The sequence below is a fragment of the Antedon bifida genome, chromosome 7, assembly GCF_963402885.1.
Source record: "Antedon bifida chromosome 7, ecAntBifi1.1, whole genome shotgun sequence".
Taxonomy (NCBI): Eukaryota; Metazoa; Echinodermata; class Crinoidea; order Comatulida; family Antedonidae; genus Antedon; species Antedon bifida.
This window is the reverse complement of record NC_136232.1, coordinates 624,715-768,893: the sequence shown is the minus strand read 5'-3', so window position 1 is coordinate 768,893 and position 144,179 is coordinate 624,715. Positions and strand designations below refer to the sequence as shown.

Genomic DNA, 144,179 nt, shown 5'->3' with positions numbered 1-144,179 from the left:
AGAGTCTTCACCCCACCATGATTGGGGCTGAGCAAAGACAATTTTGAAAAAAATATTTATTGAAATATGAAATCAAAATATTAAGTCTCCAGTTAAGCTCACCATGGTTGGGGCAGAGCTAAGAATGAAAGCTTAGTCCTCGGAAATTATGAAACGAAATATAAAAGTCTTCAGGACCAGCCATACAATGGTGATTGTTTCCCAAGTGTGAGACATGCAATGCACGCGGCCGTGACGGTAATTCAACAAAACAAAATTATGAAATACAAACAGAGCTAGCACACAAAAGCCTACTTACTAATTTTAATATTTCTATAATTTAGAAAACAATTAGAATTATCATATCACCTTTGATAATTATAATGTTAAATTTCAACTATCCAGATGCGAATTTTATGTTGGGTTTTAAAAAACTCGACTTCATAATTATGCTTTAATTTCGAAGATCTGCTTAAAACATATTTATTTATTTATTCTACCATAAACTTTTATTCACAACATATTAGTAGGCCTACAATACAATATCTTGCATGAAACGGATATTTAAAAGTACACTATAATGTGTAACGGTAGAATTACAATTCTAATGTAAAAGATTAACAAAATAAAAATTATACAGTGTTGTGTGTTGATCGCGAATGACTTACAATACCATCTTTCCCACAGCACATGTGCACACTCATTTGCATAACAAACGCACGGCATACCAAACTACGATGAGATAAAATTAATTCTCTTCTAAACACGTAACGAAGAGAATTAATTCCTTTTTTTTACAATAAATTAAATTGAGGGCGCTAAACATAACATTTAAAACATCAAAGCAGTTAGCGAGAACCAAAAAAAAAGATGGTAAATGTGCTCTCCCTGCCTCAGCACTAAGGCCCTGCCACAGCCTTTTGGGGTCGTTTCCAGCACATCACCAGATGCATTGATGTTGTCGCCTCATGATGTGTGGTGGAAAGGGGGACGTATGATCTGTGAACCCCAAACACAGTGGCCGCATGCCTTTAACTCTATTCCACCGACCAGCATGGGAATCGAACCCACGACATACGTGTTGTTAACACGACGCTCAGACGACTGAGCTAACTGATCATTTTGGTTTTAGGAACTTTAATAGGATATTTATGACGTAATGATGAATTACGTAATACACGTATAAATAGACTATTATCAGCTTTTCAGTCATGTACTTGGTGGCGTAACGGGTAATGCTCAGTTTAGAGTGCTATCGGCTGGGGTTCGAACCTCGACAGATATATATATATTTTTTTTTATTATTTTTTTTTTTTAATAGAGATATGTGACACTGTATTGTCGAACATGTATGGTACCATACCGGTAGGTATTCAAATATGCTTAATACGAAAAGATATTAAACTTTTATTCACAACATATTAATAGGCCTACAATACAATTATCTTGCATGAAACGGATATTTAAAAGTACACTATAATGTGTAACGGTAGAATTACAATTCTAATGTAAAAGATTAACAAAATAAAAATTATACAGTGTTGTGTGTTGATCGCGAATGACTTACAATACCATCTTTCCCACAGCACATGTGCACACTCATTTGCATAACAAACGCACGGCATACCAAACTACGATGAGATAAAATTAATTCTCTTCTAAACACGTAACGAAGAGAATTAATTCCTTTTTTTTACAATAAATTAAATTGAGGGCGCTAAACATAACATTTAAAACATCAAAGCAGTTGGCGAGAACCAAAAAAAAAAGATGGTAAATGTGCTCTCCCTGCCTCAGCACTAAGGCCCTGCCACAGCCTTTTGGGGTCGTTTCCAGCACATCACCAGATGCATTGATGTTGTCGCCTCATGATGTGTGGTGGAAAGGGGGACGTATGATCTGTGAACCCCAAACACAGTGGCCGCATGCCTTTAACTCTATTCCACCGACCAGCATGGGAATCGAACCCACGACATACGTGTTGTTAACACGACGCTCAGACGACTGAGCTAACTGATCATTTTGGTTTTAGGAACTTTAATAGGATATTTATGACGTAATGATGAATTACGTAATACACGTATAAATAGACTATTATCAGCTTTTCAGTCATGTACTTGGTGGCGTAACGGGTAATGCTCAGTTTAGAGTGCTATCGGCTGGGGTTCGAACCTCGACAGATATATTTTTTTTATTTTTTATTATTGTTTTTTTTTAATAGAGATATGTGGCACTGTATTGTCGAACATGTATGGTACCATACCGGTAGGTATTCAAATATGCTTAATACGAAAAGATATTAAACTTTTATTCACAACATATTAATAGGCCTACAATACAATTATCTTGCATGAAACGGATATTTAAAAGTACACTATAATGTGTAACGGTAGAATTACAATTCTAATGTAAAAGATTAACAAAATAAAAATTGAACAGTGTTGTGTGTTGATCGCGAATGACTAACAATACCATCTTTCCCACAGCACATGGATGTGCACACTCATTTGCATAACAAACGCACGGCATACCAAACTACGATGAGATAAAATTAATTCTCTTCTAAACACGTAACGAAGAGAATTAATTCTAATTTATATCACTGTGCTCCACTGGCTCCAAGTTGGGTCCACTTGAGCACAGTGTATTAACATACGAAAAGATATTAAAATTCCGTGACTTATTTCTATTTTATATCAATGTGCTTCCCTGGTACCAAATTGGGTCCACTTGAGCACAGTGTATTAAAAAACGAAAAGATATTAAAATTCAGTGACTTATTTCTATTTTATATCACTGTGCTCCCCTGGCTCCAAATTGGGTCCACTTGAGCACAGTGTGTATTAACATACGAAAAGACATTAAAATTCAGTGACTTATTTCTATTTTATATCACTATGCTCCCCTGGCTCCAAATTGGGTCCACATGAGCACAATGTAATAACATACGAAACGATATTCAAATTAGTGACTTATTTCTATTTTATATCACTCTGCTCCACTGGCTCCAAATTGTGTCCACTTGAGTACAGTGTATTAGCTTACGAAAAGATATTAACATTCAATGACTTTCTATTTATATCACTGTGCTCCACTGGTGCTAATTGGTCCACTGAACCATAGTACTATTTCTATTTCGGAAGTAAATAAAGGCATAAATGGCGCTCCGTAGAAGTAGAGAATGCTCGATCGTCGAAATGACGCTCTGAATATACCTCCCTAGGCCTTCCGATCCGATCCCCCGTGTTTTTTCTATACCATCCGACGTAAGAACAGCCACCGCGCCGCGACACCATCACCACGTATATGCCACACGGGCCTATTTATTGGGCTAGCTAGGCTTTTGCTTTTGAAGGTAACTGTTATTGTAATTAGGAATAGTGTATCTGGAATAAACTAGGCTAGAATCCTAGAAGCCTATTAGGTCTAGTAGGTAGTAGTAGCCTAGTATAATTATATATAACATTAACAGTCAATACATAAATTGACGCATTTTGACTAAAAAAATTAGGCCTAGCCTAGGCTAGTCTATGCCCTAGGCTAGGCCTAGGGGCCTAGGCCCCCCTACTAGGTGTAGGCTAGGCCTATCGGCTAGTAGGCCTAAGCTACTAGGCCGAGTACGTAGTTTAGGCTAGCCTACTAACTAGCCTAACTAACTAGGCCTAATAAGGTAGGCATATCCAGGCTACCTATGGTATGCCATTAGGGCAGGCCTAGCTAGGCATATAGTAGGCATAGGCCTAGCCTATTTCATTTTTATGCCTAGCTAGCAGCTTTTTAGCTGGTATATATAGCCTATAGGCCGACCCGGTTACTATAAAATAAATTTCTTGTATTTTGTATGAAGAACATACTTAAAAAATCCCTTTCATAGCCTCCTATCCTACCTATAATAGGCCTAGCCCTAGGCAATTGGTGAGTACAAACAAAGTAATGTACAGCAAAAAGCACTAACACTAACAGTGGAGCTTGATACAAAATACGATCGCTTTCACCTTTCACCTTTCACCTTTGTAGGTCGGTCCCCAAACGTACTGTACAGACAGTTCAATATTTCTCAGAAACAACTTACTGAAAAATACTGGATATGGATATGTTTAACAAATTGAAGAGCACTGTTGGAGGCCTTATTGGAAATCCTATAAATCGAGAGTTTGATATTGCACGACACATCGGGAGTGCGGGACCAGGATGTCTGTGGAAAGTGTATCATGCATACAAAAGATCTACGAAACAGGTAGGACATTGACCTAACATGCCAATGATGTAAATTATTTATTTATAGTATCAGGTGGCATTTCACAGCATATTATTATTAACATTTCTCAACATTTCTTTAAACAGGAAGTAGCAGTATTCGTATTTGAAAAACGCCTACTGGAACAGTTCATACGTAAAGACCGTGATGTTGTTTTACAAGTGTTACGACAAGGTGTCACTCGTCTTACTCGTTTACGCCATCCACGTATACTTACGGTTCAGCATCCACTGGAAGAATCTCGGTTAGTATGAGAATTGATTGACGATTAGATAACCATTTGATTTGACTGCAGGCCAATTCTTTGAGGCAACTCTATGAATTGTGTCTGGCTATAGAACTACTTAAACACAGCATCTCATCATGAAGAGAAGATAGACTGTAGCATTGCATCTATACCCCTGAAAGTAAAAAACACATAAAATATTAATGTTTTCAGAGATAGCCTTGCTTTTGCAACTGAGCCAGTATTTGCAAGTCTTGTTAACCTATTGGGTAGCTCTGAGAACATGCCGTCTCCACCACCACCTGAATACAAAGGTCATGAACTTTTTGATGTGGAAGTCAAGTATGGTTTGCTACAGGTAAGGAATCTATTTATCATCATCATCAGCATCTCGTCTTTTGACATGATGCTTTTCACTATTTAGGCCATTTTACTCTGTCACGAGCAGGATGGTTTTGTGTTGTGTCTATATAATTATAATTAATACTTAATAAAAACCACATAATCAATACATTCATATTATATTATAAGTTAGCAGCATCAAGAATGTCAATATTTGTGTGTGAGAAGGTATGAATTTGATACCTGCCGTTTCCTTCTTTTGTGCAAGAAGCTTTAACCTATCCTTCAGATAGGATGTTGTGCTGTGGAGCTTGCAAATGACATAATTTAAGCATTAATGGAAAGCACACTTGTTTTCCTTTTTGTAATTGATTTATTTTTATTTATATCTAGGTGACTGAAGCTCTTGCATTTTTGCATAATGATGTGAAAATGGTTCATGGGAATGTCTGTCCAGAAAGCATTATGCTGAATTCAAATGGTGCTTGGAAACTAGCAGGCTTTGACTTCTGCATATCATCATCAAGTCCGCAGGACCAAGAGGTACCTATTATACACCCATACAAAGTTTTTCGGTTAATGACATAAAGGATTTCCTAACCATTTGTAATGGAATAAATTTGCAATATCCAGAACTAATAAATCATGCTAAAATGTTGGCCATAGCCACTAGGTATACAGTTCACAGTAACACAGTAATATTTCAGAATTAACAGTAGCATGACAACAACATTAATCGATTTTCTTTATTCAACTTCTCACTCAAAATGCACATACAGAAAAAATTGCCAAAGCACTCACTTAGTCTCTACTACCACAGGTAGTAAACACTTCTAAAACGGTCCAGTCCCAATTGCACTATGAAAACATATAAAATTATAATATATATTTATATAGGCCTATTTAGCATCATTTCCCTTAATGCAAATTTAACTTGGCCCATCAAATTGCATTCGATGTTCAAAAGCATATATATACAAGGCATTGATATTTTTAATTAGTTATTAAATAAATTAATTTCAAGAATTTCTTTTATTAAATGAAAACTACTACATTTTCTAGCCAACATTTAGCCATAGAGAATGGAGCAGTGAGATGACTCCACATGCGCAACCAAACCTGAACTACTTGGCTCCGGAATATATCATGACTATGTCATGTGATACATCTAGCGACCTGTTTTCATTGGGAATGCTTACGTATACATTGTTGAATTCTGGAAAAATGCTTTACACATGTAACAATGATGTGAGATTGTTCAAAACAAAGGTTAATGAGGTAGGAATACATAGACACAATTTATATTATAGTGAAAATAGTAAAATACAGGAGATTACTGATAGGACAGTGATTAATTTACTATTGGTTAAATCCTTGACTGCATGTGCCTAAAGACATAAAATAAATTTCAGACGTTTTCTATTCCCTTCAATAAGCCAAATGTATGTGGTCTTTGCAGTCCACTCTGTTACAAACTAGTAACAACTAATAATTGTACAACTCTATTTTAACTCTAAGAGTGTTGCCAACAATATCTATTTTTCTAAAAGATACAGTTGGCCTGTAGGGGCCATATTCACCATTCATACTTAGGCTAAGGAAAACACTTACACTTAAAAAAATACAATTTAAGGGCAATACTTAAATATTTATTGAGTTAAGTGAAATACTTTTAATATTTAAGGGAAATATTTCACTTAAGTGTGATTGGTGAATACGGCCACTGAATTATAAACCATATTTAACTGGTGATTTTCCAATTGCAATACAACTGAAACTCACTCACACAGTTTCTTAACATTACTAAAGTTAAGTTGCAATATAAGTCTATCTTACAACTCTGTGTATGTATTTACAATCTTTAATTCTTTTACAGGTAATACGTAACCTAAATATGGCCAAATTAAGTAAACTTCCAGATGGTTTAAAGGAATATGTAAAGATGCTACTAAGTATGACATCTACCGTTCGTCCAGATGCTGACCAAATGACCAAGGTGAATTTCTAATTAATCTACCAATGTTTAATAATTACCAATGCAACAAAATATGTAATTGTAACTTTAACGAACAAACATTGTATAATGTAAATATAAAATAAATAATGATTTCTACAGTTTTTCAAGGATCAAACCTTGTATTGTAACTTTTAAAGGGATATTCTAGAAGCATTTTGAATAAAGCAATTTGTCACTTTCAAAAGTGCTATATAAATCTATATGATATTAATATTAAAATATCTACAGTATATATAATGATAATGAAATAGTCTATTTAAGCATCTTGGTGGTGTTTTTTTGTTTGTTTCTTTTATATTTTATATGTTTATTATTTTTTGATAGATTCCATATTTTGATGATGTTGGTGCAATGACCCTTCAGTATTTAGACTCTTTGTATCAACGTGATAATCTTCAAAAGTCACAGTTCTTCAAAGGACTTCCAAAGGTTTTGTCAAAGCTCCCAAAGGTAAATCTCTTTTATATAGTAGTAGTAGTTCCACCACCTTCAAGACCCAGCAAAGTGTTGCCTTAATGTGAGTTCCCCCTAAATAGAAGTTCATCATAGTTTTAAAACATATATTTCCTCTATAAAACATATATTTCCTCTATAAAACATATATTTCCTCTATAAAACATATATTTCCTCTATAAAACATATATTTCCTCTATAAAACATATATTTCCTCTATAAAACATATATTTCCTCTATAAAACATATATTTCTGCTATAAAACATATATTTCCTCTATAAAACATATATTTCCTCTATAAAACATATATTTCCTCTATAAAACATATATTTCCTCTATAAAACATATATTTCCTCTATAAAACATATATTTCCTCTATAAAACATATATTTCCTCTATAAAACATATATTTCCTCTATAAAACATATATTTCCTCTATAAAACATATATTTCCTCTACAGTAGATTGTTTCACAGCAAAGTGCCTCCTAATAGGGATGTCTCCTTAATAGGGATAGGTTGGAGTGTTTTCTTAGTTTTCTTTGTATTACAGGAAAAGGTCACCTTAATAATATGGGTGTTCCCTAAATATGGTTTTCCCAAATGAGGGTTCTACTGATAGTATGTTTAAATAGTGTTGAAATAATTATACTTAAATTATAATACATATATTTTCTTTTTTCAATATTTGCATATATTTGTTCTGTTCTAGAGGGTAATACACCAAAGAGTGCTGTCCTGTCTTTTCAAAGAGTGCTTTAACCCAGATATGATTCCATTTGTCTTGCCAAACATTTTATTAATAGCCGATGGGTGCACAGAAGCAGAGTACAAGAAATTAATTCTACCAGAATTAATACCAATATTTAAAATTCAAGAACCAGTTCAGGTAAAGGAAACTGTACAATTTTGGTGCCAAATAACGCACATCTGTGCTTATGGACATTTTACTAATAAGTTATCACTATAAAAATGTATGTAAAATGTACTAATTTATCTATGTTCTTCTGAAATAAAACTTCATGAAACTACCTAAACTATAAGACTTTCAGGAAACTAAACATTTTGTGCCAGTTAAAACGTGACTCTGTTGTATGGAAATGATATATCCTCACAGTGTAATGAGTTTTATTTGAGCAGATTGAATGTACAGGACTGTGATATGTACAGTGAACAAGAAAAATCAAGCTTTTTGATATAATTCCTTTCAGATTTTGTTGATATTTATGCAGAGGATGGACCTTCTGTTGAGCAAGACACCGCAAGCTGATGTTAAGAACCATGTATTACCCATGTTATACCGAGCACTTGAAGCGCAATCACCACAAATCCAGGTAGCACAATCAAAACTACAGTGGAACCCCTTTAAGGGGACACTTTCAAGACCCAAAATATTGTCCCCTAAATAGGGCTACCCCTATCAAGGGACACTAACCTAAAAACTTATGGGGGTGTCCCAATGGAAGGGTTCTACATGATATACTAACTTTTATATATTGTCATACGATACATAGAGCCTTGAGTCATTTTGATACTATAAATGTTTTTACATTTTCAGGAGTTGTGCTTGAATATCTTACCAACGTTTGCTGGAATGATTGAATACTCATCAATGAAAAATGCAATAATGCCTAGGATAAAACAACTGTGTCTACATACAGAAAGTTTAGCAGTAAGAAACATTGACATCAACGTAGTGCATTAAGAAGACCTAATGTGTTTCTATTAAGCTCTGTCCACACTATCAAACTAGTTTGACCAAAAAGTGTGATGTGCCCAAATATGGTAGTGATATGACATCATTATGTCTACATTTGGAAACATCACATTTTATGTCACATAAAGTTTGATAGGTTCCTGAAGCTCTGTCTACACTATATCTTCATTACTAAGAAAGAGGTATACTGTACTTTGTTTCTTTTTTCTAGATACGTGTCCACTGTCTGTTATGCACAGGAAAGATGTTAATGCATATGGACAGGTGGTATGTACTGGATGAAGTTATACCATTAGTAATGTCTATACCATCTAAAGAACCAGCTGTATTAATGGGTACACTAGGTAAGTAAGTTATGTACAGTACCTACAGACATTCAATCCTAATATACAATAACGCACATTTCTCAATAACATTGCGGTCTAACGGCTTTTAATTATTGCAATGAAACAGAAACCTTTGTTTTCCTACTTACCATACTGTATGATGTATTGTACAAATCTGTTGAAGCCTGAATGCATGCATCAGATGTTTTGTAGATGTCTATGAATATTAATTGAAAGATTGATAGTGAAATTATTTCTTTTCATTAATTTTTTTTGTTCACTTTAGGTATAATAAAAACCACAATGGAACATAAAAAGCTTGGAATGACCAAGGAAGTTATTGCAACCAAAGTACTGCCATTCTTGATTCCACGATGCATTGACAATGGTCTCAATCTAGAGCAGGTAAACACATGATATTCACAATGAAAGATTGAAATTTCAGTGTCATTTGAATTGTTCAATCTGTGAGAGTGAAAAGTCACCCAATTGAGAATCAGTTAGTTTGACAGTTCTCAGTTAATTTTGTATAGTTGTTTCAATTATGCAGTAATATGTGTAAAATTATAAAGGGATAGCCAGACTATAATAAACCACCCAACAAGTAAATACCTAAAAAGTGTGAGTGAAAAGTTACTCAAACTTAGAAACAAATTTGAGTAGTCAGCTTGATTTGTTAATGCCCTACCACTGAAAAAAAAAAGAAAAATTTCATCCATATCAACAAACTATAATAAACCACCCAACAAGTAAATACCTAAAAAGTGTGAGTGAAAAGTTACTCAAACTTAGAAACAAATTTGAGTAGTCTGCTTGATTTGTTAATGCCCTACCACTGAAAAAAAAAAGAAAAATTTCATCCATATCAACAAACTTACAAACAGAAAAAAAGAAAATTCGCAAACTCTAAGCTTAAATAAATAGGATACTTCTCCATCTACAATACATTTTATATTATGTTTGATATAGAGACTCATTTCATTATGTAGAACCATATCATGGAAGACTCATTGCAATATGTATATACAGGTGTGGATTTCAGATGTCATGAATTGTTAAATTGTTCATACAAATAGTATTGTATCACCCACACTACACCCACACTAAACCCACACTAAACCCACACTAAACCCACATAAAAAAAAAAAAATAATAATAAAATAAAAATAAAAATACATATTTTGACACTTAAGGTGGTTTGTCCTATTCTGCTTTACAGTGATATCCTCAACCGACTGTAGCTGCTAAAATCAATTTAGTTTGAAGTATCCCAAAATGTCATTTATTTATATTTTCTTTCAGTTCAATGCCTTTATTTTAGTCATCAATGAGCTGATATCTAGAATAGAAGCAGACCACAGAGGTAAACTAGAACAGCTAGCGTCCATGCAAGCAGAACAAAGGTTTGTATATACATCATTATATCACACTTGAGTAAATCCTTGACATTTGATTGGTTATTTTGTATCACATGCTGTTCAGTACAGTATTCTATTTGTTCCAACTTGCCTGTGACTTACATATTTCATAATATTGTTTTTTAAAAGAAATACTTTGAAGTTTACACGAGAAACGCAGGATAACTCTGCCGTGAGAGCACCTCCTGAAGCATCAGATGGCGTTGTAAGTGAAGAAGATATAAAATATATTTAGTATTACATATTATAACACACTTGATTGTCTTGTAATTACACATCACATGATGTTCATTCGCTTGGTCGATTGAAACATTCCCTCATAAACATTCATTATTTCTTGTATATATTATAAGACCCTGTTCTTTGACTTATGTTGGTTGCAGCCAAATGTTTGCATATTTTAAGACATTTATGCCAGGTTGCTCTCACTTTGTGACAAGGGCAGTAGACTGTTTTTTTGTGAGTGGAAGTTTTATTATTATTTTAATTTTTGTAGATGGATACAATGTTCAAAAGTTTTGGGCTGGCAAGTTTCCTAGGATCGTCATCAAAAAGATTTGATGCAGCCAATGAGGATACACGAGAAGAGAGTGTACCAGAGACTGTACAAACTGCTGTGCCACAAAAAAAGAGTCCGCCAAAATCATCTGCAGTCTCTCTAACGTTGGAAGAAAAACAGAAATTGCAAAAAGAACAAGAACAGCATCAGCGATACAAACAGCAAGAAAAGTTATCACCATCAATGGCTGTAGCAACATCTAAAGCCCAACCTAAAAACCTTACTCATACCTTAATGGACAAAAACCTAACAAGCCTTTCAACGAAACCAAACACTGGTGGCCTAGGATCATCACAAACATATTTTAGTTCTAACAATTCTATGGGAACCTATTCTAAAAGTAATGTAAACAGCAGTTCTATGAATTTTACTTCTATGTCAGCTTCATCTAAACCATCGCAAAATAAAGTAGATTTATCAGCATTTGATTCTTTATTGCCAAGTAAACAGAGTAATCAAAGAGTTCCCATGAATCAAATGGGTCAAAAGTCAACAGGAAGTGGCATTGGACAGGAGACAAGTATAAACAATAGGATGAATGGAAGTCAAGGAATGATGGGAAATCAAGGAATGATGGGAAGTCAAGGAATGATGGGAAGTCAAGGAATGATGGGAAGTCAAGGAATGATGGGAAATCAAAGAATGATAGGAAATCAAGGAATGATGGGAAACCAAGGAATGATGGGAAACCAAGGAATGATGGGAAACCAGGGAATGATGGGAAACCAAGGAATGATGGGAAACCAGGGAATGATGATGAGAAACCAAGGAATGATGGGAAATCAAGGAATGATGTCAAATACAGGATTAGGTATGTCAAGTAATCAGCCAGGAATAATGAACAATTCATTTAATCAAGGTAATTTGCAATCACAGAAAAACACTAGTGGAATGACTACGTCACAAGCAAACCAAAAATCAACAAACTCATCCTCTTCTGCAGCTAATGACCTGGCTGATTTGTTTGGATAATTTGTAATATGATTCTGTAAATCATTGTAACATACAATCATGTCAAACTGAACTCGTTTGCTTTGGACGCTCTAAATAAAGGATCTGAAATGGAACTCTAAAAACGTTTTGTTCAATTTTGATCAAGAACCCTGTATGTGTGCAATTTTAACAGGAAAGAGAGAGAAGTAGAGAAGCCAACTTGCTGTATGATATAGGGAAAATGAAAAATGGGGCTGAGGTTGTTTTTTTTATCTAAGTACTGTAATTTTACCTATGAAAGCAATAATGTATATCTGAATGCATATACAGAAAGTTGCTACTGTATTAATAGCATGCTTTGAAAATAAATTCTGCAGTAAATCCTTATTTTTGTTTTTATTCCTTTTATATAAAATTGAAACTTTTCCACAAAATATTTTCTGATCTGATTTTATTTTCTTTTATTATAATTTATAAATTATTATAATTGTAATCAATTATAACCTAAATACATTTTAATATATATTTCAATGAATATATTATGATAATATAATATATATTTGCTTAATTGTTTTTAATATTTCCACTATTTTTATTAATCAAATTAATAAACAGATTAAATCATTTCTGTTTGTGTCAGTGTATGTACATATTTCTATTTCCATTTGTGATTTATACTAAAGCATTAGATACTTAATTAATATTATTATTATTATTAGATACTTATGTATTCAAAATATTTTAAAACAATAAATATGGTGCAATTATATGTGGTAAATTTATTTACTTATGATAGAGTATTTATTAGGTATAACTTTCTGGTATACAGTAAAATTATTGTATCATGAATTTTCTAAAATTATACTCTACTTTGTACAAATTACTAGATCATCATGTTTACAGTAAAGTATGTTTGTGTTTATAGTATTATAGTACTGTAATAGTTTTTTTCCGTATTGATAACATTCCAAGCTTATTATAAAGAAATTATATATTTATGATTATGAATTTGTTTTATGAATTAAATATTGTTTGTTTATGGCACTACATAAAGATGTAACTTTTATGATAATCAAATTAGGCCTGCATTTCATACTGAAATCAAACAAGCCCTTTTTGCTCTACACAATTCCAAACTTAATTTAAAGAAATAATATACAGTATTTATGATTATGTATGTAGTTTTTTATGAAATAGTTTAGGTAACTATATATCTTTTCTAATGAAATTCATAGCAAACAAATATTCTAGGTTTTAGACCGTTGTTCGAATTAATATCAGCAAATAGATAAATATTTTGGCACATATGGCGTTTCATACGTGAAATACGTGCGTTTTCAGTTTTCAAAAATTGAACGCCGAATTAATGGTGAACTAACTTAAGAGACTTGTCCGTCCTCGCTGAAATCTCATAGAAAATATGGAGATTTATTTCAGCTTTCATAGTATGTTTGTCATTTTGGCTTCCTAATGTGAAATATTGCGATCATGCATGTCGTATATGGATGTGTATGATCAATGATTGCAATTTAAATTTTCTATAATTTCAGTGGCTAAATAATCTAAATGTTTGTAGAGATGCATTTTCAAAATTACGTCAACGTGTTTTAATTGATTTTTTTAATGTAGCCTGTTAATTAATTAATTAACTGTTAATTTTTATGTTCAACTGAGGGGAACTTATTGTATACGAAAACTAATGGGGATTGGTTTCTTATGAAATTCAACATTGAAGGACATTAAATAAATATAGAACAGATGTTGTTTTCATCGTTGTATTTCCATTAATATCTCATGAAATATATAAAAGATTTTTCAAACTTTAAATTACCATTTAATACGATATTTAACCCATCTTTCCCCGTCCTTAAGTTCCTCATAAATCTACTGCTTCCGATCCGATCTTACGTCATCATCATATTATTGTTAAATCGGACACCCAGCAAAACAGAATTTATGCATTAATATGGCCTCCAAATTATTTATATTCGTTGATATTTATTGAAATTTGATATGTTTTTAATAGAAACAAAACGCATTCATTAATATCTCATCAAATATATGAAAGATCTAAGTTATAAATAATTCTAAATTAGCATTTCATAATTTTTGACACCCCTCCCACCTCAATTTTTTCCTGAATCGACTGCTTCCGATCCGATCTTACGTCATCATCAGGTTATCCTGAAATCGGACACCCTAAAACAGAATTCATGCATTAATGGCCAAATTATTTATATTCGTTATTTATGCTTTTAATAGACAAAAAAGCGTCTTCCCGTTTATATTGATGACATATTTATTTGAAGTGTTGCAATCTAAATACATTTTTATCTGTCACTGCATGGAGCTATAACATTTTATAGCTCCATGGTCACTGTGCGCGATTAGAGAGTTTTAATGTGGACCTAATTATGTAAGTCAGTACGCTCATTTACAGTTAATGTACAAATTTGTTATATTGACGGTGTCGATAACCACATAATAAAAGGAGGTGGTAGGCCTACACTGTTTTAAGATTATCAATTCTCCACACCAACAGTCATAGGCTGTTAGAAACGACAATAATAAATATACTGTAGTTTTATAACCTTTATTGGTAGTGCTGGGTACGTTACACAATTTTTCGTTTTTAAATAAATGTCTTGGAATGTTTTATGAAGACATAGTAGGCCTACCGAAATATGCACCATGCACCGTCATATCATGGGTGGAGTAATAAGGTTATTAATTACTCCATGGTCATATTATGTATCGTGCGTCCGGCATGAATAGTTTCCTCTATCCATGGCATACCAGTTTGCAATAATCTATTCTACCGTAATGTAGGTCAACATTATAGACTAACGTAGAAACTATTTCTTTTCATGGTGGGAAATTCCCCGTTACCCATTCACAATAGGCCCATGATTTCTTTTTATATTAACAATTTCGACAACGATCGCACCTAATGACTAACCTTCTCTACACATTGTGCGTGGGAACAACTCTGATTTACAAACCGCATTTCTCGTTTATAGGTCATATATATATATTTTGCAATTGACTTAAAAAAACTACGAGTTTACGCAACAACAGACAATCGACCGGACAAGTTTGCTTAGCCGACATTCAACTTGCTGTACACTCTGGTTATAGCCTATATTATAATGGACAAATCTCCCTTTTGTTCGTAGAAAAGGGGAATACCCTGCTGCTCGGTGAAGACCCCCTCGTAGGCCTATCATGGAACAGATTAAATTAGTATCTCCATGCTTTTATTGTAATATAATCATTCCACCAAATAAAGTTCTCAGTCCGCCGGGGGCAGAATGTGTTGAGTTTGTATGTGAACGATTTTATAATCTAAAAACTAATGGATAGGCCTTCAGAAAAAAAAACGCCGAGCATGATCCATTCCAAGTTTCCAAGTTCCCAATTCTGTCAGCCTTTAGTAGTATCTTCAGCTTGATATAGCTTCCTAATTATTCTGTCCTCTTGAATATACCTGCTTTAAGGCGCGGCACAAAAGATCTTTTCACTTATACTAATACTATTATGATGGGAAACCATAAACTAAAACAATTATATTATAGGCCAATGTAGCTTGTTTAATTTGAGCATGGATTTATAAAATTAATTTTATAACTCCATGATTTGAGAGAAAGGGAAGAGTTGTTAAGAAATGGACTCATAAATCATGGTCAGGCGGAAGTTTTTATGGTGGGTGATCCATTTGTCTGTTCAAGGAAATACAAGGTATCAATATTGTACTGTATTAGTATTTCCATGAAACCAATGAAATCCATGAAATCAACATTCACCAGAAATTATAAATATTCAACAGGCAGTTATCCAATCAGATTAATCGTTTTATGATCAATGAAGCGTACTATAATTTTTTCTGTGAGTCGAGTACTCACGGTGGTACAGTGTGGTGTAATTTCCCGAGATCTTCTATTCATGATGCAGCAGTGCCAGTGGTGGAGGATGCTTTCCAGCTAAAATCGTAAATATTTATACTAATTTGGCTTCGTTTTAGATTAAACTGTTACATTTATAAAAGGTTATTGATTTTTGTATTGTATTATTTAACTAAATGTAGTATTAAGCCAATTAGTTTAGGCCCAGGCCTATCGTATTATTTATACTTACAGTCGGAAAGCCGCGTTGGTAACGCATCACTGATTTCATTCATTGTGAGGGCGCGCTTCGTGGAAAATGTTGGAATTTTTGCTATTTTAGTACACTTAGAAAATGGTATAATTTTGATATTAAATGAAATCAATAAACGTATTTCAATAGTTGAACTACAAGCGTAAATAATGATAAAAACTGTGATCTAAATTCCACAGATTTTTTGTTTCAAGAAATATCATTATTTTATGTATAAACTTTTTTACTTTAATTTTTTTTTAAATGATGGTAAAAAATCATTAAATTTCATATTTTCTAGATAAGGTTTCAAAGCGAATTTAAAATCCTTTCAAGATAAACTATTAAGCTATCTATTAAAATAAAAATCTAATTTTAAGCTTTCTTGGGATGCAACTCCCACTAATCAAACCAAACCTACTACATTTCTGTTCTGTTTCGATCGAAAAATCGCCATTTTGAAACTTTGTTTACGTTTTACGAAGCTGGTACGAATCGTCCCGGACCGAATCGTGTCTGTGTTCAATACGGTTTTCATGCAGGCGTATTACGTCATAGGCCTAAGATTTCAATTTGCTCCCCGATTATTGTTCTATTTGGTTTCTGAGCTAGGAAAGGCTACCTACTATAATTACTTACTTGATTTCTAGCCTAGCTAGGCCTAAAAATAGTATTTTCTAGGCCTAGCTAGGCTGAGTAATTCTGATATAATACTAATATTAGATAGGTAGGCCTACCCTAGTGAGTGTTAATAATAGTAGCTGGATATTCTATAGTCTAGGCTGGTGGTAGGTCTATCCCAGCTCTGCTCATATACCAAGCAAGAAGAAGCCTGAAGGAGAAACTAGGCCCAGAACAAATAAAAAACTGTTAAAAAAACAATAAATGGAAAAATAAAAATAAATAACCCATTTTCAATTTATATATGGGGAATGTTTTATAAAATCGGGCATGTTTGTTTCAGAGACTCAAACGTGTATTTTTATATGGTCATGTTTTTAAAAAAGATAATTATGGGCCCAGCTGAAACCAAGATATAAAAATATAAGTCCATCATTTACTTGTATATAAATATTACTTTATTAGATACAACTTGCATTTCACACAAGCAACCAATTTTTTTTTAACGTATACAGAATGTGAAAAAGCAGTTTTTAATACAAATATCTTTCAAACAATACTGATATAAATAGTAAATACTACTACTACTGTATATATTATTTAAATAGCACCTTGTTCATCAAACATAACAAACTAGCTAGGCCTTAGCCTATATCATATTAACTTACGTGAGTCTTACGGTTGTACTGATTTTATGATTGTTTTATATGTTTATATTGTATGTATCTGTGTGACTCTGGTTAATAAAGTAAATCAATCAATCAATTGCAACTTAATTTATATCTTATCATTGACTGATCTGAAACGCTTCTAAAACTTGAATGCGCATGAATGTATATGTTTAATTTATATTATTATTAGCGAATAAAATGAAAAACTATCAGCTGCAGCAATGATATTGAAATCGAGAAAACCATTACAGCTTCCACCGTCCAGCCTCATATTGAAGAACGAGACAGAAAATCGTCGAGTCTTGATACCAACAAAAAACCTAAAAGGAAAATGAATAGCTGAAATGTAATGAATGAAACTATTTAAATAATTGTCACTATGATATGAACAAAACATTGCATCGTTATACAGTATAATTATTCAACAACCTGAAAACATTTTCAGATATAGGCCTACCATGAAAAAGCAGCAAATACAAAATTTCCTTATGTCTGTTTATTGTAATAATTATTAATATTATAAATAAATTGTACCCCTCAGTTGTCAATAATTTTACTATTAATAAATATTTAACTATATAGAATAGGTAGGCCTATACCTGTATCAGGCTGCGATTTGCTTAATTATCTTTTTAAAACTTCCAAATGCATCTTCAATATAGAGTAGGATTGTAACGATACTTTAATAATACTAAATTGTAACTAAAGTATTTAAATTATTAACAGAACATGTTACTAGGCCTAGGCCGATATAATACGACAACGATCCACCAGGTCGTGCATATACTCACCTACAACAACCACAATCAACACACCATGCACCACACACGACGGAACTAGTGCCGCGAGACGTAACAATATATGACATGAGGACCTTTTTTAAAATGTTCGCTATAGGAAGCTTAAATAGGGTTTCAAGCCAATTTTAACGTAAAACAGACTATTGATACTTACTCTATCCATATACGTCGGTTTTTTGGTAATTCACTGTATGGGATGCAAATCCCACTAATGGAAAATTTGTAAACAAACACCTGTTAGAAAACTTCAGTTTTGACGGACGCACATGAACTTTGGAAAGAAATTGTCGCTGACAACAAATCCAACAAATTATTCAGAAAATTAGGTGACCTGCGACATCTTAAACATATAAGGAACTGATCTTACCATATATGGTTAATTTTTCGCCTACTAATGTTTATTAAACAGCTATTAAATGACGTATACTTTATGCTAATGTTTTCGCGCGAAACGTTGATACTTCTGTGCCGAGAGAGGGCTTCTAAAATTTATGACGTCATGCGAAGTCGAAAATTCAGCGATAACGGTCATATTTCCCAACGCGGCTCTCCGACTGCTTAGGCCTACTACTAATAAGATCGATCACACAACAAGCTTATTATTTTTTTCTCCTTTCACCACCGTCGCGCACTGACAGTGTAGGAGGAGAGGTTTATATCTAGTTAGCTGGCGTTGATGCTGTTTACCGTTTAATTTTAGTAAATTTGGTTCGCTTCGTGAATTATCGAATCATATTTGAAAATCAATCAGTGTATCACGCCACTTTAACGACAATAAATTAGCAAACAGCAATCAACTGAGCTAAACTTTTTTTTTTAAGTTCCCGAAAATGAGCACACATTTTAACGCACAACGCCAACCAATCACAAGCGACTAGAGAACGTCATTGTCACTGTGGTAACATTCTTTGTGCGTCCTAGTTGCAATAAATTTGATTAACATCCTTTAATATTCAATACATACTTGTTTTGTATTAGTCCAGTGCAATTTGTAGGCCTACATGTAAAACATAAATCAAAGAGATATACATCCCACACACACAGATCAAATTGATATCAATTGACATATATTATTTATGATATAACTATACCTTTTAAAAGCCAATCAAGCCTCCTAGATAATAACCAAACCCAGAAATATCAACAATAATCAAACAATGATGCAACAAAATAACTAATCAACCAATGACAAGTGACCGTTCGCTAATCTATATAGCTTGTGATTGGTCAAATTACTGGCATTGCATTATAGATAGTTGGGGATCAGCGGGTATCCATAGGCTTTAGGTGATAAATAGTCCGAGTTTGAAGTTTTCTTGTCCACTGTTTTTAATGTGCTTGTAATAGGCCTACAATGGGCCTACTGTACTAATAAATCTTTGCTTAGAAACATGATACAACAACATTTATTCAATATTCAATATTTTACAAAGTTTATGGGTTAAGATACACAGAAGCCAAAGTGGCTTGTCTTTGTAGTCCTAAGCATAAACATAAAACATATTATACGGACGCATTACATTAACAAAAAATGACAGTTTGAGACAGAAAATGAAAAAAAAAACAAACAAAAAAAAACACACAAACACAACAAAGAGATATTAAGCTAAATGTTAAGCTATATTCACTCACTGTTGTGCATGCTCATGTATTTAATATGTACTTTAAAGTTTAATACACAATATTATTAATATACATAGCAAGAGGCAAGATGTCAAACTATAATAACATTAGTGGACATTCCATCCAAGATGAGCAGCGGAACAATAACAACAGTACTGGTACTTGCTGCATTTTGGTTACTAAACCTAATGAATGCCATGGATCTCTTCAAAGACAGAACAGCTTTGAAAATGAATGTATGTAACTTCTTTGGTATAATTTGTTTTGTCATTTTGTTTTTCTTGTCAAACAGAGAAATACTTGGAATATGGAGACAATTTGTTATTTATTATTATTTCATGTGCTAATTTTCTGGTCCTATAAGCTTTATCCTTGCTAGAATGCTCATTGCTTTCAATCTAAATGTTTTCTTTCAATATTTTCCAGCTCCTTCAGACAAAAATACTTCTGTGGAAGAACGAAGACAACACTTCAGGTCAGTATCAAGTGGTAGAGGAAGTGGATCGGCGGAAGTCTCACAAGATGAATCTGTTCTGGGTGCCAGCGTTGAGAGTGGGTACAGTGGCAACAACAGAAGAAGATCCTCAACGTTTTTAGACGTTAATTTCATTGCAGAAGAAGGAAAAAATGAGAGACTGCACGAGAATACTACGGAGGTAAATCAAAATGAGAAACCGTCTAATGGAAGAAAGAGAAGCAGAACTGATTCTTTTGATAACCCTTCAAAGATTCAAAAGATGTATAAATACAAACCAGAGATAGCACAATGCAACCAGAAAATAACTGAATCAATTGGAGTCATGAAAAGTAAGGACCAAAAATTTAGCAGTGCAGATTTACAACAGTTGAACAGTACACTAGAGTATTGTAGACGATCTGGAACATCTTCGCACAAAAAAGCACTTCATGATTGTAATACTGAAATTAGCAAAGCAGAAAAAAGTGAAGTTATTCTTTCTTCTAAAAAGGAAATTACTGGTGATAAGGAAGCAAATCCAGATAATCACATGCCATTGGAATCAAGTGATTCTTTTGAATTGGATGAAAAAGACTTAAAGGAAATACAAGTGAGTTTTTTTTGTTTTTTTTAGATTAGACCGAAGAACTTTTGCTTTTTTACTAAAGTCTGGTGATTGAAAATTCCCACTAAAGGCCAATTTACAGACGATCTGTAACGGTAATAAAAATAAAGAATCTATGATATTTCTTATGACCTTTCACACAAAAGTGGACGGGCGGTTACAGATACAGATGTTACGTGGGACAAGCTACGCGATTTTTGCTTACCATTATCGCTTGTCTGTGTAAATTGGCCTTAACTATCTAGCGAATGTAAATAAAGATAGTTGGTCAGACTATGTTTTTTAACTCCCCGCTTTGAATAACGTATTTGCTTTGCACTTAACAGGCACTGAGTTCCAGTGTCATTGACCATTTTCAATTCAATTTTGATTTTAGGCTTTGAAATCATGCTTCAATACTACTGTAGGGTACATGGTGTTTATGATTATATAAAATTATTCCCCAAACTACTCCAACCGTTTCCCTAGTTGTCCTAAGCTGGCCTTTGAAGAGTAGTACTTTTCTATAGAGAAAAAATGCATTTATGACGGGATGTTTAAAATAAAACAACATAAATATAGTACTGTGTAAATATTGGCAGTCCTCTAATTCCATTCTGATTCTTGTTGTGGCTGTCACTTGTCCTCAGGTTGTAGTAGTTCTGAGTTGCAGGTGGTAGAATTGTCTCAAATTTTTTATCTATTTTTATGTACAAAATACTTTAAATGTAAACCATAAACATTGTAATTGTCACCACGCCTACAGTAACTTAGTCATTTCAACCATGTTTTAATAAATCATATTTAAAATTTAAATCAATCAACAAAATGCACAAATATATTGACCTTTGAACAACAAGTTTTGAAGAACACGCTGTAATAACACTTTACAATGCTGATGTGATAACCTTTTCAAATTCATACAAATGGTATATCAAATATAACAATAACAAACAATAGGTGATACGCTTTAGGCCTGCAGTATGTTGCGTATCAGCAATAAAGGAGGTTTATTGCCATTGTATATTTTATTGCCATAAAAAAATACAGTAAATTAAATAGCTCAAACGTTAATGTACCAATATATTTTTAAAATGTTCTATAAAATTACATTTAGATTCATAAAAAGAACAAACAATAAACCTTTCAAAGTCATAAATCATTCATTCATTTATCAATAATAATTAATTTAACAATTATTACTGTATTATAATTGTTAACATTATTACCAATAATCTGTATAATTTATTGATCTCAGAAATTTAGAAATTCATTGCTCGAATATTAACAATTAAAACATTACAATTGTTGCAAATTAAAAAAAAGCACCGATAAATAAATGAAATGAATAATATAGATATGTATTCTTAATAGGTTATGTATCCTTAAAAATTTCATTTCGTTTATGTACCTTTTTTCCTTTGCTGTATGTTTTAAAAGGAACTTAGAAAAGTGTCAAATAGTTGTATCATAAGCAGCATACAAAACGAAGAATCAATTGAAGTTGCATCAGAATATCTTGATTATCCCATGAATACTGCACAAGTATTTTCAAATTCCTATGAAAAATACTGTACTACTTCATTAAAACGAACAATTCAAAATCTTTACAAATTTAAAAAGGCACAATATTATAAATGAATGAAAATGAAATGAATGAATAATATAGATAATAATAATAATATCCTGGATTTATATAGATCCTAATGTTGTGAAACCTCTAAGTGCTGAACATTATTACCCCAGTCATTTTTTATTTCATGCCTTGCATCATGGAGCTATGTTTAATTTTTGCTTTGCTTTTTGTTTCAAGGAATTTAATAGGCAAGTGTCCAATATAAGCAGCATACAGCATGAGGAATCAATTGAAGTCAATGCATCATTTCTGGATGATCCACCATTGGATACTGCACAAGTATGATTTTTTTTTGCAAATCCCTATGAATAAATACAATTGAAAAAACATATTTATTTTCTGTTTCTAGCCATTGTAGCTCATACTTACACTCATTTTTCATTTCCATTTGCTTACATGCAGCAAATATAATTGTATTCTCCGAAACTTGAAACTTTATATACATATATTATTCATTCTTAAAGCTTGTATTTAATCAAATAACCGTGCTTTAAAGCTAAAATCTGGTATTGCTAAATTTCCCTGGAGGTATATTGTTATACTCCCATGTTGTAAAAGTAGACTAGTGATTGTCTTGCTTGCTCAAATTATGCATGATTGATTTTTAACTTTGACATTTTATCAATATCTTATAAAAACAATTTTATTTCTATTGTATTACAAATAAGACCTCAATAGGAAATACCAATATATAATTAAATCTACTTAAAATGTTAGTGATGTTTTACAATATAGTACATTCTTTCAAGTTTCATTGATTTCACAGAAAAATTATTGTAAATTTGTAGATAAATTTTGGCCTAATTAAGAAATCAGAATAAGAATGATTTGAACTTACTTACAAATATACTGTAAATAATATCATACACAATTTGTTTTCTGTAGCAGGATAACAGAGTTGGAGTAAGCATAACAATTGAAAATTCTAAACAATTATTACTGACACTTTTTTTATGTAACATTAAAGGTTGAGGGATGGGGAAGAGGATGGGTACAAAGAGGAACAATTTTTAAATATACTCTTTATCCACTCATAGTGTATAGATTCAGCAAACACACACTCATGAATGTACAGTTCTTTGAAAGGAATAACAACAGTGATCACATCTTCAATTAATTTATTTTTTACTAGTGATCGGATAATATTAATAAATTTGAAGACGTAAATCTTCAATACCTACTCTTGTCAAAATGTTAGTTAATAATTTAATAAATTTTTTATAATAATAATAATTAAATACTGTATACAACATATGTCTTTTAATCAAAATTGTAATATTTTTGTTTTTCAATAGTAATTTTTTCAGGCTACTTTACCTTATATGATGAATTTTGCAATAAAAGACCAATATAATTTATATATATAAATAACATTCAATCTATGTATTGTTACAGCATGGAGTAGATGGTCTTGGTTTCAACAATACTAAATGTTGCCAACTGGAGTGTCTGCATTTGAAATCTCTGTGTAAAGTTCAAAATTGTATTGAACAACAATGTAACCAGGTATACTAGCATTACCAATGCCCATTATGCACATGTCAATTGTATGACCCACTATACGACCCCCGGGAGAGGTGCGTCATTTGTCCGATGTGCGTCATACCTTATAAATACCATGACGCACCCATGCATCAATAATGTGACTTACCTTTAGGTGACCATGACGCACCCATTTTGACGCACTGTGACCATGTTTTTTATGATATTTTGGGTGGTAAAGTGACGGACATTGACACACCATTGGTCATTGATTTGACGTACCATCTAGGTTTTTTGACGCACCCCTGCGTCAGTAATTATTTGTAAATGACGCACCCATGACGCACCTCTCCCGGGGGTCGTATAATGGGTCATACAATTGACAAGTGCATTATCATATACTGTACTGCAATTCACATTCAATTCATACAGTACTTTTGTACCAATTACTCAATTACTGTGGCATGGAAAAATATTGTTTATATTGGAAACAGGGTAGAGTTAACTCTTCACTGATTGGAAATAACTTTCGATATTGAATAAATTACAAATAATGGTAAAAAAAACATCCTGATAGTATTTTTTATTTCCTGATATTAGTATTATTTAAATAAATGTTATTGAACTTGAACTTGAACTTGATAGTATGGTTATGTTCACCGCATGCACAAATTTGTAGTGTTCAGACAAAAGGCACTTATTTTAAGCGCTCATTTGTATGGTACAAGGTATTATCATAAATAATATTATAGTCAGAGTTTGTTACAGCTATACCAACACAATTTACACAGCACTTTCAACTACAGTAGTCTATAGAGTGCTATCCAATTTTTCTTTTATCTTGAATTATTTACATAGTACAATATCTTGTATTGTTAAATATAGGTTGATAACTTCCTTGATATGAAGTACTGTAAAATTAATATCTTTTTATTTTCAGGTACACAGTGTGATTACACACCTAAAGATGTGTTTGTCAAATGGCGTCCCATGTATGAAATGTGACCGTGTCGTTGCTTTGTTTTACCATCATAGCAAGATCTGCGAGGAGTTCAAGTGCCCTGTTCCATTTTGTAACTTTTTTAAACAATAGTATGTTTTAAGCATTTTTTAAACAGTACTTAAATTTTACTATTAGATAATAATATTACTACATGTAGGCCTACAGTACTATTTAGACTCAACTTGAGTACTGTGTACACTAAATAAAACATAAAATAAAAAAAACCCATATTTTGTGCCATGTAAAGTTCCAATATTAGAAATAGGCTCTACTAATGCTTGGTTCCCACTATGACACAACCCAATGACGTAACGCAACTCAAAGTCTACATCATAGTGGGAAGTAAAGTAACATGTCCATAAAATGGATGCACATGCTCTGTGTTGCACATAATGGCATTATGGCATAATATTCTGAGTACAGTTATGTGTTTAATGGAAACCTAATTCAGATATTTATCACACATATTTGTCAATAACTCAATATTATTAATATTGTTTTGTATTAATTAGCTCACCCATAATTAATCAAATGTCATTATTGTTAACCTGTTGTGATTGGTCAATTAATCACAAAATAGAAGTAGACTAGACATGTCAAAGTGCTACACAGTATGACTGAACAATTACGATGCGATACCAATCTGAATTTCACACTTTAGCACACATTCTTACTACCACCACTTGGCTTATAATAAGAACACGTATCTCATCCCTACTGTATGTGTCCAATTTTATTTCCAATTTCAATATTAGATTGTTCCCGTAATTTAACCTACAGTATTTTACGCCATATATACTATAGTACTGTATCTGTATATACTGTATATTCTATATGACAAAATTCAACATAAATGTATTCAGGTCTGACATGGGATGGCATATATCAACTTCTGCATATTTCATTTAACATACTGTACATGCATGTTGCATTTCTTTGTGTGGATAAACCTAAAAAATTGTGTGTACTTGTTATCTCTGTTTTTATCTCGAATATCACCCATAATTTTTCAAATGCTAAATAAAATCTAGTTACTGTTATTTCTCTCTCCCTCATAGTTCTGGTAGAACAGAAGATCACTCTCTTGCTAAACTTTACACCATTTTTGAAAAAAGAGTACTAATGACAGTATTAGAATTTGGATGGTTGCGAGAAGAACATGATTATGAATGGGTAAGTATTATACAGTATTTTATTCTATCCACATGCATCCTACTAAACACTACAAACATCACATGTCACACAACAACCTATACAGTACCTGTACTGTACATAATATTTTTTTTATTCAAATTTGAACAATTTAGAAAGGACAGGACTTTGATGGTATTTGGACAAAACGAGATACAAAGAAGTTGTATTTGTTGAATGATTTTCTACAAGAGCCATGTGGATTTGGTATTTTCACTACTGTACAATTAATGGTCAATCGTTCTTCTCCGTATGCTATTAAGCAGTTTTGCGTATCAGTAAGTGTTTTTATTTGTATTATTGTATACCAAGATACCAAATCAAACGTAGTTTAAACCATTTGGCTCACATTTTGATACCCCATTACCTTTGCACCACTTTCCCCATCCCCACTCCAGGACAGTTTTCAAATGTAGTTTAAAACCTTCCCAGTACAATTTGGGTCATATAGTAGAACTACTATGTCAGAGAGCTGCTTAATCAGGTGTCTTGCCCAAAACTTGAATAGACCAGCAAGTGTTGGTGCAGTAATTGTTGCTTCCTTCTTGTGCTCATATCTTAACACTAGATTTTATCAAGTCATAATGTATTATTTTGTACATACAGTAACCTATATTATTATGCTGTGGATCAAAAAATATAATCTCTTTGAAATACAGACAGAAAACCGGGACGAGATTAAAAACATCTTGAGCAAGGTGAATCAAAATAGACTCCCTCAAATTGCTTATCATCTGTGGTATAGAGTCAATGACAATGCTGGTTACATATGTACAAGTCTTGTTGAAGGTACGATAGGACCACAATTTTGGAAAAAAATTGACATTTTTAACAACAAGTAATCCTTCGTTCAACTTTCATCCCTCAACTCTGTTTCTTCCCCTTGTGCCATTTCACGTCTGCTCTTCCGCTTTTAGCAACAAGTACGTACAGCACCAAAGACATATGTTGATACACTGCAGTCAAATTGACTTACATTCGCACATTTCCACAAATATACTAATCAAAATATGTACATATCATTGTACACTGTTACTTTTTGGTTTTTGCCTAGCCTAGGTTCTAGATGGTGTTTCAGCTTAATATTAGTAAGAAAATTGGCATACATGGCGTGTCATACAGACAGTAATAAAAAAAGCCTGCTGATGGCGCTCGTATAAAATACTAACAATATAAAAAAGATTATAACTAGTCTAGTCTAGTTTTAGGCTTGTTTCCAACCATCACAAATTCTTATTATTGACAACATATTGCCCTAAAAAATGCGGATTCATTTTTAGGGTTTCTGTATTTTCAATTTCAAAGATTTTATTAAAGATGTATTGTCCCCCTGAAAAAATAATTTTTGTTGAATATGCCATTTTAATGTAGCATAATAATTATCCACTTTGACCAAAAATTGTATGTATTTACCTGAAGAAAAATGTAATTTAAAGCAAAAAATGGTTAAATTGGCTGCCAGCCAATGTGTTTTTGGTTGAATTTAACCATTTATTTTGTCATTTTATAAGAGAAAAAAAAAATTTGTTTTCGTTTCTTTTTTCTACAGAAGTGATTAACTTTATCAAAACTACAAAATAACATATTCAAACTCTGATTTACTTAAATCTTCATTTTTCATGCTTTTGGAGAACAATACATCTTTAAGTCTTGTTTGACGATGACTTTTTAAGCATTAATGTGCTGTATTTAATTTCATAATAATGTACTTTAGGTGGTTCATTGAAAAGTCTAATCAACTCTGGCAGTATGCAAGACATAAAGACTCTAGAGAACAATAGACTAAGTTACATTGACCAGGCCTGTATGGTGGCTGTCCATCTCCGAGACCTAGGGATTATCCTACTAGACTGGTCTAGTAAGTACTACCTGCTATCTTAATTTGGTTCTGGTAGATACATGTTTTCTCCCAGATTCATATTCATTTATTATCCAGAAAAATAAAAACAATAATACAAAAAGCATAAATTACTTAAAACAAAAACAAGCATAGAAAAACGCAGGACACTATCCTGGCGGATTGTCAAAAATGTAAATGTGGGGATTTGGCAAATCATAAGCTATGAGTTATTTAAACTGTCGTTTTTCATTGGTCATCGCTTACGTTGTGCTAACATCAATATTACATCCTAGTGGGAACCAAACTTTAAGTAACAATAATACTACAGTGTTCCTGCAAATATGTTATGCTAGGTGAACATGTATTGCCACCATAATGTTTAACATTAATTAAAATCATTGAATAAAACTCATGTTTGTCTTTTTTTTTTATTTTCACCTTCTCTCAGGTGACCACATTAGCCTTGATGTAACCAGACAGCGGATGATATTTCATGATTTTAGTAGTGCTGTTTTATTGGACAGTACAAAGCGTTACACATCAAATGATAAAAAGCAGCTAAGGCCTCACCTTACACCTACTGAAGTGAGTATAACATTTGCTAGTACAGTATTATCTTGAATTTTTGTGTTGAATGTGTTGAAGTTAAGATTGTGAATACATAATTAAGACCATGTTGTGTCCTTTGGCAATTATTATAATATGAATACATTTTTTTTAAAATTTTGGAATTTTTATTGTAACCAAAATTGTAGGTGTGTAAGAAACAGTTGAGAACAAGACAGTCAGATGTTTGGGGAGTTGGTACTTTAACCTATGAATTGTTTCACAAGAAAACTGTATTCTTTGCCTTATCTCATGAACATCCAGAAGTTGTTAGAAACAAGGTACAAACCTTAATTATTGATTTCTCAAATAATAGTCTAACTATAGTAATATATATAAAGAAAGAATTCACATGTACTGGAAGTAATAAACTGAATATCTTTTTTAAGAAAAATAAATGTATAAATAATCAATTGAGAAAAACACTATCGCTTTATGATGATCAACAACTCTAAAATGTAAATAGGAAATGCTTTTTTTAATTTTATATCTATTATGTTGTGTTTATTGTTTTATGTTTTTTATGTAAAAGGGTCCTGCGAAGACAGAAGTGTAAACTTCTCTATGCAGGATCCTTGCCATCATTTATGCTATGAAATTATATTTATAAACGATGAGTAAATAAATGTGAATTGAATTGAATTTTAGCTTGTGAAAATACACACATTTAGGTGTACATGTCTAACCACCACATGTACATGTCTAAACACCACATGCGCAAGTCCAAACACCAATCAATTCAAAAACACTGACTAAAAATATAGGCCTAGATTTGTGATTTTGTCAAGATTAAAGTCTACATGCTAATGCTATAACATTAGAGTGAAATCATTTAAAATAAATTGCAAGAAAAAAAACACAATTTTGTTTTAAGCATGACCAATTGTGCTACCTACTCATTGGTAGTAGTAGTAGTACTGCTACTGTTTTTACACTTTCCTCAATTGTTCTCTTCCCACTGCACTTCTACCCTTCTGTACTGTACATTATTAAGTTAATTTGAACAATCTTTTTTTATTCAGATTGGCTGTGGATATAAACCAGATTTTGAATGGTGTAAAAATGACCAGAGTTTACAGTCGTTTTTGATACATTGTTTTGCAGAAGACCCTGAGGACAGAATAGTCATGTTGAATGCAAGAACTCACTGCATTTTTTACGAAAAATCTCCTATACATGTAAATTTTCTAAAACAAAATTTACATTAACGAAATTTTCAATCATAAACAATGAAACAATTCATTAGAGTTTTCAAATGGTCAGCAACATTTATAATTGGGAATTTAATATACATATATACCACTTTTTGTTTAGAAATTCACAATTACTGTTTTTTACTTATACTCTCAACTGCGTTTTGTTTTGGCAAAGCTTCCAATTTATTTATTTGTTTAGAACAAATTATGAAATCTTTCCATGATATTGCTTTGCCAAAGAAACTATTTTGCTGCATTAAACATTCCTGACTCAATAGATAAATATTTATTTATTTATTTATATATAATATTTATTAATTAATATTTCCCTGTACTGTACAAGAATAAGCTTTTGGCATATTTATTTTGTAAAGAGAATCTTTGGAGAAAAATAAAACAATTTAAAAAATAATGTTTTCAGATTTTCCCATTAACAAAATAGTTTTGCACAAAATTATATTTATTTATTATTAACATACACTGTGCAAATGTTACTACTTTTATAGTGAAATTTAGTAAATAATTTGTCGAAGGATAAAATCTTTTGGCAATAAAATAAAAAGAAAAAATCTATTTTTATAAGATTTAAATATTTCCTAATCATGAAAATATAAAATTATATTATAGCATTTTTATCCTAAAGTGATTTAATTTTTTGGCTGGTTCGCTAAAAATAATGATTAAACTAGTAAATACTGTTAGATATAATATAATCTGATGAGGTCTACCTCAGCTTTCGGTTGCTAATCTGGCTCAATGCAGGTAATTTTTAATATTTACCTCATATAAAAGGCATTTTCATTTTGGATAGATGTTATTTATTTTGTGTTAAAGATTAAGTTGTCTTTTAGTAAAGTATTTTCGAAACAAAAAGTGAAAATGAAATTTTCAGGCCTTAATTGATTGTCTTGCCATATTATGAATGTTAAATGTGATAAATGTATACATATACATTTGAAAACACTGCCCAGAATTTGATATTTCAATGTATTTTTAACCATGCATTGTAGATTTGTTATTTTCAAAATATTATAAAATATATAAGGTAAAGACAAGTGTCCAAATAAGGACATGATATATTTATACTGTGTAACATAGCTTTCAACAATTCCATACATTAATTGTGATAAAATCATTCAGGACAGGATTTGAACAAGCCACCTCTCAACTGACCTGGAGCACAAAGTCATCAAACCACACAGGCTTTGATCATATTGTATTGTTTAGGTATATATTTTAACAAACTTTTTAATGCTTAAATTGATTGATATCGTAGTTTCATAATCAAAGATAATAATTGTAAGAGAATATGTTTGTGTTATTTTTACACTGTTCAAATTAAAAGAATGGAGCAATTTTATAGAATAAAATTAGAATTTATTTTAGTTTATTGCTAAAGCAATATTTAGTGTACAGTACTTAGGAATTTTACAGTACAATGCTTTTGATTTTTAGTCGCGTGCAACGCGACTCGCGTCTCACTATGTTGGTCGGTAAACACTAACTTGAGCAAGCGACTGCAGCCATGTATATGGCCTTGTTTAATATATTTAAAGATGCAATGTTGCTGCAAAAAAATATTTGGCAATTTAAAAAAAAATGAATTGCATTAATTTACACAAAATATTTGCCAATAAATTAATTAACCAAATTTGATTTGTGGGATTGGTGGAGGGGGAGTTGAGGTTTAGGAGCCAGTGCATCTTTAAATGTTTTTTTTTTATTGAAATATTAAAATGTATTCATGTACTCGGAATGTAAAAATGTGATAAATATTCAGAAAATGGTTTTTCAAAAAATGTTTATTAGTTTAATAGCTTTTACAGATATTTTATTGTACAGTAGCTGAAAATGTTTAGTGGTTGTTTTTCATGATGATTTAATTATTTTTGGGGAAAATTTATTATCTTATTCAGTACTTGTTAAAACTGAATAATGAAATGTACTACTGTAATAATAATCCATATTTTATGTTAGTAATTCACTCAAAAACTGTAATTTTTACTTTAACCATTTCTATTGCAGTCTAAAAATAAAATAGTAATCTTCCATGTATGTAGCTTATTCCACGTTGCATCAGCTTACGCAGTTCTCAGGTTGAATAATAGATGCATATTTTGCGATGCTACATGGTGAAATTAAACAATTCAATATTGAATATATTCAGAGTTTTGGTATCATAAGATACCAGACAAGTTCCACTGAACATACACACAGCAATTATGTATTCTTTTATTGTCTGTACTGTGTATTTATTGTCTGTACTGTGTGTTTATTGTCTGTATGCTATATTGTTAATAAAGAATACTATAAATGTTCTACATATTGTTCATGAAAAACAACAAATATAATACATTAAGTGTACATTTCATGATGTAGTAAAATGTTGATTTGGATGTCATTTTAAATGTCTGTTAAATGTTATGGCAAGTAGAATTTATAAAATAAATAATTGACAATTACACAATGTTTGGTTTTTTTTATAGAACAATATTCTTAGAGTATTATACTGTACCATCCTTGTTATAGTCCTGTGGCCGTATTCACCAATCTCACTTAGGCTAAGGGAAATACTTACCCTTAAAATTTAAGAATTCCCTTAACAAAGGGAAACACTTAAGGGGTATTCACAAATGAGTTAAGGGATTCACTTACCTAAGGAAAACACTTAATTTAAGGGTAAAACTTAAGGGTAAAAATAATCATAAATATTCATGAGTTGTCCCATTGTCCAATCACAGAGGATTTAATTCCCCTATGGTCCAATCACTTTCCTCTCTAAAACTAATTTGCATATTTAAAAAAAGAGTAAGGGGTTGGGGGGACGGGGAGGATGAAGAGAAAAGTGTATGGACGATGCATGATCAATAAAAAGAAAATGGCAGTCAAAACAAAAACAAGTAAATGAATATTAAACCTAGACTAATTTGTATGAGGATCAAGAAAAATAGGTCTAGCCTAGATGTTACTAACAAACCAACATTCTGTGTAGGCCTATGCATCCTAGGCTGGTTACTGGGCAGACGACCAACAGGGGGCCTAGCATCTCTACCTAGCCTACTAGAATGGGGCTAATTTCGCGTAATTTCTATTACAACGAAATGGGAAGCCATCTTCCACGAAAATAATGGCAGTCAAAACAAAACAAATAAATGAATATATAGGCATAGACTAATTTGTATGGTGGGGATCAGCAAAAAAAGGTCTAGGCCTAGGCCTAGATGCTACTCAAACCAAACATGAATCCTAGGCCGGTTAGTGGGCAGACCAACAGGGGGCCTAGCATCTCTACCTAGCCTAGACTGGGGCCATCTACAAGTAGGCATAGTACTCGCACATACAGAATCGTCAGCACAACCAAGGTACTGAATAGTTAAGGGAACTTTTAAGGGACCTCTGAGGTCCCTTAAAAGTTAAGGGGAAAATAGACCAAGTTAAGGGTTTCCCTTAACCTTAAACCCTTTGTGAATACCACTTAAGTGAAACCCTTAATATTTTCTTGATTTAAGGGAAATTCTTAGGATTTAAGGGAAATATCTCACTTAAGTGTGATTGGTGAATACGGCCACTGGACTATATTGTTTAAAATCCCTGGGCTATTCTTGTCCTGTATGGTGTATACTATCCTTAGTCCTGGACTATATTGCTTAAAAGCCCTGGGCTATTCTTGTCCTGTATGGCGTATACTATCCTTAGTCCTGGACTATATTGCTTAAAAGCCCTGGGCTATACTTGTCCTGTATGGTGTATACTATCCTTAGTCCTGGACTATATTGCTTAAAAGCCCTGGGCTATTCTTGTCCTGTATGGTGTATACTATCCTTAGTCCTGGACTATATTGCTTAAAAGCCCTGGCTATTCTTGACCTGTATGGTGTATAGTGTATACTATCCTTAGTTACTTAGACTTCGATTTTAGTACTGGACATACAATAGTCCATGACTAAATACATAATTATTAAGCCCTGGACTATACAATAGTCATATACTATCATTATTTAGTCTTATACTTAGTCATGAACTATGTTATCCTACTGTTTCCTGACCTAAACATAGAGCCATGTCTTTTTGATGTAACTAAATTGTTTTTATTAATAAACATTCAATCTGACGTATTATCTATGGTTTCCTGCATGGTATTACCCAGCGTTAAGGGTCCATGGCTAATTATTTACCCTGGTTAGGTAGAGAGTATGTGCCCTTGAAGCTAAATGGCCAAATGTAATGTATTACACGAGTAATAGGTAATAATAGTAATAAATGTACCAATAATTATTATAAATTGTAGAAATACATAATTATGATATCATCATCCAAGTTATCAGGATTAACAAAATAGTGGTATGGGTCATGTAAAATCATTCTTATTGGTAAAACCCTAATTCTTTCAAAATAAATATCGGCCAGTACTTCAAGCGGAGGCCCTCGAAAAACATCCACAGATTTTTTTGCTTTAAATTACATTTTTTTTAGGTAAATATCTTTTTTTTAAATCCAGTTTTAGGTAAGTAAATAACTTAAATATCTTATCTTAAAATTTGAAGAAAAATATATCTTTAAATTGTCTGTCAGACAATGGTTTTTGGTTAAACTTAAACGTTTCTTTAGTCTGTTTATAAGTGAAATAATTTTTTTATTCAATTTTATTAAAACTGCAAAATGGCATATTTAAAATCTGATTTTATTATTCTTCATTGTTCATGTGTTTGGGGGACAATACATCTTTAAACCTAAAATGGCTGTGATAGTTTAACATTTAAATGCAGGCCCGTGACGACATTAGCCCACATAAAAACTTGAGCTCACTGGAATATTACTGTTGTCTTTTGTCTATGGAATCTTTGATTTTTGTCATCAATCAACATCGCTATCATCGTCATGATCGTTGATCATCATCATGATCGTTGATCATCATCATCACCAACGTTTTATTATACTCATTATGAATATTAACACCATCACGTAATTGTCACATAAATCCCAATCATTATCGTATAATCACAATCCTTGTCATTTTCATCACCTGATAGGCCTAATCATCTTCGTAATAACAATTATACATAATTTTTCTTATCATCACTATCATTGAAATTTCGTTATAAACCTGTTAGTCAGAGGCCCATAGTACTATTTTAAAAAAATGAAAAAACAGCGGTTTCTGTGTAATTATATTTATTTAACAACATTTTGTGGCGATTGATTGTCCATCGGGTGATAATTCAAATGCACAATATCAATAACACTTGAATTCTATAATATCAAGGAGTTGTAAAATAAATCCCTCATAATATGTACTATTTACAATCATTTAACGTAACTCTGATTTTGAATTGCAGTATTTAAATCAGTACTACACAGACAATAATTGTATAGCAATCTCGATACATGTTATTGAATTTACAATCAACAACAATAACACTTGTGATTTTAAGATGCAGTATTTATATCACTACGATAGATAATATTGTACAGCGACCTCGATACACATTATTTAATCATATTTGCTAATCAACATTCATACTAAAACTAAATCAACATACACGTTGAGAAAGAACAATTACAATGTAATAGTAATCCAAAACTGTTATTGTCAAAATAACTACAGCAGTGATACGGTACATTGTGAATAGTTTTAGCAAAAATGAACACATATACAGACATATTGCCATAACACATAATGATGCAGTATTAACAACACACTTGAATTTGACAATGTACAGTACAGTACAGACGTCTGCATATATTGTGTAGATTAAGAAAGTTCAATCTTCCGAAATTTGATCTTGTAGATGTATTTAAGAGTTACATAAGACCAAGTGTTGAATATGCTGTCCCAGTATGGCATTCTAGTCTCACTAAGAAACAAAGTGATATGATAGAATCTGTCCAAAAAAGGGCTTGCAGAATAATATTGTGTAATGACTACATATTTTATGACCAAGCACTCAATGATCTTTCTTTAGACACTTTATCTGATAGAAGGCGTAATCTATGCTATAAGTTTGCTCTGAATTGTTCAAAAAGTATTCATTTTGGAAAATGGTTTCCAGTGAAGAATGTAAGTAACATGAAACTAAGACGTGTAAAGTATCAACAACCCAAATGCAGAGTTGAAAGATATAGAAAAAGTGCAATACCATACCTTATCTCGCTTCTAAATGAATAATCATTATATATCACCCAGTACAGCTATGCGATTCTTATTGGTCCTTTTAGGTGTTTTTTTTTTCTATTTTAATATTTTAATGCTAAACTTGTTGAATGTTCCTGTATTGTATTTCTTGTGTAAATTGCCTCCTTTTTTATATATAATTTTTCATTGGTTTTATACTTTTATACAAATTTTAATATTGAGAAAATGTAAATATCTTTGTAATTCAGCTAAGGCTGCGATGATGATAGTGAAATAAATGAAATGAAATGAAAATGAAATGAATTTTACATTATTAACACTGTGATACAATTCAATGGTTCATTATTATTCATAGGTCATTGTCACTGATATCAAGGTGTGTCATACATTCCATTTTACTCCTCTATTAATACACTCTTTGATCATATAATTGATAATAACACCTGATAGACTGCAATTACTAAGGTGTAATCGTTCGAGTTTAGGAGTAATAGCAAATAATGGAGCAAGTGAACATCCACTAATTTTGCTTAGGTCATTGTCACTGATATCAAGGTCTTCCATACATTCCATCTTTACTCCTCTATTAATACACTCTTTGATCATATAATTGATAATAACACCTGATAGACTGCAATTACTAAGGTGTAATCGTTCGAGTTTAGGAGTAATAGCAAATAATGGAGCAAGTGAACATCCACTAATTTTGCTTAGATCATTTTCACTGATATCAAGGTTTTCCATACATTCCATCTTTACTCCTCTATTAATGCAATCTTTGATCATATCATTGATAATAACACCTGATAGACTGCAATTACTAAGGTCTAAGTGTTGCAGTTTAGGAGTAATAGCAAATAATGAAGCAAATGAACATCCACTAATTTTGCTTAGGTCATTGTCACTGATATCAAGGTCTTCATACATTCCATCTTTACTCCTCTATTAATGCAATCTTTGATCATATCATTGATAATAACACCTGATAGACTGCAATTTCTGAGGCGTAATTGTTGCAGTTTAGGAGTAATAGCAAATAATGAAGCAAATGAACATCCACTCATTTTAATTAGATCATTACCACAGATATCAAGGTATTCCATACATTCCATCTTTACTCCTCTATTAATGCAATCTTTGATCATATCATTGATAATAACACCTGATAGACTGCAATTACTAAGGTCTAAGTGTTGCAGTTTAGGAGTAATAGCAAATAATGAAGCAAATGAACATCCACTAATTTTGCTTAGGTCATTGTCACTGATATCAAGGTCTTCCATACATTCCATCTTTACTCCTCTATTAATGCAATCTTTGATCATATCATTGATAATAACACCTGATAGACTGCAATTTCTGAGGCGTAATTGTTGCAGTTTAGGAGTAATAGCAAATAATGAAGCAAATGAACATCCACTCATTTTAATTAGATCATTACCACAGATATCAAGGTATTCCATACATTCCATCTTTACTCCTCTATTAATACACTCTTTGATCATATCATTGATAATAACACCTGATAGACTGCAAATACTAAGGTCTAAGTGTTGCAGTTTAGGAGTAATAGCTAATAATGAAGCAAATGAACATCCACTAATTTTGCTTAGGTCATTGTCACTGATATCAAGGTGTGTCATACATTCCATCTTTACTCCTCTATTAATGCAATCTTTGATCATATCATTGATAATAACACCTGATAGACTGCAAATACTAAGGTGTAATCGTTCGAGTTTAGGAGTAATAGCAAATAATGGAGCAAGTGAACATCCACTAATTTTGCTTAGATCATTTTCACTGAAATAAAGGTTTTTCATACATTCCATCTTTACTCCTCTATTAATACAATCTTTGATCATATCATCGATAATAACACCTGATAGACTGCAATTACTAAGGTCTAAGTGTTGCAGATTAGGAGTAATAGCTAATAATGAAGCAAGTGAACATCCACTAACTTTGCTTAGAGTACTAGGACTAAACACAATCATTATTAATTCTAATCTCACTCTTTGTCTCGTTAAATTGTCTGTGACAGAATCAAGTACACCATATTCTAATTCAACACTGATCAGGTCGAGTGTAGATAGTTTTGGTGAATTACACAACAAGTGAACTAGAAATGAAGAAGTTAATGGAACATCTTGCATAATATACTCTGTCATATCATAATTAAAATTTAGTTTCTGACGCTCTAAATTTAGATGTTCAATAACATTTTCATCCAATATTGAAATTTTCTGAAACAATTGATTCTGGTTTGGTACAGCAATCAGAATGTGAGCAAGCATAATGCCTTTTTCTTTAGACAACTTTTCATTAAAAATACATTCAATAAGTATTTTAGTATCTAGACCATTTATAACTCTTAGAAGTTTAATAAAATTGGCATCTTTGTCATTATGATGTGTATGATGAATGCATTTCTTTAGTGATGTACATATTTCATTTATTCGTGGCTTTATTGATAAATTTGAATTCCACAAATAGTCATTAAGGGCATTCTCTACTTCAATGATGTGCTCCTCCTTAACAAATTCAAATAGTGTTATTAAATTGCGATAATCTGTAACTCTATTTGTTATCCAATGATTTAAGAATTTATTAGCCTTAGCACCTAAAAACCCAATCGCAAACTCCCTTGCTACATTTAAATTATCATTTTGTCTTATATTATGCCATTCTTCCTCGCCTAACTGATGACTTAATTTGGAGAGATAAAATCCTACCAGTGCTTCTACTAATAACTTGTGAGGAGCTGTAAATATCTGTTTGAAACTAGACTTTGAATGTGGTTCATCTTTATACACAAACCCTAATTTTAGGGCTAATGTCACCATATCTTCATTTCCTCTTAGGTTTTTTCTTTCGATATAAAGCTGGTTGACTTTGAGGCTTTCATACAGTCCCCTTCCTAACACAAGCATGGCATCAATTAATGGTTTTGGTGTATCTTTAAATTTATCTATCTTTTCATCTTTCTTTTCTTTATTATATTGATTTAAAATACTTCGAAATACTTCTTCAAATAAAATGGATTTATCAGTTGGAAGATATTGTTTTTCTTCCCACATAATACAAGTCAACAAAAGTAACATGGGATTCTTACATAGTGAATATACATCCCAATGTTTGCGACTATTGAATGGTACATCAAACTCAAGCTCTTTAGTAAGAGACTCTCCTAAGTTAGGTTCTTCAAAGTATTCAAAGTGTTTCTCAATGTATTTATCTATGTTTTCGGAATTAAACCCTTCTACTTTTACATGCACATTGCTTTTATGAATGAATTCATCAATCTTTTCTGGTCGTGATGTGAGTATCACAATGCAATTTGGTAGTATTTTTCCTGTGAACAGACTTTTTGGGTTATCAACTCCAGATTGTATTTCATCTAATCCATCCAGTAATAAAACAATATCTTTATCATGATGTGTAATAAATCTTTTGATTAACATGGGATTGTCTGGAAGATCAGTTCTCAAACTAAAATTCTCCAATTCTATTTCTTCTACGATTAAATCTAGAACACCTTTGCTTTTCTCTATGTCTCTTATATTGACAAGAAATACTATTTTACCTTCAAATGTTTTATCTGTTTTGTTAGCCCATCTGTAAGAGAAATGTCTAAGTAAAGTTGTCTTTCCAATTCCACCTTCGCCTTCAATGAGCAGTTTACATGCAGGTGTTTTCTTGACAATCGCTAAAACTTCATCTAAACCTACTGGTTTTGGATCTTTAATCTTTTTTTTGTTTTCTTTAATTAGGTTAAGATCAGTAAACATGTGTGCAATGTCTACTCTATATCGTGACTGCATAATTGCTGGTTGAAACTGATTGGCTTCGCTGCAAGTTTTCATTTGTTGATCACAGAGATACGTTCTAATTTTCTCATCTAAAAAGCAGAAATTTAACAATTACTGTTACCATACAAAAAAAATATAGGTATTAGCATTAAAACATACAGTACTGGTCAGAGGACTTTCGACATTTCCGCTTGTGTTTTTCTGCTGTTTTCTAGAGTGTTTGTGGAGTGTTTATCGAGGGATCGAGCGATGACCTCAACCAGCGAAGCGTGAACGTTTTACAACAACAATTAAAATCAATCATACGTACATAATATGAGCCCTTTTTATCTTTAGATTACTGACTTTGTTTACATCCAACAAACAATACAAAGTACATATTAATAATTAACATAATAAAAAAACAGTAAAATATACGTTTAAAATTCACATGAACAGCTTCAAAATCATGGTAAAATTCCTATCTTCAAATTCCGAGTCAACATAGAGTTGATAGCTAGACTTCTATTATCGCTCGCTCACTAGCCGCATAGACGCGTATCTACGATCTTTGTTATGTTGATGGCCATCAACCCTAGATTTACGAAACTTTATTTTTGAAATTCTGATTTTACACGAACCTTGCCTATGTCAAATACGTGATAATAAAATATGGACACCCCCAAGTGGATCGTACCATTTACCAAACGTTGTTGTTGTTTACACTACAGTGTACATCACACGAGAGACAAATGTCGGAAAATAATTTGTACTTTGTTGGTTTCTTGTAGAATATTCAATTCAATTTAACAACTTATTAAGTGGTCTAATAAATGAAGAATTTATAAAGCAAGTATTCAATCTAAATATGTTATGTAGAAATATACCAAAGAATTTTAAACATTTTACATTATGCTCTAATAATTACCGTGCATTCTCTCCAAGCAGCAAGAATCGAGTCTGACTTTACTAAATACTAGACCTAATAAAGTAAAGTACATGTAACAAACCTAAGCCTAACATTTAATTAAATGATTTTATTATATTAAACATCCAAAGAACCCCCAAAAAATGACATGGTATGCCTTTGAAATAAATAAATAATAGAATCGATTACTGACATTTCAGGCGGTATGATTTTTTAATCAACATGGAAAAATATTACCCCTAAAATCGCTGTTATTTTTGTTGGTTACAATCGTCTATTATAAGCTTGGTTACAGTGTTAATCACCGTCACGTGACTCCCATCGCTGAAATGTTGATTGTTGATTGACATTTGCTATTTCTAAAATAAATTATTATCGCCGACAACGACCTAGTTTTTCACGCTAATAACGTGGAACATGAAAGACAATGACATCGGGATAAACTGCTAGCCGGAAATCCCTGCTCGATAAAACCGTTCATGCATGGATTGTGACCTTAATGCACTACTCGAGGATAGCGACGCTTGTGAATATCGCTAGCAATACTCGAACATTGCTCGGTCAACACTCGTTCAAAACATGCGAGGAATGTCAAAAGTACTCTGACCAGTACTGTAATTAATAACAAATTATCATACATGTATCGAATGTATGGCCTTATTTGATATGTCAGTCACCAAGAATAACACACCAATAAATAAAATTGCAAAACACAACTACAAAATTCAAATGTTTAAATTCTTCATTACAGTAGTGACGTATCACTTTATTTACCTTGAAGTAGTTGCTCTTTAGAGATTGATGATACAGTCTCACTTTCTTCATCCTCTTCCTCACTATTATCTACAAAATCAGTAGTTAATCATGAATACCTAGGAAAGATACCTAGTACCGTTCCGGTTATTTTGAAACCCCATGTGTATGGAAATGTTCATAACTTTATATAACGTAGGAAAGATATAAATTAGGAAACAACTCAAATCATAGCCCTACTGTAGTTTAAAAGGATCAAAGGAAGAAATTTTGTGATAAAAACTTTGATAGCTCTGTTAATGATTATTACATTTTCTTACAGTACTGTAGGGTATAAGGACCCTAGGCCTATTGTAATACTGTAAATAAACAGGTAAATGCTGTAAAATATCTTTTTTTATAAAACCAGTAAACAAATTAAAGAATATAATAAATATAATTTAAAAAATATAGGCTAAATAGAAAACACACTTCATGAATAAACTTTATATAACGTAGGAAAGATATAAATTAGGAAACAACTCGAATCATAGCCCTACTGTAGTTTAAAAGGATCAAAGGAAGAAATTTTGTGATAAAAACTTTGATACCTCTGTTAATGATTATTACATTTTCTTACAGTACTGTAGGGTATAAGGACCCTAGGCCTATTGTAATACTGTAAATAAACAGGTAAATTGCTGTAAAATATCTTTTTTTATAAAACCAGTAAACAAATTAAAGAATATAATAAATATAATTAAAAAAATATAGGCTAAATAGAAAACACACTTCAGGAATAAATCTTCATAGAATATTTACTTAATTATTTACCTTGGTTTACTAGCTTTTTTCTTTTTGTCTTTGATGGTTTCCTTTTATCTTCTACAAGGAAAAATAATAAAATAAATTTACATTTGTGAAAATTATCTATTTATTTTGTTATAACATTACTTTATGAGGGTGGTCACCCAGTGTTAATAGTGTTTTTATGACTTTCAAGAACAATTGTTTATACATTAATGTTAATGATGTCCTGCAGTTTGTCATACCCCTCATTGATTTAAGAAATTTAAACCTTGCATTCATCAATTTGGTGATGAGGACAATTATATTATCCCCAAATTGATTCAGGACTAGCATGAGCCTATTATATTAGTAAATAAAATTGATGTCTACCAAGGTGTAGCAACCTTACTTACTATGGCTAGTTACAGTTACACTGACATATCCAAGTGCATCAAGTTACTCACCTTGCATTTTTCTTTTTAATTTTGACTTCTTCGTTTCATCTTCTAAAAAACAAAATGAAAAGTATGCTAGTAACTATTAACAAAATATTCTGACCATTGGTAATTAAATTATACACAAAGTATTGTAAAATTACAAACAAAAATAAGTACTATACTGTACATTTTAAAAACACATTACAAATATAGTTTTGTTAAAAGAAAGTGATTAATAATCGACTAAGTTAATAAAACATTCGGTTGAAATAGTTATTCATTTTACAGTAAACATTTAAAAGCAAACCTAATAATTATTGTTAAAGTATAATTCAGCGTTTTATACAGTAATTCTGTATAGCAAAGTTACAGAAATCTGAATTTGCTGGTAATTAATCAATATTTAAATTAAAAATGTTCGTTCCCTCTCTGTTTTTTTTTTATTTACCTTGACCTGGTTGTTGCCATTTGGAGTTTGATGATGCTGTGTCCTCATCTTCCTCATCTTCTGTATCTACAAAATCAAAAGTTAATAATGTGTTATCACCTTAAACTATAACAACTATTCAAAAATAAGATATTGAATGAATAGTGTATCCTTTTAAACAGGATACATAATTACATTTTCAAAAAAGAAACAGGTTATTATTTATTTTATACTATCAATTAGTTAATTATTATCCATTAAAGCTAAGAATACTAACATGAAGAAAGTTGAGGGAATTCCTCATGGATGTCTACATCCAAGTAATTGAGTTAATTGCATATAAAACAAGAACTACAATGCTGCATCTTGGTTCTGTTCATTTTATTTACTCGAAGAGGAAACAATCACAATCTGGCCTATGCTAGCCTGGCTCGAATAACTGTGATTATATTTTTACTATTCAAAATTCAATTAGGGTTACATTAAAACGGTAACAAATAAGCAAATTATTATTTAACAAAATAATACTACCAAATGGCCGAAATCACATATTTTTACAAAACAAATTTCGTGTGTGTGTTTACATACATCTGATTTCAATCATTAAAATAGCCCTCATCTCTGTAAATTAATCATTTTAACAATTATATTTGATTTCTATAATGTAATTTAATACTACTATATACCATCAATTAATGACTTCACAGCTAACTCCATTCCATTTTCCTTTAATACTTCTATAAGTGACTTCAATTTGTCTTCGCTCAGTTTTCCTTGAAGTTCTAGATCCAAAATCAAACTCCAGCTGTCTTTGTATTCCTTAGTCTGAGGAAGGTTGTATCTTCCATCAAGAGTTGCTATGTTTTCCTTAGTAAGCACTTTTCCCAGATTCACAAGTTTTGTTCTGTACTTTGTGAATGATGACACCTCACGTTCCTTGATATTTTGGAAGGAAGGAAGTTGATCCGTAATTTTTGACTCAAAGCCAAATTTCTTAGTTACTTTAATTGTGTCACAGAGCAGACTAAGCTTTCTTTGACTCAATTCTCCAGACGCCATTACATGAGATAACAAATTCATTGCAGATTTAGCATTCTCCAAAGTATGAACGTCATCCACAATGTCTTTGAATAAAACTTGTAGCATGCCGAGGAGTTTAAATCCATCATACCATTTTGCAAAGTCTACAATTAACTGTCTGAAATCTTCCTGCGACAAATCTATAGTTTAAGAACAGAAGTTACAAACTATAATTGTACATTGCAAATAGCTATTATTTAGTTAGCAATATTGTTTCAATGATTCATATTATAATATGGCCAATATGAATTTACTTCTAAACCACAAGACTCAAAACTATTACATAACTATAGTATTCCAACCCTAATAATTATCTGTTTTTCATGGACAAATAAATATCATCAGTATAATCACCATAATCATCAAAATCATTATCATATTAATGATCATCTTTATCATTATCTTATTCATTCTTAATCATGATCATTAACACCTTAATCATCATCTCATCTTCCTAATCATCACCTTTATAAAATCATCTTTAAACACCATAAATCTCTACTCCAGTCACAAAATCATAATTCTCCTTTTTAAATATTTTTATTTACCTTCACATGGTTGTATTTGGGAACTAAGTGATACAGCCTCATCTTTGTCATCCTCGCTATTACCTACAAAACCAGAATACATGTTACAACCTTATTATTATTAACCATCAATTACTAATTATTAAGAACAAAAGTAATACGGTTTAAAATCACCAGTTGTAGACCAGTGAGAAAACATGCGGGTTAAGTAATCACAAAAATAAAATTATCTTAATTAGTTTAGTTTAATTTAGTCATCTTTTTTTCAATTGGAGTGACTCCATTTGACCAGCTAAAAACCCTATAATTTCTCTTAATTTATTTGTTATATTACACTATGAATTATTAATCTAAAATGTCTTGTTTACTTTGACTTGTCTGCCATTGAGAGCTAGTTGATGCCACCTGATCTTCATCATCCTTCCTGCTGGCGATAATGGGACTTGGCTGCCAGTGTGAACTAGTTGATGCCCCCTGATCTTCACCACCCCTCCTGCTACTGGCATTTTTCCGCCGTTGGGAGGTAGATGATGCCGCCTCATCTTCATCATCGTCATCCTCACTACCTACACAATCAGTAGTTGATAATTTTAAAAAAACTAAGATATTACTATTGGTTACTATATGCTGAACTTGAAGAATTGGTTAAGGTGGTATGATCTTTAACATAATAAACCCACTGGAAAGCTTCATGATCGCCTAATTTAGGCAAAGATGAACCATCATTAACATTTTCATTATTATATTTGACCTAATATAAGGCGAATTGAGATTTATTGCCGAAAAACGTTACATGATGTGCATTAAATTAATTCTTGTATAGTGGTGAATTTGGTCTATGTATTATCAAATTATGTGAAAAAAAAAAGGCCTGACCAGAATTTGGAGGGGAAAAAAACATGTGAGCAGTTTTAGAGAGAGAGAGTATTATATTTTATGTCATGTGACACAAAATCCAGGTACATAATCTTATTAATCGTCGTCAGACCGGCAGCCACCCTCTCGTACTGAGTTTTAAAAAACATGTGAAAGATTGCAGTAAAGCAAGCAGAGCGTTTCATGCCATGTGACCAAAAAAACTAGGTCTGTATTAATTACGGTCTTCTATCGGCGGTCTTTTGTCGGCAGTCTTTTTGAGCGACCGATTGAACGTTCTGATACTATATTTAGAATGAATTGTTTACGATCTTTTTTTCTCGGCATCGTTTCTGGATGGACTGGACGTTCGCTATATTATGTTTATTAGTTGGCCTGTTCTTTGAGGTTCACCTGTGTTGGATCGTGTCTCTACATTTACATCGTGGGAAATTTATATTTGCCATTAAGTAGGTAAACACGCACGAAGGAAACAATTACGATTAAAAAATATTTATTTTTTAGTAATTTACAACTTGGTCTTTCGCCAGTTAAATTTCACACATTAATTTCACACCTTCTTACTTCACTAAGAACATCACAGGGTTGTTTATATAGGTTACGTACTCCCTACGAAGTTCAGAACGTAGCTCATTGAAAGTTGTTTATTGAGGTTACAAAGCCAAACAATGGAACCTACGAAGCCAACAACGTAGCCTACATTCTATCTACAAAGCTACTTCGTAGGTGAAGTTGCAGTACTTTCTTTCTGTACTGTATGCAATGTATGACCTACAATATATCCCGCAAACAGAAAATGGACAGAGTCAATGTTCGTACTTACCTTCTTCCATATCAGACATGTTTGCAATGTCCAAGAATCACACTGAAAGAGAATATAACATACCGTAACCTATCATACAAAACAAGTATTGTTACCAACAAATTTGGTTGAAACTACATCACATGACTACCGCTGCGAGGATCGTAAATCGTATATATCCTAGTGTACGATGATATTGACTGAGTAATTTTCGCGTAATTATCGTGTCCCTGTCATTAAACATATAAAATCCAGCAAATTCTCGAGTACGATGATATTGACTGTGTAATTTTCAACACTCGCGTTTGGCGATAAATAAACAAAAGTCATCTACTGGGTCTTGAACTCGCGATGAAATTGTCACTCCATCACAAGACAACGCTTCATGCGCTGCGCCACAGAACTTGCTTGAAGAAACTAAACTATTTAAACTATGCATACATAGCGCCCTCATTTGTTATTAGTCCTCCCCAGATGTGATGAAAGACCGTTTGTGATTGGTTAATACTCACGGTAGTTAACCTATTACGCGCGACGCGGCGAACATCCGGTGATTCGGCTCGAAGACGACTAATTATTCGGCCTACCTGATGATAATATTACTGTTAATGTAGGCTTATTGATGGAAATTCTTCTGTTAATTTAAACGACCTAGACCTAAGTTAATATTTTATTGCCAAGGAATCATTAATTAGTAATTATCTGTATATTATTCTTCGCAAGGTAAGGTGAATGCAACGCCTAACTAGGCAGGCTTATTACAAAGGAGGCCTAGGTACACCCCACCCAGCAGTAGATATTCAACTTGTTGTTGGCAATGTAATGTAACAGATATCGCCTTTTGTATCGCTAAAATATAAGATTTGACATCCCCTTGGGAATGATATTTTGTTCAATGGAATATATTTCCCTTGATTTTGCGAGAAACGTCATTGCACAATGCATGATGAGAAGGGTTTGGGAGCAATAGCGCCACCGTTATAATACAAACTTTATATACTAGTGGTGGCGCTATTGCTCCCAAACACTTCCCATTATGCATCGCTCACGCAATTTGCAATAAACCCAGTGAGCTGTAAGCCGAAGGCTAGAGGGCGTACTCCAGACTGAAAAGGGATTCCAACATTATTTAATATAAAAAATAATAATCTAATATAATACATTAGGACCACATAAATTACAACACATATTCTTGCCAAAGCACAGTGAAGTTTTTATAAAATTAAATATATTGTTAATCGCAATGGAATGAATAATTTCTTGGTAAAATCTAGCATTTTTTGTATAACGAGGATCATAATAGGGAGGTTTCGCAACCTTACGAATACGATAACGAAAACGGATACGTCATACATTTGTGAAACTTTTGAGCTGATCCCCATTTCATATTCGTAAAGCGTATTCGTGTTGACGAATATCGCCAGTCATATTCGTAACTACGAAACGAGTATAGTTTTTGATCTATTTTGCACATTTTGCATTTGAATTAGGAATGATTCATGATTATAATATAATTATAGATTTATTGAAAGTAATTTACTAAAGTAATTTACTAAAATGCCAGGTCAATTTAGATAAATAGCAGTTTTTAAAGTCCTCACTCGCTTTGATGTTACGCTAGGCCTAGGCAGCCAAGCACCAAGCAACACGTACCTGCGCTTCGCTCAAATTTACCGCAGTCATATTTTGGACGCGCCTCAATATTTCGTTGCCATGCGAAACTGATTTTTTTATGGCTTACGAAAACGAATACGTGTGCGTGACGTATCCGTTTTCGTTATCGTATTCGTAAGATTGCGAAACCTCTCTAATATAGAATGCTTTCGCGTTTATACTGTACGTTTAACACGCGCATCGTTCTCACGCAGATAGGCTCAACACAGGCGTAGCAGTGCGTACAGCGTAGGGCATATCTGATTGGTCGATTGCAGCCGCCATCTTGTTGGTTCCCTCTCCATGGAGAATCACTTTTGAACTGCGAAAACATTAAAAGATTGCCATCCAGACTTCGGCTATTACAGATCACTGAATAAACCTTATGGGCGGTTTCCGTTTCCGCTCAGGGGGGAGAGAGAGAGATTATACATACGCGGTTCCGCTTACGTTACCGCTCGCCTGTTTAATTTGGCCTTGAAACAATTCTAAAATAATATTAACTACCCGCATAGCTCCATGTTAGAATAGGCCTTTTTCCCAACAAATATCAGCTATATACGATTTTGATATCGATCACAATCATTCTGAATCCTTTTAAATATTGCGACTTACCTTTGTGAAATAAACTAATAAAATGGCGTCTTTCAGTAAATAAAATTATGCTAGGTGGCAGCACAAAATTATGCCAGATAAGGCCAGGAGGCGCAACAAATCCAAAATAGCACAAAAACAATGTATCTGAGGGCGGTGTACGGTTTTTAGACGCGTGGACGCGACTCTATAGTTCACTATGTCGGTCGGTCGGTCTGTCGGTCTGTCTGTCGGTCCGGTATCACTATGCGTTTTATCGCTTTTCTGTACTTTTTGAAAGTTCATTTTTTTCTGAGAGCACGCGACTTATGGCTGTTGGCCTTGTTGTTTTATGTACCACAAAATAGTGAAGCAACAAAAAAAAAAAAAAAAGGTATTCAGGTTTTCGCTAGATTGAGGGGGGTGGGGGTCGTCTAATAATTGATAGTTCTTGGACTAGGCAGTAGTTATTAAAGCCTAGTAGTAAGGATTGTCTTGAACTATCCTCAGTTCTGAACTAGTATATGTAACTCAAAATAAATGCAAAAAAACTTTAGAAGATTGCTAGGCCCGATTTGATCCACACATGGTCTGTCACCGGAATGGTCTACTCTAGGCCTGTAAATTACTAGGCATGATAGGCCTACTGTTGGGTCTTGTAATTGACAAACACAACATGAATGTTTGTTTTGGCTTTCATGAAGAGTACTATACAAAATATATAATAATTTGAAAGGAACAAGAAGTGTTTACTCACATTTTATTAATAATTCACACCGGACTGTTAGTGTCAGGGCCGTATCAGCATCGGGCGCTACTTTTAAATTAGTTCAAACTAACTTTCTTAAACGTGGAACGTGCTATGCGCGCCTCCTCAGCTCTTCAGACAGTAGACTCACTTCATAAATAAACTAGTTCAGTCCGGTTTAAGTAAATTACATCATTATTGGCAAGATCACCGAAAAATGATCAATCTAATCCGTTCCATATCTTCCTTTTCTTAATTCCCTTAATTGTTATAACCATTTTCTAATCTAACTACGCAATACCAATGTCTTCCGATAATTAACCAGATAATTAACTACTAGTCGGTTCACAAACAAGATTCTAATTATAATTTAATATTTCTGAATATACGCCAGGCCGACTGTCCAAATATAATAAAATGTTTACTTCGTATGGAGTTAACGAATAAACACAAACATAGTCACTTCTGAAATAGATCTTATGTATTATTGTCCCCCTAGAAAACTCCTTTTTGAACAATGCTCGTTGAATTACACATTTTTACCTGAAAACCCCTCGTAATTTAATTTTAAAGACAGTCAGCCAGTTAAATCTCACCGTAGTGTGTTTTTATAAGTGAAATTATTATTTTTTTGACCGTTTTTGTGAATGTGAAGTCAAAAATCAAAAAATATCAAAAATATAAATGACCGATTCAACGATTGATTGTATTCATCTTATTTTTATGTTTTGGGGACAAAAGCCATGCAGAAATAAGATATTAGACGTAGGCCTAAGTTTAATTTTACTCTATGATATCAGTTCACAGTTTTATCTTTTTAATGATACGTACTTCAATACATTATTTACTTTAAACGACTGGCGAAACAAACTATGTTTATTTCTCTAGCTAAAATGAGTGTATAATAGATAGTAAACCAAGTCATTGTTGGCGGGCTAATATTTGGAATCGGCTTTCAAAGCATCATATTGGGTTTCTAAGTAGTCTGGTAAACCACCTGATTGTTCCCTTTTGGGTCATTATGGTCCGAATTATAGCGGCATAAACAATGAGTGTGTGGACACGGCCTTTGTACATTTAAAGAAATAATTGGTAAATCAAAATCAAAGCTGTCAACCGTCTGACCATACCTAAAATTCACATCAACAAGAAGAAGTTGAAGAGATAGAGAATATAACTAATATATAATATGTATTCGTCGGCTATACAGCATCCGAGATGGGAAGAGGTTGTGAAATATTCTCATACCAAACGTGTTGGTGCGTATCTTATCGGAAGAAACATCGGGGAAGGAAGTTTTGCTAAAGTCAAAGAAGCCTTGCACTGTACTGTCGTCGAAAAAGTAAGTCATTCAAACATCTTGCAAACATGCAGATAAAGTCAATAGTTTTCAGTGTACACATTTAAAATTCCAATTTTCTGTGAACTTTATGTATAATTATTCATTTTATAATTTTATAATTAAAGTGATACTGTATTTAATAGTAAAAGTGGAAATTATGTCACAGTCCGACAATGCTTCGAATTATATTATAAGGTATGAAAAGGTTTATAATAGAGAGGAAAATTATTATTTTTTTTATTTGAAAAGAAAAAACAGTGATTAAAATATCTTACAAATATTGTTGCTGTTCAACATAAAAACGAAATAAAAATGTTCAGTTAATTATTATATAAAAATGTAATTATTAGCGTTCCTTTGGGACACGAGTAAATAATAAATGATAATGTAAAACCAATTGTAAAATGTTTCAAACAAAAAATAAACTCTCGATTTCGTTCTAAAAATAAACGATCCACTAAATTGACTGGTCAACTTAAAAGCTAGGAAACAGTAGGCCTAATTCCTGTTACCCGGATGTAAAGCGTGTGTGTGTATTTTGTTTGTACGGTATTAATGGTTTTTTTTACTTTCTTACAATTACACAAACCGTTTAAACTATGCTATTAAAACTGTAATTAATGCAGCAATTAAACTTACCGCAAAATTTCGTGCCTTCTGGCGATTGTAACGTGATCCATACCGGGTCATTGACAACTTCTAGATTAATTACAATCTTCCCACCAATTAAAGAAATGTCAATATTTTCAAAACATTAAAACAAAGTATCTGACCATAAATTAAGAACTATAAATTAGTGTAATTTAATTATTACGAAGTTTGAAATTTATATTCAAAAAATTACTCTTTGGTGTCAAACATAAATATGCATAATTTAAAATTAATGTCTCTGCATATCTACAATATATACGACATGGGTTTTGGCATGACATCATGAATGTGTGTTGTTTTCCCTCCGTTAAGGCCAAATTACCCAGACGATTTACAGAAAAAAACAATTCTATGTTATTCCTTTGACCGTTTTACACACAACGCGGAGCGGACAGGCGATTTCCGCTGAAGATAGCTGATACGGATTCTACGTGGGACATGACGCGGTTTTCCACTTACCGTTACCGCTCTCGTCTGTATAAATTGGCCTTTAGTATTAATGATGACCTAAGCCTGTTAGTTAATCAGCCATTGTCTGGTCCTTACCATATTAATTACATCAAAAATAGAACAAGAAACTTTGTTAGAATACAAACAAGTCTTCACAGATAGTATTCCATCTGCATTATGAATATGTATATGGACTATTAGTTAGGGACAGTTTATTTCGAATGTCATTAACTTCCGATTTGTGACCATTTACACGACGACACCGTGACTAACTATCCTGTATACATTTGATGATGTACATTATTTTTGGTCAGATGTTCTGTCCTACTCTGACATAATCTGTTACTCTAATACAAGTAGGCCTACCCCAGACCAGACAAACTCAGGTACAGATTACTTGTATGAGTAGGGCAAAACATCTGACCAATCTCAACACCCTGACGTAAAGCTATTCCACAGTAGTTTCCAATAATTACAATCCTACATTATTTTCTCTCTCCTTGTAACAAACCACAGTAGGCGACTTCAAGGCGGAACTCGGTTATAAATTTTTTTAACAAAATCCGATAACAATGGATGAATAGAATATTTTTCAGGCCCTCTTCTCCTATTTCAAAATCTTTGTTCAGTCACTGAAACATTCTGAATTAGCAATTGCTTGATACCTAATAGTAATATTCAGATATTTCAACAATGGATGTTACAGAAAAAAATGTTTTATCTGAAATCTCTATAGGCCTATCGACAATTGTTATGAATGTTAGAGCTCTTACACTAACATGCAAAATGAAATAACATACATGCACGTGGAATATCCTTTTCTTCAGGTTGCTGTCAAGATAATTGATAAAAAACACGTACAAAAAGATCAGTATTTAAAGAAGAATTTACGCAGAGAAGCCAAACTTCTGCAACTCATACGTCATCCGAATATTGTGAAACTATACGAAGTTTTAGAGACGGACAACTATTATTACATGGCAATGGAGCTGTGTTCTGGTGGTCCACTGTTAAATCAACTAGGTTTGTTCTACAATCTGACTAGTAGGCTACGCTTTCACGCGCAATTTAGTGACTACGGGGTTTCTTGATAATGGTGTTAAAAGAAAAGCCCAGCAGAACTTGTTTTGCCTCTACTTGCCCAACATGTTATGCTAACAATCGTAAGTCTTGATATGGACTTTCCTTGATGTACGGTGCATGATGTAGGCATACTGTTTGGCATATAGGAATACTTTTATAGGCCTAATAATAAACCTCACTATACCTGTAGGACTGGAATAAACAAGGCCAACAGCCATAAGTCGCGTGCTAAAACGCATAGTGATACCAGACCGACCGACCGACCGACCGACATAGTGAACTATAGAGTCGCGTCCACGCGACTAAAAAAGATGTGTAGGAATTACCGTTAAAAGAAGTAAATTCCAAAATCATTTTAGGTAGTAGACCTAGTTTTTGTTAGGGAACTGTGTGGGATCATCCCTAAATTATCCTTGACAACATCACTTTAACTTTACAATTAATATTGTTTATAATTTCAGGAAAAGATAAAAGGATGAAGGAAACTGAAGTGCGTCATTACGTTCGACAGATCACGTCTGCTGTTGGTTACATGCACCAAGCTGGTATCATACACAGGTATATAAAATAATGTTTAATATATACATTTCCTTGCCTCGTAACGCAACCTACAGTACGGTACCTATCTTATCTATAACTATATTATCAACAAACTTTACCCACCTTCTAATTTCTAATAATGTAACACCAAATCTTGGATTTAACCAGTTTTCTCAGCGTATAGCAAATATTAGGAACTTCTACTTCTCAATATATTCCAAATGTTTTATTTGTATCTTGTGACAGACGTGGAATAAATTTAATTGAATTTCAGATTATTGGGTAGGAATAATTATTAGTTTAAAATTTTGTCATAGTTCAACATAAAAACAAAAGTGAGAGCAACGTTTGAAATGTTTATAAATTTTTGAAATGTGAATACATACATTGAAAGTGCATCTTTCATAAAAGGAGGGTCACCGGGGGTTTCATTTTGTCACGTCTGCGTTGCAACCCTCCATACCAGCCCCAGTTTAATTAAAATTATTTTGGTTTTAAAACAGAAGTGCGATTTAATAGGGAAAATATCACCAAGAATGAGTTTAAAATAATTAAATGAATGAATTTAATGAAACTGGTGCAGCAACAAACTTTCATTAGCCAGGTCATACAACTTGCTTGATATCCAGACCCTTTTCTGGTATACGGGAATTTTTGATTGTACAGAAATTTAGGATCCGGGCAGATAGATATATTCCAGTTATTGTTATTGGCAAAACAATCAAACAACAGAAAGCTTGATTGTGTTAATATTCGGCCCCTACATTACCTTATCCAAAGAATGGATAAAACAAATCATAGACGTAAATGGCAATGGGTAGGAATAATTATTAGTTTAAAATTTTGTCATAGTTCAACATAAAAACAAAAGTGAGAGCAACGTTTGAAATGTTTATAAATTTTTGAAATGTGAATACATACATTGAAAGTGCATCTTTCATAAAAGGAGGGTCACCGGGGGTTTCATTTTGTCACGTCTGCGTTGCAACCCTCCATACCAGCCCCAGTTTAATTAAAATTATTTTGGTTTTAAAACAGAAGTGCGATTTAATAGGGAAAATATCACCAAGAATGAGTTTAAAATAATTAAATGAATGAATTTAATGAAACTGGTGCAGCAACAAACTTTCATTAGCCAGGTCATACAACTTGCTTGATATCCAGACCCTTTTCTGGTATACGGGAATTTTTGATTGTACAGAAATTTAGGATCCGGGCAGATAGATATATTCCAGTTATTGTTATTGGCAAAACAATCAAACAACAGAAAGCTTGATTGTGTTAATATTCGGCCCCTACATTACCTTATCCAAAGAATGGATAAAACAAATCATAGACGTAAATTTGGCAATGATAAATCTTATTAAAGAACTGTTGTATTTTGGGTACTGGACGTGTTAATGCCAATTTCAAGTTTACTGGTCATTAGCGGTTATTCTGTTTGATCACAAATAGTTCACGTTTCGCAGGTTTGATCGTCACTTTCTAATCTATCTGTCCAAGGTTTGTAAATAATCTATGTTTGACTATTGGCAATTATTGGTGAACAGTTATTGCCACGCTAAAAACATCCCCATAAAACGTATGTAGAATTAGCAATCTGGATCATTTGGGGAAAATTTGAAATACCATCAACTTGGATATAAAGGTTATATAACGACTTCATCATTATAATTATCTTCAAACCACTTTAACATGTATATTTTCAATTTGTGTGCAACGATAAAGATGAGAAAATAATATAACATTTTAATTCTCACCTAAAGTGAAAAATGTTTTCTCAGACCTTGTGTATACACACACTTGTATGGGGCTGTCGTGGTATGAAAAAGATGAATAGTAACTCTTTTTCAGCCTAAACATACAATGATGATGGTACACCCCATATAGTTCCAAATTGATGGATATGTTTTCAATGTATCGGTGTCAATATTATGGTCACCAATGAAAACAAGGCCATATACATGGCTGCAGTCGCGTGCTCAAATTTGAGTTAGTGTTTACCGACCGACCAACCGACCATCCGACCGACATAGTGAGCTGTAACAAAAATATTGTAAGAGATCGTCAGAAGATTTGACTTCTCCATCAGGATTGCGAAATGTTTAATACAATATTTGAATAATAATGTATGATTTTAATTTCAGGGATCTAAAAGTGGAAAACTTACTGCTTGACAAAAACAATAACATTAAAATAATTGGTAAGCCAAGAATTACTTTGCATTCACAACCAGGGTAAACAAAAATATTCTCAGATAACGTTTCGTCAATTGTCAATTGCAAATATTTACTTTTTTTTACAGAAGAAATATTTCAATCATACATAATACCACCAAAATTACGAATAAGCATAAACATTTCTAACCATTTCTCATCATCACTACAATAATAAGTAGCCTAGAGTACTTTATATATCATCTTAACAACTGTATGTAATTATGACAATTAGCATAATAAAGAAGATAAGCAGATAAACAACGTAACAATCAAAATTTCAATATTTTTCACCATTGTTTATATTATTCAGATTTTGGTTTAAGCAACCTAATTTCGAATATGAAACCAGTAGTTCGAGATAGTGGGCTGTGCGTTTATATGGGCACTCAATGTGGAAGTCCTGCGTATGCCGCACCAGAAATTATTGCTAACAGAAAATATGGACCAAAGGTGGACGTTTGGAGTATGTAAGTGAACTAATGTAGATAAGAGAATAATATTGGATTAGATGTATCAAATATTTAAAATACTGTAATATGAGGCCTACTTATTGTAATGGAGTCTAGTCACATTGGCATTCGCTGCCAACAGATTGTGGCATCGGGAAACCAATGTTGGTATAGACCACTGAGGTCTCCCGGAATTCTTCCAATAAAGAGATTCGATTTACCATAGACCTATGGTCGATGGTTTGGCCAAGGCAATCTGAGCTCCGGAGATCAAGAGTTTATCTGTGGCTGCGGCACGATCAGTCCTGTGCCGCGGAGAATATGTACAAAGTACAGTACTGTTGGTATTTGTCGCAGCCATACTTAAGATCAAAGGACTGTTCCTATCTTGACAACGCGATCTCAGTGTCCTGTTGTTAAATACGAACTGTCGCTTGTGATTGGTCAACTCACTTGCGCCTACGTTGTTGCGTTGTGTCCAAGCTTTACCACCATAATGCCTCTCGAGTTATCACCATACGTTTATAGTCAACTTCGCCATGGAGAAACTCATCCAATATCTTTTTATATTTTATTGGTTTAGAGGAGTGAACATGTTTGCAATGTTGTCCGGAACACTTCCGTTCGTTGTCGAGCCATTCAATCTCAAACTATTACTTCATAGGATGCTGAAAGGGCAGATGTCCGAATTCCCACCAAATGTCTCAACAGGTATGCAACCAGTTCCATCTTTGTGGTTATATATCAAACTGAATTATTTTACATTTTAGGACATATACAACCAAAACTATTAATAAATGAATATTAAGTTCTTGTTTTTTTTTAGAGTGTAAAAGCTTCATTTTAAAACTACTGGAATCAAATCAAGTTAAACGTTTATCTATCTACCAAGTGGCATCACATGAGTGGCTCAACAAGGGCTACATTGAACCTCTTACCATTCCTCCACCAGCTGGTAGGATAAGCAGAATGGACATCGACCCAGACGTCACCCAGTACGCTAATGAAAAGTTAGGCTTGGATATTGATCACATGACCGAATCGGTGGTTCGTAATAAAGCCAATCATATATCAGCAATTTATTATCTTCTTCTGAAAAAGGTGGAATATAAGAACGCACGCGCACTTTCATCGAGGATACCGTATTCAACCAAAGATTTTCAAGAACTCTCTATCACCGAGAAAAACGTAAATTCGAATGTCAGCGGGCAGAAACTTGTAGAAGAAGCCGTAAGTGAAATTTACATAGGAATCAGTATTTTTACAATCAATTTTCTTTTTATCCGTACTTTTACATTTTTTTTATTTCACAAACATAGTACGAGAATTGATAACTTAGTTTATTTTCTATAAATTGACCCACAACTTTTTGGTGCAGTATACAACAGAACTTTTAAAAAGTAGACAATGTCAAAGATGCTCTCCAGGTGCTAGTGAGATGAGAGTGCGTCATATTATACTCAGTTACAGTACTTATATATTTTTGGTATTTTGTTCGAAATTATGTTTGTCTTCTATGGACTAGAGATTCAAAAATATTTCTCTTCTTCCTTTTAGAGCAACATACAGTCCAATCACTTGAAGCGGAACAGTCTCCACTTTAAAATGGCGCTCCTTGCTGGGATCCGTTTGGAGTCTAGGCAGCATCAAGATAACTCGGTTGAACCAAACAAGATAGAAAATACAAACGATACTCAAACAGGACAGAACGTAAGAGACAGGAAACATTCGAGTGATGACGGAGAAGTTGACGGAATTAAAAAAAAGAAAGATATTAATACTGATATGAATGAATTAACGAAAGAGTTTGATGAAATTGTACATATGAAGCAGAATGGTTTTGACGAAGATGATTCTAGATGCAAGACTACGAAACCTACAGTTGGGAATAATGGCAAAGCATTAGAAAGAGTTGTTGATCAAAATGATTCTTTAAATTGTAACTATAAAAATCCAACGGTTATGGACTTTACCATGTTTGAAAAAAGGGAAAAGAAACAGAATAAAAATAAACAAATTACCAAGAGAGAATCTGAAAATAGAAGTATGGCACAGAGAGAAATTTATCAAAGAATTAGGAATAGAAAAACATTTGTCAAACCAACTCGGGTAAACATTTCACCGCATCGAGGACAAAGAGGCAACACGCATCCAAAACTTGAGAGAAATAAAAGTTTGGAATATAATCGTAGACATTCTTTCGTTGTTTCAAAAACTTCTTTGTCAAATAGAAAGTTATTTTATCAAAAGCTGCCAAACCTCCAAAGAGATTCCGACATTAGGCCTGAAAGTTCTAAGCATTTCAAGCGGATGGGAGTCGATCAAGCATTACTCAATGCAAAATATACTTTGGCACCAGTTTGTAGGCGTGGAACAACTTACAACTCATCTAATTCACCCGAATCCGGCGTGAAGACAATGAAGAGAAGAAATAATTATCAACCATCAAAAACAACAAAAATGTCTGGTAATAATTCTAACAATGTTGTTGGAAAAATACTTATAGACCGAAAAAAATTGAAGTCTCAAATCAAGGTGGTTTTAACGGATAGAACGAAGATTCAGCCTAAATTATCAATCGTCACAACGACAAGAAAGCCGTCCATGCCTTCAACGATAGGTGACACACATGTTACTCCTGAGGAATCGCCAGAAGACGTCAATGCAGAGGGTAGCCATTATCAAGACGTCATTGTTAGACCCGTACCAGAGCTCCAACCACCATTAATTAGCATCAACAATGACCGAGTTGTGTTTAGAAAACTGTCGGCAGTTCTGTAAACATTTCTATAGCATCCACGACACCTCAGTGTCCAATGTCACTCTGAAAATTGAATACCATTTTCCATTTGTCGATATTATTGTACAGTAGTATGTGATGTATGTATATAATGTAATTATTTATTTGCTTATTGTACCAGTAGGAATTCCTCAATTCCAATGAAATGATCAGGGTCAAAGAAATTATTGGTATTAAATTTTATAATTATTTAATAAATACATTTAATCGTAATTTTCCTATCTTCCTATTCTAATACACTGTATTAGGAAAGTCTTATAACCTAAATGCACGTTTATACTGCACTACTGTATCAAATTACCAAATTCAATGTTCATAATGTTTCATATCATGCTTGTCCTGACTCCTCAGCTTTTACACACACCACAAATAGTATGGGTCCTTGTCTAAGTTATTCTTTAACAAAACGATTTGACGGAAAACAACCTAATCTCTATGAGAAAAACCAATCGGAAAATTACAATTTATAATACATACTTATAATAATAATAGAGAATAATTCTTCTAAATAGTTTCAATAAAATACAGGTTTCAAGTAAACTGCTTTCAAATATGATTACCACAAAACAATCACTGAAGAATCCCTATTCAGGGTGACCCCTTTGTGACCCTTAATAGGGGTCGGCTGTAAGCAGGGGTTTGTGTGCACCACAGTGTGTAATTCATCACACTACGTCATGAATAGTCATTGAATATGGGTTGGCTAAAACATCCCCTTGTTCGACCAAAAATGGATGTGTTTCCTTAACAGGGTGTGTCCTGAGTAGATAAAATCAAGATGGTTACACTACTGGCTGTGGTCATGGTTACACTACTGGCTGTGGTCATGGTTACACTACTGGCTGTGGTCATGGTTACACTACTGGCTGTGGTCATGGTTACACTACTGGCTGTGGTCATGGTTACACTACTGGCTGTGGTCATGGTTACACTACTGGCTGTGGTCACCTAACGTTCCTGCTCCCAAAGAGTAAAACTCTCAGAAGTAATGATGAAGAAAATGCCTGATGGTGACTCTTAATTGAACTTGACTAAACTTTTATAGTTAGGCCATTCAAGAATATAGAATACAGTGTTATATAGTGTTTTAAAGTTTAAATTTAATATATTATAGTTCATCTTCATTTCAACTCAATTTTATTTTTTTGAATATACAAAAGTATGAAAATAAAACTTACTACTGAAAACTACTTTGTGCTAATCATTTTAAATATGTCACAGACTTCAACATATACAAATCTTTAAAAATTATCCAGCAGGTGACATGATGTATACATAAATATATACAAAACATCTCTAATGGCTTAAGCTCTGTCTACACTATCAAACTTTATGTGACAACAAAATGTGCTGTGCCCATATATGGACACATCATACTTTTTTTGTCAAACTAGTTTGATAGTGTAGACAGAGCTTTACACGGTCGCATATTTGGAATGATTTCTAATAGTTTAATTCTTGTATATCTCTCACTCTTTGTTACCTTCCTTCTTCTTTCAGGCCATATTTTTGTAAAGTGTTAACAGTATCTTCATATGCACTAAGAGAAAAAGAAACAATTTTAAAGTGTGGCTAGAATAAAAAGTGTGTGTAGAAGAAAAATGGTTCACTAACACACACTAGTATTGTGAATAACAATAATAATATTTAATAAAGTAATATTTTGCACTTCTTTTAAGTGGTGTCTTCCAATTCCCCCAGAAAAGGACAATTGTGGGCTTTGTTCCACCAGACCTGTTAAACAAACATATTGGTGTTGTTGTAAGGGATTACAAATGATTGACCCTTTTAATAAACTATGACTGACCCTTACTTATCTTATAATAGATTAATAACTTTACCAGACAATAAGTAAATAAAGCAAGATAGATATTGGACATTGAATAATTAGGGTAAGCTGTTAAATCAGCTTCTTATCTGTTTGTAGTATAAAGTAATTTGTAAGTTAAACCATGGATTAAAGAATAGAAGGATATGCATCGACGGTGACATCAAACGATTTTACAACGCGCTTGCCTATACTAAAGCACTGCTGCCAATCAAACAAACACGCTCATTGAACTCCGTGTCTCTAACCGCGGCCCTCTGTAAAACGCTGCGAATCAACTGTTACCTTTTTTGAGACCAAAACGTAACCATGTAGAAATCGTATGCGCAGTCTGAATGTTCTATTGACATGTCTGCGTCGATGATTAATTGACAACAACAATATATTGCTGAATAATTCTGTTTTAGTTTCATCACAATCGGACTACGAAAAGTTCACTTTCTTACGACTAGTAATTTTAAGTAGTTAGTAATATTAATAAAATATGCAATTTTTATATTTGAATTATCATTATTTGCCTGCCATCTTCTGTCATTAAAAATTGCGTTAATCTATAGAATATTAAATTATGCATTTGACCATGTATGTTGTTAGCGTGGCCGGTGTTCACCCATACAACAATCGTGTTTTTAATATATGGCTAAGCAGTGGTTTCTTCATAAATCTCCTTAATTATCGAGGTGATTATATTTAAATTGTAGTGCCTGGTGATTGGCTAGTGGTTATGTCATCCACACCACATCCAATCATCGGGTCTAATTGAATGAAAACAGCGATCCCTGATCCGGGATTGGCTGGCTATGTATAGTTGCGATTCGTTACCTAGCGGTCGTTTTGAAAAGTACACGCAGGGCAAACTTAATCACGAAAAAACGAAGTACCTATTATTATTCACACAAGAAGTAAGACAACGGTGAGTATATAGATCATGTTTACACGTTGTATCTACTACACTTAAGATTAGCCTAGGCCTACCTAGGCAGTATCAATGTCGGCAAATCATATGGTTTACTAGTAAGCCTAGAAGAAAAGGCCTAGGCCTAGTATCCTTGCTGATTTTGTAATTTTACATGTAGGGCTAGGCCTAGGCCGATACAACAAATAGTTATTGTCTCAGATGTAGGGCTACTACAGGTCATAAAATGCTACTTTAATGTCATAAAAACATTAGCGTAGATCAATCGCGGCAGAAACCTATACTAATTACAATTATAGCATTTACAATTCCTCATCAGAAAGGTTATAACTAAATTTGTCGTATGAATTGTTCGTCGCCGTTGTTGCTAGCGCTAAAACATCATGCCACCAAAGAACGCGCGAAAGAAGCGTAGCCAACAAGGTTAGATGTCGTTGCACATGTGCAGTAAACAATATATTAGGCACGCGACCGTTTCGTTGTTACCATGCGGTTAATTAAACTGATAACATTGTGGGCGGTCCGCGGTCTGTCGGCGAGAGTCAAGGAACCCTTGATCTCACGTCGATGCATATCCTTCTATTCTTTAATCCATGGTTAAACATAAGTTTATGAGTTTGTTGTCAAAACAACCCACAAGCTTTAAATGAAGTAGAACCCCTCTGTTGAGACACCACTATTGAGGGTCTATACATCTGGTAACAGTGTTACACAGTACAGTATGGTACAGTGTTACACAGTACAGTATGGTACAGTGTTACACAGTACAGTTTGGTACAGTGTTACACAGTACAGTCTGGTAACAGTGTTACACAGTACAGTCTGGTAACAGTGTTACACAGTACAGTTTGGTACAGTGTTACACAGTACAGTCTGGTACAGTGTTACACAGTACAGTTTGATAACAGTGTTACACAGTACAGTCTGGTACAGTGTTACACAGTACAGTCTGGTACAGTGTTACACAGTACAGTATGGTACAGTGTTACACAGTACAGTCTGGTAACAGTGTTACACAGTACAGCCTGGTACAGTGTTACACAGTACAGTCTGGTAACAGTGGTACACAGTACAGTCTGGTAACAGTGTTACACAGTACAGCCTGGTACAGTGTTACACAATACAGCCTGGTACAGTGTTACACAGTACAGTCTGGTAACATTGTTATACAGTACAGTCTGGTAACAGTGTTATACAGTACAGTCTGATAACAGTGTTGCACAGTACAGTCTGGTACAGTGTTATACAGTACAGTCTGGTAACAGTGTTACACAGTACATTCTGGTAACAGTTTTACACAGTACATTCTGGTACAGTGTTACATAGTACAGTATGGTAAAGTGTTACACAGTACAGTCTGATACAGTGTTAAACAGTATTCTGGTACAGTTGAGTGTCACACTGTACCGGATAATCACAAGTATTTGGTCAATTAAATGAAAAATTGATTCTTGCTCAATTTGGCTTGAATTATTATTTGCTATGGTTCTCATTAAAATCCCATAAATTTGACTTGAATTTGCTTGTGATAAAAAATACATTATGTACAGTATACAGATATAATCATCTTCCAATAATGAACTTACCTTCCGTTTCTAATAATCTTATAATAACCCTGATTTGATAAATTTACAACTGTTGAACCAAGCCTGGATGCCTTGGTCTCGCCGATCACACCACCATCAAATACTAGATCTAGTTTCGGCCATAATACTTCAAATTCCTAATAATGAAAACATAGAAATCCCATTTTAAGTACTTAGACAATTTAATTCTTATTTTATAATAAAGTCTGTCTACATAGCAACTTATATTTTATCTTTATTGAAACAGAATTTAACATTCCATGAGATAAGTACATATGTGCCTCTGTTCCATTACAGTAGAACACCTCCTTTGGGACACCCCTATTCAAGGGACATCTCAATTATGGGGATATTTTTAAGTTCAAAGAGAACAAGGGGCAAAAACACTACGGTCAACGTCTAATCAGGGGACACCCCATGCCTTTTCAAAGGACACTCCTATTCAGGGGACATACAGTATTAAAGAGAAACTTTCTTGTTTAAAAGAATATATATTTTAACACTATGGCCAACCCCTAATCAGGTGACATTCCTATTATATTTAGAGGTCTAAGGATTACACTTTTCTGTGAGGAGAAAGAGAGGCAATATATGTTTTCAGACAATGGCCAACGGTGTAAATTATTAAGGGGACACTTTGCTAGGTCTCAATGGTTCTATTATATACAAAACTTACATTGACAGAAAGTGAACTTTGTTCTGAACTTATATTTGCACTTGTGAGAGCAAGAGGGCTCCCTACACGATCAGCAAGCTGACAGATAAACTGGTGATTTGGAATGCGAAGACCAATCAATGAGGTTGTTGAATTAAAGTCTGGATTGAGGGCAGCAGTTCGATGAAATACTACTGTAACTGGGCCAGGTAGAAGGTCATTTAGTAATGTGTTGGGTACTGTAACTTTTGCCCACCTAAAGAAACAGAAATTAAAAATGGTTTGGTGATGATAGCATGATATAGAAATAAAATGACGTGGTTGTTGGTTACATAATTATTGAATAATATGGACTACATCAATATATATGTATTTTTTTTGACTTAGTGAATATGAATACTAGAAAAAATGTGCCAAGTGATAATTCCGAAATAAATATAAAATAAACAATAAAGAAGAGGAAAAGTGGAGTGGAGTGAGGGGAAGAGGGGAGTGTGAATGGGTAAATAATTATAAATAATAATGGCATAAAATATGCAGTTGATTCTGTTTCTAAATTTGCCAGTACCAAAGGCAAATTCTATGATAAAGGAGCACATATCATAGACCGTAAGCTAACTTTCCATGATACAGACATCACATGTGAAACACATGAGTTGCTGTGTTACAGAACTTGCCTTGATACTTTTTTATATTTTCATGAGAAGATATAGTATAGCACTAAGAATCAGGTGGTGATTTATGACTTCACAGTGATTTTTGGTGATAATTATTTTTGTAATGAGCTTTTGGTTTTCAAGGATTACTTCCATAATTCTATATTATATATATTCCATGGTTTATTAAGTAAAACTTACTTTTGGATGTCTTCTATTCGTGAAACACATATAGCGATTGGTTTATGAGGATTGCGGCTTTTGATAGTGTATAGATCCTGGACTGCCTCAAATGACTGCACCATGGCTGCGATGCCATAGATAGTGTCTGTAGGCACTGCTATCACCTTACCATTCTTTAAATGTTCAGCAGCCAAAGCAACTGCTGCTATTGGATCTGAAATACATAGTAAATTTTATATTGGAGAATATTTACAAAATTTATTGAACAATTCGGAAACATAATAGAGACATCTTCAAGATCATCAAGCAGATGCAGTTCCAGGATCAAGGCTAACACTACTAGTACTACTAAGAAGGGCTACTATTTTTTACTATTAATTATGTTGATTAATAAAAAATTTAAATGAACTAAACACGTGGTGGATTAGAATTTTACTCTTTTAAAATTAATGGTAAAAAATGTGCATATTTAATATTAATATCATTAATTACAGAGTGTATTACAGTAGGCCTAAATAAACTAGGCTTTTTTGGGGGGTTTCTTAAATAATAAAATTGAAAAAACAACAAAAAACATAAAACCGTTTATACTGTACATAATAAAAGAACAATCAAAACATTTTAATCAAATAATACAATTTTAAAAATCACAAAGCCATTCCTGTTAGTTTCATCATATTGCATCATCGTATATTCGCCGGCGACAGCGCGATTCTGTGCCGCCTCGCCTGATTCAACTGCCTCCACCACACCACACGGTAGGCCTAGAATATTTGTTGCAATTTTATGCACTACAGACAATACCTACCGTTTTTAATGTGAATTATCTTTGACATCGCTTTTCTTAATAGTTTTAGTTGTAATATATAGGCTTTTATATAATTGAAATGAGGAATGAATCTACTCATTTTAAAACATAATACGAGCCATGTTGCTGATCACAATTTGTACACGTTTATATTATGCAATCTCGCAGTAAGGGTGTTTTGATTTAAATCGTCATAGCGCCCCCAACTACGGCACATAGGTCGAATAAATGATGAGTATAGATTCTATTTAAAGATCTCATTGTCACCCCAAAAAACATGAAAATGAAGATTATTAAAAAGGCCATTTTGCAGTTTTAATGAAGTTAATCACTGCCATAGAAAAACGAACAAAAAATACTGATTTCACTTCTAAAAAGACAAAATAAACAGTTAAATTTAACCAGAAACCCATTATCTGGCAAACAATTTTTTGCTTTAAATTATTGTTTGTCACAGGTAAATCATTTTTTTAAATGGCATATCAAAAAGAATTGTACAAATCTTTTTTTTCCAGGGCCACAATATATCTTTAAGAATTTTTCCTCGTATTTATTATACAGTACATCGATTATAAATTACCCTTCATTGAAATGCTTAGGCTGCTACACACTAGGACGATAACGATCCACGATAAATAATAGATATCTGATAAAATAAATATGCATTTTCCTTAATACAACAAAAGATCTAAAAACTTTTCATTCTAAAATTATAGGATAACAATTTATGCTGTCTTTGATGAAAATAATTTCATGACGTCATGATTAGTAAGAGCAATAATAATGGTGACGATACGATTTTATTGTTCTTCATTGATCATGACGTCAAAGAAAGCAAAAATGGTTATCTCATGATGATAGTTCTAGAATAAAAACTTTTCTAATTCATTTTGTTTTATGTAAGACATTATATTTTTATCTATTTATCGTCGATCGTTAGTGTCCTAGTGGGTGGCAGCCTTTAATTCTAGGAATTTCAATAAGCGCTAATCTATATAATCGATGTATTGGATATAATACGAACGAAAAATGTATTTTTAAATAATTATGATTGTTAATTTTATAATTTCGGGAGAGACTAAAATAGAGTTGGAACTTTTGGGAGTTTATACTAATTAACTAATTAAGCGGCCAAGCATCATCAACATCAGAATATTAATTTAGGATTTTCCAAGAAACAAATCATAAAAATACTTTGTTACTGGTGGTATGCAAACATTCTGTTAAGATGTCACCTAGTTTTCGTCACTATTTTATCATAAAATGTATAAAAAACAATTACATAATATTACTATATATAATTATTTTTAAATAATTAAATTAATTGATACTATATGGTGCCTAGAGTATACTCGCTCGAAGTTGTTATTCTATTTAGACTATTTACGTTACACAAAATGTTTAGGCCTACTAATTGATAATAAAGCATTATTTCTGAAGAAACAACAATATTTAAAACTGTTACGTCAAAAGATCGAGCGGCGTTTTTTGTAAGAAGTATTTCTTGTTTTAAATAATCGATACTATATTTGGCCTTAGAGTATACTCGCTCGAAGATGTTAGTCTATTTTGTTTTCTTCGTGAAATAAACATTCATGAACAGTTACAAATGGATTTTGTTTTGAAAGAAATGAGTCGCCACTAAGAAATGAATTTGCTAAAATATGATTATGTTAAGAAATTACTTTGCTAAATTATGATTATGTTAACAAATGAATATGCTAAAATATGAATTGTGTTAAGAAATGTTGGCCTACAGGATTCTGTACTCCATCAAAGATGTCACTAAAAACAATTCAATACAACTTATATGTGCTATCTAAATTGATGACGTCAATGGACAAATAACATATAAGGTATATTAGGCCTACTACCATGCGGATACACAAGGAGAAGATTTATCTTTGTGGTATTAATTAGAGAAGGGATTCGCGGTATTAATTAGAGAAGGTGATTTCCCATTGAGGTTTTAGCCTTCAAGATAGGCCTATATGGATTAGTGGTTGGAATGTAGTAATATCTAAATCAGTTCGGTTAATGTATATTCAATATAGGTCTAATAAACTTATAACATTAGTAGGAAAAGTAAAAGTTGGTCTTGGGTTGAATGACACGCTGTTTCCTGACAATAAGAACACAAATATGAAGATCTGCAGTAATATGCTAAAATTTAAGAAATGAATTTGCTAAAATATGATTATGTTAAGAAATGACTTTGCTAAAATATGATTGTGTTAAGAAATGCCTTTGCTAAAATATGATTATTTTATCAAATGAATATGCTAAAATATGAATGGTGTTAAGAAATGTTGTATATGCTAAAATGATTAGGCCTATGTTAAGAAATGAATATGTCTAAGAAAATGAATACGCTAAGAAATTAATACGCTAAAAAGTAAATGTGTTAAGAAATTAACATTTAAAGAGATGAATATGGTAACTTATTAATACTGAAACATTATTACGAAATGAATATATTTTATTAATAAAAAGATCTGCAGAAAACATTATCAGCATTAATGAAAAAACGAATGTTACGGTAACAGTTATCCAGCAAAAAAAACTACCGTATAATTTAAAACGAATGATAAAATGCAATGAGAGAATGCTGGAGATGCCCGGATGCAGGCAGTACTGGATTGAATGCCAGATCATCTCCACCAGATAAAATTGATTAAAATCATATGGTAGGAAAAGATGTTAAAGATGTATTGTTCTCCAACAAAACATGAAACATGACTAATAAAATCAGAATTTGAATATGCCATTTTGCAGTTTTAATAATAAGTATTATTATTATTATTAATAATTATATTAACAAAAATAAGGATTTCATTCATCAATCATAAGGATTATCAAAGTGAATAACTATTATGTGACATTAAAATTGCATTTTCAAGACAATTTTTTTTAATACTTTTTCAGGGAGACAATTCAAATTCGTGTTATCTCACTGGAATATGATGGTTTCAGCCATTGAAGATACAATTTATGTGAAATACAAATAAATATAAATTATATTATATAGTATTTGTGCTAGGAAATCACAGCAATCGCAAACAAACCTATGTGCTTTGGCGATCAATTTATTTTTGCCTAATTTAACAACCGGAACACATGACGTAGGTACTGGACATTTGTCGAGGAAAATGAAATCGAAAAAAAAGGGAAATGAAACCCACATCGTGGACCCGAAGGAATTGCAAAGTTCTGACAATCTATGATGTTAGGATTCAAATAATGAAATATTATTACATCATAGACGGATTCAATTAGTAAGAAATGCCATACAGTTTTGGTGCAACAAATCACCTAGGCCTTTAAAAAAAAAATAACAACATAATACCGAATATTGTCAAATTATTTCCGGGTACAACGTAGATCGTGATGATTGGTTAATTATCTTGCGGCGGGCTTATGCTTGGTTCCCACTAGAGACGCAACACAACGACTTAACGCAACGTAAGGGATTTGACCAATCACAAGCGATGGATTTATTCGGCTGTCGCTTGTCATTGGTTATGCTTGGTTTCTACTAGAGACGCAACACAACGACTTAACGCAACGTAAGGGATTTGACCAATCACAAGCGATGGATTATTCGAACTGTCGCTTGTCATTTGTCAACTCGCTTGCGTTGCGTCTACGTCCTTACGTTGCGTCCAAGTGGGAACCAAGCGTAAGCGTGGTTCCCACTAGAACGCAACGCAACGTAACGCAGCGACGTATCGACGCAAAGTGCTGTATTGCGTAATCACAAGTGGGAACCGACGATGCAATAGTGCTGCAAACATCGCAGGTTTGATTTCACGCAGGCAGGGGAAAACACAGTTATTGGAAGAGCATTTTCGTACGTTGCGTAGATTGCGTCGCTAGTGGGAACCAAGCTTTAAACACGCTTACGTTGCGTTAACGTCCTTGCGTTGCGTCCTAGTGGGAACCAAGCTTTACGTGCTTCTTGCATTGCGTCGATGGACAAACAAGTGGAAAGCAAGTCGTAGGCTATGGAGTAGTTTTGATGGTACCGAAAAAAGAATAGTTAGTATCAAAATTCTACAAAATTGTAGTTCTTGGAAGTCATGAATCTACTCAGTAGAAATGTGTAATGATAGAATATTGCATGTGGCGGGGCAAGGTCGCCCGGGGACGTTTATTTAAGGGGGTAGTTTATTCCAAAATATGTTCTGGAGGAGGGTGGGGGGGGGGGGGGGGATAGTTGAGAGGGGGAGTTTATTATTAGGCTGTTAACTATAAAAACAAAGTTATATTTAACAGCATTTTAAGTGACTGGTATTTCCTATTATTTAAAATGGTCCTATACTTATCTTCTTCAAACACGACGACGAATGAAAACGGGAGTGGTGGGCATTGTAAAACTTTAAATAGAATTGTATGTCCGGGTAATATAGTTTTATTATACTTTAACCTTAATTACAACTAATTTATAAATAGTGGAGGAAGATGAAGGACACTGTTACTAGGTTAGTGCTGTTATGGTACCACTAACGTCTCTAGCGTCACACAAACTGATAATTCGTTCGCACCCCTACAACTACCCCTCCAACCACCTTCAGGGTTTCATTTTAGCGTTAACGTACTCTTATATCAAAATTTATATGATTTCTTTCTTTATTCATCCAAAAATTAAAAACAAATACATAAGTAAAACATTATAATATATAAAACATTTAAATAATTGGATAAAAAGGGAAGAAGTATAGAACAAGGCCATATACATGGCTGCAGTCGCGTGTTCGAATTTGAGTTAGTGTTTACCGACCGACCAACCGACCGACATAGTGAGCTGTAGAAGCACGCGACTAAAAAAAATAATAGAATATTCACAACGGCAACGTTTTATTTTCACGATTTTTGTTGTTGAGCAAAATGATATGATATATTTTATATCACTAATGCGCATGCGTATTATGTTTTCACCTACTTTTAATGACGTGGAAAGACGCGCAATCAATCATAACTCAGGCTAATGGAAAACAAGCGTAAAAGGTACGTCATCATGCCTATGTCTTAGAGAATAAATAAATTGAATTAAAATAAATATTTAGTATCCTTGTCATATATTTTAAAATCTATATTTGATGGTGAACCGGATAACGCAGATGGGTCCGTGTCACTCTAGTTGGTTGCTGTTTTGTTTGTTGTTGTTGTTGTTTGTCAATTCCATATATCCATTGAATTAAATCCAATAAACATTTACATTAAATGACAAAAAAACAAACAAAAAGTATATCATAAAAAGCAATATTGATGATGGTTATTTTCTTAAAATAGTTCCGCATTTCATTACCAACCTGTTTAAACTAACCTGAATATCTATAAGGAAACAGTGGATGATTAAATAGTTAGGTGCGTGGGACGACGTGGATCAATCAATACCGATGAGAAGGAACACAATCAGTCCCCCATTCCGGGAAGCTTGGATTCCATTCCGGATCCTGTCGGAAATGAAAGAGATTTAAATTGTTACCGTAAAAACGCGAAAAGAAGCCCACGGGCTTCTTCTTTTTTTAGGACTCTGTGGTGGACGTCTTTTCGAGATGGGTTTCTTTTCTAGATTATTTTTGCAAAATAAAGAGGAGGCTTCGTTTATAAATAAATGTTAAATAATAAATTGCGAATACAATAATATGATTTTTGAGATATTCCCTGCCAATTTGAAATATTTGCCAAGGAAGAAGATAATAATTAAAAGATGCAATCAAAGTACCACAGTAAAATAAATATATGAGGCTTGATTTTTTAGATAATTATGAGTTTTATTGAAAGTGGTATTGGTTTACTTCATGAGGTGTGCGCATGCCGTACATACTATTTACAGTGGCGTAACGCAGAGGCCTCCTGGCTTAGGAACACCAAGTGGCCCTCCAACGCTGGAGGCCTCAGGTGGTTTTAGCCTTTTTCGACATATTTTAATGCCTATGGACACTGCCCATCAACGCCACTGGTTGACGCAACGCAAGTGAGTTGACCAATCACAATCGAAAGTTCGGCTGATCAATCGCATACATCCTTGCGTTATCATTTACGATATTGACAAACTTCGATAATAATTTCTGAAAAACGTAAGTCGTTTAATTTTCAGCAATTTTTAGTATTTCATAAGTCCTCGGTCCTTACCTATTACAATTTTCCAATTATATAATTGTTATAAACGAAAGTAAAACATTACAAAGCAAAGGGTAATGGAATAAATGTTATATGCAATTTTATAAAACAACAGTTGTGGTTTTATTAGGAAATAACAATGAAATAAACAAATGTTACTTAACATTTTATCAACATAACAATTATCGAAATAACAGAAATAGAAAAGACTATTATATAATTCGAATTAATTTAAGAATGTTATAATTTATCGCTTTATGATGCAATGTTCAAACATGAATAAAAAAATTGTAGCATTTTGTTTTTAGCAACAAATTCATTATGTGAGCTTCATATATACAGGGTGATGAACAGAATCAGAAATAATATAAAATTGAATACAATAATGATAATTATTAATTAAGCCACCCCCTAAGGCCTCTTTGTCAGATTTCCTTGTGGAGTTTTCAAGAGGACAACCCCCAAGTACCAAGTAAGTAAGTAAGTATGTACACTGATTCGATTAAGCAGCTCATCATGCCCGGGTCACGCTCTTGCAATATGGGGAAATAAATAAATGAAATAGATACATTTAAAAAAAAAACAAGAAGAGATACGACTGGATCCAGAGCGGTGAATACGCGATGCTCCCTCATACTGTGAAATTAAATTTATTTTAAACATACAAGTTACTTAAATATTTACGTTAATTGCTGTTAATTACAAAGTAAAGCTATGTATGATCATAGTGTTATATTCATTATAATCTATACATACTTCCGGTGTTCAATAAGTTCAATAATGGTAATAATATATGGTAAAATTAAAAATAAAAGAAAAGCAAAGTAAATAAATATACAAAATATAACTATTAACTAAAGACCATTATTAGGATATGGATTAGAAGTGAAGCATACTTGTCTCATCTTGCCGGTAGTGAAGTAAGACTTTCTTTTCATAAATTGTTCTTTCATTTCCAAGAAACATTCAATAACAGGAAGGAATTGTCAATAATATCATATATTAAACCGGGAATAAAGATCGGTTGCTAAATATGGTATTATATGATACAGTATTTTTAAATTTGAAACAGAACAATTATTTCGAAACGTACTGTTTTTGGCCATGATTTAATTTTCAATTTCTTTCTCTTTCCCTTTTTTTGCTTAAAATAGTAAACTGTATTTTCAACACCTTGGAAACGTAAAAAGATGTTTGTTATAGTATTGGTGGTTAACCTTCCAATCTTAAGGTCCAGGGTTCAATCCGATCCGATCCTGTGTCATGGTGTATAACACCACGACCCTTTCTATTCCACTCCTTATAAGCCTAAAACGATATATATATGGCCGACTTCTGTCGTAAACGACAATTTCAATTAGTCTTACATTCCTGTGAATGATGATTAAGCCAGGACCGTTTAAGGCACATTTGGCTGGTCCCAACATTGACCAAGGGCTTCTCTCGTCCAGTGCCCACCTTAACCAGAGGATAGGCACTGCCAATACGTCTGAGGCAGATACTAGAACGATATAAGTATATTTAATAATCCTGTAATTGGCGAGTTTTCGGATTCGTAAGAAATAAAGATAAATACAAAATTTAAAAAATAAACACAGTCATCCATCTCAAATACCAATTGCAGTAATGTTTAATCATTATTTTCTGATGTTTATAAAAATAAAAATTAGGGAAGAGTGAGAGTATTTCTCTTTATTCCCACGGTTAAATCAAATAAACAACATGTTGATGTCCAACTCGTACCTGTGGTGCTAGCTAAGAAAGGGGAAATCTACACTAACCCACATCCTTACCTGATTTTGTTTAGGTAAAATGTTATTTAATGAAATTATGAAGTAATCATTAATGCACGGATTTAGATTATAGCGGAAATTATACAGCGATAAATTTAGCATATATTTATTTCCTTAAAAAAATTTGTATATAAAACATCGCTCAACTTTGAAAATGGTATAGATCAGCCATCTAACAAGTAAAGTGTTCAAAACGATTACAATTATAAAGAAGTGTATACAGAAAGTAACACGTAATGGTAAGTTATACTATTTTATAGATTAATTAACAATAGTGATGTGCATTCAAAGCTATAGTAACACTTTAGGAATATTTTTTACATTATGTTTTGTATACCTTGAAATTAATAGTAGTAAAAATAATTTTATAAATTGCTTGACAAAAAGTCAAAGTATTGTTTTACAATAAAATATAAATTAATGCAAAACGCAAAAATAACTGGTCAGTTAATAATGTAAACTATATAAGAAATATCGTTAATAATAATGAAGGAAAAATATTAGAAATAGATTATTTTAAACAAAGGCATAATTGTAAATGCTTTTTATTATATCAAAACAGTTTTTTAAAGATTGCAACGTATAAGCACAACGACAAAGCGACAGTTCGCATAATCATAATAATTACATTTGGTTATCACTATAATTATACGCAACGCAAGAACGTAATAGCAACAAAGGTGATTTGACCAATCAAAAGCGATGGATTATTCGAACTGTCGCCTGTGATAGTTATAGATAGATAGATAGCTTGCATTGCGTCTACTTCCTTGTGTTGCGTCTTAATTGCAAACCAAGTTTTACTTGTGATTGATAAATTACTTGCCTTACGCTCACGTCCTTGCGTTGCGCTCACGTCATTGCGTTGCGCTCACGTCCTTGTGTTGCGCTCATGTCCTTGCGTTGCGCTCATGTCCTTGCGCTGCGTCCTATTGGGAACCATGCTTTAGGAAATACTATGTATATATATTTATATATTTTTTGATTGGTCTCTTTTTTTCTCTTATTGGTTTCCTTTTTCTCGTCTTTTCGTATTTGTATCGTTCCCGTTTTTTAAGTGTTGAGGGCCTCATGCATGACAGCCTCGGCTGTTTTGAGTCACCCTCATTAAACAAAATTGGATAAAAACTATGATAACTACTAAATGCTCTAGATATAACATTATTGTTAGCGATCTTTTACAGTTTATTATAGATGACGATTCATTCAAACGCTGTGAGATAATTTCATCACGACATTGCAAATTTAGCCGATGCATTTCTATCCTATGCATTTTTATTAATACAAACTATTTTGGAAACCGTTGGTGTACTGCAAACTTGACTTTACTTATGTTAATGTCAGTAACTTAGGAAACCGTTGGTGTACTGCAAACTTGACTTTACTTATGTTAATGTCAGTAACTTAGGAAACCGTTGGTGTACTGCAAGCTTGACTTATGTTAATGTCAGTAACTTAGGAAACCGTTGGTGTACTGCAAACTTTACTTATGTTAATGTCAGTAACTTAGGAAACCGTTGGTGTACTGCAAACTTTACTTATGTTAATGTCAGTAACTTAGGAAACCGTTGGTGTACTGCAAACTTGACTTTACTTATGTTAATGTCAGTAACTTAGGAAACCGTTGGTGTACTGCAAACTTGACTTTACTTATGTTAATGTCAGTAACTTATTTTCCAGGCTTTGCATCTTTTATTTCATACTTTGAATTGAATTAATCTGTATAAATAACACGTTTGATGCATTGTGAAATAAAAAACGAAAGAACGAAAAATATATAGATTAAAGTACCAAGCATATTATAATTATAGACGTGTTTATTGAGAAATCTACAAAATACATTCCTCAGGGGTATATTAATTGAAATGAATAAAAGACAATTGTCCGAAAAGGACAGAAAGTTTCTCATCGGGACGAAATTTCATTCAATTGTTCCGTAAGTGTTTCAAATAAACGGTGCACAATGTATCGCCTGGTGGTAAACTTAAAAACCAAAGCGGTATTTCCCCGTTTAATTGTGTCCACACCAAAGGCAAAATCTGGTCGCATACACATATGACGTCATATTATTATCAAGTTATAGTCTGCTTAATAATACTTATTTAATAAAATTATATTTGAGTAATAAACTAACATTATGTAAATGTACTTGAGAAGTATATTATAATATTAGGAATTAAAAGTATAGGCCTGGCCTAAGTATTTAAAGTATAGGCCTGGCCTAAGTATTTAAAGTATAGGCCTGGCCTAAGTATTTAAAGTATAGGCCTGGCCTAAGTATTTAAAGTATAGGCCTGGCCTAAGTATTTAAAGTATAGGCCTGGCCTAAGTATTTTTTTTATTAATAAAAAGAAACAATTAGGGAATTGTAAACTGATATTCTGCTCACGTGATAGTCGTTTTAATCGAGAATCCGGCATAAAATGACTAAAATGGAATGGATTTTTTAAAATTCTGTAATCTATATTTTTAGGAATTAGATTTTTCTCTTTGCGACGGGTATATATTTAATGCTTAAATTACCTCGACAGACATTTTAATTATACATCTACATATTCTTCTGTAACCATGGCTTGCGTTATAAAGGTGTATATTTTTATACTGTATCTGTATGCAATATTGTGCATTGTACATTTATACACTACTGTAGGCCATATTCTAATATTAGTATAATAATATTTTAATTTCATAACCTTATTATGTCACGGTTGTGTGAATTCAACGGGAAGCCATATCGTTTAAATTAATAAAATGTTTTTTTTAAATATTTTATTGTTGTATACACTTTCAGTTCATAACCTGCCATGTTGTATTATATATTGACTTATTTTAAACGTTGTTATAAAAACTATTCGTTTGTGAATTGTAAAAACAATATTGTACTTATTTCAAACGTTACAGTTTTAAAAATGTACTTGTAATTATTGTAAATTTTCTTTTTGTACTTATGCATTACATTTCTATGTATTTTCAGGAATTTAAAGGACTAACAGTTTTACTGACAACTTTATGCTACTTGTCTATGTGTTTCGCTTATCCCTCAAAACAAATTAGAAGAAGCGCATCAAATAATCTCGTTGCTGACGTAGACACTGAGGAGGCAACCACAGAGGTAGCGGAAGAGTTGGCAACGAAAAATGGAAATGATCTGATAGACTCATCTACTCAGACTAGTGGTTCGAGCGAAGAAGTCAGAGCCGGGGTGACTGGCGATTTTTCGGAATGTGAGACGCCATCGGATGTCAAACTACGATTAGCCCGTCAAGCATCTGTTAACACACACAGTATAACCATAAATGCGACTTATAGCCATAATGGTAATACGTGCCCTAATAGTGTTCTCGATGATTTTAATACAGGGACTGATTATGTAGACCGCTCAACTTGTCCATATGAATATTTGCATTATCATAATTCCAGTCTGTAAGTATAAGCCTATTAGTAACTAAATCTAAACTTACAATACTGTGATAATATAATGTATCGTAGGTACTCAATCGTCTCCCACCCCTCTCATCCCCTCTAAGGAAAAGTGACAGTGGGGAAAGGTACTGGAATCTTTACTGGAAGGATACCCATGCCCTGGTCGGTCCCTGTTACCAACTTCCTAGATCCGCCCTTCGCCAATTATTACGATCGTCTATTTGAGGCCTAGCAATATTTTCTAATATTAGGCCTATTTATCTTGCAGGTACCCAGACACCCACAAGTATGTTCGCTGTAAATGTGAATACGCCATTGCTGTGGATAGCAACAACAACGCCACCTTTTCTACAAATCACATATGTCAACATGATTACTACAATGTGCCAGTTTTACGAATAACTGGATGTGTCAACGGCTTTCGTGTGTAAGTATTTTGAGTCTAATCATAATTTTTTTTCTTTAATATTAGGCCGCATTTTATAGCTCAATTTCCTTAATTTTGACAAGGTAAAATTATTTCCTCCATATACTTATTGGAAATGGTATCGATTAATTTGATTGTATTGTACATTGATACGGATCGCTTCCTGGACTGGAGCAAGGTATAATGTCAACCAGCAACCGACAACGCCTACGCGCTTGCTCCACAAACGGCCAATATAACTATAGATCATAAAAATAAGTTTAAAATGACTCAATCAAAAATTGTTTAAATGTTAACGAGAGGAATTTCAGTCTTTGTTACCATTGTTGAAGTATTTCCTCACTCTTTGTATTTTGTTTTTATTTTTACTCATTTCGTTCCTGAGAATGGTTCCATGATGGCTCCGAAATGTCGATCTTTTTGTTATTAAATTTTATTTTGAACTTTTGATTGATCCGATTTAATTTCTTTTTTCAGATATGAATACGACGAGATTAAATTACCGGTTACCTGTTACACGACTGTAAGCAACACAAACTCCTCTTAAAATACACCAGGACAAAATAGTCAAACTCAACGTAATTAAACATGGACAAAATAGTCAAACTCAACGTAATTAAACAAGGAAATTGGAAATATTACAGTTAATATGTTTCTTCTTAGAACAAATTAGATGTAGTGAATTTGTGTGAAGCGCATCTCTTATCTACCATAACTAATAAGCTTATACATTTAAAAGTATCGTTAGCTATAATAGAATGAAATTGCATGCATGATTGATTAGTGGGCAGAAGTGGTGAACCTTTTATAATCTTTTGAAACAAACAAAAAAAGGCGGGTGGGGGGGGGGGGGGGGTTGGGGGAGTGTATGTGCAATCGAATATCTTTTACATATTTTATATTGATTTGTCTCTAACTTATTGTATACATAATTTATATTATAATTTATATAACCACTTTATATTTAATAGAATATATGTTTTTAAAGGATATTTATTGCACGAAAATCTGTGAAGTTCAGGCTTACCTTGATTTAACTAATCAAATACAACATTTTACTTGATTACTATTTAAATATGATAAATAATATTTATAATAATATTTATACAAAAGTTTTTAAAATTGTGCTTTATCTGCAATACAAATATATAATAAACTAGATTTTAATTCGTCATTGGTGATCAACGATTTAATTTATTATTTAAAGAGAACCATTTATTAACTTTCTCTTCCTTGTATAAAAATGTTGATTTTAAGTAGCCTATCCGGGTCTCTGTGAGTGCCGTATTTCCAATGTACACATATATAATTATATATATTTGAAAATATATTATACCGTAATAATTCGTTATTATATTATTTAATTATACCATTTTAAATGGTCTTTTCCAAAGGTAATTTATTTCTAAATTATAAGAAAATGTATACACTACAACGTGTTTTATGATTTAAAAAAAAGGATTTATTATCAATATTTGATAATAATAAATTATTGATCAATGTAGTATGTATGTATCATACAAACAAACTGAGTATGTTATAATATTTATATAATGATAACGCTATATAGCGTAGAAGTATAACATTTAAATGTGCATGAGCTATTTTACAGTATAACACAGCAACAAGTTAGTCAACTTATGCAAATGAGTTCCTCATTTGCATGTGTGAATAAAGCTTATAGTCTAAATTGAACTAACTAATGTGCCTTAGTTTTTGTGTTGTTAAATCCATCACGTGTGCATTCAGTATAATAATTATTATCATAATAATCACTCTAACTACCATGTATCAGATTCAAATTGTTTGAACACATGCATAAATTATGTAGATCACAGTTTAGACATTCTATATAATAGATTTTCTACATTCCCATTACCAATTTATTGTTTAAATGGAGGAGGTGGGGGCAGAAGAGAGCATTCACAAAATCCAATTGATGGAACAAACAATAATCTTCATCCGATTATTGTATGAGCGTTACTGAATACTGAAAAGCTTTATTTATCCATTATTATATAAAATAATAATAGAAATTCTACTTAAAGATTGGCAAATATATATTAGTACAATTAAAAACGGATATATATACATCATTCACTTACTGATTGACTCAATCAATAATCAATCAATAATAATCTATTTCTCAAATAAAAACAAAATACAGTTAACATTTTCTAAAATAATAAATAAAAAATGAGAAAATGGGTACCCCACTGGAAGCTAAGCTTTAAAATGTGGGGTCCAGGCAACATATTTAAGTAAGGTAGGGTAAGAAACATGATAATGAACAAACAAGGCATTTAACTTAAACGAATGCATTTATAATTTAACTTAAAACAGATATATTATTAACTTAAACAATAATAGTAGAAACAAGGTATTCATGTAATTTGGACTTAAAACAAGATATATAAAATTAATAATTTTGAGTTCTTCTGGTAAAGATATTACTTTTCAAGGACTCAAATATGGAATTTAAACATAAAATATAAACAAACAATTCAAATAGAATACACACACATTATTGCACAAAAACGTGCATACAAGTTAGAAGTTAAAATACGATAAAAATGCATAAAACGCTTAAAAAGTTGTAGTTTAAAAAGTAGATACAATTTGGAAGTTACCCTTACTTTGGGACACCCCTCTATTCAGTGGACAATTTCCTGGCAAACTATAGTTTATCTACACAAAACTAATTTTTTATGATTGCATAGTTGAGCTATGTGTGCTGCAAACAGTGTCATATAATGGGGAAAGCACCGCAACTAATCTCGACCCAGCTGATTCAATGGACATGTGAGATATATAAATTCTATATATATACCGTAATCTTCTAAAAATCTATAATTACTATACTTTATTTGAGAAAATTGTTCATGTATATCCAGGATGTAAAATTGTTTGGCATGAATGTTATAATTATGTACTGTGTGTCGAACCTTTTTCTAAATCATTTATTTGTATTTATTTATTTATTTAATTATTGTAAAATAATCTCATTATTGTAATGGTTTTTTTTGTTAATGGTGGCCTCTGCTTAAATCTACTTCTAGACCTATTGTGACCACCATCTACATTTATAAGTATGTCATGATTTATTATAGGCAAAGTATATGTATTATTTGTGGAAACTAATAAACAACCACTATCAATCTTAATATCTCTGTATCGTTGTACAGTAATAAGTGATACTCTTATGTTATATATATGGCCTATCCAGTTCCAATGAAGGAACTTATCAGTATCAGGGTCCTCGATACATTAAAATCGTTTACAATTGTTGAAGATTAAAAATATAGAAATCAAACTCATCTAGCAATAAATCGTGTACGTTAGAGTTTCAGTGAACAGAAAGTTAACTTTAATAAGCATTTACGGTTTTCATCGTTGAAGCAAAAATACTTTGTAATACCGGAAATAATTGTGTTCAAAGTTATTATACGTCGTGACCTTTAGTCTTGTAAAGTTATTTAATAGGCCTTTATGTTCTAATTATTTTAAAAAGGATATCAATCGACTTAAAGTACTGTATGTTATAACCATGCTTTACGCATGTTGTTAAGTCAAACCTGATAGGCCTACATCAGCGAGAAATCTGTTTGTGGAAAGCAATCTTTTCTATACTTACTTCTAAGAATTTTAGTTTAGGCATAGAGATATTATAATGATATTATAGTTCAGTATCTCTATGTTTTAGGCGCTCAATTTTGCAGTCTTCTTGTCATTATAATGAAAAGCAAAAACAACATCTTTGTGAATAAGATGTTGATGTAGTGAAGATGAATATATTTTAAAAGGAGATTCACTGTCAGAATGCCTGGTCTTCACTATGTCAGAATGCCTGGTCTTCACTATGTCAGAATGCCTGGTCTTCTCTCTTTCATTTGGTTATTACAGAATATATTGTATCTCTTTTCGTTTGGTTGTACTTATATGTAGGCCTAACATTATGGATAGCTTGTCTGATATAAAAGTTGAAACGACAAAAAGTCGTAGAACTAAAATATTAGGCATAAGGAATGGGCAGTTTCAATCTTTAAAAAAAAAAAATACGAAAGAGCACGTCTAAACAGTTGTTTATATCTTTTTTTAGATTTTTTAGATTAACTCATATTAATTGAATGCCATATCTCGTAAGTATATTAGGATGTTCAGAAAACCCAAACATACCAATATAACTGCATGTGTTTTGTGCACGTCCTGGTCTCGCTTTAAACCGATTGTTCTTATTATTCAATAAGAGCGCCATCACCCGGTAAGATGCATTTAGGGATTTTCCCTAAATTTCCCCTTTACCGACACATTGCTTATGTTGGTACTTCAATGGAAATCGACAATCTTATTAGTTAAACTACGATTACTATTAATATATATGATATCAAATTTATTTGTGCCTCATTAAACATATTAAACTATTTGTATTAAAATGATATAACAATTATATTGTTTTCTTTAATTAAGCTAGTCTACAAAAAAACATGTTTGGCAATGTATTGTTACCGATTCTATTGGTAGATTATTTTGTCATTCCAAATTTGTGATATGAGTCATTTTTCAAGCCGAATCCGGAATACACTTTGTAAACTGTAATTTATATTTTTAGGAGTTATGGTTTTCCCCTATACGACGGGTATATATAGGCCTAGTTTAAATTTTTAAATTAATTGAGAAATATTAATCTTACATTTAACACTTGTCTGCAATAACCACGACTGAGGCAAAGATAACTATGAAGGTTTGTATATCTAGCATGAACAAAGTATTCAATCTCTATAAGTTAATTATATAGATAGTATTGTTCTTTATCTTCAATATAATTATCTTTTACTTTTATATTCTCTTGCGATTTTTTTTTTTTTTTTTTGCTTATGCGAATTTTTTCAATTGTCTAAAAAAATAACTTTTTAAATTTGTTACTATAGTTTTGCAATGCTTTGACTATTATTTCTAATAACTTTTATTTATTTCTAAAAACAATTTTATATTGTTCTTTATCTTCAATATGATTATTTTTACATAAATCTTTATCACTGTGGGTGGCACCACACTAGTATAGTGGACACATAGGCCTATTTATTATCATATAGTATCATTGTCACTCCATCTCTGAGGAGAAAATACGATTTTTATTTTCCTTATTAAATTTGTAATTGTTCAAATTTAATTAGAAATTGTTTACAGGTTTTACTATAATCATATAGTTTTGGTATGTTTTTACTTGTTTGACTATTATGTCTATTAAATGTAATTAAACAAATATTGTAGGCATATACAATGCATTTTAACTTGTGTATTTTTGTTTCTCCAGAATATTAAGGGATTATTATTTACGACTATGTTCTGCTTGTTGTCTGTGTCAGCATATCCTTCAAATAAAATCAAAAGAAATTTAATCTCCAATAATGACGACGAAGATGCCACGTTTTTTAACGATTGGGAAAATGGAATTGAGCAAGGTGTTAAGGCTAAAGAAGCCGCCGAAAATGTTGTTACACAGCTGATGACTGTTTCACGAAGCTTATCGACAGAAGAGGTTACGATAGCAAGAGATGGTGTAACGAATGAAGAATTTGAAGATTTTTCCAAGTGTGAAACGCCAGCGGATATGCATGTACGATTAAACAGAGGAGCCTCTGTTCACACTCACAGTATCACCGTAAATGCTACGTATGCCTACATGGTTAACGAGTACCCTGACTCTATTCTGAAGGAGTTCATTAACGGAACAGAAGCAGACCGTTCAACTTGCCCATATGAAACCCTTCATTATCACAATTCAAATCTGTAAGTAACATTTAAAGACATTAAATAGTGTTTTACCTACCACATACTATATAATCGTCTACTCAATTATTTCCTCCCGTTAAAAGTGTATTGGCCTACGTCATTTTATTTCCTTATTATTTATCAGTAATTGGTTCAATGGATCTGTGTTTAGTTTCTCAAATCATTCGGTACCGGTAACAATTGAATGCATGCATCAGGACATTTATACAATAGAATAATATATAGTAGGCCTTCGTTATAGAAATTAAATTTTAATTCTATAGGTATACTCTGAATAATTCTCAATACGCCCTCATTGTATTTTGGCATTACAGGTATCCGGACAGTCTCCCTTATGTTCGTTGCAAGTGTGAATACGGCATAATCAAGAAAAATGGCAGGGCTGATTTTAATACAAATTATAAGTGTGAACACGGGTTTTATTCAGTACCAGTGTTACGTACAGCGGGATGTGAGAACGGATTCCGTGTGTAAGTATTTTTGTGCTTAATAGAGATATTTTTAATGGGACAGGATTTAAGTGACTGGGTCCGGATTTAACCTTATATTTTGTAGAAACTTTATACTTCATCATTCTAGCCGATTATAGGTACTGTATCTATAATTTGTCCAGTATCATAGGCGAATTCTGTAATACAGTGTCATATGTATCACACAGACCATACACCTAACCAACCCTTAACCGTAACAAACAAGAATACAGGTCCATGACACTATATACAGAAGTTGCCTGGACAGATAATTCGCCATAATGTGGAGATACCGTACCGAGAATCGGGTAATCATTCACCGTAACTGTCTTTACTACTGTGATCTAAATTATATTTTTAATGCCCGAGTTAGTCTCCCAATTCAATTGCTTGGCCCAAGCAGATAAAACTACCAAACAATGGACTATTATACTAAAGGCCCATCTACACTAGTAGGACGATAACAATCGACGATAAATATACAGTAAGAAACATAAAAACTTTGCATCCTAGAACTATAGAATAACCATCTATGCTTCCTTTGATGAAAATTATATTTTCACACGTCCAATCAAATGACGTCATGATTAGTAAGAGCACTAAAATATCTTGACAATACAACGATTGTATTGTTTTTATTTATCATGACGTCATTTGGTTGGAATATTTGGAATATTATTTTTATCAAAGACAGCATAAATGATTATCCTGTAGTTCTAGGAAAAGCCCCAGAATAGCATCAGTAGCAATTCCTATCAACTCAACTTAAAATGGCCTTATTTCATTTCTTTTTTCAGGTATGTATACGACCAGGTTAAATTACCGGTTACCTGTTACACAATAGATACCACGAACGCTTCATAGAAAAACAAGAACCTATTCAAATATTCAGGAAAACTCGTAGGCTATTGGATTGATTCTCTCCGCAGAACTTTTCCATTCTTGATCTCAGATAGAATGTATTATAGGCCTATGTATTTTTGTGTGAGCTCAGTAGGCATAGAAAATCGCATTTAGTGGTTTAATGTTTTATTTTTTCAAGGAATGATGTGCAATGTAGTAAGTAACATTATAATATTTTATACAGATTGAAATATTTTATACAGATTTTATATATATATATATACAGAAATAATTTATATTTTTAGAGTTTTAAAGGTATTTATTGCGCAGCGGAGTGTGTGGATTGTGTGACATATCTATATACCTTGATTTAGCTTAGAATACTATTTAAAAAAACAAATACAACTTGATTATAAATCTATACAGTACCTACAAAATTACGTCATGGCATGTGCAATTACGTCATGAACTGCGCAATTACGTCATACGTATGTGTATAGATATGTGTTTTTATTTGCTAAACTGTACTTTATGGTATTACAGCATATATTAATATGAATATATTTTTATAATGTATCATATTACCTCACATTTATTACAAATTATATTAATTTGTTGACCTATTTCAGTATTTTATATATATATTCTGAGAGTAATTTATTTTTAAATTCTAAGAAACTGTATACACTATAAAGTGTGTTATGCTTGTGAAAGAAATTCAATTATTATCATGATCTGATAATGAGAAAAGTGTGTATGTATCATACTATGAACTGAATGTGTTATATGATTTATATAATATTTATATAATATTTATATAATATTTATATATTAACGCTATAGGAAAATAAACTTAATGAGAGACCATCAATCAACATAACATTGTAACATCAATAATCAATTGTTAATGTTACACCTGTAACAATATGCTAATTAGTCTTTAGAATCTATATGCGAATGTGAAACTAATTTACATACAGTACTTTTAAGAATAGTGTAGTGAATAATAAAGCTATGTGCAACTGAAGTCATGGTATTTGTGTGTTAATATTTACTGGAGGTGTTATACTAATATACATCATCATCCATTTTGATATCATACCGTAAAACCTTGAAAATAAAAAGTACTCTTGGATGGGATTCTTTTCAAGATGGCCTTCTGTTTTAGATGGGCTTATTTTCGAGGTTTTACACAATGTTAATATATAGTCATGGGGGTGTAAAGAAGAAAACGGCTACATTATTTATCTTTTTTAGCTAATCCTTATTTTATATTCACCGAGAAAAAGAATCACAAATTATTTGAAACATTTCACGCGATTCTGCAGCTGTCATTAGATAGACCGTGACTGACGATTGACAGTCATCTAGATACGAATCTAAATACACATAGACAAGAATAGATTAGATGACTGTCGATCTACCTATCTTAATAGCTGCTGAATATTTAGTACATAAACATTACAATAGACTAATTACGGTAAATTGTTTTAGGTACATTTGAAAAGAATGTTTATCATTATAATTATCAAAATAATTGAAAAAATATATTTCATTGAATGTACTACATTTAATTTCTTAATTCTCATATAATATGAAAAAGGTTCATCTGCATCTCTGTGTAGTATTCATACACTCTCTTGGATGATCCAAAAGGAACAAAACCGCAAACCTTTTATCTCAATAAGAGCTTGTGGTTTTTTCAGTGGTCTTATTCATTCAATAGACCACAAACCTATTCGCTCTGTTAAGCAAGCCTGCTTTGATGCAGTATAATCTCTATTATTTGAATTTTAATAAACACGGTAAGGTTCTTAAATCATTGAGTTAATTAAACACTCACACCATATTGAGCCATTGGAATCTTAGTTAATTGGCCATGGCAAGGTAATTAAACGCTGAACAATTAATATTTGTAATTTAATAACGTCTTCATTTTCGAAGTCATTTACATTAAGGATGTATACATTAATAGCTTTATGTTTCCATGGTGACGGTACTCGACCTGGCCGGGCGGTATGCATACACATTATAACGTTTAATATTTCAAATACTATATTCTAATTTGTAAACAATATTAAAGATGTATTGTCCTCCAAAAACATGAAAAATGAAGATTAATTAAATCAGACTTAAAATATGTTATTTTGTAGTTTTAATAAGGTTAATCACTTCCGTAGAAAAAGAACGAAAAAAGCAATGTTTTCACTTATAAAATGACTAAATAAATGGTTAAATTCAACGAAAAACCCACTGGCTGGCAGCCACTAATTTGACCATTTTTTGTTTTAAATTACAGTTTTTCAGGTAAATACATTGTTTTTCGATCCAATTTTTGGTCAAAGTGGATAACTATTATGTTACATTAAAATGGCATATTCAACAAAAAGAATTAAGAATTATTTTTTCAGGAGGACAATACATCTTTAACTCTTGCAATATCCGGCTAATTTATGACCTTCAACCGTCCAAACATCCTAAATTGTAACGCACTGCGAAGAGGCCACCGTTACACAGCTTGGTAAATATACTATTAAATAATAAATACATAAATTGTAACCATTAGGGCTTACGAAACTCTGATGAGAAGATAAATCCTAAATATACATGGGTGGTTAGTGACTGCGGTTCTAATTAAGGTGCCTATAATTTGCCGTACTATAAGACCTACTATGTGCAGAAAAAATGTATTATGAAAGTATATTATGAAATTTGTTATGAGAGTATTTATGAAAATTGATTCGGTGTTTTAATTGTTTAATATCTTTCCAGGAAGTGTGAATTTACCAAATCGTTCATAGATGGATCATTTTAGTATACGATTCCCTACTTTTAGTTCTCTCTATTATGTAAGCATAACAACCCGGATGTCTCAAAATTACAATGTGAACTGGTCTTTAGTATTGGCTAATAATTATTCCAAACCCTCTGATTTCCACACCATTTGCAATTCTCTTCAAGATGTATTGTCCCCCTGAAAAAATAATTCTTAACAAACTTTTTGTTGAATATGCCAATTTAATGTAATATAATAGTTATCCACTTTGACCAAAAACTGGATTAAAAAAAAAAATTATTTACCTGAAAAAACTGTAATTTAAAGCAAAAAAATGGTCAAATTGGCTGCCAGCCAATAGGTTTTTGCTTAAATTTACCATTTATTTTTGTCATTTTATAAGTGAAAACATATTTTTCCTTTTTTTTTCTACGGAAGTGATTGACTTTATTACAATACATCTTTAAACGTATCGTTAGTGCATTTTACACGTGCGTTGACTTTGAATAATTAAATGACCACTGATGACCATTATTGCGTCATCGTCTTATCTTTGAATAGCCTCTCGAAACCACGAACGAAGTCCATTTGCTTTGGCGACGATATTAAACTTGCTCGCAAAAGCACAATGAACCAATTCAATGCAACGTATTAAGCCAATAATAATAAACATAATAGGTCTATATTGCAAGTTTTCTATGACGACAATCATCTGACTCTGATATCAATCTAGGATCGGAATATACAAGACAGTAAGTAGGCCTACGATTTATTTTCTATTAACTTTGGAGGAATAGAAACAACTATTCATTTTGAATACTGAACATTGTCCTTGTTATAATTGTACATACGGTAGTCAAGTCTAAGTAGATACATCATCTAAACCATTTCAATTATCATTCGAAATTCAAATTGAAAGTTTAATTTTAATAATACGTTGTTTTGAAATACGTGTAGAAGATTCTGAAGGAGAACAAAAATAATAATTGGAAATAATTTCCTATTTGTTGATTTTTTAAAAAAATCGTGACCAGGGAAGACGATCTTAGGATGAGCAATAACGCCTCATTAATTTTCCCATTGGTATTAGCCAACAAAGTCCCGGTTGCAGTCACGTAGCCAACCCTACGATTTTAAACGATTATTAAATTATGTGAGTTTAATAGTTTAAATATTGCTTTTTAATAGCGTTGATATCATAATTTGCGGTTACACTATCTGAAAGAACTAAAATACTGCGATTAGATATGTTCAGGAATCAAGACATTTATATCAGAATTAGATGGAAATGTTAAAAAAATATATATAGCGGTTAGGGCAGGGGATCTGCAAGCCGTAGCCATAAAATCACCACAGGCTCAAGCAGTGGCGTAACGCAGAAGCCTGAGGCACCTGGCTTAGGAACCCTAAGTGGCCCTCCAATGCTGGAGGCTTCGGGCGTTTTTAGCCTTTTCGACATATTTCAATGCCTGTTTTTTTTCCACTGGGCACTGCTCTCATAAGCTCCCGGGCCCCTTGGGTTTAGCCAGTGAGCGCTCATAGCCGTTACGCCACTGGGCTCAAGTTTCTCCTCGACCAACTGTTGTTTATTCTCACGTCCTCCGGTCCAGTGTACACCTCTGGCTTGTGTGAAACCAGTACATCTTTCAAAAAAGTAGGGGGTTACCTCAGCACTCGACACGAAGGCCCCTTTTAGGAGATGAAAGCTGTTATAGGCGTAAAATCTTAAGTGTCCTCTAAGTTACCGTAAAATATCGTATTAATAATACATATTAATGTATTTTAACCGTTTCATAAAACACGTATTATTACCGTATCAGTAGAAACACTCACAAGTTTGACAATAAGGTAATTTCAATAATAATATTAATTATTATTTATGTATGCATCATTAATAATAATTATGATAAATAGCAATAACAAATAGTGTAAACGCCGCATTATGTTTAATTTAAAATACTTTTAAAACCTACTTAACGCGATGTCCTTGTCAATGTAATATATTCAACAAGTTAATGCAATTATAATATTAACGTGTAAATAGGCCATTGAAAGATGTTCGAGGTTAATAATGACATGACGGTCTTCTCACTGATGACGTATGAGTGTAGTCACTGTCTGGAGGAGTACCGTAATTTTCCATAGGAGTTAATTTCGCCATGCCAAAGTGTACTTTTCTATTTTTGTGTTGTCCGTTGGCTCGTTCCACATTTATCCAAAAATAAATAATATAACTTTTTTTGTGAGAATGTTTTAGATATAGTGTTTATGCGTTGCATCAACAACGCGTTTTATAATAACACCCAATAATACTATTGTTGGATAAAAGTCCTAATCAATGGTTCTATTGCACGGCAAACTTTTTTTAAACAATTCGTGTGCGACGCGGTATGTGTGATGTGCCGTCTATAACTGCTCTACTTTGCGCGGCCAAAATCCGAGAGCCTCCTTTTTAAATGGCATTTTTTATTCATCAAGATGTAAGCGGTGGATTGATAAATATAAAATATAAATATTTTTCCAATATATAAAATATATCGTGTATGCGATCTTTTTTTTTTTTACGAAGAATGCATATTGGAATTGGTGGTTAACGTGCTTGCCTTCTAATCTCAAGGTCCGGGGTTCAATCCTGGCCTAGTGCCAGGGTTGTAACTCATGACTCTTTCAAATCTACTGCCGCCCTAAGCCTCAAATGAGATTTAGTTATTATATCATATCATAAAATAGTTTATCCATCCTGCATTTGTAGTTTGTGCTCGCTGTTGGATGCGTATGAAATATAAAAAAAATTCTGGTGATGGATTGGGAGACTATTTTTCTTCCTTTGTTACAATTGGTTTATTTTTAGAAACTTTAAAAAAGCTTCCTAATGACGCAAGTAAAACGTTAACATTGACATCATTTTAATAGACCGTACATCCCCAATACATTTTCAACGTTTTGCACTTTTTAATTTTAATGAAAATAAATTACTTTTCATAATATTTTTGTCTGTGATTACTAATTTATTGACGCCTGATTTTTGGAATAGGGTCAAAACTATATACGGTGTAATCCTATTAGTCTGGGGCATAAGGTTAAACCCGTTCCTTGTAATATTGCCTTGTATAACATTAGTGTACACATCCTTTATACTGTATGTAAAACCTCACAAGATGCTATTTTTCAATTAAAAAAAAGCAGTGGAAACGTTCATACTCCGACCTCCTTTGTCAACGCCTAATAATACGTAGCAAGCAGCATCTTTTTTTTAATGCAGTATGCCCTAATTAACAAATCTTAAAGATTATTTTCCTGAAAACTAATTTTAAAAATGTGTTGAATATGCCATTTTAATGTCAAAGGGAATAACGACAAAATGGGCTATTCAAAGTTTATTTTATTTATCTTTTTTAATACATCTTTAAGTGAAAGCGTATAGTATTGTACTTCGAACCACTTGGTCAGCGCCTGTACAAATGGCCTGGTATATTGAGTTCTAATTTCCAATGTGTTGTTTAATTTAAATCTAGGCCTATATCTTTATTGACTTGATGATTATTTCTTAAATCAAATTTAATTTGATCATGTTTGCTTTGGCTATCGTTGTCATAGATATTTGGCAACAATTTAAACTTACTGTTTATCTGGAATGGATAAGAACTCGTAAATATATTTTCTATTAGCTACCACTGCATATATCTTTGACAATAATATTGAACTATTTTCGTTTAGAATTAGTTCCTCCTGTTATATCCGATTCTCTCTGTGCTGTAGCAAAATTGTAGGCCTGGGCCACTACATGCCTACTGTACAGTATCATAGCCACACAGTACAGTGTCACATGATATGGGTTTTTTTCTTTTATGGGTCTCTCATGCATATATTTTGATTTACAATAATTCATTGTTATATAATATAATATATTAAACTATATATCTTGTTATCATAATGCAGCACAAAACAATTTTCATAGTACTGTATAACAATATTGTACATACATTAAAATAATTTCAGTATGGTTAAGGTTATGTAATGACATATTCGTTTTACCAACAATGATCTTAGCTATAACCACAATTTAACGGTTTTGCAAATCGAGTGTTGTAACCGTGTATATCAATGACCAGTTCAATTTGATTTACACGACGTAGGGTAGCCAGCGGCGTAACACAGAGGCCCGATGCCCCTGGTTTAGAAACCTATAAGTAGCCCTCCATCGCTGGAGGGCTCGGGCGTTTTTAGCTTTTTCGAGATATTTGAATGCCTGATTTTTTTTTCTCTGGGCACTGCTTTTGGGCCCCCATAAGCTCCGGGATCCCTCAGTTTAGCCAGTGAGCGCTCATAGCCGTTACGCCACTGAGGGTATAGCTGTAATATGCGCATCTGTAAATCAACATAGGAAAAATCGTCTTTGTTCAAAGGTCTTACAAACAAGATCAATAATACCTAATGTCATCTCCACTGTGCTTTAATAAACCATAATTTCTTGACGTGATTTTAGCAGCACGTCTTTGTTGTTTCTTAGCAATATCAATAAAACAATGTGAGGTATTACCACACACAGTACTGTAATTCCATAATCAATACGGTTCAATAGTAGGTATAGTTTTGTATAGAGCATCAATAAGTGGTTTGGATAGAAACTTACTCATTTCCCCAACATTGCACCATTGTTAACTTATAACCAACAGATTTATTTAAGTTTCTGTGTTTTTTTCAGCTGAAATGATCATCATAATAATCTAAGATATCGCACATTGTTAACTTGTTCCAATTTTTTCTCACAAATATTTTTATTTAGAGTTGCATTTGATTCCTCTATTTTTAATAATCATAACTTGTTTTATAATAGTATAGAAAGGTAATATTTTAAAACTATTTACTGACAGAATTTACTGCTTTTTGTAGACCAATTTTGATATAATATGGTGTATTACAGAATTTGCCAAAACTGTACAAATTAAAATGAAAATTGAAAATTACATAGACACAACACAAAACCATTCTGTCCATATGGCATGGCCTAAAATAGTGGAAATACGAGAGGCGTAACTGACTGTACTGAGTGTACACATTATACATAGAGTACAGAGAATCAGCTACTATTTTGTGTAAATGAGTTTTTCAAATTCGGCACTGTAGTGTTTATGAGGTATTTCTAGAAAATTGATATCCACCGATAGAAACTATGTTTGAGGCCCTACTTATAGAATATTAGTAGGCCTATAAATACTGGCCACACGCCTTTAAAATTATCATTTACAAATTTAAACGCTTACGATTACGTATAAGTTTATATACAATAGGCTATCGGAAGATAGCCGTGATTACATAGCTGCAATAATGGGCAATTTTACGACAATCAGAAGCTGTATATAGGTCTCTATTTACAACAAATGGCCTACTGACTTAATTTATAAATTGCCTATTAAATAACCGCTAATAAAAGTTTAATGTAACCATGGAGATAAATAATAAACAATAATAGAATGATGTACTTTCCATGGAGATGGCAATTGGCAAACACTTCATTTGGGCAATTAGGTTTGATATGCTCGTTTTATCTTGATTAATTAATGGTTATATTTTAGCATTATTGTGAGTTTGTTGTACAAAATGATGTGTGTTTGTTTGCTAAAACAGTGATCTAGGTGTCATTCCGCCCACCCACAAGCGTAAAACAAAGCACGTGACCAAATACATTTTGTAAAAAATATTAAAATATAAATAAGCATTCCTGCTACATGTAAATTGATTTGTTCATCAAATTTATACTCTAGGCCTACTTTGAACCACTTGTTAGCACCTATAATGGTCTGGTATAATTTATATTCTAGGCCTACTTCGAACCACTTGTTAGCATCTATAATGGTCTGGTATAATTTATACTCTAAGCCTACTTCGAACCACTTGTTAGCACCTATAATGGTCTGGTATAATTTATACTCTAGGCCTACTTCGAACCACCACACCACCTATAATGGTCTGGTATAATTTCTATTGACTTTTAGTAATTACATCCGCCAGAATGGCGAAAGGTTATGTGGTCCATCGCGTGTGTTTGTTTCTATATTTGCTAGTTAGCAGGATTACTTTAATTTAAGTTATTTCCCGATTTTCATAAGATTTTAAAGGATGGTTTGCGCTCTCTGAGTGCCCTTCTAGTTTTAATATGTTGTTTAAATTAAAAGAAATAAAATAAGGCAAAATTAATTGTATAAACATTAGATGAGCTACTGCTTAAGTTCTCTTGGAGTGGCGCTTAAGTTCTCTTGGAGTGGCGCTTAAGTTCTCTTGGAGTGGAGCTCCTGTTCTCGCTACAGTATAGACAATATGGCCAGTGGCGGATCTACGATTTTGAAATGAGAGGCACATTTAATATTTTGTAGTGTGTTTTTTCAAAATGTATCCCCTCCCCGTTTCCTATGACCACTAAAGAAGAATCTAAGCATTCTTAATCAAATTCTTATCGATTAGGTGTTATCTGAGTTGAGTGACTTACAGGTAGGGTCACTCTGATCAATGTGTGTATTAGGCCTATATATGATGAAAGTTTGATAAGGTATCTTAAGTGCATTAAATACATAACCTAAATAACAAGTGGACGACTCAGCTCGCAATCACATGTAGCCTAATCTCATGTAAATATTTACTACTTCTGGTAGGCCTATATAACAAAAATCACAGTATCGGAAATACGCACAGATACACCATCGTAGCAAATTAATTGGGAAAAGGCCGGCTTAGGTGGGGTTTTATTTTAATGCGTATAATTAATACAGTAGGCCTGTCAGAGGAGAGTTGAGGTTCATCACTCCCTATACAAGTGTTCAAATATTTAGTTAAGATAACATAATGTATTTATTGAGGACGTAAAATGTTCAATACTACGTGATTTGTTAAGCGTATAAGTGCTGATTTTTAGTATTGATCACTGAGAAATCATACCTCTTTCTCATTACGGATTCAACACGTTGGTTTATAATTTACATTCTAAAAATGAATATTATGTTTATAACAATTGTATATTGCAGATGTCGCACATGTACGAGAAAGTGGTGAGTGTGTTGTCGGCGCATCCCCATGCACGCCAGGAAAAAGACATCAATATTCTTGTGCCTTGGTTTAAATTGAAGTCAGACATATTCAAGAAATTAAAGACAGGTAGGCCTCAAACGAATAATTTAGTTAAAAGTGTGGTATGCCTTACTGTTGTGAACAAGGCAACTTAACTAGGTGCTTGCATGCCTCGCTCGCACTCATAATAGTTTTTTGTTTGCAATATAAAGACACCAAAAGTACAGAATACCGAAAAGTAATGATCAAATATAACAGTAATTTATAAAACACTTCTGTTTTGTCAATGATTTCAAAATAAATTACAACATAATATGGACAATTGACGTAATTATAAATTGTGTGGTAGGCCAGTAGAATTATTTATTTATAGTAATAATAATTATATCTTTAAAGGTAGGCTACTAATCACCGACTTCAACTCCTCACCCTGTTTAAGACGTGCCTAAATGGCTACCGATATGGAGGTCTATTTCATTTTAGAAAACATCCGTAAAAGTGTCCGATTCAATTTATAGGTCTACATTTAAAATATCGTTTTAATTAAATAATTTACGTATTTTCAGAAACATTAAAGGATATTATTCGAAACTGCGAGTTCAGAGAATTTGAGCCAGATCACGTAATAATTCGACAAGGAGATGAAGGTCATAGGTCAGTTAATAATCATAATAATTTTACCGTAGAATACCATAACATAACTAATACTGTTCTGTTTTGATAGGCTTTTTTGATCAGCCATTTTAATAGTATTGCATACGTTTTGTATCGGTACAATTGATAATGTCACCAAATTATGGTTAAAACGATATAACGTTTTCAAACACGATTTACACGTCAGCCTGTAAATTAATAATCACGGATGGCCGACCTACATACCATGGAGTATATAAATTACCTCCACCAATACATACAGCAGTATTGACTAAGCTAGGCCTATTACTTTAGCTAGGGCTGTTGCTATGCCAGTGTAGTTAGTAAGATGGCCTAATTAAAAGCTAACCACATAAACACTAAAAAAGCCTAGCTGTAGTAGGCTACTATTTCCTCTATCTAGCCTAGCTAGGCTAGGTACTGGGCTTTCTTAGTTTAAATATGCCTGCTCTAGATTAAAGCTTAGTCCTGCCTGGTCTGCGATAGAGTAGGCTCTCATGTTGGTTAGCTAGCTAGGCCTGGCTAGACATCATTTTATTTTAATAACTTACGTTGTTTCATTGATGAACTTCACCAATTCAGCCATTGGTATCTGATTTTCAAAACATGCTAGTATAATTCATAGATGTTACCAATTTAGTAAGTTACTAATTAGGCCTAGGCCTGGTCATGACTAGTTATACTAGGCCTAGGTACTACTGTAGTTAGCCTAGCTAGGCATGGATTAAAAATTCCTTAATCCATGGCCTAGGACACGCGATAATATGACACGTGGCTCACATCGCGCCATCATCGGAAGACAAGTTTTTGAATACTTACGCATGCGCAATTTATATTAACGAGTCAAAAACCTGCCAGCTCCACGAAAGGATAATGCTCTTTAGTCTTATATATTTTTTTTAAGTTTTTAAGCAATGCTATAATGTTCAATCAGTGTTTTGTTTTGATACTTCATACTGTTAATGGAATTAATTGGCGCACCGATTTAATTGAGGAATTGTTTCATGAAAACAAACATTAGACCTAAAGTCAATATGAATCAGAATACTGAAATACACATACTTAATTGAGGCAGGAAGAAACCGTGCACATATTGTTTGTCAATCTACTTAACAGTGTAGGCATTTAATTTCATTTATTGTTAATACTGATTGCTTTTTGTATACCGACTGATTAAGACCAGGGAAGAGTGAAGTTAATTTGTATTCGTTTTGTTATTGGCAAATTTCTTTTGCTGTTGGTTGGGTTTGGAAATAAAAAAAATAAATAAAAATAAAAGACTGTGTTTTTAGTAGATTGTCATTTATTGGGCCAAATCAAAAGAAATTAATTACAGTGAAAAATTAGGCATATGTCTACAGAAGAAACGATATGCCAAACATAAGATAAATAAGGCCTATCAATGATGTAAATCGAATAAGAAAAGTGGATAAACCAACCGCAAATTCAGTAATTTCACAATAAGATATTGGTTTTTATGATACAGTACGTTGGTAAAACGAGGGGAGGGGAGTTTCTTTCATGTCCTATTGAAGTGTTAAGTTTTAACAAATGCAGAATTTACTGGATGTATAGAGTGAGTAGGTATAAAACAAAATAAAACAACAAAACAGACAATGTTATTAAGTTACATTCTTTCTTCAGCTTTTATATAATATTGCGTGGTACGGTATCAATTTATATTAAGTATACAAATGATGACGACAGCGACGATGGAGATACAGAAGCCCTGAATGATGATCGAGAAGGCCCAAGGGAACGAGGAGGAGCATCAGCAACAGACACAACTGATTATACTGAAGCAGTGAAGACCAAACTTAATAGAAAAGTATATGGCTCTTATATAAGAACACTAGGTAAATCTTGATGAAATGTTGGTAATGACGATTGTGATGATAATGATTGTTTATGATGATGATGATGATGATGGTGATGATGGTGATGATGACGATGATAATGATGATGATGAAACGTGATGTGACGAGAATGAGGATGCCAATAATTACATTTCTCAAGGATTCGTATGACGAGAATTTCTAAAACTTGTCACTCGCCCCTGTTACCTATAAATGCTTTTTAATAATAGTTGAGCAGACAACATCGTTATATACATTGAGCAATTTGTGTAGAGATTGAATGTTCCATGCAGCGAACGTGGTTTCTTGTTTTGTTGCACCAAAATGATAAAATATCATACATAATAATTGTCTTGGTTTGGTTTTTTCGTTACAGATAGTGCTGGATTAAGTTTTGGAGAATTAGCTCTTATAAAAAAGAGTAACACAAGAAATGCATCTGTGATAAGTGATTCTACAATGCACGTAATCATTGTAAACAAAGATCTTTACAGTCGATCTTTACAGCTTAGCCAACAAAAAGATTTAGAAGAGCGTACTAGCTTTGTTGATACATATCCGCTATTCAGGTAATTTATTTAATTTATTTTTCGTACATAAGTTGAGGACTTCTTATGTGAAAGATAGCCAAGCTACTTCCTAAATATAAGTTAACCTAACCCTCTAAATAATCTCTCTCACTATAAAGTAAAAAGAAGTGGCTCATAGGATTCGAACCCGACATTCAAAGTCCATAGTCTAATCCACTCGACTACACGACAGAAAGCGTTTACATTAGTGAATTGTAGTTTGGTCAATTCTTACCTCACACCGTCCTTATGGATATGACTAATGAATATTCATGTTTATTTCCTGACGTTTCATGAGGGATCCCCAACTTATGTACGACAAGAAATATCGCGATTAGGAAACCCTTTCTTGTTGGTAGGCTACTCTTGGTTTCCACTAGAGACTCAACACAACCACTACATTATTTCTCCCACCACAACTCTTTTCAACGCGTTAGTTCTTTTGGTTGATTTTTTTCATTGTTTCAATGGATAATTTGTTAATCTCGATAACAATAAACAGAAAATGATACAATCCAAAAACAACTTTTGCACGAAATTTCCACGTTTTGAATCCTATTTTTAATTGACACAAAAGACATTACACATGCTCTTAAACAAAAAGTTGGGAACATTTCGGTGGGTATCAACTATTTAGATATTTATTATATGCTTTTTCGATAAACAACGGTTATACAGCATTCTTTGTTGTTCGAAAGTCGGTTCTTATCTTATTGCAAATCTTCTAGTTTAATTGAAAGGCTTCCAGCATTCAATAATTATTGAATAATAATCGAATACTTAGTACCACAGCACAGTTTGACATACCGTATGTGCAGAAATTTGATTACGTAATTAGGGAATTTCCCTTTACCGCAGTATGGAACGCTGCCAACATAATGCATGTTCGAAACCTGTGACTATTCCAGGTCAGTATTTATAAATACAGAATTTGTATTATTTTCACGCGCTATCGACTCGATGAGTAATTACTACGAAAGCACCAATTCACCACAAAAAACGCAATGGAAAATTCAGCCAAATCCGATTGACTATAAATAATAATCCTATCATTCAGTTATGAAAACCAATAGATTTAATTGAATTTAAAACGTAATGGAAATTTTGCGATGAAATATGCATATGCAAATGCACCTACAATACAGTGTGAGTATTTTCATTGAGAAAAAGAAATGGAAAATGTGCAAAAACAACAATCAATGCCTTTCATTTAGAAAACGTTACGGAAAATTGCAATGACGAAAATTTATTTTTTTATTGAGAAAACGTAATGGAAAATTTCTGATGAAAATGTGCAGATGCAAATTTACACTTATACCAGTGTTGCGAAAACGTAACGGAAAATTTACGATGACGAACAATACCTGCATTATGAGTGTTTTCATTGAGAAAACGTAATGGAAAATTTGAAAAGAAAAACAAAATGCATATCATATCCTAATGTTAATTGAGAGAACCTTGATTTTGTGGGATATTTACTATTTATTTACTGTTAATGTACTATAATGGTGATGAAATATTGGTGATGACCGGTAAAGATAATGACTGATAATGGGGTGATGAGAATAACAAAAATTATGACATAACATAGTGATGCTATTGATAGAACAGTAGCAACAATGAGATGAGTAGTAGTAATGAATACAGTATGTTTAATTAAATTATATGTAATTTTACTTTCTATGGACCAGAGACTCCCTAATAAAATAATAAAAGATTGATTGAATGAATGAATGAATATGAGGCATGTAAGGTGATAAGATTAAATGTGTATAGATGTGATTATGTTGATGATTAAGAAAATGATGATGATGATGATGATAATTATGATGATGGCGTTGATGATAACGACAATGATGGCGATGATAAAGTAATAGGAGGATACAAACAACGTAAACAACGAGTATAATGGTTTTGGAAATGTTTTTTCTTTGTTAGGGACTGGCGTCCAAGATACCGGTCAATGCTTGCAATGAGTCTTCGGCGAACCACTATCGAGTTTAATAACAATCTTGTGAGGCAAGGTGACCCAGTGAACGCATTATATTTCATCATGGGTGGACTAGCTATAATGTCGACCGACACTTCTCTACATCGACAGCAGTATCGGGACAAACTTGGTGCTGGAATAGTCAGGTGAGCCTAGCATGCCAAGGGTGCTCAGTTTGGGCACATATTGCCCTGCCCGCCCCTCCTTTCAATTCTCAAATATGTACATCCACGGGCATGACTGACATAGGTTAAATATTCATACGGCTGAATTTAAATGTGTTTCCGAATGTCGTGTTCACGTCACACACCGGTTGAAATGCGTTAACTTTCCGAATGCGTTTAAGAAAGTCTTTTTTCATTTACAGGCCAAAATGTGGCAGACGTTCAATGCCAAAAACTTACTCATCGAGAAGCGTCTATGGCGCGTCAAATAAAATTGATCTTTGTGTCCTTGGAAAAGGAGACATAGCAGGTGAAGTAATCTCTCTCTTTCCTTTTCTGTATCATTTCATTGTAGGCCAAATGCCAATTGTCTATGTTGTGAAAATGTTAAACCAAGGCAATCTAGTAACAGGATGCTGAGCTCCAGAGATCAAAGGGTCTATCTGTGGCTGTGACACCTACACGTGTGTGCATAGTGCAGTACTGTGTGTATTTGTCGTAGCTAGCCAGACATATTAATATTAAAGGACTGTTACGATTTCCTATCTTGGCAAGGCGAGGTCAGTGTCCTGTTGTTAGATTGCCTTGGTTAAACAAACCTATCCGATTTTCAAAAGTCAAAAGTGTTCAATAATGCGCATGCATTAATATTTTCATCTACTTTTTGTGACGTGAAAAATGCGCAACTAATCATAATTAAGGAATGTTCTACTCGCGCGAATATATTCGCTAATGGCGAACATTGCTTATTTCAGCACTGACTAAACACCCAAAAGAACCACCAGTAAATTAACCATTCTTTTCTTTCAGGTGATATTGAGTTAATCTTAAAAATACCGACAAACATGCAGACAATTCGATGTATCGAAAAGGTGGAAGTGTATGAGCTAGATCTGAAATATTATGAGAAGTTGATACACCGTAAAAACCCAGGAACACTGAATATTATTCAGAGGTTGGCAGAAATAAAGATTGAACATAGGCTTTCAAGAATACCAAAAGATGTTGAGGTCGGTGCATTAACAGTTTTGTAACTTTATAGGCCTACGAAAGTTTCCTAATTACTATTGCATATTACAAATGTAATATTCTTTCTGTGGCCTCATGTGTCAAAAAATTATTCCACACTTTCTACAAAGGTCCGATTGGCAAATTTCGACACACTTGTGGTATACTCAACACTCGTGTGTGTCGATCATGAATTGTTGGGTGTCTGTTGTCGAACATATTTTTTAATAGTTATCATCAGTCCCGATTGATAGGCATAATGCTAATTTTGAAGTAAAATCAACACCTTAAACTTACTTTCATCGGAGTTTTAGGATTCTGTACTCACTCCACGACATTGTAAAGTAACAAAATTAACATAAGTAAAGAAGTCTAACACTGCATTGCTTGTTCTTTATTACATTTCAGGCACCAATGCTAAAATGGGCTTTAACGAGGCTACGAGAAATAAACACAAAAGACAAAACTCCAAATTCAGAGGAAACACAGAATAAAAAGCTAAATCTTTGGATGACAGGGAAAAGACCCATAGTGGATAGAACTGGACCCGGTTCACTTTTATATCGATTGAGACATGTTGAGAAACAGCTTACTAGAAAAAGACGTCAACGACAACAGAGAACTGTCAATGACGTTGGTTTCCAGATAAGGAGTGTCAACAATCCTTCTTCAGACGTTTTCAAACCTACAGATGACTCAGATCTTTCTAAAGAAGTTGACCAATTGAATGCCCATTACAAACCAACAGACTTATCATCATTTATTAATTTACCGAATACGTTTGATCTGCAATTACCTAAGCTTTCACAAAGACATTATTCCCAAGAGGGAAACACGAACGATGATTCCGAACAAACAAATGGATCGTCTCAAGTAAACTCAATATCAGAATCACTTTCAGATATCAATATACACAAACCAAGACAACATAAATCGTTTCCTTTGATTATAGCAATCGATGGACCTTCTTCCCGAGAGGAAATCATTAACCGACCTGAAAGTAAGTTATCGGAAAGCGGTTATTCGTCCAACCCAACCCATTCATGGAATGATGATCAACCGGATAGACTGAAGTTACTATCCAGTTTACGGTATAAATAGAAACTTTTATTTTAGTATACTTTATCAAAATTAGTATATTCAATGAAAATGTATGGTTACAAGTACGTCCAAAGCCTGGTTTCCACTAGGACGTAAGCGCAACGAAAGCGAATTGACCAATAACAAGCGACAGTTCGAATAATCCATCGCTTGATTGGTCAAATTGCGTCTGATAAGAACAAAGCTTTGGATGTATCGCATGTTTGTTTGAAGTTGTTGTGGGTACAATTTGGGTATATTTAAGATAGAAAACATGGTAATAGTACTAGTATAGTATCACTTTCGTATTGCATCAATCATTATAGGCGTTATTGTTTGATTAATCGACTTTCTAGGTTGGTTTCCAGATTGTTAAAACTATATTACTGACAATGTTGAATCATTGTGATTTAGTGATATTTCCCTTCCCATAAAATTGAAAGGAAAGAAAGGAATTGAAGTCAGGCGGGCGGGTTTAGATTTAGATGTTTATTAAATGTATACATACAACAATACTATTATTCTGCCATTAGGCAGATACATAGTTTGGTATACTCAGCGATTTGAATTGATATAATTCATGTCACTTAATATGCCATGCACGGATTACAAACCAACTCATTATTTATCATTATATTATGTATGAATACTCTTTTCATGTTTTCATAGAATAAGCTACATTGGTATTGGCCCGACCCAACATTAATTTAAATTATAATTTGGTGCCGCTAGGAAGCACCGCAAGATGACGTAAATTCAGCGCAAATTTTGACCAATCACGACGTATTTGAAATGTCGCTTCCCAGTACAATTCAGGATACTTCACTAGCAGCTGAAATAAATGATTTAGTTCAATTTAAAGCCGATACTTTATATAATGATTAATTTTATGTCGTACTGCTGTTTCTTTTTATTATTGTTGTTATTATTTTTTTTTTCATTTATTCGATATTTGATTTATTGTCTCATTTACTTAGTTAGGTAGGTCCAGTGTACACAGTTATAACCTGTGTGCACTTTAAAGAACCCAGTTCATTATTCGAAAAAAGAGTAGGGGGTTACCCCGGTGAACTGGTTCACAAAATAGCCCCTGTATCAGAGGGATTACCACCTATCTGATAGGACAGTGATTAATTCACTATTGGTAATCCTTGGCCACATTGCCTAAAGACATAAAATAAAATAAATAAATAAATAAAATTAATTATATTTTAGTTTGAAAAGGGTCTTATACGTGACAAGAATAATTTATTCTTCTTATATAGATTCTCAATATGATTCTAGTTGCTTTATTGTTTATTATGTCAACTTGTTCTGTATTCATATTATATACTCGTATGGGAAGTTCCCTTTGTCATCCATTATTTTTGAACTTGCTAAAGTTCATATCAGGTATTTATGTAAGGCTCACTGGATAGAGTACCAGAACTAGACAAAAAAACCAAAACAGAATACTGTATCTATTTTTCGTGACATTTCACGCCTCAGAGAGCGGGTACATAAAACCCACCAATTGCTAATTGTGGTAAAGTGTGAATTTCCCAATACAATTCCGGTTACTTTGATTCTCTCTGTACTGTATCCATTTTTCGTGACATTTCACTCCATCGCGTGATTTGAAAGTTTGAAAATGAAACTTTTGTAAACATATATGTGGCAAAAACAAGAATGGCTAGAAATTGAAAAAGACATTATACAATGGGCAAAACAGTAAAACAAAATCAATTTAATATATTGTTATCTTACAGTTTTACAAAGCCGAAGTCGATATTGCCGAATTATTTGGACGAAACGGCAAGCAGTGTATCTGTATTAACCAGTGAAAACGCTTCTAGTATTAGTTCTGATGAATCTAGTCAACAGTTTATCAATCGTAAGGAAAATCAACCAGACCAACAGGACGCAGAGCCTATTTCTGACAGGAATAATACGGTATGAATTTAGTAGTACGGTCTTGACCCTCCTCAGAGTGCGGATACATAAAAACATACCAATTACTAATTGAAAAGCGTGAATTTCCCAATACAATTCCGGTTACTTTGATTCTCTCTATTACACTCCAACTCCCATCCCTCCTCGGGTACGGTTCAAATGTTTAAAACTATCTCAGTACAATTTCGGATACGCCATTAACACCCCAGATGTGTTTATGCCCTATTACTCCAACCCAATGTGTATGAATAATACGTGTATATAGGGGAGGGGGATGTAATATAACTTGTTCATACTATATTAACATGGCGATTATGATAAATAAATGACAAAATGATGATGATAATAATCTTATTAATAATCTATGACTCTCTATTTATAAACTTCCGTTGTTTTAATGTTATTAACAACTTACGGTCAAATTTGATGAGCAATATTATTATTTCGCGTTTATTAAATACAACTTAATCATGTTGTGGTAATGGAGTGGTTAATTAAAAACTTAAATTTGTTCCTCCTCTCTCAAAATGCTGTAATAATGGACTGTTTACACTATTGTGTTTAAGTTATGATTAAATCACTTATAGTTCCAATAACAACAATTAGCTAACTTCCTGAAGTGTTTCTTTTTTTTCCTTTGACAAAGACCTATTGTTCTCAAATATCCTGGTCACAAGTTTATATCCTGGTTGACAATGTAATACTGTATTACTGTATAATTTCATATTGGCCTACTTTTAGTACGGGTTTTTAAAAAAGAGCCATATTTACGTTTATTTGGGTTTTTCACCTAAACACATTCCATTATTTATAGTATGCAGGAATTACATATTGTTTATTATTAATTTTAACACACACAGTAAAAAATTGCCTTTTATTTAATATCGAAACATGAACTGTTTGATGAATAGATCATACCAGGGTCTTTAAATAGATTGTATATGCTCTCATCTAAATTCACAAGGCGGAATTCTATAGATAGATTTTTTTCTGGTTGCGGAAATTCGGTGCGGCATTTTGGATGATGTAATATACGGGTCCGTGGTATAAGACAGACCATGGGAAAATACTATTTCTATTTGAAGTACACGGTACATTTATTACACAAACAGTTGATCGTGGTGCCACAAGTCATTTGATTAGTCACGTGAGATGTAGTGTATTTTATGCGTTTCTTTCAGACAATCTCAAACCTTCCAATTGTAAAAGTTACCGAGTAACGTCATCCGTCGAACATTTTTTATTAGACCTACTTAAAGGAATTATTAGTAGGAAGCGAATGGCCTTAAGAACTTCCGAAAGTGAGAGTCTATTACAATAGGCCATCGTGCAGTCATTTAAGATATAAAATGATAAATATTTAAATATTGTTCTTCTCTTACTTTTGTTATAATCATAGAAAAAATACAAATTTCTTTGTTTTTTTAAACAGATCGTTCGCAACTCTTCCAATCGACGTTACACTGTGTCAGAGTATACGATTTTGAAAGAAGCACTTCGTAGAAGACAGAAACGACATACAAGATACTTGGAATCAGTTTGGTCACCACAATAGAATACTCAAAACGTTCTGTCCATCATCATCATCAGCAGCAGCAGCATCATCAAGATACTTGGAATCAGTTTGGTCACCACAATAGAATACTCAAAACGTTCTGTCAATCATCATCATCAGCAGCAGCAGCATCATCAAGATACTTGGAATCAGTTTGGTCACCACAATAGAATACTCAAAACGTTCTGTCAATCATCATCATCATCAGCAGCAGCAGCATCATCATCAGCAGCAGCAGCAGCAGCATCATGAAGATACTTGGAATCAGTTTGGTCACCACAATAGAATACTCAAAAAGTTCTGTCAATCATCATCATCAGCAGCAGCAGCATCATCAGCAGCAGCAGCATCATCAAGATACTTGGAATCAGTTTGGTCACCACACTAGAATACTCAAAACGTTCTGTCCATCATCATCATCATCAGCAGCAGCATCATCATCATCATCAGCAGCAGCAGCATCATCATCAGCAGCAGCAGCAGCAGCAGCATCATCATCATCATCAGCAGCAGCAGCAGCATCATCATCATCATCATCATCATCAGCAGCAGCATCATCATCATCATCATCATCATCATCATCATCATCATCAGCAGCATCATCATCATCAGCATCATCATCGCCGCCCGCCGTTTTACCATTGTTCATTTCAGCCTTGATTCTTCAACTGTCACTGGATACATCTTAACTGACCAGCGCAAGTCATTTAGATACGGGTTTAGGCCTACGTATTTTCAATATTAGTATCCCTGTATCAGACTCCTGTTGCAGAGATTAAATAACCAGGCACTGGCTTATGCTGATACCTTTTATACATAACTAATCAATTAAGATACACTTAGGCCTATATAATATTATTTTATAATATAACATAGTGTACAGTATTTGTTACACAGTAAACTTGTAAAATTGGAGTACATAATAAAAACACTTGCTTGATTGCAACTGTATAAATATGTTATTTATTATTATTATTATAATAAAAATATCGAAAGTAGACAATATTGTTATTATGAAATGGTTGGTGTTGGTGTTTACTCATCGTAATTGCATCATGAAACCAAATAATGTTTACTATTATATGGTAACTAAATTTGACCGAATGAGAAATAAGTATTAGGATGTTTATGTTTATCATCTGTGTTGTTTTTATTTACCGTACCGGAGGCAATAAGAGTAACGTCTCAAGGTTAATATATTATTCAAGTGTTACCGGTAACTATACTACACTGTATCACAAGTTTTTTTTTTCATTTTCATTCGTAATTTCCGTCAGTGTTCAGTCGTTAAACCATTAAACATTTATCACATAAACAATTTAATTTATATTGTTGAGCCTACTAAATTGTTCCCTTTTTCGTTTGTGTAAATAATACGGTACTACTCTCGTGTAGGCCTACTGATGGTCGTTTGTGTAAAGAATACGGTACTACTCTCGTGTAGGCCTACTGATGGTCGTTTGTGTAAAGAATACGATAACTACTCTCGTGTACTGGTCAATAAGTGCCTATTGGTTCAACATTGCTATTAGTATTCAAAACATAGGTCTATATTTAGTAAATTTATTTTAATTAATTTCAATGCGGCGGCGGTGCAAATACATTTATGACAAGGGCCGTCGATTTATAAACATGAGACTAATCTGGTATTCCTTAACTTTACTTTTTATTTTGTGAGCGTCCCTAATGATCAGCTTCGGCTGGATGGACCACCCTCGTAACATTGTTGAAATAAAATAAAATAAATAAGTCTGTATCTATTTTGAAAATTTGATACACATCGTAGCAGCGTGGTACGCTGCTGTGATAGTTAATCTGGCTCTTTTTTATTTCATGATTTTTAATTTCTTTAATTATACAGTAATTATTTTCATTGTGTTGGAATTTCCACATTTCTATTACTGAATAATATTATTCAATAATAAACGGTAATTATGCAACTTTTTGTCCTAATAAGGGACAGTTACCTCATTATGATAATCGATCCGCGGTGTGATTTCCACCTCCTACGCTTTACCGGACATTTCCTCTAACCAACATGGCGGAAATAATATAGGCCTAACTACCTTATTAACTCATAAATATTGACAAAACAACATTATTCAAATAGGTATAGCATGTGTGTTTATTACGATGTGCAGCAACGTTCATTTCTTAAAACTTATCGCAATTTTGTTTTTGTGATTTTTCGCGATTGTTTTGTTATGCGCTGTTATTTTTTATGTATATAATGCGCTGCTACTCTAGCTTTAAAAAAAGTTATTGTGCAAACGTCCGTTGGTGGCGCTCTTTCCAATCAATATAAAAACAATTGTTTTTTACACCCAAAATATTGCAAAATGAACACAATTTCAGAGACGGATTTTCGGCGTTTTCAATTCCAAATTGGCGAATTTCTTGTTACTAGATATCCTTTCTTTTCAGCTTTGTGCTTTGCATTAGTTTGTTCTGAAAGAGCATCTCATGAAAGGTCAGATATAATGATTACTTTATTCTAGTAGGCCAAGGTTAAGCCTATATAAAACTTCAGCTGGGCTAGAGGGCGGTTCTGCCCAGGACGTCTTGGCGCAGAGACGTTTCGACCCATATAAGAGGTGTGAGATTTGCTTTAAAGTTTAAAGCTTTGAGCAATACAACTAGCAAGTAAATGTTCTGTTAAATTATTTTTACAAAGAATAATTAGTAATAAAATTAAAACATTAAAAAAATTTCAACCAACTGAATTTAGGCCTATAATAATATTTAATATGAAAATAAACATTTTTATACTAGGCCTAGGCTAGTAGGCCTATTCTAGATAGCTTGTTAAAAAACGACGACTAATTTATAAAAAAAACTACTAGGTCTAGGAAATTGCTAGTTTTCTACGGCAAATTTCGAGTCCTGAATTTGTGAAAATGTGATATGGCCAAAACCTTGTTTTCTTTCAAAAATATACAGCAAAGTTAAAAATACTGTTAATGTATTTTATTAATAAATTGTTTTTAGGTATGAAGGGTTTCCACGTGAATACATATTTATTTACTGTATAGTAAGTGTAATAATTGGGAGTATGATGGGATCAAAGACACAACGCTCTTTGTTTGCGTTGATAGGTTCAGCTCTTTACTTGATCAATTGTATTCTCACCCAAGGTGCAGATTTACAATTGAGCGAATGGCTTCGGGTAAGTTTGAAAGTTTATTTTTTTAACAAATAGAAAAAAAACTCTGTAGAAACAGTCTTTCCACTGTCCCGCATTGTGCTATGCCTGGAATTCCAAATGATGTACTGTAGCTGTATACTAATGCATTTTTTTTAGTGCGATGTGCCCAAATATGGTGGGGATATGCCCAAATATGGTAGTAATGTGACATCATCATGTTGCATAAAGTTTGATATTGTAGACAGAGCTTTAGTTGTATTTTTCTGGAGTAATCACGCCTACTCCACACATGCTTTAACTTACAGATAAATCCCCTTCTCCTGACATCATTAACTAAAATTGGATATTTTTCTGACTTTTGTTTATGGGCCTTTAATATTTTACTTTACAGGCTCGTCTCATATCCAGGGACACTGCTCTTATTGGTTGTAACTTTGTCATCGCAAGTCGCGCACACGAAAATCTAATACGACGCTACCGTCTACGTAACTTATATCCTGCTGGAAGCCGTCTACTCGCTCTTCATATTTTGTTTTATATTGCACTACTTTATTACAGTCCACAAGATAAAAAAGCGTTTTTATCACTTGTGCCACTTGGGAATATCATACTACCACTGTATATGTGCATTGGATTGACGTGCAGCATAGCACAACTGTCTGACTTGAAAATTTCACTTACATCAACAGTAATTATCATTCTACATCTGATCTTAGTAGTTTTTGTAGATCTTGATTTCCGATACTGGACGTCACGTAAAGTCGACTACTGGATGCAAGTTGAGATAGTTGCCAAGGATATTACCATATTTGGTGGACTAATGTTGATAAATTATACCTCAAATTTAAAGAAAAAATCTTAGTTAGCAGTTTCTATAATAATGCAAGGTTAAAGATATATTTTCCTCCAGAAAAAATGTTTTTTTTGTTGTTGAATACGCTATTTTAATGTCACATAATAGTTATTGACTTTGATCAAAAATTGGATTGAAAAAAAACCAAATTATTTACCTGAAAAAACTGTAATTTAACACAAAAAAGACTGGAAGTCAATGAGTTTTTGGTTGAATTTAACCGTTTATTTTGGTTTTTTGTATAAATGAAAACATTTTTTTCCCTACGGAAGTGATTAACTTGATTAAATGTGCGAAATGGCCTATTTATAGTCTTTATTAATCTTTTTCATGTTTCTTGGGAGACAATACATATAGAGAGGTGATTTTAACGTTGGTATTGGGTTGAAATATTTATCTCAGGGGTGGAAGGTCAACAAGTTTGAAACATGGTGGAATTACAGCATTCCGCTGCCAGGGTTTTTTTCAATATTAATTCTCTTTTTAGCCTAAAAGCACCATGCTAGAAGGCATGTGGTCGTATTATCAATCACACTTAAGTGGGAATTTTTTCTTAATAAATACTAAGTATTTCATTTAAGTCAATAAATATTTATATTTTTTTCTTAATTATTGTTCATCATAGTCAATAGAAAGTGTTCACTTATGGTAGATTGAATTATTTAATTTTAAGGGTATTTTCCTTAATTTGGAAAGGTAAAGCATGGAAACCTAATGTTCTTTTTTCGTCTGTTTTGTTTATGACATTTCTTGAGTGGTTTTGCTTATCAGGGTATTTCCGAATAAATGTTTGGATACTTAAAGATATATTGTCCCCCTAAAAAGATATATTTTTTTAAATATGCCATTTTAATGTCACAAAATAGTTATTCACTTTGACCAAAAACTGGAACGGAAAAAAAAAATGATTTACCTGAAAAAAATAATATAAAGCAAAAAATACTTAAATTGTTTGTCAGACAATGGTTTTTGGTTAAAATTAACATTTCTTTGTCTTTTTATAATTGAAATAATTATTTTTTGGGTTTTTTTTTTACAGAACTTTATTAAAACTGCAAAATGGCATATTTAAAGCCTGATTTGATTAATCCTCATTTTCATGGTTTTGGGGGACAATACGTACAATGTTATTATTATTAATTATTATTTGTTATATCTTTTTCTACATTTATGTTTTATGGACATCTGATGGGTCATTACATTTTGTTGGTTCTTCCTGTTCACAAAATGAATAGTAATATAAGTGAAAGGTGAAAACAAGATCATTTATTATGCTAAAAAAACTTGTCTTCCATCAAGTCGTCTTCCATCAAGTCGTCTTATATGGTTTCAGTAAATTATTTAAGTATAAACTGAAGTGTAACCTACTACAACATAATATATATAATAAAGTATATCATTTTTTCAAAAATCTCAATTCATAAATGCTTTGTTAATTGCATGTAAACCTTTTAAAATTGTATTATTATATAATACCTGATTTTCATCACACATACTTTTTCATACTATCTGTATCAAAAACAATTTTTACTATTTTTATTATTAGGCAAAATTAAAGTATATATTTATTATTAAGGTTTCAATATAGTTATACTGTACTCACTTTGATGTTCTTTTCCTATTTTCTACATTATATATTTTTGTTTTCTTCTATTGCAATTATGGAATAAAAAAACAGTTATTCTGAAGAAGAACCAACATAGTGTGGCGTGTACTTTCAGTTCGCTATGCTTAAGGACAAATTTCATAATAAAGTTACACAATATCCGACTCAGCGAACCATAACATATTTCTTCTGAACCACCCCAGCATACAGACCTGGCTTTTCTGGCTTTTTAACATCAATTTTGCAACTCAAAATGGTGCCACTGATGTTTTTCCACTATGTTATAAAACAAACACACACGGACAATCTTTTTACTCTGTTTTTAACAAAATATTTATTTCATATTCAAAATGTAATTATATTACTGTACATCAATTGTTGAATTACTGTCAATATATATATATATATATATATTGATTTTTTTTTACCTTTTGTTTATATTTCTATAAATACTCTTTATCTTTCAAAAAATTAATGGGCAGTTTTAAACAATAAAAGTACATTAATTCATAAAAATCATAATCTCCAATTAAAAATCTTTAAATCCTTGTCTGATAAGGTTGCCAGAAAATGATTGTTATTGCTGTAAAATGGGCAAACGTCAAGTACATTAGCATTCACTTGTATTTTTTGAAGTATTCTGCCGCTACCCGCATCCCACAGGTGGGCCTGAAAAAAATATAAATAATATATTATATTATTTTTTAAATAATGTGGTTTCCAAGTAAAACAATTTTTGTTTTCTTTTTCACACAATTCAAATACCACTTATATGAGAACAAAACCCAAAATTCCTAAATTTATATCTTGGTCGCCATTTTTATTGTTTTCATTCAAATCTTATTTCTGATTGAAAACATGATTTGAACCCACACCCCTGGTAACTGGCATGTTAAACACCAAACTATAGTGTCACTTCTGTTCATTTTTTTAAAATATTAGTGCAAAAGGTACAAGAAGTATACCATTATTGGAATGCAATAAACTGCCTAATTACAAATATGACACATTTCCTTAAGCTCTGTCCACACTAGTTTGACAAGAAAAAATGTGATGTGCCCAAATATGGTAGTGATATCGTGTCCATTAAGGGCACATCACATTTTTTGTTGTTTTGTTTGTTTGATGGTGTAGACAGAGTTTTAGGTTTAAAAAACAATTCTTACAGATCCACTGGCTTCATCCCCTCCACAAACAAGCAACTTGTCGGCCCCTGCAGGGCTAGGGAAGAGTCGTGAGCGTGTCAGTTGTTTCATGGTTGACCCACCGTAGAATGTTTCTATAGGAGTACATGTCACCATTCTTGTATCAGTAGCACCAACAGATTGGCATTGAAAGTTATACATCTGTAAAAATAAATAATTACAAATTATTTAATTTAGAGATTTTTCAGTGGGAGACCTAAACGATGATGTCATCATTCTATGGTATTGTAGTAGTGTGATGTACCTTGTACATGATGTAACTTGTTTGTTTTAATATCGTTTCGATCATGGAAGCAGCAACGTATATATCGTGCACATCGCACGTAGTAAAAAAAAAGCATTGCTAGGTAGACCCTTTACTTGGATTGACCGATGACAATTTTTTTATATTTATTGTTTAATTTAAATAAAAATATAACTTAAAATTTACCATTTTGGTTTTTTAATTATTTTGTACAAATTTGATAAATATGTTCATGTTTCGTTTTGGTCAACTACGGTTTTCTGTCCCGTAATAGTAATACAATAATATGGGCGGATCTTGCATGTCATTATATAGGAATTACATTTTCCCTGAAAACTACTTGAAAAGGTAGTTAAAACATAAATAGAGTTGTGCATATATTCCCTAACTCAAAGACTCCCAATGAAGTTTAGATTACTTAGAGCCTCTTGCAGATACATGATGTTTTTATTTGCTAGAACTATTTTCCATTTGTTGACCACAGTGGACCCTAAGTAATTCCTCAAAGCATTCCATTCATTGTAACGATTCCAATGTTTTTAAGAACATACCACACGTCTTGTATGTCGTACTCCATCACTTGCACGGTAAGAAGCCAATAGATGCCGTGTTCGTTTCTCGAAACTCATTCCAGTGCATCTTCCTAACGACACAGTAAATATAACATTTATTTAGAATTTATACGATTAGAATTAGAGATCGAAAGACTACTAATTTTCCTGAAATATTTTGCTTTTAAACAAGAGTTTGAAATAATAATTGAATGTAAGACTTATAAACAGATTATAAAAGGTTCCTTTAGGCTTATCTTCAATACTATGCAGCAACATATATGTATCAACATATGTATGCAGTAGCCTGCATAGACAGTACTTCAATTCAGCTTAGTCATGTCCAATTGGTTTGTGGGAAGACATGACACACTTGATTGCTTCTTACCACTTCCCAAGTACCTCTAAAGCTCTGTCTACACTATCAAAGTTTATGTGACAAAAAAAATGTGATGGGCCAATGTGAGCTATTATCACCCTGTACTTTTGATACTGTGTTTTGAATGCAAATAGATGGCGAGGAGATTCTTGTGATACAGAAGCATAAAATATCCTCTCTCATACTGTTCATCTTTGAGCTTTTTATACACAGTATATCAATGTTAATAGGCATAGGGATTGAAAAGACCAGTGCCCCTATTATAATTAATGAGGTTTAGTAATTATGAAACTCACTATCCATATCCAGATTGTGGCAGAACCACTCAGCACCTTCCTTCTTTTCCCAAAATCCATTAGTTTCCAACGTATTCATTAGTAATCCAGAAGCACTATATTTAATAAAATTAATATTATGAATGAATATTATATGATTCAAATAGTATATTAGTCAAATAAGTAAGAAAATGTATACAGTACCAAAGACTATAGGGACTTTCAGATTTGAGTGAACATGCACATGGGTCGTAGTCGACTGTTACTCGTCGACAGATATATGAACGTTTAGATTAAGTGGACATTCACTGGCACGTCCAACGTATGACGTAATGCCCTTGGGATCTGACCTTGAAATCTCTAGTAGCGCTCATCCATGGGCCAGTGGAAGTACACAGACTTAGGCTAAGTGTGTAGCTTAGGCAGCCTGGATCTTTAATTTTCGGAACAAAGGTTGGCATAGTAGTGATAAGACTCAGGCCATAACCTGTTCTCAAATTTGCCAGTCAACGTACCAGTCGCCTAGTGCATGCGCATATCATGAAAATGACGTCATACAGTAGGGTAGCAGTCGACATAGAGGAGGCGCAAATCTAAAAGTCCCTAATATTATTTGTAAACTTCTTTAGGATTTACTATTTGTAATATTTTTCTCTTTTTTCACTTTTGACTTTAATAGATCTGTAATAAAAGTTTATTTTTTAGAATATATAATACATTAAACTTACGAAGATGGTCCACCAACGGGTACATACACCAGAGATACCATTGGAGTTGAATAATTATTATTGTTAAGGACTTGAACTGCTTGATTGGCTTGCCTTGTATCGTAAACCAACACAGACCCATTCTGCAAGCCACCATAGATATAGTTCACATCGTCTGTGTTCCATGCACATGCCCAGAATTGGAAATCAGATTGGAATCTTAAACAAAATAATCAACTTTTTCAACATATTCTTTTATAACACACCATTTAATCTCTAATAATTTTGCATTTTCTCCCATTTCAATGATTAAAGGTACTATTGCACCAGTGTACCAGGATTTAAAAAAAACGACAGGGCCTAAAAAAATGGTGGAATGATGTCCTGAACTTTATTTGCATTATAATTTTCAAATTTGAATCAACTTATGTGCACTTTTGTAAAGAAAAAATGGAGTAGGCTTGAATATTTTGTGATGGGAACATGGGAAAACACCTGTGGATTGCACTGTCTATAACTGTGCTTCAAATATTTGTGGGGCCTAAGCTTTCAACATTCGGTTCAAGATGGATGCAGCGAAATAATTGAATAAAAGTTTACTCTTAGAACTGTAGAAACAAATGAAAGCAAGATTTCTCCCCATTGAACTTAGAAACATTCATTATTTGTATAATACAGTAATAATAATAGGAAGAAAACACCTAAATTGAGGTATCACTTTTCTCTTATAGTTGTTTCTCTACCTTCAATTGAACAACATATTGAACATAACATATGCGCATATAGAACAGATTTTGGAACATACGTTTGAACAGTATTGAAACTGCTAATGCTGGTTATCTTCATTGTTTTATCTGCAGATGCAGTGAGTAGCAGGCCATCTTGACGTGTGTTGCAGCAAAGATCTCTAATCAAATTCTTATGTATTGAAATATACGCATTGCTGTTATCAATTGCACTAATCTATATAAACAATTCAAAATAAAGCAATTAAATATTTAATGAAAGCACTCAGAAGTGAAGTACTTCGCAAAATATTGCCACAGGCGCATGTTGATATTTTGGCTCATGTTAAAAGAATACAAATTGTTCTGTTTTTTTATTTGTGAAGTTATTAAAGAACCAATTTTGTTAAATTTCAATAGACATGATCTGTAAGGATATACCTATTTTACACCAAAAAATTCAGAATGATTAAACAAACAAAGCAAAGACAAAGTACTATACTTGGCAAAATTATATTTTGCTAAGTAAAAATGTAACTACATAATTCCAGTATTATTCAACAAAGTGTCTCCACTAATTATAGGTTTGCTGTAGTGTTAAAACATAATATTTCCCTGTTTTGTTTCATGAGAAAGTGTTAGTGTTCCTAAGGAGAGGTTTTACTGTAATTAAATTAGGATAAATAATTATATTTAAAAATAATTATCTAGTTCTATACATTTTTATAAAAGACTGGGACAGTTATCGGTACATTTTTTAGATATTGTACACTGGTAGAAAGTAGTAAATTTAGACAATCCAGTTTTGTAATCAATCTGAAAGAATTAGAGGTATTTTTCAAACCTTTTTGACACCAAAGCCCGGGAACAGTTGCTGTGGTGATGGCAAGGAAACCAGAATGGCATCATATGTACTATCAAAGGTCATCACTCTACATTTTCCATTCTAGTATTTAAAACAAAATTACAGTTAAACATTTTTTTTAATCAAAGTTCAAGGGTCATTCAATAACAAAGAAACATTATTTGAATTAGTTTACTTTTACATCTGTTTTATTTATGGGTAATTACACTATTATTACAGAATTGTATGCATTAATAGTATTATGAATAACATTTTATTTTCATTCCATAAACTATACAAATTCTGAAATTGTCTTTTAACTTTATAATCTACTCTGTATATCTTTATCACTATTTAGTATCTATTAATTTGTAAAGAATTTGTAAAGAATTTTTTTAAATTATGAAAAGATTTTTAAAAAATGAAATAAAATAATAGTGATAAAATAAACTTTGATCAGTGTTTGTAGTAGGTCAAGTGTAGTTGACATCTTTATTAACATATCCATACATAAACAAATAATTGGATTAAAATTAAAAGGTGTATTTGTTTTATAAGGGAGCAAATAACCTACCGGAGATACTTGAATTGTCTTTTGTAAAACGTATTTGCAGACAGCTTCTGAGGATGACTTGCTATTAGATGAATTATGCGCCCTATTTCTAAAGAAAATGAATATTTGATTGCATTTTATGTGTTGCACTGGTGTTAAGTTATATGCATAGTACTGGAAGAGAAATTTATACTCTTTTTCAGTACTGTGTAAAATATAACAAAAGTCTCATAAGTAACTGATGAACAAAGAACTGTGGTCTGACATCGTGAGCTCCACCTCGGATGAATCTGCTTGATGATGAAGAACTATAGTCACAGACACTTCTATTTCATATATCCGGCCTTGTATAACCACATAGATATTATACTACAGCACAACCACTATTAAAGAGACACATTTGGGACCCAACTGTCCCTTTAATAGGGGTTGGCTGTATTGTTAAAACATATTGCACCAAATTTGTTTCACAGTGTCCTTTTAATAGGAATGTCCCCTGAAAAGAAGTGTCCCGAAGCAGTCCCAGACTCTTAATAAAATACTGTATAATTAATATTTCTATGAAAGCGCCTTATATGTACTAATTTTGTTATTATACTACAACAATTGGGTAAAAATCTTAAACCAGAGGAACCTATGAAGTATGAGAGCAACGTCTGAGGGTAACTGTATCCCTGCACTAGATGATAATAGTATTTCATAGAACAGGCTTCTACTCACTTCTGATTTAAATGTACACTACTTTCATATGCCTTCATCTTCATTTTCATATTTTTACTCTCCTCAATTGCCATCTGATATTTCAAACGAAATTGTTCGGCCTTGATTTCCGCACTCCTCCGCATTGATTTCTCATTTTCAAGATCCTTAAGTGCCCTGTCCCGTTCAGCTGTGTCCGTTACTTTCAGTGCTTTAACATACAAGACACGAATATCTCCCTTTTTGGCTTTTGCATTGCATTGTGGGCATTTTCCATTATTTCCTTTCAACCATTTTTCAATACAACTAAAAAAATATACAATGTTTTATATTAAAAATATCATATTTTAATGCAACGATTCCAGTATCCTTTTTGGATATATAATATCTGACATAGTGACAGATAATTATCACTTGAACATTGAGAACATTTTTATTTTTGCAGCCATCATCCTCTATGTAAATCGGAGGATGATGATGAGGATGAATAACAGGCCTGGAAAAGTCAAGCAATATTTGTGTATAAATATTTTCCGCTGCCAATATTTTTTTTTTATCTTATGTTGTCCTTGAACGCTAATTTTCAAAATGTTTTTTAACTCAAAATACAAGCAAATTCTCACCTTTGACCAAAGACATGACCACATTTGAGGGAAGCAACACGATGCGCTCCAGAGTTGGTCCATGCTTCGTAACAAATGATGCAGCATTGCTGAAAATAAAAGATGCATTTTATTATGTTTTTTGTTTTCTTTGCTGAAAAGCAACAGATAAATCACTACTCTCTACTGACCCATGTTAGATTATAGGCAGGTGATTGACTGAGTGGTTAAAACAGTGCAACCATAATCCATAGCCATAATATTGGTAAAAAGGGTCCGAGGCTTAATCGTTCCATGGTTCGGGTGGTAGAACAAGGATAAGGACTATAAACCGTAGGTCCAATGTACACAAAATGCTTATGTGCACTTTAAAGAACAAAGCACATCTTTTGGGACGAGTGGAGGCCACTGTTACACATATCAGCTTGGGATCGTCTCCCGGTGTGCTGATCATCATAGTCCTGTATGTTGGACCATCTGGGAGAACAGTTTATGACTGAAGAGGTCACCCAGTATAAATAAAAACCAATAAATATGGAGCTATTTCATAACAATGCTGTCTTGTACTTGTGTATAGGCAAAAAAAGAGATAGATAGAATTGTCATGTCTGCCAATCCAATCCACTGTATGTCAGTGGGATATCTGGTGTAATCTAATTCCAAGTAAACACTGTACTACAGTACTCAAGTAGTAGTAGTACAATAATTTATATCAGGGTCGCTTGTTTTGTGCCATTTACTGTTATTGCATAAAAGAATATTGCTATAGCTACTAACCCCTTCATCATCACTACTACTGTCCTCTTTTTCTTTCTTTGAATCTTTCTTCACTGCAAAATCTAACAGGGACTCATTTACAGATGCGTTTACTGGAATATTCTCAACCTCCATTGGTACTTCTATTGGAATCTCCGTGATTTCTACACGATTTTGATTTACAATAAGTTGTGACGAAATTGGCGGGTCAACAGTCAAAGGTTGAGAAATATTCAAACGTCTATTGTTAACAGGTATCATAACATCCCCAACTTGTTCATAATTGTAGGCCGAGGATGTTGTTGCTGGTAAACTTGGAACAGACTGAACATGGGCAGACTGAGCAGGTACCATTAATTGCCTAGCTGCTATTAAAAAATGTTGTCCTGGGACAAACGACGACCCAGAAGGAAGCATGGGCTCCCTGACTTGCTGCTGAATGACAGGCTGGTCCGATGGTGCTGCGTTTCTACTAACAGGTTCATCATCAATGTCAGTCTCATCAGATGAACTCTGAAAGAGATCCGTTTCACTGCCTGAATCTTCAGCATTATTGTGTGGTTCTATTACTTCTACGTCTGTATCAGAATCTATAAAAATTAAAATATACTTATACTTTGTACTTACAAATACACTTTGAGTGCTGCCTTTATGATTGGTTTAGGCCATCTAAAAGTAGGTGTGTTAGTTATAAAACAAATAATGAATGTTTTTTATTCATACAATGGTACAAATAATTGCATTCTGTGAAAGATTGTTTATATTGCCACTTGGCTTCGCCTATCCTTTCATCTTTCACCTCATTATTTGTACCATTGCACTCATAAACATTCATCATTTGTATATTTCATGACCTGAGTGGGCTCAAATAAAAATAAATAATGTGTTTTATTTCTCTTGATTGAAAGTGCTGTTTTGTTTATTGGTTGTCATCGATGCCTAAACACAAAAGCAGACAACAAATAAAACAATTATTTCCACGACAGTCTGTAAATGTTTAAAATAACAAATATAAAGCACTGTCTACACTATCAAACTAGTTTGACAAAGTGTGATGTTCCCAAATATGGTAGTGATATTCCCAAATATGGTAGTCATATGACAGCATGTCCATATGGGCACATCACAAAAAGTTTGATAGTGTAGATAGAGCTTTAAATAACCTGGAGATTGCAATCGTCTTGATGGGCGTGTATGTAATCCTCTGGTTTGGCCAATCATTAAGACGCTGTCACTATCAGAATCAGAATCTTCATCATCTGGTATTGTGATGACCTCTTGCTGACCTTGTTCCATTTTAAGAACATCTCTTAATTTAAAAACTCTTCAAACTTCAAATTAAAAAAAAAAATGTATTATATTATTAAATATAGGTGGCCATTATTATTATGTGGGTATTCTTGTTTTAAATTGCCCAAAACCAAAACAGTAACAAAGGCTTTGAGCAGTGCGTTACATACTAATCTATGCCTGGGTTTTATGACATAAAATGATGTCAAGTACGTGGTAAATTTAACTTATTATATTTATATTTTTCTTTTCAGAAACGAGTTAATAAAATCAAAATTTTCATTCAACACGTCAACAAAACATCACTTATCACAGAGGGCAGTCTTCAGTTTCGGAATAAACCTAATCAGTATTTTTACATTAAAAATGTTTAAAAAAATGTACAATTAAAGCCCCCTTCCCTACGTTTTTAGATCTAATTTAAGATCACAAACTATATTTAATGTAAAAATAATACTATATGGTCCTATTGCGATAACTTTTTTCGTCTTTAAACGGTTAAAAATGTGAAAAATAAGTCGATTCTAATAATTATAGCGGCCCGCTATAAATCCCAAAATGCATTGCGCGCGGATTGATATTTTTGTTTTTCACCTGTAATTCGCCCACTTTTCGATCGATCGTGAGGCCAAAACAAATGGAAGACTCCTAACTTTTCAGCGAAAATACCCGGTTTTCCCCAATTTGTATCAACCGAGTCTGGCAAAAATAGAAAGACAATTAATGCAGCAACTATACAACGTCAGGCTAGGTATATAGCTAGCGTACGATGTTCGTACGTTACCGATGTTTACCAGCTAAGCCTACAAAACTAAGCCTAGCTAGGCTAGGCCTAAGACCGTCCACGAGAGGTCGATCGCCGCGAGCTACTTAGGTAGTGCATTGTTTCTCACTTTTTATCATAATTTACCATAAAACGTACATTTAAGACAAGGAATGACATGGTTTAATGTTTTTAAAGTGATATATATGTATTATTTTCCAAAAAACGTCCAAAATTGCAGGGAAGGGGTCTTTAAATATCACAATTAAACTTTAGAATAATATTAAATATAAATTGTTAGCATGTAGTTGTAGTAATGTATAACATTTTATGTCATAAAACCCCACCGGGCGATGATTAGTATGACGCTACCCTACTAAACTACTACTAGAACTCACTAACTAATCCGCCTGGCCCTAGCTAGAGTAGTCTAGATGGCCTCCTCCTAGTAGTACTAGTAGGCATAGGGTGTAGTTTGGTCGGATCCCACCTAGTCTACTACTACTAACTTGTAAGCTAGCTAGGTTCTCTCCTAGCCTAGGGGGGCCTAGCTAGCTAGTAGGCTAGGCCCGCTGCAGGGGCCGCCTAGCTAGGCTTACTTTTTAGTACACACAGTTCAGTAGGCCTAGCTTGGCCCTGACCTGCCTGGGCAGGGGGCTCTAGGCCTAGGCCTAGTAGTAGTAGACCCTAGTATTAGGCCTAGGGCCTAGTCTAGTAGTATTAAATTATTAGTTAGGCCTAGACCTAACCTTAATTATTTTACTTCCCTACTACTAGATCTAAAAAAATATTTGTCCTTGACTACTTTACTTCATTTAATTTTGTAAACAGAGGTGATTTTAGCCGTTAGCGCGCTAAACTGCTATGGATGACTGCACAACAGCATGCACTCTTGGAGGTATATTCAGAGGTCATTCTGACGACTGGAGCATTCTCTACTTCTCCACGGAGCGCCATTTATGCCTTTATTAACTTCAATAATAGAAATAGTACTACGGTAACTGCTCAAGTGGACCCAATTTAGCACCAGGGTAGCACAGTGATATAAAATAGAAATAAAAGTCACTACTCTTAATATCGTTTCGTATATACCCATATCACAAACTGACAAACAGAAACATCTTGGCATTCACATTGATTCAAATTTATCTTTTTCTTTTCATGTAAATAAACTCCGTTCCAAATTGGGCTTTTCCATCTCCATCTTATCGCGTGCTCGGTCATTTAATTAATAAACTCACATCCATACTCCTCTATAACACTAATAACACTATAATCCTCCCACACATTGACTATTGATGTAGTGTTTGAGGAATCAGATCGAATATTGACCGAATACAGACCATTCAAAATAGAGCACTTCGCATTATCCTTAAACCTCATCCTCTCACACCACGAACTAACATTTACAACACCTTAAATCTTCATACAGTCCAAGATCGCATGCATCTACAACCGGGCTGCCTTGCCTACAGGTCTGTAAATGGTCTTCTCCGGAATACCTTGCCCTGCGTCTTGCCAGAATTCCAAATCATCGATGTACCTGAAGTAGTGTCAGTGAGAGGAAATTTGTCGTCCCTTTCCCTAAAACTGAAACTTTTAAGAACAGCTTCATCATCTATAGAGCACAACATACCTGAATTTTCTACCCACCAAACTAAGAAATGCGGTAACAATAAATAATTTTAAGTCTGCTCTAAAAAAAATATTTAATCCCAAAAGAAAAAACTCAACGTTTTGTATAGTATTGTAGGCTATATTTTTGTATTTAAGTACATATATTATATATTTAAATTTTTTGAACATAGTTCATCCGTTTTTTCATATATGTTTTTGACTGTCTGCATATGCTGTTTAGGGTCACTCTCACAAAATAAGGTTTAATAAAAAAATAAAATAAAGTCACTAAATTTTAATATCTTTTCGTATGTTAATACAATGTGCTCAAGTGGACCCAATTTGGCCCAAGTGAAGCACAGTGATATAAAATAGAAATAAGTCACTAAATTTTAATATCTTTTCGTATAAAACACTGTGCTCAAGTGGACACAATATTGGTACCAGGGGAGCAGTGATATAAAATAGAAATAAAGTCACTCAAGTTTCAATCTTTTCGTATGTTAATACACTGTGCTCAAGTGGACCAAATTTGGCGCCAGTGGATTTTTTTTTAATGGAAAATAATGAATATTGTTTATCTTTTATTTTGAAAGAGAGATATTTTGAGGATTGTAAATGTCAAGTGGAACTTTTTTAAAATCAGAAACAAAGTTGCATGGCATTATTTTCCATTAAATAGACTGCCATAAAACCTCGAAAAGAAGCCCATGTGCTCCTTCATTTTTAGTACTCTTGGGTGGGCTTCTTTTCCACATGGAGTTCTTTTCGAGATTAATTTTGCAAACTAAACGAGGGGAACTGCTAACTTCCCGCCCGGAAAATATTTTATTTACATGATTTGAAAAATCTAATGTAAATAATTAACAGCATCAAAATTTAACAGTGTGGCGTGTTGACCGCGAATGACTAACATACCATCTTTACCATAATCATAGTCAATAGAAAGTACTTTCTATTGACTATGCCATAATACACCTGCACAGACTCATTTGCATAACAACGCACGCACATACCAAACTGTTTAAAATAGAGCTACAAGGTACCCGAAAATGACATCTATTATGTTTTCAAACAACATGCATAAGAATCTTCAGTACCCCGCCATGCTTGGGGCTGAGCAAAGACCGTTTTTGGGAAAAAAAAGAGCTGTATACAGTAGGTTCCCGCCCGAAAAAATGGCGTTACATTATTTGAATAAAACAAACTATATAAGACTCACCAGGACAATATATGAGCTTGTCCCCGGAAAGTGCACCTATTCATTGAAATATAGAATTAAATATTAAGTCTCCAGTACTAGCCCATTCATGGTTGAGGCAGAGCAATGAAAATAGAGCCCAGAAATGCACTTACTTATACGTATTACTATACATAGTCACCTATGATATAAATTATGATAATGTTAAAATTTCAACTATCCAGACGCGACTTCAACATTTTAGGTGGGGTTTTCTACTTTAAAAACTCGACTTCGTATATGCCTATGGCCTAGCCCGGCGGCGGAATTAGTCTAAGCTTCGAAATTGGTCTGGAAATCGGCATCTTTGCAGATGTTCTATATTTGATCTTATTTCACTCTCCATTAACCCTATGCAAAAACCATCGGAGTCTATCTGTTTAAAACACGTTTATTCTGGGACGGTGCGGCCATACACACCAACTACTATGAAGAATCGGACATTTCGCTACCAATGTTGCAACATTGATTAACAAAATCAAAATTTAACAGGGGCGCGTTAACCGCGAATGACTAACAATACCATCTTTCCCACTACACCTGCACAAACTCATTTGCATAACAACGCAGGGCTTACCAAACTGTTTAAAATAGCTACAAGGTCCCCAGAAATGACACCTATAGTATTTTGAAACATGATATGTCTTCACTACCCCACCATGATTGGGGCTGAGCAAAGACAATTTTGAAAAAAATATTTATTGAAATATGAAATTAAATATTAAGTCTCCAGTTAAGCTCACCATGGTTGGGGCAGAGCTAAGAATGAAAGCTGAGTCCCCGGAAATTATGAAACGAAATATAAAAGTCTTCAGGACCAGCCATACAATGGTGATTGTTTCCCAAGTGTCAGACATGCAATGCACGCGGCCGTAACGGTAATTCAACAAAACAAAATTATGAAATACAAACAGAGCTAGCACACAAAAGCCTACTTAATAATTTTAATATTTCTATAATTTAGAAAACAATTAGAATTATCATATCACCTTTGATACGAATTTTAGGTTGGGTTTTAAATAACCCGACTTCATAATTATGCTTAAATTTCAAAGATTTGCTTAAAACATATTTATTTATTTATTCTACCATAAACTTTTATTCACAACATATTAGTAGGCCTACAATACAATATCTTGCATGAAACGGATATTTAAAAATACACTATAATGTGTAACGGTACAATTACAATTCTAATGTAAAAGATTAACAAAATAAAAATTGAACAGTGTTGTGTGTTGATCGCGAATGACAAACAATACCGTCTTTCCTACAGCACATGTGCACACTCATTTGCATAACAAACGCACGGCATACCAAACTACGATGAGATAAATTAATTCTCTTCTAAACACGTAACGAAGAGAATTAATTCCTTCTTTTTTTACATTAAAATAAATTGAGGGCGCTAAACATAAAATTTAAACCATCAAAGCAGTTTGCAAGAGCCAAAAAAAAAAAGATGGTAAATGTGCTCTCCCTGCCTCAGCACTAAGGCCCTGCCACAGCCTTTTGGGGTCGTTTCCACCACATCACCAGATGCATTGATGTTGTCGCCTCATGATGTGTGGTGGAAAGGGGGACGTATGATCTGTGAACCCCAAACACAGTGGCTCGCATAGCCTTAACTCTATTCCACCGACCAGCGTGGGAATCGAACCCACGACATACGTGTTGTTAACACGACGCTCAGACGACTGAGCTAACTGATCATTTTGGTTTTAGCAAGTTTAATAGGATATTTATGACGTAATGATCAATTACGTAATACACGTATAAATAGACTATTATCAGCTTTTCAGTCATGTACTTGGTGGCGTAGCGGGTAATGCTCAGTTTAGAGTGCTATCGGCTGGGGTTCAAACCTCGACGGATATTTTTTTTTTTTTTTTAATATTGTTTTTTTTTTTATAGAGATATGTAACACTGTATTGTCCAACATGTATGGTACCATACCGGTAAGTATTCAAATATGCTTAATACGAAAAGATATTAAACTTTTATTCACAACATATTAATAGGCCTACAATACAATTATCTTGCATGAAACGGATATTTAAAAGTACACTATAATGTGTAACGGTAGAATTACAATTCTAATGTAAAAGATTAACAAAATAAAAATTGAACAGTGTTGTGTGTTGATCGCGAATGACTAACAATCACATCCAAATGCCAACTTTAAGTCAATGGCTACCAGATGTCTCTGTGAGACGGTTATTTGAACCAGTACCAGTACCAGTAGTAACAATACCGTCTTTCCTACAGCACATGTGCACACTCATTTGCATAACAAACGCGCGGCATACCAAACTACGATGAGATAAAATTAATTCTCTTCTAAACACGTAACGAAGAGAATTAATTCTAATTTATATCACTGTGCTCCACTGGCTCCAAGTTGGGTCCACTTGAGCACAGTGTATTAACATACGAAAAGATATTAAAATTCCGTGAATTATTTCTATTTTATATCACTGTGCTCCACTGACGCCAAATTGGGTACACTTGAGTACATTGTATTAAAATACGAAAAGATATTAAAATTCAGTGGCTTATTTCTATGTTATTTCAATGTGCTTCCCTGGTACCAAATTGGGTCCACTTGAGCACAGTGTATTAAAATACGAAAAGATATTAAAATTCAGTGACTTATTTCTATTTTATATCACTGTGCTCCACTGACGCCAAATTGGGTCCACTTGAGCACAGTGTATTAAAATACGAAAAGGTATTAACATTCAGTGACTTATTTCTATTTTATATCACTGTGCTCCACTGACGCCAAATTGGGTCCACTTGAGCACAGTGTATTAAAATGCGAAAAGATATTAAAATTCCGTGACTTATTTCTATTTTATATCACTATGCTTCTCTGGCTTCAAATTGGGTCCACATGAGCACAATGTAATAACATACGAAACGATATTAAAATTAGTGACTTATTTCTATTTTATATCACTGTGCTCCACTGGCTCCAAATTGTGTCCACTTGAGCACAGTGTTTTAGCATACGAAAAGATATTAACATTCAATGACTTGTTTCTATTTATATCACTGTGCTCCACTGGCTCCAAATAGGATCTACTTGAGCACAGTGTATTAACATACGAAAAGATATTAAAATTAGTGACTTATTTCTATTTTATATCATCACTGTATGTTCTCCACTGGTGCTAAATTTGGTCCACTGGACCAGAGTTAGCGTAGTACTATTTCTATTTCGGAAATAAATAAAGGCATATATGGCGCTCCGTAGAAGTAGAGAATGCTCGATCGCCGAAATGACACTCTGAATATACCTCACTCTGGTTGTTTTTAACCCTCGGACTTGGCTAGACCTATATTTATTTTTTATAGGCATACAAATAACTAGTATATTACTTAGATATGTGTTTATAGATACTAAAATAATAATTTTTAATATTATATATATTTTAGTATATATATTAGGATTTTTTATTGTAAAAATCGTTAACATTTATTTCTATAAAGACAAAGTTATAAAAGCGCCGAAAAGTTCCACCATGGCGACTTCCAATGACTGGTCTGACGTCTCAAGACAGGTACAATAAAAACACGTTTGTGACCTTAATACGATATACATTCTCCTTATTTTCAATTTGATATAATTAGATAAGATAATTTTATTCGGTGGTAGATTTGTTGGCTATTTTGGTACTCTAAAACTGAAGTAGGACTAGGCTAGGCCTAGCCTACCTCCTCTGATGACGATGAGTGCGCAGTGAGTGTAAGGCCTAGCCTAGCTAGCAGCTAGAGTTCTCCTATCCTAGGCCTAACTAGAGTGGAGTAGACTGGCCCTCTCTGCTACCCGGCAGACTAGCCTATTGCTATAGGCACGGGGCCTAGGCTGCTATGCTTACTAAATAAAGGCCTACACTGATGTTGCCCACATTCCACAATTTAAAAATAATAAATATTATTAATCTTGAAATTTAAAATGTTATTTTCTCTAGTCCGATACTTCGGCTGTTATAGAAATGACCGATTCAATGGAAGATTTTGATGGTCCATCCCGTGAACCAGCTCAGCTACATACAATGGACATGTACGAGGGTGATGGTGATGATGAAGAAGAAGATGCAGAAAGTGGGGATTTTATGAAAGCTATGCGCAGTCAAATTGGAAAGGAAGTTGCAGGAACTGTAAGTGTCAAAGTACAGTAGTCTGAGACCTCCCAAGTCTCCTGATAATCTTGGTTTTTTTAGTCATCCTCCTCCCACATACTGTGCTGCAATTTCTGGATTGTTTTGGATATGGAAGAAAAAAACATTCGATGATTTATAAATTTAAATATGTAGACCACATGCATTTTCTGCCTTTACTGCGCCTGACACAAAACACCCATTGTATCACTAAATACTGATGCTTAAGATTCGGCCATTCTTTCAAAATTTCTCGTGTAGTGAAGAAATACGTTTATATCTCCTTTTCACCACAAAAAATGTCGCCTGTTAACCTCAGCTTAGAAGCAAAGTTGCAAACAGATTTATTAAATTATTTATTAAATATAATGAGAAGAAATAAGTTTGATTTATTTTTAACTAATAATTCTTAGACATACGCTTTTGACTACCAGAAATGAACATGTATTTTACGACATCTATAACTAAACACCACAATACTTTAGTTACTTATTTGATTTATTATACATTTTCCCAATGTCCTAGATTTCCAGTTTTCATTACTTTCTTCTTTTATTATTTTAGGCATGGAAAGCAGGCAAAGACCAGGCTAGGAAAGTATTTGATTTGTATGCTAATATTGATATCTTGAGGCCTTACTTTGATGTTGAACCAAAGGTGGTTGTTAGAAGGTTAGTCAAACCCGTAGTTTAACTTAAACTAAACTTTAAAGATGTATTGTCCTCCTGAAAAAATGATTCTTAAAAAAATGTTTGTTGAATATTCTATTTCAATGTAACATAATAGTTATCCACTTTGACCAAAAATTGGATTGAACAAAAAATGTATTTACCTGAAAAAAAGCAAAAAAATGGTCAAATTGGCTTCCAGCCAATGGATTTTTGGTTGAATTTAACCACTAATTTTGTCATTTTATAAGTGAAAACATGATTTTTTCAGGTTTTTTTCTATTGAAGTGATTAACTACAAAATAACATATTCAAAGTCTGATTTAAATCTTCATTTTTCATGTTTTTGGGGGACAATACATCTTTAACATTTTTCTAGTTATGTAGTGTTATTTTAATAAATATTTGATTATAAAATGTAATTAAAATATTTTTTTTTAGATTGATATTTTCTCTTGTTCCAAAAAGACCATCAGGAAGACCACAGGTATATGGCACAATTGAATAGTAATACATTATTATATACTATATTCCACCTCTGTCCAGTTGTAGCCAGCATCCTTAACCTCCTTATCCAGTTCTCCTCCATGTGTTCCTTGGGCATCCTCTATTTCGTTTTTCCTTGGGGATTCCATGTTAGGGCATGTCTAGCTACTGTATGTTGTGTTTTGGTTTCCTTAGTGTGTGACCAATCCAATTCCATTTCCTTCTGCCAATTTCCACTTCCAGTCTTAACCCATATTAAAATTATATTATCTAGAAATTACCAACAGAGTTGTATGGTCCATTGATGGTTGTTTTTACACTCATTGCATTTCTTTTAATGGAGATGAAGTCATCTATGCATGTAGTGGTAAGATATTGTAGCATTTTTATTTAATTAAAAAAAAGCTGTTATATTGATAATTATTAATAAAGATACATATGCTTATGTTGACACAGAATGCAACTCAACTTAAAGGAATGAGTTGCGCAAGAGCACTTATGTCGACTTTTCGAAGAACAGAACTGAAAGGAACCAATGTGCGAGTGCTTATGTCCACACTGGAACTGATAGTAACTAGTCGTGGTTACAAACCAGAACCAATATAAGTGAGCACTTATATGGTAACATTGAACGGATAAACCACTGGTTGTGGTTACCCATACCTGATATGATTCAAAGTTTTCAGTTGCGCTTAGCTCCTTTTAGATCCGGAAAAAGTAGTTTAACTCAACTGCGCGTATGTCGACATATTTTGCATTACTTTGAGTTGCAGTCAGTTGCTTGAAGTGCTTTTCTCAACACGGTTGAGTTCCGTTTGACATAAGCATACCTTAATGTTGAAAGAGTTAGTTGATACCAATTCATCCCATTGGGACATACAGTAAAGCCACTCTTGTAGTTTCCATATCAAAATGATTAAACTGGTAAGGACCAGAACACAGAAAGATGCACTGGATTCATGCACACAAGGCAGATGTGTACTATATAATACATTGGACCTCCAGCTTGAAGTCTTTTAATTCAAGGAGACTTCTTCTACCATCAGCACCATATTTCAGTAGTGCCTTAAAACTGTGTGCCAATATTGTGCCTCTTTAGTGGCAATAAAGCTGGATTTCATACTAGATTATTATATTCTTGTATAAACCAACTCAAACTCACCTTTCTTTTTTTGTAGTGGGCCACATTAGCCCTAATTATCCTCTAATTTACCTAAATGACATACAAATTTATGATTTCTAATGGTCAAACAGTATTTTTATTACACAAAGAATGAAATACATACATCCGTATGGTGTATTATACTCGTCTCACTGTATATGTTGATTTGTTATTCTTACAGAGAGAAGGGACATTAATGGGTACTGCAATAGGGCTATGTTTTGGGTACTGGTTCTTAGCCTCTGGATTATTTTATACTGTTGCGTACATTTGCAATACTCATATTACGCCATTACAAGTCTTGTCTCTAACAGTAAGTAATATTAACTTAAATGCCTTTTTTCTGAAATAGGTTTTACTATATTGCCTAGAAATGTCATGAAAGATCTATTGTACTGCCTCCACCCACTGTATATTGTTTGCAATTGAAATAGTACAATTTTATAGTACATAAATTTTGTATCTACCATTGTATACCCATTTTTAATTTAATTTTTTATATATGTTTGTTTTATTTGTAGGGTTATTCACAGTTTGCTAACTGTATTGTAATATTTCTTGGAACTGCGTTACATAATTTAGATTCACATTTCTTCTTCTACATGATGTGGGCTATACTTGGAGGTTTATCTGCTCTAAAAATGGTTAGTATGTTTTATGTACTGATTATAGTAACCCCTACCCTAATTTAATATTTCATAGTACAGGCAAGAAGTTCACTTCGAAATATTAAAGTGCCCAATTAAAATAAAAAGACAAAGCAAGCTGCCAATAAAGTTTTTATTAAATTATTTGTAATAAATAAATTAATCCAAAATAGCAAAGCTGTATATACACTTTTAGTTATGGTGACGTGACCACCATTGACATTCATGTTCGCTACGGCCCTGCTAATGCAACTGATTACTAATTAAGTAGATGTTGTCACCTCAGTTGTATTGCCAAATTCATTATAAGTTTATTCATATACTTTTATTGAATAATAAACATCTTTATTCAGTACTATTTGTATTTCAATCTGTTTATTTAGGTTAGTGTGTTTGTTTCAAGAACAAGTGGGAAAACTCAAAAATTAATCATATCTGGCATCGTAGCTTTTGTACACCTTGTCTTCTTGCTGTACCTGCACTTTGCTTATCACCAGATTGTCAAAGGTAGCGTTTATTTTGTTCAATAATCTTTTTAATAATGAAACAAAAGTTTTATACTGGTTGAACAAGTAAGCTTATTTATTTGTTTTTTAAATTTATTCATATTAAAGTGTAATTTAAGCCAAGTTTACACTAGAAATATAGACCAGTTCACAAACTTCAGCCAACTGCAGTTAACAAACTTCAGCCAACTGCAGTGAACAAACTTCAGCCAACCTCAGTTAACAAACTTCAGCCAACCTCAGTTAACAAACTTCAGCCAACCGCAGTTAACAAACTTCAGCCAACCGCAGTTAACAAATTTCAGCCAACTGCAGTTAACAAATTTCAGCCAACTGCAGTTAACAAACTTCAGCCAACCGCAGTTAACAAACTTTAGCCAACTGCAATTAAAAAACTTCAGCCAACCACAGTTAACAAACTTCAGCCAACTGCAGTTAACAAACTTCAGCCAACTGCAGTTAACAAATTTCAGCCAACTGCAGTTAACAGAAATTAGGCCCATGCACCTTCTTACAAAGTAGTAGTCGTGTAATCCTACAGATTTGCAGCTTAAAGTTCGGTAACTAATGTACCACAATCTTCTCCAAACAGTGGCAAATGTGGAATTTGTTGTTAAAGGTTTTGCAGGGTCTTTGTTAAGATTTTAGATAAAGGAGACCTGTACAGATATAGGCGCAGTCATTTGATATGAAAGCCTCTAGAATAAAGTTTAGAATAAGTATAAAACTGAGCAGTATTTTCAATACAAATGGTGGTTTTTTTATAGTTGGTTTGTGCTTGCTTTTAATCCATGTCTTCATTAATAATAGATAATTACAGCTATTGCTTTCTAGAGCACAGTAGATGATAGAGACTTGTACTGCATAGAATATACCAAAAATGTAATTTTCCATGCAAATTCAAATTTAGAATATTGTAGAAATTTTCTTTAAACCACAACTACGGACATTTTTGTCCACTTAAACCTCCCTTTCCCCAAACTTTAAACCATGCCTTGAAAAAAAAAAATGTTTCTTCCTATTAATTTTTTCCGAGAATCTGTAGTGCTAACATCCTAAATCTATTTTTAGATATTGCTAACATAATTGACGGTGGGGCACCTGGTCACCATCCAGTGCTCGACGTCGTAGAGCGCGGCGCTGTAGATGAGCATGTTAACAAAGTAGGACTGCAGAATGTTGATGTTGCTGATCACATTGTCCACGAGGCCATTAAAATGGTCACAAAAGCTGCTAAAAGTAGGTGGCATGCTAACAATAATATTCATTTTTTAAGCAACGTTCATTTATCTATTATATTTTACTAACATTCTATCATTCTTGGACTGCTGCTAATTTCAACATTTTCAGACCTCCCACTTTGGAAAAATGAAATATCGGATGGTTTTAAGTAACTATAGAGGGTGGTATAATAATCAAATAATCAAACCATAGAGCTGAAAGGGGAAAAATGAATTGGCAAAAAATGTTTGGCAACTCATTATTTCATTCATTAAATGAATGGATTAGAAACATTATATGGAACGATATTAGTATTATATGTTTTCTATTCTCTTATCAATATCTAGAGTAGTATAAATTATAAATGTAGGGCCTATACTGTATATCAGGAGATTTTTTTGGTTTATCCAAAATATCGAGAGAAATTGCATTTTAGCGGGAGATGATTCAAAATATTGAAAGACACTCGCCATTATGGGGAGAGTTAGGAGGTCTGTACTTTATTCTTTTTTTGACACCCACTGTCATACCGTCTCCTTTTTTGCATGTTATATGCATGTACAATTCTACTCCACACTTAACCCTTGATTTACACATATTTTTAGGAAATAAAGTAAGACAAATTACACTAGGACTAAAGTAAGATTGCTTGTGCATTCCTAACACATAGGCAACTATGATTTGTTTTATGACTGCTTTATTTTGTGAATTTTGTATTCTTTATACTATATTGCTGTTCTGCGGTCTTAAGCTCTGTCTACACAATCAAACTACTTTGACAAAAACAGTGTGATGTACCTAAATATGGTAGTGATATGACATCATCATGTCCATATATGGGCACATCACATTTTGTTGTCTCATAAAGTGATTGATAGTGTAGACACAGTTTAACCTAGTAATAGACGACCGATAATGACCAAACTACATCATGTTAATTTATTGTGCGTATGCAGTGATATTGGGACTTGAATTCTCACTCCCCATCTCAACATAATTTTGATGGTTTGTAGGTCCAGAAATCGAAATTTCCAATTGAAGAATTAAGATCACGAGTTAAAGACCTTTTTATTGCACTTCATACATGTTTAGGTTGTAGGTCTAATCAGAATATTTAAAAATGGAATCTGTAAAAGAGTGGTTGTTACTGATATTAATCATACTATTTTATTTGGTATGTTGTATCAGCTTTGTCACTGCACATACATCAATGCTATTTTTTCGTTTCAATTGAAATGATCATTTTATTCAAACTATAATTTATACAGTATCTAAACTACCTTTAGGTTTGTCAAATCACCATGGTAATGATCAACCAATGATAGGCCTACACGCCGATGCAGGAGACACAATGTAGATAGATATAAATATCTTGTATGCAAATGTGAGTGAGATTATTTCAGTTTGCATGAAAACGTTTGTTTTGTTTCTTGGCAATAACCCTTTCTTGTGGTTGTTTATGTTTTGCATGCTTGTTTTTGGACATTTGTATTTTTAGATAAATATTAGAACTAAAAGGAAAATTAGTTTGTTTGTAAATAAGTTATGAATGTAAAATAATGACACATGTGCACGTCAAACTTAAAAAACTGATGTTCTCAGTTGTTATGACGTCATCATATGGCCATCTGAATTTTTAAAATTTGATTTATCAATTTCAAAAAATCAATTTTCTTGCAATTTTCAAAATGTTATTACTAAAGCTCTTTCTACACTATCAAACTTGTTTGACAAAAAAGTGTGATGTACCCAAATATGGTAGTGATATGCCCAAATATGGTAGTAATATGACATCATCATGTCCATATTTGGGCACATCACATTTTTTTGTCAAATAAAGTTTGATGTGTAGACAGAGCTTTAAACAATTCCTCTTCAGACATATAAACTTTTTTTTAAAATTTGAAATCATATTCAAACAATTGAATAAACGTGAGTGGTGTAAAATAAAAAATAACAGTCAACTAAACCATTTACAATGCCAATACCGTCAACTGTTGACGCTTATTGAACGGTTTTGATAAATGCTATGCTGTTCGTACAATCGTTTTAGTGCAGTCTACTGTAGACTAAGCCTAATAAATAGCATGTGCATGTTACGATGCATTGCGCGATAGCCTAACTCGTCACTGTGACGAGTACAAATCTAGTTCAGTATTGTAACCAATCAGAACATTTCCTATTATGACAAGAAGCATGATCCTGAAGGATGTAACTTTCAACCCCCCCCCCCCACCTCCCTTTGTGGTGTATGATTGAATGTATTGAAATTAAATCTATTATATTTCTGTATATTCCTCTTCAGACAAACTTTTTTTTAAAATTTGAAATCATATCAGGAATATGGCCGTATTTTGTTTGATACAGTAGTAAAGGGCTTGCATACATTTGTTACTGTTTTGTTTTTAGTCAATTGAATATTTTGCTTTTAATAAAACCTTTAATTAAAATGGTTTTTTTTTTATTGCCTTGTTAATGTTGTTATGCCATTGCAGCCTTCAGCCTGTGTTCTGCTAATCTTATTAAATGTTGTTTTGCTTATTATAATGCCAATGCACGTAATCTTAAAATGTCATTTTGTTTATAATGTAATACCATTGCACCTTTTAGCCTGTTGTGCTAATCTTAGTAAATATTTGGCAGTTTGATTGATTGTTGCTTCTTTGACCCACTTCCCTTGGGTCAAATACATGTATTGAATTATATTACTATGATTATTAAATTGAAGTCGCAGTTTTGCTAGCATTGAATAAAAAAGAAATAAGAAAATTTCATGGAATAAATAAATATATTTTATTAAATATGACAAGAATGTATAATGTAGATATCAATCAAGGTTTTACATTACATTTTAAAAAGATATCACTTGTTTCATCTACAAGCAATTAACAGAACATTTTTTTGCTTGAGGCAAAGAATAGTTTGTGTTTCACAATTTGAAATTGTATCATTCCAACCATTTTATGCTAATACTCCTGGTTTGGCAGAGAAGACTCCTCTATTTACTTTATTTATTTCTCCCAGCCTAACATCATGCTCCTTTTACATTTTCTGCTGGGTTGCAAGGAAAATGTCTATGTGTATATAGCTTGTTTGCTTCTTCAATAAAATACTACAAAAAGCTAAAACACAAGCACATTTACTACATTTAATTAATTCATTGTACAACCATCTGTAGTCATAATTTATTGATTTATTCACCACTCATTGCCTGGTCTATCTTGATGCTAAATACTCTACGAAACCGACAACCCCTGTTTTTTCAAGTAATATTATCAATTGTTTACTGTTATAAATTTGGCACGACTTCACTGACAAAATTTGCACCATATTATAGGGTGAATCCAGGATGTTAAGAAAGAAAAAGCTGAATAGGGTGTATGTGGATCCTTCCTCTGATACAAATTCGTAGAATTTTCTTTTAACCTTTCAAACGTGAAGGGGGAAGGGCCGACTTGGCTCTCCTCTGTATCCAGCTCCTATGTCCAGTGTACACAATTATCTTTGATCTTCACTAGTAAACAGCTTTGACAATACTATCAAACAGATATTGTTCTTCTAGCTTCAAGGCTTATACACTAATTAATCAACATTCTCTAACTCGTGTTTCTCCTCTATTTACAGTTGTGAACTCAAACTGAGTTTAATGGCCTAAAGAAACACTGAAAGCAACAAGTAAAAGGACTACTTTGAAAATACCAGAAAATCTGCTGATTAGTTGTAAATAAGAACTCCAAATAAGGAGATATTTTGAAGTAACAATTGACAACAATGCTTTTATTTGCATGTCTTTTTTTCTTAATAACACACATAGTGGTACAGTATCTGAGCAGTGGCGTAATGGCTATGAGCGCTCACTGGCCAAACCCAGGTGATCCGGAGGGAAAAAACCAGGCATTTAAATATGTCGAAAAAGGCTAAAAACACCTGAGGCCTCCAGCGTTGGAGGGCCTCCAGCTTCTGCATTACGCCACTGTATTTTTAGATCACTGTTATAGAGAAATAGGGTACAGTATGTAGCCTATTTCTCCATCTCCCTCAAAACAGACCAACTGCATTTTCTTGTCCGTGAGTATAAAACAACGTACCCCACCATGTCTGACTTGTCCGGGTTGGTTGATGGTGGTCATACACAATCATGTTAATAGAATCATGGAATATTGTGCACTTGGTGTCTATATAGTGTGAAATAAATTACACATACTCATTTGTAAATATATTTTATTTAAAATGTTTTTAATATATTTAAATAATATTGTAGTGTACATAACAATAAACAAAATAGTTTTATTAGCACATTTACAATATTATGTTTAACTCAAAAATAAGAATTATATGTTGGATAGAACTTAAATGAATTAATTTTTAATATTTTTTATATATATTAAACATATATTGGTCTGTAAGCTAGACACCATCAATCATACCATGTTATAATTTCTTGTGAAAAACCGAGAACATTTATACATACAGTTAGTTTACTTTACTTTTACTCTCTTTTTCATGTACAAGAACCAGTATTTTTTGCACCAGTTTAGATCAGAATTTTTAAAATTATTTATTCATTTTTTTCCATTTTGGGTACTTTTTAAAAGTACTGTGATTTCTAAACAATAAAGAGTCTTGTTTCTCATGATTTGTTGTGTTTATTGTAAACTGTATTTCTATATGTGTGCGAAAAAAGCATGGTTTACATACATAAAATCATGTGTTTTTATATGACAGGTCACTTCACAGTCCCGGTGTGTGTGACTGTACCCTCCAAATTTGCCAACTCCTGCCTACAAAGCCTCATAAAATCCAGATCTACACATTTGGGAAGAAATGATTAAAGATTTATCCAGGGAATGTCCCAAGATCTTCCAAGTTTACTCACAAGTTTTAAAATTCTGTTTCCCCAATAAAATATTGACATCAATCAAGCAGAAAATCTGTGAATATATCACTTTAACAGATGTATTTTAAAGCATTTTTTCACACTTTAACAGCATGACTAGTGTAACAAACATCTCCAGGGAACTTTTTAAGAAACTCAAAAGAGAACTGTTTTTAACAGATGTATTCAAATAATTGTGGTGATGTAAGATTAATATTTCATATTGTTGTAATGTAGTAAACATCAGTTGGCATGATTATTGATGCATTAGATATAGTGTTAATAGATGTTATTTTTCAACTAGTTTGGTGTGGTAGACCTCCCATTTTGAAATTGATTACTGTAATTCCGGTCGTCAAATTAAAACATCCCCAAAATCATCTTTAGCATTTAGGACAATAAATCAGACTACCATATTTATGGTTATTGTTGGGGAGGGTTTTTAGGGGGGAGAAGAGTTTAAATATATATTTCAATCAATCAACAATACAAATTTTACCAAAATGCTTCATCATGGAAGTCAATGAATTCTGGTACAAATAAAATGTGTTATAATACAATACTGTGTGTATATGCATGCGCCGCCGTGGCGTTTATTCCAATTTTCGATGTTCGAGGAGGGGGGAGGGGGGTGCGTGTATGAGGGAGGAGTTTCGAATAATTATTGTATCTATAACTTCATTATGTTTTCCTTTTCTGGTTCATACTCAATCTGTTTACAGTAATTTTTAGTTTTTTTAACCCTTGTTTTTAACTGGTGACGATGCTGATGCTGTATATTTGTTGTAACTTATTTTGGTCTACATCCATAACTATAATAAATAGCGATTTGGATATTTTTAAGAAGATAAAAATATGGCAGGTTATGTTCTACTGTAGGTAGTATGCTTTCCCTTGTTTCTCTTAATAAATTAGACCACTTTGCAAGAGTTTGGAGTAAATGTTCAAATCAAGTCTGAGCTTTGGCCTGCTTTGCTGCGCTGGGAATTTTTGTTCATTTTTATGTAGACTTTCTGTCTGGATCCTAAAATTATGGCATCTAATTACATAAATTGTATTATTACCTTTCAAAGCTGATTTTTAATACCAATTTCTATTGAATAGTTTTCAAAATAAAACACTTACAAGATATATTGTCCCCCTAAAAATGTTGAATATGCCTTTTTAATATCACATAATATTTATTCACTTTGACCAAAAACTTGATCAAAAAAAAAAAAAATTTCCCCCCAAAAAATGTAATTTAAAGCAAAATATACCTAAATTGTCTGGAAGACAATGGTTTTTGGTTAAAATTAACCATTTCTTTTGTCTTTTTATAAGTGAAATAATTATTTTTAATGATTTTTTTTCTACAGAAGTGAATAACTTTATTAAAACTGTGAAATTGCCTATTCAAAATCTGATTTTATTAACCTTTATTTGTCATGTTTTTGGGTGACAATACATCTTTAACCCGCACCTCTTTAATCACAGATAATAATGTGCTCAAACAATAATTAACAAGTCAATCAAGTATTTTAAGACAAATTTCTTGTTTTATTTATAATATTTAAAAAAAATTGTTTATATATAAACATATTTAAAAAAAAATATTGTTTATAATAACTCAATTTTAAAACAATTAAAACATCATTTTGACAACTGACCTTGTGACCATTTCATTATGGTAGGACCTGAGACTTTTTTGTCCAAAATATTGTACTTTACAGTATATACGTTTATACATTATTCTACAACTTAACAAAAGATAATAATTATTTGCTCTGTAATAGATACTATTATTATTGTTTTACTTATTTATTTGTATTTATATACAGTAGAAACCCTCCTTTGGGACGCCCCTATTAAGGGGGAACTTAGAAACCCTCCTTTGGGATGCCCCTATTAAGGGGGAACTTAGAAACCCTCCATTGGGACGCCCCTATTAAGGGGGAACTTAGAAACCCTCCTTTGGGACGCCCCTATTAAGGGGGAACTTAGAAACCCTCCATTGGGATGCCCCTATTAAGGGGGAACTTAGAAACCCTCCTTTGGGATGCCCCTATTAAGGGGGAACTTAGAAACCCTCCTTTGGGATGCCCCTATTAAGGGGGAACTTAGAAACCCTCCATTGGGATGCCCCTATTAAGGGGGAACTTAGAAACCCTCCTTTGGGATGCCCCTATTAAGGGGGAACTTAGAAACCCTCCATTGGGATGCCCCTATTAAGGGGGAACTTAGAAACCCTCCTTTGGGATGCCCCTATTAAGGGGGAACTTAGAAACCCTCCATTGGGATGCCCCTATTAAGGGGGAACTTAGAAACCCTCCATTGGGATGCCCCTATTAAGGGGGAACTTAGAAACCCTCCATTGGGATGCCCCTATTAAGGGGGAACTTAGAAACCCTCCATTGGGATGCCCCTATTAAGGGGGAACTTAGAAACCCTCCATTGGGATGCCCCTATTAAGGGGGAACTTAGAAACCCTCCTTTGGGATGCCCCTATTAAGGGGGAACTTAGAAACCCTCCATTGGGACGCCCCTATTAAGGGGGAACTTAGAAACCCTCCTTTGGGATGCCCCTATTAAGGGGGAACTTAGAAACCCTCCATTGGGATGCCCCTATTAAGGGGGAACTTAGAAACCCTCCATTGGGATGCCCCTATTAAGGGGGAACTTAGAAACCCTCCATTGGGATGCCCCTATTAAGGGGGAACTTAGAAACCCTCCTTTGGGACGCCCCTATTAAGGGGGAACTTAGAAACCCTCCATTGGGACGCCCCTATTAAGGGGGAACTTAGAAACCCTCCTTTGGGATGCCCCTATTAAGGGGGAACTTAGAAACCCTCCTTTGGGACGCCCCTATTAAGGGGGAACTTAGAAACCCTCCATTGGGACGCCCCTATTAAGGGGGAACTTAGAAACCCTCCATTGGGATGCCCCTATTAAGGGGGAACTTAGAAACCCTCCATTGGGATGCCCCTATTAAGGGGGAACTTAGAAACCCTCCATTGGGATGCCCCTATTAAGGGGGAACTTAGAAACCCTCCATTGGGATGCCCCTATTAAGGGGGAACTTAGAAACCCTCCATTGGGATGCCCCTATTAAGGGGGAACTTAGAAACCCTCCATTGGGATGCCCCTATTAAGGGGGAACTTAGAAACCCTCCATTGGGATGCCCCTATTAAGGGGGAACTTAGAAACCCTCCTTTGGGATGCCCCTATTAAGGGGGAACTTAGAAACCCTCCATTGGGACGCCCCTATTAAGGGGGAACTTAGAAACCCTCCTTTGGGATGCCCCTATTAAGGGGGAACTTAGAAACCCTCCATTGGGATGCCCCTATTAAGGGGGAACTTAGAAACCCTCCATTGGGATGCCCCTATTAAGGGGGAACTTAGAAACCCTCCATTGGGATGCCCCTATTAAGGGGGAACTTAGAAACCCTCCATTGGGATGCCCCTATTAAGGGGGAACTTAGAAACCCTCCTTTGGGACGCCCCTATTAAGGGGGAACTTAGAAACCCTCCATTGGGACGCCCCTATTAAGGGGGAACTTAGAAACCCTCCTTTGGGATGCCCCTATTAAGGGGGAACTTAGAAACCCTCCTTTGGGACGCCCCTATTAAGGGGGAACTTAGAAACCCTCCATTGGGACGCCCCTATTAAGGGGGAACTTAGAAACCCTCCATTGGGATGCCCCTATTAAGGGGGAACTTAGAAACCCTCCATTGGGATGCCCCTATTAAGGGGGAACTTAGAAACCCTCCATTGGGATGCCCCTATTAAGGGGGAACTTAGAAACCCTCCATTGGGATGCCCCTATTAAGGGGGAACTTAGAAACCCTCCATTGGGATGCCCCTATTAAGGGGGAACTTAGAAACCCTCCTTTGGGATGCCCCTATTAAGGGGGAACTTAGAAACCCTCCTTTGGGATGCCCCTATTAAGGGGGAACTTAGAAACCCTCCATTGGGATGCCCCTATTAAGGGGGAACTTAGAAACCCTCCATTGGGATGCCCCTATTAAGGGGGAACTTAGAAACCCTCCATTGGGATGCCCCTATTAAGGGGGAACTTAGAAACCCTCCTTTGGGATGCCCCTATTAAGGGGGAACTTAGAAACCCTCCTTTGGGATGCCCCTATTAAGGGGGAACTTAGAAACCCTCCATTGGGATGCCCCTATTAAGGGGGAACTTAGAAACCCTCCTTTGGGATGCCCCTATTAAGGGGGAACTTAGAAACCCTCCTTTGGGATGCCCCTATTAAGGGGGAACTTAGAAACCCTCCATTGGGATGCCCCTATTAAGGGGGAACTTAGAAACCCTCCATTGGGATGCCCCTATTAAGGGGGAACTTAGAAACCCTCCTTTGGGATGCCCCTATTAAGGGGGAACTTAGAAACCCTCCATTGGGATGCCCCTATTAAGGGGGAACTTAGAAACCCTCCATTGGGATGCCCCTATTAAGGGGGAACTTAGAAACCCTCCATTGGGATGCCCCTATTAAGGGGGAACTTAGAAACCCTCCATTGGGATGCCCCTATTAAGGGGGAACTTAGAAACCCTCCTTTGGGATGCCCCTATTAAGGGGGAACTTAGAAACCCTCCTTTGGGATGCCCCTATTAAGGGGGAACTTAGAAACCCTCCTTTGGGATGCCCCTATTAAGGGGGAACTTAGAAACCCTCCATTGGGATGCCCCTATTAAGGGGGAACTTAGAAACCCTCCTTTGGGATGCCCCTATTAAGGGGGAACTTAGAAACCCTCCATTGGGATGCCCCTATTAAGGGGGAACTTAGAAACCCTCCTTTGGGATGCCCCTATTAAGGGGGAACTTAGAAACCCTCCATTGGGATGCCCCTATTAAGGGGGAACTTAGAAACCCTCCATTGGGATGCCCCTATTAAGGGGGAACTTAGAAACCCTCCTTTGGGATGCCCCTATTAAGGGGGAACTTAGAAACCCTCCTTTGGGATGCCCCTATTAAGGGGGAACTTAGAAACCCTCCATTGGGATGCCCCTATTAAGGGGGAACTTAGAAACCCTCCTTTGGGATGCCCCTATTAAGGGGGAACTTAGAAACCCTCCTTTGGGATGCCCCTATTAAGGGGGAACTTAGAAACCCTCCTTTGGGATGCCCCTATTAAGGGGGAACTTAGAAACCCTCCATTGGGATGCCCCTATTAAGGGGGAACTTAGAAACCCTCCATTGGGATGCCCCTATTAAGGGGGAACTTAGAAACCCTCCTTTGGGATGCCCCTATTAAGGGGGAACTTAGAAACCCTCCTTTGGGATGCCCCTATTAAGGGGGAACTTAGAAACCCTCCTTTGGGATGCCCCTATTAAGGGGAAACTTAGAAACCCTCCTTTGGGATGCCCCTATTAAGGGGGAACTTAGAAACCCTCCATTGGGATGCCCCTATTAAGGGGGAACTTAGAAACCCTCCTTTGGGATGCCCCTATTAAGGGGGAACTTAGAAACCCTCCATTGGGATGCCCCTATTAAGGGGGAACTTAGAAACCCTCCTTTGGGATGCCCCTATTAAGGGGGAACTTAGAAACCCTCCATTGGGATGCCCCTATTAAGGGGGAACTTAGAAACCCTCCTTTGGGATGCCCCTATTAAGGGGGAACTTAGAAACCCTCCATTGGGATGCCCCTATTAAGGGGGAACTTAGAAACCCTCCTTTGGGATGCCCCTATTAAGGGGGAACTTAGAAACCCTCCATTGGGATGCCCCTATTAAGGGGGAACTTAGAAACCCTCCATTGGGATGCCCCTATTAAGGGGGAACTTAGAAACCCTCCATTGGGATGCCCCTATTAAGGGGGAACTTAGAAACCCTCCTTTGGGATGCCCCTATTAAGGGGGAACTTAGAAACCCTCCTTTGGGATGCCCCTATTAAGGGGGAACTTAGAAACCCTCCATTGGGATGCCCCTATTAAGGGGGAACTTAGAAACCCTCCATTGGGATGCCCCTATTAAGGGGGAACTTAGAAACCCTCCATTGGGATGCCCCTATTAAGGGGGAACTTAGAAACCCTCCATTGGGATGCCCCTATTAAGGGGGAACTTAGAAACCCTCCTTTGGGATGCCCCTATTAAGGGGGAACTTAGAAACCCTCCATTGGGATGCCCCTATTAAGGGGGAACTTAGAAACCCTCCTTTGGGATGCCCCTATTAAGGGGGAACTTAGAAACCCTCCATTGGGACGCCCCTATTAAGGGGGAACTTAGAAACCCTCCTTTGGGATGCCCCTATTAAGGGGGAACTTAGAAACACCCTCCTTTGGGATGCCCCTATTAAGGGGGAACTTAGAAACCCTCCATTGGGATGCCCCTATTAAGGGGGAACTTAGAAACCCTCCTTTGGGATGCCCCTATTAAGGGGGAACTTAGAAACCCTCCTTTGGGATGCCCCTATTAAGGGGGAACTTAGAAACCCTCCTTTGGGATGCCCCTATTAAGGGGGAACTTAGAAACCCTCCTTTGGGATGCCCCTATTAAGGGGGAACTTAGAAACCCTCCATTGGGATGCCCCTATTAAGGGGGAACTTAGAAACCCTCCTTTGGGATGCCCCTATTAAGGGGGAACTTAGAAACCCTCCATTGGGATGCCCCTATTAAGGGGGAACTTAGAAACCCTCCTTTGGGATGCCCCTATTAAGGGGGAACTTAGAAACCCTCCATTGGGATGCCCCTATTAAGGGGGAACTTAGAAACCCTCCTTTGGGATGCCCCTATTAAGGGGGAACTTAGAAACCCTCCATTGGGATGCCCCTATTAAGGGGGAACTTAGAAACCCTCCTTTGGGATGCCCCTATTAAGGGGGAACTTAGAAACCCTCCATTGGGATGCCCCTATTAAGGGGGAACTTAGAAACCCTCCATTGGGATGCCCCTATTAAGGGGGAACTTAGAAACCCTCCATTGGGATGCCCCTATTAAGGGGGAACTTAGAAACCCTCCTTTGGGATGCCCCTATTAAGGGGGAACTTAGAAACCCTCCTTTGGGATGCCCCTATTAAGGGGGAACTTAGAAACCCTCCATTGGGATGCCCCTATTAAGGGGGAACTTAGAAACCCTCCATTGGGATGCCCCTATTAAGGGGGAACTTAGAAACCCTCCATTGG

At 33.6% G+C, this 144,179-nt stretch overlaps 10 protein-coding genes across 16 annotated transcripts; 7 read left to right on the top strand and 3 right to left on the bottom strand.

Moving 5' to 3' along the window:
* Positions 1–4,066: 4,066 nt before the first annotated feature.
* Positions 4,067–12,615, top strand: LOC144849155 (SCY1-like protein 2). Its single transcript, XM_078706178.1, has 15 exons — positions 4,067–4,216; positions 4,324–4,481; positions 4,677–4,821; positions 5,199–5,348; positions 5,868–6,083; positions 6,682–6,801; positions 7,147–7,272; positions 7,988–8,164; positions 8,487–8,609; positions 8,834–8,947; positions 9,204–9,336; positions 9,605–9,723; positions 10,621–10,721; positions 10,866–10,941; positions 11,233–12,615. The coding sequence occupies exons 1-15, from the start codon at positions 4,067–4,069 to the stop codon at positions 12,265–12,267; spliced, it is 2,943 nt and encodes a 980-aa protein (XP_078562304.1). The 3' UTR covers positions 12,268–12,615.
* Positions 12,616–16,156: 3,541 nt separating this feature from the next.
* LOC144849111 (uncharacterized) lies at positions 16,157–30,357 on the top strand. The gene is made up of 13 exons (XM_078706108.1): positions 16,157–16,216; positions 20,155–20,313; positions 20,504–21,144; positions 22,952–23,053; positions 24,170–24,280; positions 25,197–25,348; positions 26,318–26,432; positions 26,567–26,728; positions 27,110–27,239; positions 28,165–28,308; positions 28,739–28,875; positions 29,046–29,177; positions 29,919–30,357. Exons 2-13 carry the CDS (start codon positions 20,166–20,168, stop codon positions 30,102–30,104), a joined length of 2,160 nt encoding a protein of 719 aa, XP_078562234.1. The 5' UTR covers positions 16,157–16,216; positions 20,155–20,165; the 3' UTR covers positions 30,105–30,357.
* Positions 30,358–35,246: 4,889 nt separating this feature from the next.
* On the bottom strand, positions 35,247–48,915 carry LOC144849109 (NLR family CARD domain-containing protein 4-like). Of its 2 annotated transcripts, XM_078706106.1 has the most exons (10): positions 48,882–48,915; positions 46,635–46,676; positions 45,304–45,501; positions 44,957–45,019; positions 44,015–44,548; positions 43,350–43,415; positions 42,929–42,970; positions 42,510–42,560; positions 41,718–41,786; positions 35,247–40,125 (listed from the first exon to the last, which is right to left on the bottom strand). In XM_078706106.1, exons 2-10 carry the CDS (start codon positions 46,651–46,653, stop codon positions 37,115–37,117), a joined length of 4,053 nt encoding a protein of 1,350 aa, XP_078562232.1. In that variant the 5' UTR covers positions 46,654–46,676; positions 48,882–48,915; the 3' UTR covers positions 35,247–37,114. The 2 variants fall into 2 exon arrangements, with proteins under 2 accessions (XP_078562232.1, XP_078562233.1); XM_078706107.1 differs by lacking the exons at positions 42,929–42,970; positions 43,350–43,415.
* Positions 48,916–59,782: 10,867 nt separating this feature from the next.
* LOC144848117 (threonylcarbamoyl-AMP synthase-like) lies at positions 59,783–83,441 on the bottom strand. Of its 4 annotated transcripts, none has more exons than XM_078704813.1 (5): positions 83,353–83,441; positions 64,964–65,159; positions 64,128–64,362; positions 63,452–63,588; positions 59,783–60,661 (listed from the first exon to the last, which is right to left on the bottom strand). In XM_078704813.1, exons 2-5 carry the CDS (start codon positions 65,065–65,067, stop codon positions 60,601–60,603), a joined length of 537 nt encoding a protein of 178 aa, XP_078560939.1. In that variant the 5' UTR covers positions 65,068–65,159; positions 83,353–83,441; the 3' UTR covers positions 59,783–60,600. The 4 variants fall into 4 exon arrangements, with proteins under 4 accessions (XP_078560939.1, XP_078560938.1, XP_078560937.1 ...); XM_078704812.1 differs by lacking the exon at positions 83,353–83,441 and adding an exon at positions 71,080–71,222; XM_078704811.1 differs by lacking the exon at positions 83,353–83,441 and adding an exon at positions 70,696–70,789.
* Positions 73,840–78,109, top strand: LOC144848603 (uncharacterized). The gene is made up of 4 exons (XM_078705412.1): positions 73,840–73,911; positions 76,647–77,095; positions 77,364–77,522; positions 78,000–78,109. The coding sequence occupies exons 1-4, from the start codon at positions 73,909–73,911 to the stop codon at positions 78,067–78,069; spliced, it is 681 nt and encodes a 226-aa protein (XP_078561538.1). The 5' UTR covers positions 73,840–73,908; the 3' UTR covers positions 78,070–78,109.
* LOC144848119 (uncharacterized) lies at positions 82,182–85,655 on the top strand. Its single transcript, XM_078704814.1, has 4 exons — positions 82,182–82,263; positions 82,837–83,312; positions 83,630–83,785; positions 84,583–85,655. The coding sequence occupies exons 1-4, from the start codon at positions 82,258–82,260 to the stop codon at positions 84,647–84,649; spliced, it is 705 nt and encodes a 234-aa protein (XP_078560940.1). The 5' UTR covers positions 82,182–82,257; the 3' UTR covers positions 84,650–85,655.
* An 8,768-nt stretch (positions 85,656–94,423) lies between these two features.
* LOC144848114 (uncharacterized) lies at positions 94,424–105,319 on the top strand. Its single transcript, XM_078704806.1, has 10 exons — positions 94,424–94,553; positions 95,033–95,120; positions 96,765–96,976; positions 97,353–97,545; positions 99,484–99,681; positions 99,903–100,009; positions 100,510–100,709; positions 101,116–101,798; positions 103,536–103,719; positions 105,152–105,319. The coding sequence occupies exons 1-10, from the start codon at positions 94,424–94,426 to the stop codon at positions 105,272–105,274; spliced, it is 2,118 nt and encodes a 705-aa protein (XP_078560932.1). The 3' UTR covers positions 105,275–105,319.
* Positions 105,320–107,569: 2,250 nt separating this feature from the next.
* LOC144848116 (transmembrane protein 101-like) lies at positions 107,570–110,783 on the top strand. The gene is made up of 3 exons (XM_078704809.1): positions 107,570–107,744; positions 108,263–108,440; positions 108,811–110,783. The coding sequence occupies exons 1-3, from the start codon at positions 107,614–107,616 to the stop codon at positions 109,279–109,281; spliced, it is 780 nt and encodes a 259-aa protein (XP_078560935.1). The 5' UTR covers positions 107,570–107,613; the 3' UTR covers positions 109,282–110,783.
* A 428-nt stretch (positions 110,784–111,211) lies between these two features.
* On the bottom strand, positions 111,212–121,385 carry LOC144848113 (E3 ubiquitin-protein ligase rfwd3.S-like). The gene is made up of 13 exons (XM_078704805.1): positions 121,282–121,385; positions 119,582–119,749; positions 118,440–119,008; positions 117,684–117,772; positions 117,082–117,366; positions 116,383–116,470; positions 115,809–115,910; positions 115,045–115,202; positions 114,261–114,458; positions 113,554–113,648; positions 112,879–112,970; positions 112,045–112,224; positions 111,212–111,547 (listed from the first exon to the last, which is right to left on the bottom strand). Exons 2-13 carry the CDS (start codon positions 119,712–119,714, stop codon positions 111,395–111,397), a joined length of 2,142 nt encoding a protein of 713 aa, XP_078560931.1. The 5' UTR covers positions 119,715–119,749; positions 121,282–121,385; the 3' UTR covers positions 111,212–111,394.
* A 5,461-nt stretch (positions 121,386–126,846) lies between these two features.
* Positions 126,847–136,820, top strand: LOC144849247 (protein YIPF3-like). 3 transcript variants are annotated; one of them, XM_078706316.1, is made up of 11 exons: positions 126,847–126,894; positions 127,306–127,494; positions 128,059–128,165; positions 128,604–128,649; positions 128,923–129,015; positions 129,992–130,123; positions 130,332–130,454; positions 130,841–130,964; positions 132,035–132,202; positions 133,471–133,568; positions 135,809–136,820. In XM_078706316.1, exons 1-10 carry the CDS (start codon positions 126,856–126,858, stop codon positions 133,539–133,541), a joined length of 1,092 nt encoding a protein of 363 aa, XP_078562442.1. In that variant the 5' UTR covers positions 126,847–126,855; the 3' UTR covers positions 133,542–133,568; positions 135,809–136,820. The 3 variants fall into 3 exon arrangements, with proteins under 3 accessions (XP_078562442.1, XP_078562444.1, XP_078562443.1); XM_078706318.1 differs by lacking the exon at positions 132,035–132,202; XM_078706317.1 differs by lacking the exon at positions 133,471–133,568.
* Positions 136,821–144,179: the final 7,359 nt, after the last annotated feature.

Bases quoted from the DNA above. Each gene is read 5' to 3' on its own strand.
- LOC144849155 (XM_078706178.1), top strand. From the start codon at position 4,067: ATGGATATGTTTAACAAATTGAAGAGCACTGTTGGAGGCCTTATTGGA. The intron at 4,482-4,676 runs GTTAGTATGAGA...TAATGTTTTCAG, and splicing joins CATCCACTGGAAGAATCTCG to AGATAGCCTTGCTTTTGCAA. The intron at 9,337-9,604 runs GTAAGTAAGTTA...TGTTCACTTTAG, and splicing joins TGTATTAATGGGTACACTAG to GTATAATAAAAACCACAATG.
- LOC144849111 (XM_078706108.1), top strand. From the start codon at position 20,166: ATGTCAAACTATAATAACATTAGTGGACATTCCATCCAAGATGAGCAG. The intron at 20,314-20,503 runs GTATGTAACTTC...AATATTTTCCAG, and splicing joins GAACAGCTTTGAAAATGAAT to CTCCTTCAGACAAAAATACT. The intron at 25,349-26,317 runs GTATGTTTTAAG...TCTCCCTCATAG, and splicing joins TGTAACTTTTTTAAACAATA to TTCTGGTAGAACAGAAGATC.
- LOC144849109 (XM_078706106.1), bottom strand. The intron at 45,020-45,303 runs GTAAACAAGACA...CTGGTTTTGTAG, and splicing joins TCAATGGCAGACAAGTCAAA to GTAATAGCGAGGATGACAAA. The intron at 40,126-41,717 runs GTAAATAAAGTG...TCTGCTTTTTAG, and splicing joins TAAAGAGCAACTACTTCAAG to ATGAGAAAATTAGAACGTAT.
- LOC144848117 (XM_078704810.1), bottom strand. From the start codon at position 65,853: ATGAGTAGATTCATTCCTCATTTCAATTATATAAAAGCCTATATATTA. The intron at 64,363-64,963 runs GTAAGTTTTACT...CTGTTTCTTTAG, and splicing joins CGAATAGAAGACATCCAAAA to GTGGGCAAAAGTTACAGTAC. The intron at 63,589-64,127 runs GTAAGTTTTGTA...TTTCATTATTAG, and splicing joins AAAGTTCACTTTCTGTCAAT to GAATTTGAAGTATTATGGCC.
- LOC144848603 (XM_078705412.1), top strand. The intron at 77,096-77,363 runs GTAAGTATAAGC...TTTATCTTGCAG, and splicing joins CATTATCATAATTCCAGTCT to GTACCCAGACACCCACAAGT. The intron at 77,523-77,999 runs GTAAGTATTTTG...TTCTTTTTTCAG, and splicing joins TGTGTCAACGGCTTTCGTGT to ATATGAATACGACGAGATTA.
- LOC144848119 (XM_078704814.1), top strand. The intron at 83,313-83,629 runs GTAAGTAACATT...TTGGCATTACAG, and splicing joins CATTATCACAATTCAAATCT to GTATCCGGACAGTCTCCCTT. The intron at 83,786-84,582 runs GTAAGTATTTTT...TTCTTTTTTCAG, and splicing joins TGTGAGAACGGATTCCGTGT to GTATGTATACGACCAGGTTA.
- LOC144848114 (XM_078704806.1), top strand. From the start codon at position 94,424: ATGTCGCACATGTACGAGAAAGTGGTGAGTGTGTTGTCGGCGCATCCC. The intron at 96,977-97,352 runs GTAAATCTTGAT...TTTTCGTTACAG, and splicing joins CTCTTATATAAGAACACTAG to ATAGTGCTGGATTAAGTTTT. The intron at 97,546-99,483 runs GTAATTTATTTA...TTTCTTTGTTAG, and splicing joins GATACATATCCGCTATTCAG to GGACTGGCGTCCAAGATACC.
- LOC144848116 (XM_078704809.1), top strand. From the start codon at position 107,614: ATGAACACAATTTCAGAGACGGATTTTCGGCGTTTTCAATTCCAAATT. The intron at 107,745-108,262 runs GTCAGATATAAT...AATTGTTTTTAG, and splicing joins GAAAGAGCATCTCATGAAAG to GTATGAAGGGTTTCCACGTG. The intron at 108,441-108,810 runs GTAAGTTTGAAA...TTTACTTTACAG, and splicing joins AATTGAGCGAATGGCTTCGG to GCTCGTCTCATATCCAGGGA.
- LOC144848113 (XM_078704805.1), bottom strand. From the start codon at position 119,714: ATGGAACAAGGTCAGCAAGAGGTCATCACAATACCAGATGATGAAGAT. The intron at 117,367-117,683 runs GTGAGAATTTGC...ATATTTTTTTAG, and splicing joins GGTCATGTCTTTGGTCAAAG to TTGTATTGAAAAATGGTTGA. The intron at 114,459-115,044 runs GTATGTTCCAAA...ATTTTGTTTAAG, and splicing joins AGTTTCAATACTGTTCAAAC to ATTCCAATCTGATTTCCAAT.
- LOC144849247 (XM_078706316.1), top strand. From the start codon at position 126,856: ATGGCGACTTCCAATGACTGGTCTGACGTCTCAAGACAG. The intron at 127,495-128,058 runs GTAAGTGTCAAA...TTATTATTTTAG, and splicing joins GAAAGGAAGTTGCAGGAACT to GCATGGAAAGCAGGCAAAGA. The intron at 128,650-128,922 runs GTATATGGCACA...TATATTATCTAG, and splicing joins GACCATCAGGAAGACCACAG to AAATTACCAACAGAGTTGTA.